A 144,179-nucleotide genomic window follows, 5' to 3' on the forward strand; every position below is an offset into this window, starting at 1 on the left:
ATTATAGGTGAACATTTAAAAAAAAATGGGGCGGATAGTTATTATTAAACAATTTAAAGGCAATGCTACCGAATTCTAATTGAGTGTATGTAAAATTCTGACCCACTGGGAATGTGATGAAAGTGTGATGAAATACGTGATGATAGGCTAATGTGATGAAATACAAGCTGAAATAAATCTCTCTCTACTATTATTCTGACATTTCACATTCTTAAAATAAAGTGGTGATCCTAACTGACCTAAGACAGGGAATTTTTACTAGGATTAAATGTCAGGAATTGTGAAAAACTGAGTTGAAATGTATTTGGCTAAGGTGTATGTAAACGTCTGACTTCAACTGTATACCCACTATTGATATTAACCTTAAATAATATATAATCTAGCAAAATGTTACCAACTATTTAACTGGCATATCGGCTGCTGACCGGTCGAGGAACCTCTTCTACCAGGAAGTCCTTCATAAGGATTAGTGACACCTCCAATAAATACATTGCCATCCAGACAGACTGACAGGAACCTCTGACTGGATGTAATACAGCCACCATCCACTGGGATTTTGTGCTGCACTGCCACCATCTCGCTACAACACACATGCCAACCCTCTAGCTGAGGTGTTTCAGGCGGCATATCTGTGTAGTTACTGCATCGAGAACAAACTGTTTGATCTGGGGCAACGATCGGCTCAAACATGAAGGGCTTCAGTAGGTTTATTGGCTCCCTAACTAACATTATTTCATTCTCTGTAATAAACTAATTCTCAGACTCGGAGCTACTCGGTAAATTCAGCCATTTTTGGGAGTTCCAAAATGTTCTCTCCTGCCAGTGACGCAACAATACCAATATGGCGAATTACAGTTAGTTAGCTGCCGTTCTAAATCCTAGTGTTTCCATTCCCCTTTAGTATTGACCCAATGTGTCGTGTTTTTGTAGTGGCTAACAATGACACAGTGTTTAGGAAGGATCCACCCCCATTCAAGTCAGATTGGCCCTTGTGGACTGGTTGTCCTTTCTACTAGGCCTTGGTCAGTATTACCAGTTGTTCCAACCATTATAAAATTCCTCATTGATGTAAAAACAGGGTCTATAACAAAGAGCCCAACCTCCGGCACTAATGTGTTGACGTGTACTCCAGGGCCGGTGCAGGATGAGAGTGGGCCAGGTGAAAATAAGTGGTTGAACTCAGAGCAGAGGGCTGCCGGCCTTCCTTGTCCTTGTCCTTCTCCACTCTACCATAACATTACAACATGGCCGAGGCCACCGTCGACATTTACCTACATTGCCCGCGGTGCCAGAGAGCAGCTTGGAAAGTCAGCGAGAAGTCACACACTGTCTTCCAGCATTTCACCCCAGTGGAGGACTGGACTGGGAGGGAGGGAGGGAGGGAGGGAGGGAGGGAGGGAAAGGGGAGAGAGAGAGGGAGAGCAGAGGACAGGATGAGGAGGGAAGGAGAGGACCGAAAAGTGAGATGGGAGGGTGGAGGAAATGGAGGGAGTGATGTTTTTTTCACCATTGTCCTGAGATATGACAGTCTGGTGCTTCATGAAGGGCAGTTGACACTGACTAATGTAGCTGCTATTGGCAGACAAAATTAAATCCGCTCCAAAACCATTTTCAGGTCAAAAGGAACTTTATTTATCTATGAGGTAGTTTACTGAGGACAACAAAATCTATTTTTCCATAACAACCTAGTACCAAACAGGGACATCGTGAGAAATGAATGGTGGGCTGATGACTATGTGATTGTTAGATAAAATCCTGACAATTCAGGAATGACTGAAAACTGCCACCGTCACACCACTTCAACATATTATCACAATTAGCCAGTTCAACCCAGTGAGTTTGTTGAAGTCCACTAGACCTCATATGAACCGCTCTCTACACTCCAAACCCTGTTTTGTCTGACACAATTGTTCTGCTGATGCTTTTCTTTATGGGAAACCTGTCTTGTTTTGCTGATTAGATGTCCTTTGTCTTGCTCAGCTGCAGTAGGCTAGTTGTCTAGAGAACTGGAATCCATACTTTAGTAGTTAGTGGCTTGATGCCCTGACTCATTATGGATTAAAACAATGATATGGTAATGAATAGTCTATGTTACATAGGCCTATACTTATTAATGTAATTTGATTAAACAATAATTCATTCATTCATATATTCAGTGATCCCCTTTCTCGATATGACCCTTCTCATTCAAAATCTTTTTTTTCACAAGAGGAGACCCCCCCAGAGGGTTCTTTATCCACAGTGATGCTGGTAAGATACATTATTACACATTATCTGCAACTTATAACACATTATACAATGGGTGGGTCTAATCCTGAATGCTGATTGGTTAAAGTCGCATTCTAGCCGTTGTCTATTCCACAAATTACCACTGGCTAAATCTATGATGTTAAAATGCCTATTTTCTCCGTTTCATTTGACTGCGCAATCCACTGTCTCATCAGCTGCAGCCAGGCAATTTAAAAAACTTGATCTCCACTATAAAAAGCATCTAGACATTATCTCACATTTCTTTTAGACTAACATTTATTTTTCAACAGCAGAGATTTGTATAAACATTACTGTCTGTCTCCAACATTTGACACATTGTTTCAATATTCAAATTCGATCGCCAGCTGTCGCATAGTAATGAACGTGTCGGGAGTCGGGATGAGACAGACAGGTACGCAGCTTTTTTCAGCCAGTCGAAATCATGAATCAGCATCATGTTTATGGATATATACAAAGAAATATCAATACAAAACAGGTCAAACTAAATGAAATGCAGCTAGTTTTCTGTATTTCCAGCTTCAATTTGAAGTCATTGTGTTAGCTGTGTTCTTAGCTAGCTCCTCTGAACAATAGTGTCCTGACGAGAGAGCACATTTTCTATGCCAGGTGAAATCCTGCCTCATTAGCTCATTGTTATGGATGTATCCAAATAAATGTCACTAGAAAACAGCTTAAACAAACTCAAATGCAGCTACTTTGCTGTAATCTGGCTGCACTGTTTAATGTGACAGTGAGTTAGCCGTAGTTGGCTAGCTAGCAACCACGTTGCCAGCCAGTATGTCAATGGAACATTTAGAGCGAACAACTGGGTTGTGTCAACAGATACAGAACAAAAAGACTGAACGACTGGGTCGCGTCCATAGATACAGAAAAAAAGACTGAGCCTTCGTCTCGGACCTAACAACACCCGTTCCAATATATCTTCCAACACCGGCTTCTCGGGTAATATCACTTAATTATCTGCCAGTTAAAACATTATCTACAGGTTATAACACATTATCTGACAGTTCTAACACTTACTTACATTCTGTTTGATGCTGACCCTGTGACTACTGACTACTTGTGCTATTGCCATGTTGTTTCATGCTTTCTTCAGATATTGTTAGCTATATTTTATGATCCATATGTTTCTTTCTTGTCTCTTTTTTTAGGTGAATTCCAGGGACAGGAAAGACCGTGCTCATGGATATGTTCCACTGTCATGTTTATAATGGACGTAAGAAAAGGGTCCATTTCAACGGATTCATGTTGGACATCCACAAAAGATTTTATTATCCTAGTATATTACCTCCTATCTCTTAAAATACAGCTATCATATACAGCTATCAGAGGCTTGACTTTGAGCAAGTCAAACACCTCCCATACATTCTGTATTCTATCATTACCTCACTCTCTGTTGGGTCCTAATGCAATACTAAAATTGTGTAGCATTATAAACAGGGTTGGGAAGTAACGGATTACATGTGGTATGGATCTGCTATTTTCTATACTTTTGAACCGGAACACCCAACAGAAGCTAGCCAGCTAACTAGCTAGTAGCTAGTAGTCAGTTAGCCACTGCTAGCGGTCATCAGCTAACCTTAGCCCAGTCAACTCTTGCAGTCTGCACAGCGAGATTCAACCCAGAGCATACCGGACTGCTTTTTCTCCAACAAATCTACACATCTCCGGATTCCTTCCTCAAGCTTTGAACCTTTTCACCTGGATAATCGCAGCAAGCAAGCTGCTATCCGAGTGGCTACTCCTGGCTAATGTCTCTGTCCCGAAGCAAGCACCAGTTAGCCAGGAACTAGCCTCGTGCTAGGCCCATCTCTCGGTTAGCTGAAGAGATCCACCAGGCACTCCTTGGGCTACAATACCTATTTTGCCAATTGGCCTGGAACCCTTTTGCTGCCGACACGAAGCCCCGCCGATCCATCACGACTGGTCTACCGACGTAATCCGCCCGAGGGGGTTTCAACAGGCTCCTCCATCGCGACGTCCCCTGTCGGCCCATCTGCTAGCCTGCTAGCCGTGGCTCGCTAGCTGTCTAGAGCATATCGGACTGTTCCGATATTCACATCTTACCATACCCTTGTCTGTATATTATGCCTTGAATCTATTCTTCCGCACACCAGAAACCTGCTCCTTTTACTCTCTGTTCCGAAAGCACTAGACGACCAGTTCTTACAGCCTTTAGCCGTACCCTTATCCTACTCCTCCTCTGTTCCTCTGGTGATATAGAGGTTAATCCAGGCCCTGCAGCGCCTAGGTCCACTCCTATTCCCCTATTCCTCCTATTCATTTGTTGTCTTCTGTAACCATAAAAGCCTTGGTTTCATGCATGTTAACATTAGAAGCCTCCTCCCTAAGTTTGTTTTACACACTCTGCCAACCCGGATGTCCTAGCCGTGTCTGAATCCTGGCTGAGGAAGGCCACCAAAAATCCTGAAATTTCCAACCCTAACTATAACATTTTCTGACAAGATAGTATTACCAAAGGGGGTGGAGTTGCAATCTACTCCAAAGATAGCCTGCAGAGTTCTGTCATAGTATCCAGGTCTGTGCCCAAACAATTCAAGCTTCCACTTCTAAAAATCCACCTTTCCAGAAACAAGTCTCTCACTGTTGCCGCTTGTTATAGACCACCTTCAGCCCCCAGCTGTGCCCTGGACACCATATGTGAATTGATTGCCCCCATCTATCTTCAGAGCTTGTACTGTTAAGTGACCTAAACTGGGACATGCTTAACACCTTGGCCATCCTACAATCTAAGCTAGATGCCCTCAATCTCACACAAATGATCAATGAGCCTACCAGGTACAACCCCAAATCCGTAAACACGGGCATCCTCATTTTAAGTTCCTCGGCGTACACATCACAGACAAACTGAAATGGTCCACCCACACAGACAGCGTGGTGAAGAAGGCGCAGCAGCGCCTTTTCAATCTCAGGAGGCTGAAGAAATTCGGCTTGTCAGCAAAAACACTCACAAACTTTTACAGATGCACAATCGAGAGCATCCTGTCGGGCTGTATCATCGCCTGGTACGGCAGCTGCTCCGCCCATAACCGGAAGGCTCTCCAGAGGGTAGTGAGGTCTGCACAACGCATAACCGGGTGCAAACTACCTGCCCTCTAGGACACCTACACCACCCGATGTCACAGGAAGGCCAAAAAGTTCATCAAGGACAACAACCACCCGAGCCACTGCCTGTTCACCCCGCTATCATCCAGAAGGCGAGGTCAGTACAGGTGCATCAAAGCGGGGACCGAGAGACTGAAAAACAGCTTCTATCTCAAGGCCATCAGACTGTCAAACAGCCATCACTAACATTGAGTGGCTGCTGCAAACATACTGACTCAACTCCACCCTCTTTAATAATGGTAAAATTGATGTAATCAATTTATCACTAGCCACTTTATATTATATAATGTTTACTTACCCTACATTACTCATCTCTTATGTATATACTGTACGCTATACCATCTACTGCATCTTGCCATCTGATGTAATTAAATGTATCACTAGCCACTTTAAACAATGGCACTTTATATAATGTTCTCATACCCTACACTGCTCATCTCATATGTATATACTGTACACTATACCATCTACTGCATCTTGCCATCTTGATGTAATGTATCACTAGCCACTTTAAACAATGGCACTTTATATAATGTTCTCATACCCTACACTGCTCTTCTCATATGTATATACTGTACTCTATACCATCTACTGCATCTTGCCATCTTGATGTAATGTATCACTAGCCACTTTAAACAATGGCACTTTATATAATGTTCTCATACCCTACACTGCTCTTCTCATATGTATATACTGTACTCTATACCATCTACTGCATCTTGCCTATGCCGTTCGGCCATCACTCATTTATATATTTTTATGTACATATTCGTATTCATTCCTTTACACTTGTGTGTATAAGGTAGTTGTTGTGAAATTGTTAGCTTATATTACTTGTTAGATATTACTGCATGGTCGGAACAAGAAGCACAAGCATTTCGCTACACTTGCATTAACACCTGCTAACCATGTGTATGTGACAAATACATTTGATTTGATTTGTGATATCATTCTGACCAACCTGCCCTCTAATACATCTCTGCTGTCTTTAACCAGGATCTCAGCGATCACTGCCTCATTGCCTGCGTCTGTAATGGGTGACGAGGGGTGGTCAAACGACCACCCCTCGTCACCGTCAAACGCTCCCTAATACACTTCAGCGATCAGGTCTTTCTAATCGACCTGGCCTGGGTATCCTGGAAGGACATTGACCTCATTCCGTCAGTAGAGGATGCCTGGTTATTCTTTAAAAGTGCTTTCCTCACCATTTTAATAAGCATGCCCCATTAAAAAACTTTAGAACCAGGAACAGATATAGCACTTGGTTCACTCCAGACCTGACTGCCCTTGACCAGCATAAAAACACCCTGTGGCATACTGCATTAGCATCGAATAGCCCCAGCAATATGCAACTTTTCAGGGAAGTTAGGAACCAATATACACAGGCAGTTAGGAAAGCAAAAGCTAGCTTTTCAAACAGAAATTTGCATCCTGTAGCACAAACTCCAAAAGTTCTGGGACACTGTAAAGTGCATGGATAATAATAGCACCTCCTCCCAGCTGCCCACTGCACTGAGGCTAGGAAACTCTGCCACCACCGATAAATCTACTATAATTGAAAATTTCAATAAGCATTTCTCTACGGCTGGCCATGCTTTCCACCTGGCTACCCCTACACCGGTCAACAGCCCTGCACCCCCCACAGCAACTTGCCCAAGCTTCCCCCATTTCTCCTTCACCCAAATCCAGATAGCTGATGTTCTGAAAGAGTTGAAAAATCTGGACCCCTACAAATCAGCTGGGCTAGACAATCTGGACCCTCTCTTTCTAAAATTATCCGCCGCAATTGTTGCAACCACTATTATTGGCCTGTTCAACCTCTCTTTCTTATCGTCTGAGATCCCCAAAGATTGGAAAGCTGCCGCGGTCATCCCCCTCTTCAAAGGGGGAGACACTCTAGACCCAAACTGTTACAGACCTATATCTATCCTATCCTGCCTTTCTAAGGTCTTCGAAAACCAAGTTAACAAACAGATCACCAACCATTTCGATTCCCACCGTACCTTCTCCATTATGCAATCTGGTTTCTGAGCTGGTCATGGATGCACCTCAGCCACGCTAAAGGTCCTAAAAGATATCAGAACCGCCCTCAATAAAAGATAATACTGTCCAGCCATATTCATTGAACTGGCAAAGGCTTTCAACTCTGTCTATCACCAAATTCTTATCGGCAGACTCAACAGGCTTGGTTTCTCAAATGACTGCCTCGCCTGGTTCACCAACTACTTCTCAGACAGAGTGTCAAATTGGAGGGCCTGTTGTCCGGACCTCTGGCAGTTTCTATGGGGGTGCCACAGGGTTCAATTCTCGGACTGACTCTTTTCTCTGTATACATGAATGATGTCGCTCTTGCTGCTGGTGATTCTCTGATCCACCTCTACGCAGACGACACCATTCTGTATACTTCTGGCCCTTCTTTGGACACTGTGTTAACTAACCTCCAGACGAGCTTCATTGCCATACAACTCTCCTTCCGTGGCCTCCAACTGCTCTTAAATGCAAGTAAAACTAAATGCATGCTCTTCAACCAATCGCTGCCCACACCTACCCGCCCGTCCTGCATCACTACTCTGGACGGTTCTGACTTAGGATATGTGGACAACTACAAATACCTAGGTGTCTGGTTAGACTGTAAACTCTCCTTCCAGACTCACATTAAGCATCTCCAATCCAAAATAGCCTCCAACACTCTACTCAGCAAATTGGATGCAGTCTATCACAGTGCCATCCGTTTTGTCACCAAAGCCCCATATACTGCCCACCACTGCAACCTGCATGCTCTCGTTGGGTGGCCCTCGCTTCATATTCGTTGCCAAACCCACTGGCTCCAGGTCATCTATAAGTCTTTGCTAGGTAAAGCCCTGCCCCCATCTCAGCTCACTGGTCACCATAGCTGCATGCACCATAGCACGTGCTCCAGCAGGTACATTTCACTGGTCACCCCCAAAGCTAATTCCTACTTTGGCCGCCTTTCCTTCCAGTTCTCTGCTGCCAATGACTGGAACGAATTGCAAAAATCACTGAAGCTGGAGATTCATATCTCCCTTACTAACTTTAAGCATCAGCTGTCAGAGCAGCTCACAGATCATTGCACCTGTACATAGCCCATCTGTAAATGACCCATCCAACTACCTCATCCCCATATTGTTATTTATTTTTTTGCTACTTGGCACCCAAGTATCTCTACTTGCACATTTATCTTCTGCACATCTATCACTCCAATGTAAATTGTTAAATTGTAATTACTTCGCCACTACGGCCTATTTGTTGCCTTACCTCCCTAATCTTACCTCATTTGCACACACTGTATATAGATTTTTCTATTGTGTTATTGACTGTACGTTTGTTTTTTCCATGTGTAACTCTGTGTTGTTGTTTGTGTCGCACTGCTTTGCTTTATATTGGCCAGCTCACAGTTGTAAATGAGAACTTGTTCTCAACTGGCCTACCTGGTTAAATAAATGTGAAATAAAATAATTAAAAAATAAAAATAGATGTAAGGGCAAAAATATTGTCATCAGATTGCAGATACTTTTGAAAAACTAGATGATTACTTCGACAATTACTTTTAAATTCAGAAAGGATGTTTGCAAAAAAAATCTTTGACACTTCTGTGTTTTCTCAATGACATTCAAATCAGCATTGAAAAAAGGCGCAAATTTCAGTTTGTTCCAACTGAGCAAGTCTGACCACAAGTCAAATTATATTTGTCACATGTGCCGAATACAACCTTACAGTGAAATGCTTACTTACAAGCCCTTAAGCAACAATGCAGTTTTAAGAAAATACCAAAACAGAAGTTAGAGATAACAATAACAAATAATTAAAGAGTAGCAGTACGGTAGCAGCAACATTATGTTCAATACAGGTCAGGAACAACGCGAAAAAACGTACAAAATAGCATGGATGTTTAAGAGCCGATAAGACGGCAGCCATCCCCTCTGGTGCCATCATGACAGAGACCACTATGATGACACATCAAATGTGCTTGATGGATCACGGGAAAAGAGCAGGAATAGGCTTTTGTAGGCTACAGTCCAAGCTATGTATTCCAATGGTGCGACTGCTGTCAGCATCAGAAGATTATCCAATTTGAATAAACGATTGGAGTTAAGGATTACAGCAGTGGTGTAGTCTACGGTGATACGGATATCACTTATTATTGATATCTACATAGCGCATTGATGTGAATCACGCTGCTGCTCTCTCATTTAGCTATTTACGCCTTGCGGATTGTGGTTGTTGTGAATGGCTGTTCACAGATCTAAATGTCTATTTGAACCAATAATGGTTGAATTCAAGAAGTTTAAGCTGCTTATCAATCATTATTTTTGAAACCAGTGGACAGCCAGAGAAAAATGCGCTCTTGCGACAGCTGCATAGTTTGGATCCATGCCTTTGGAATAAAAGTGGGGCTTTTATTCATGCTGATGAAAAAAAATCCATAGGCCTTGTTAGGTTCTTATTTTTCAGAGTAAATAACTCACGGACACTAGATAAGCTTTAACCAAGTTTAATTCTTCCCAAAGGTTCTGTACAGCTGTAATTCAGGCAACTCAACATTTCTCCCATCCAGATGTCCGTCTCCACTGTATCAACACGTTGCTCTCCTCTTGTCACCCAATACATTCCACAGCTATCCGTCTTTCTACAGAGACCCAGTCTCTTCCACTCCTTAATATACTATGCGTCTGATCTATCATGTCTTTAATATCTCAATGTTCAAAATGTCGAATCTAACAGCTTAATAGACACACACTCAAACATGCACACTTTTGATAGACTTAAAAGGGCAATCTGTAGTTTCTAAATCCATTTTTGGACTTATTATATATATACTGCTCCAAAAAATAAAGGGAACACTTAAACAACACATCCTAGATCTGAATGAAAGAAATAATCTTATTAAATACTTTTTTCCTTTACATAGTTGAATGTGCTGACAACAAAATCACACAAAAATAATCAATGGAAATCCAATTTATCAACCCATGGAGGTCTAGATTTGGAGTCACACTCAAAATTAAAGTGGAAAACCACACTACAGGCTGATCCAACTTTGATGTAATGTCCTTAAAACAAGTCAAAATGAGGCTCAGTAGTGTGTGTGGTCTCCACGTGCCTGTATGACCTCCCTACAACGCCTGGGCATGCTCCTGATGAGGTGGTGGATGGTCTCCTGAGGGATCTCCTCCCAGACCTGGACTAAAGCATCCGCCAACTCCTGGACAGTCTGTGGTGCAATGTGGCGTTGGTGGATGGAGCGAGACATGTCCCAGATGTGCTCAATTGGATTCAGGTCTGGGGAACGGGCGGGCCAGTCCATAGCATCAATGCCTTCCTCTTGCAGGAACTGCTGACACACTCCAGCCACATGAGGTCTAGCATTGTCTTGCATTAGGAGGAACCCAGGGCCAACCGCACCAGCATATGGTCTCACAAGGGGTCTGAGGATCTCATCTCGGTACCTAATGGCAGTCAGGCTACCTCTGGCGAGCACATGGAGGGCTGTGCGGCCCCCCAAAGAATTGCCACCCCACACCATGACTGACACACCGCCAAACCGGTCATGCTGGAGGATGTTGCAGTCAGCAGAACGTTCTCCACGGCGTCTCCAGACTCTGTCACGTCTGTCACGTGCTCAGTGTGAACCTGCTTTCATCTGTGAAGAGCACAGGGCGCCAGAGGCGAATTTGCCAATCTTGGTGTTCTCTGGCAAATGCCAAACGTCCTGCACGGTGTTGGGCTGTAAGCACAACCCCCCCCCCTGTGGACGTCGGGCCCTCATACCACCCTCATGGAGTCTGTTTCTGACCGTTTGAGCAGACACATGCACATTTGTGGCCTGCTGGAGGTCATTTTGCAGGGCTCTGGCAGTGCTTCTCCTGCTCCTCCTTGCACAAAGGCGGAGGTTGCGGTCCTGCTGCTGGGTTGTTGCCCCCCTATGGCCTCCTCCACGTCTCCTGATGTACTGGCCTGTCTCCTGGTAGCACCTCCATGCTCTGGACACTACGCTGACAGACACAGCAAACCTTCTTGCCACAGCTCGCATTGATGTGCCATCCTGGATGAGCTGCACTACCTGAGCCACTTGTGTGGGTTGTAGACTCCGTCTCATGCTACCACTAGAGTGAAAGCACCGCCAGCATTCAAAAGTGACCAAAACATCAGCCAGGAAGCATAGGAACTGAGAAGTGGTCTGTGGTCCCCACCTGCAGAACCACTCCTTTATTGGGGGTGTCTTGCTAATTGCCTATAATTTCCACATGTTGTCTATTCCATTTGCACAACAGCATGTGAAATTTATTGTCAATCAGTGTTGCTTCCTAAGTGGACAGTTTGATTTCACAGCAGTTTGATTGAATTGGAGTTACATTTTGTTGTTTAAGTGTTCCCTTTATTTTTTTGAGCAGTGTATATTAGTACCAGTCAAAAGTTTGAAGACCTACTAATTCAAGGGTTTTTCTTTTTTTTTGTACTATTTTCTACATTGTAAAATAATAGTGAAGACATCAAAACTATGAATAACACATATGGAATCATGTAGTAATCCGAAAAAGTGTTCTAGGGTAGGGGGCAGTATTTGCACGGCCGGATAAAAAACGTACCCGATTTAATCTGGTTATTACTACTGCCCAGAAACTAGAATATGCATTTAATTATTGGCTTTGGATAGAAAACACCCTAAAGTTTCTAAAACTGTTTGAATGGTGTCTGTGAGTATAACAGAACTCATATGGCAGGCAAAAACCTGAGAAGATTCCTTACAGGAAGTGCCCTCTCTGACCATTTCTTGGGCTTCTACACTCTCTTTATTGAAAACTGAGGATCTCTGCTGTAACGTGACACTGCCTACGGCTCCCATAGGCTCTCAGAAGGCGGCAAAACGCTGAATGATGCCTTTGGAGCCCCTGGCTGAAAAACAGTAGCGCATTTGGATAGTGGTCGATCAGAGAACAATGAGACTGAGGCGCGTGCACGAGGCGACACCATGTTTTTGTTCTTTCGTCTTTGAACGAAAACAACGACTCCCAGTCGGAATATTATCGCTTTTTTTACGAGAAAAATTGCATAAAAATGTATTTTAATCAGCGGTTGACATGCTTCGAAGTACGGTAATGGAATATTTCGATTTTTTTTTGTCACGAAACGCGTCGGGCGCGTCACCCTTCGTCACCCTTCGGATAGTGTCTTGAACGCACGAACAAAACAGAGGATATTTGAACATAACTATGGATTATTTTGAACCAAACCAACATTTGTTATTGAAGTAGACGTCCTGGGAGTGCATTCTGACAAAGAACAGCAAAGGTAATCACATTTTTCTAATAGTAAATCGGAGTTTGGTGAGGGCCAAACTTGGTGGGTGTCAAAATAGCTAGCCGTGATGGCCGGGCTATCTACTCAGAATATTGCAAAATGTGCTTTTGCCGAAAAGCTATTTTAAAATCGGACATAGCGATTGCATAAAAGAGTTCTGTATCTATAATTCTTAAAATAATTGTTATGTTTTTTGTGAACGTTTATCGTGAGTAATTTAGTAAATTCACCGGAAGTTTGCGGTGGGTATGCTAGTTCTGAACGTCACATGCTAATGTAAAAAGCTGTTTTTTGATATAAATATGAACTTGATTGAACAAAACATGCATGTATTGTATAACATAATGGCCTAGGAGTGTCATCTAATGAAGATCATCAAAGGTTAGTGCTGCATTTAGCTGTGGTTTTGTTTTTTGTGACATTATATGCTAGCTTGAAAAATGGGTGTCTGATTATTTCTGGCTGGGTACTCTGCTGACATAATCTAATGTTTTCCTTTCGCTGTAAAGCCTTTTTGAAATCGGACAGTGTGGTTAGATTAACGAGAGTCTTGTCTTTAAAATGGTGTAAAATAGTCATATGTTTGAGAAATTGAAGTAATAGCATTTATAAGGTATTTGAATAACGCGCCACGGGATTCCACTGGCTGTTGAGTAGGTGGGACGATTTCGTCCCACATACCCTAGAGAGGTTAAACAAATCAAAATATATTTTAAATGTGAGATTCTTCAAAGTAGCCACCCTTTGCCTTGCATACTCTTGGCATTCTCTCAACCAGCTTCATGAGGTAGTCACCTGGAATGCATTTCAATTAACAGGTGTGCCACGTTAAAAGTTATTTTGTGGAATTTCTTTCCTTCTTAATGCATTTGAGCAAATCAGTTGTGTTGTGAAGAGGTAGGGGTGGTATACAGAAGATAGCCCTATTTGGTAAAAGACCAAGCATATATTATGACAAGAACAGCTCAAATAAGCAAAGAGAAATGACAGTCCATCATTACTTTAAGACATGACGGTCAGTCAATCCGGAAAATTTCAAGAACTTTGAAAGTTTCTTCAAGTGCAGTAGGCAAAAACCATCAAGCTCTATGATTAAACTGGCTCTCATGAGGACTGCCACAGGAAAGGAAGACCCGAGTGACCTCTGCTGCAGAGGATAAGTTCATTAAAGTTAACTGCACCTCAGATTGCAGCCCAAATAAATGCTTCACAGAATTCAAGTAACAGACACATCTCATCAACAACTGTTCAGAGGAGACTGTGTGAATCAGGCCTTCATGGTCGAATTTCTGCAAAGAAACCACTAATAAAGGACACCAATAATAAGAAGAGACTTGCTTGGGACAAGAAACATGAGCAATGGACATTAGACCAGTGGAAATCTGTCCTTTAGTCTGATGAGTCCAAATTTGAGATTTATGCATCCAATTGCTGTGTCTTTGTGAGACGAAGAGTGGGTGAACGGATAATCTCTGCATGTGTGGTTCCCACCGTGAAGCATGGAGGAGGAGGTGTGATGGTGTGGGGGTGCTTTTCTGGTGACACTGTCTGTGATGTATTTAGATTTCAAGGCACACTTAACCAGCATGGCTACCACAACATTCTGCAGCAATACGCCATCTCATCTGGTTTGTGCTTAATGGAACTATCATTTGTTTTTCAACAGGACAATGACCCAACACACCTCCAGGCTGTGTAAGGGCTATTTGACCAAGAAGGAGAGTGATGGAGTGCTGCATCAGATGACCTGGCCTCCACAATCACCTGACCTCAACCCAATTGAGATGGTTTGGGATGAGTTGGACCGCAGAGTGAAGGAAAATCAGCCAACAAGTGCTTAGAATATTTGGGATCTCCTTCAAGACTGTTGGAAAAGCATTCCAGGTGAGGTTGAGAGAATACCAAGAGTTTGCAAAGCTGTCATCAAGGCAAAGGGTGGCTACTTTGAACAAAAATCTAAAATATATTTTGATTTGTTTAACACTTTTTTGGTTGCTACATGATTCCATATGTGTAATTTCATAGTGTTGATGTCTTCACTATTATTTACAATGTAGAAAATAATACAAATAAAGAAAAACCCTTGAATGAGTAGGTGTGTCCAAACTTTTGACTGGTACTATATATATATATATATTGATTCTTGATGAGAAAAGCTTATAAAATCCTCATGAGCTTAGTTCAACTGTTTCACTCCACGAGAACCCAAAGTATAAGCTTGTTTTACTCCAATGTTTGTAAACAAAGTAAATGCAAACAAACAAAACATGGTTGAAACTATAATTTGATATCATGGATGGTCAGTCCTTGCATCCATAGCTCTGTCTATTAATCTGAGAGTGGTTATATTTCTCCAGACCCATCCCTCAGCTTTTTACCAAAACAGAGGTGGGGCGAACATTTTGTTATTGTTTCATCTGTGGATTTGCCCTTTAAACTTTTTTTTTGTAAATAGCACTTTTTCAGTAGTGCTCACAGCATGCCATTCCATGAACGCAGCATTTATTTTTGAACTCAAATCAATGAGCCCAATCAGTCCTCCATGACAACAAAATCATAAACAACAGAGTAGGGCTGGCTAATAAGTCCTTAGTTTTGGGGTCATGCTCAGGTAAAACAATTTGGCTAATCTATTCTTCCATATTTCCAAGTCCTATTCTTGAAGATCAAGGGGTATAACATTTATTGGAATGACTGGAATTCTGCTAGACTTTGGTTATTAATGTAAAGATATAATTTAATCATATTATTATATTGTCACGGTTGTCGTTGGGTAGAGATGACCAAGGTGCAGCGGGTTGCGTGCTCATCATTATAATTTATTAAATAAATGTGAACACGGAAAACAAAGAACGACAAACCGACAGTTTTACAGGCTGAATACAAGCAGTGCAAAATCAACTACCCACAAATCCCCAGGTGAAAACATGCAACTAATATATGAATCCCAATCAGGAACAACGACGTACAGCAGTTCCTGACCGGGAGCCACACAGACCACACAGAAATAAACAAACTAGAAAACCATCCTAGAATACAAAACCCAGAACATACACCAAAACCCCGTAATACATAAATAAAACACCCCTCTACAATACTCATAACCCCCGAACCACATAAAACAAATACCCTCTGCCACATCCTGACCAACCTACAAATACAAATAACCCCTATACTGGTCAGGACGGGACATATATGTAGTAGAAAGCAATGGTGTCACGATCGTCAAAAGGAGTAGACCAAGGTGCAGCGTGGTAAGTGTTCATCCTTGTATTTATTTTAAATCAGAACACTAAACAAGCAACAATGATAACACCCATCACATCTTGCAGGCTTAACAAGCAGCACAAAAATAAGATCCCACAACTACAGGTGGGGGGGGAAAGGCTGCCTAAGTATGATTCCTAATCAGAGACAACAATAGACAGCTGCCTCTGATTAGGAACCATACTCGGCTCAACACAAAGAAATAGACACCATAGAATGCCCAACCCACACCCTGACCTAACCACATAGAGAAACAAACTGTCTCTCTCAGGTCAGGGTGTGACAGATGGGTTAGAAAAAGCCTACATAACCAACCCATAAAGTAACATTTTACATCCATATATGGCCAGCTATGTAAACTTTAACAATGGTTTATCCTGCAACAGATGTCTTTCAATTGGTAACATAATTTGTTGTCTTCTTCCAATGCCTTCCAAAGTCATCTAAAAGTAACTGAATGTATTCGAAAAGTTACATTACTGATTACAATTTTGGACCGGTTAACGTATTACATTTAGAAAGTAACCTACCTAACTCTGATTATGCTTATAAATTAAATTAATAAAATAAAATTAATTAATTAATAAATATTTAATAAATATTTATTAATTAATTAAATTAATTAATAAATATTCATTCATAAATTAAATTACTGTGCTTTAAGATGTTTGTGTCCGACACTTATGCAGCGTTGTTAAAGGGATCCGCCGAAGGAAACAAAGCACTCCTCAACAAAGGCTAGAGAAAATGTTCACCTATGACCCCATTTAGCCGGTTACCATGGAGATCAGCAATGAAACCTGCCTCTTGTGTTTTGAACAGTTTCAGGTGAGCTCGCATGTGTGTGTGAAGGAGGAGGACTTGAGGTGACTCAAGAAGGTGTTTTTGGACACAGAACAAGCTATACAGTAGGTAACAAACAGCACAACTATGAACTGCACAAACTAATAAAATAGATTGGCAAATTCATCTGTGGAGTTTTTGTGCCATTTATTGGGGATGACGTAGACAGAATTGTCAGATCCTTCAAAACATTAACATCTCATTTATACTAATTAACAGGAGGCTATCATACTCAGGCTAATGGCTCTGAAGCATGTTTTCATGTTATCCTGTTGCTTACAGAGCCATCTGAGGGCTTAGTAATGATTCTCCTCAGACTCACATAAACAGGTCTGTAGCCACCTAGCGGTTCGTGTGAGATCATACTCAGGCACAATCAGGCACTGAAACAGAGATGTTTAAAGGTCCAATACAGCTGTTTTTATCTCAATATCAAATCATTTCCGGGTAACAATTAAGTACCTTACTGTGATTGTTTTCAATTAAAAGGGTAAAAAATAACCTGAAATAGCTTCTTAGCAAACATTTTGCCAGGGCTGTCTGGGAGTGGTCTGAGCGAGGGGGCTTATTGGAGGAGCCTAATGGGAGGGATGTGTAACCTGAAAACTAGCTGTTATTGGCGAAAAGAGGACAAACTTTGTTATTGGTATATTAACATCAACAAGTGGTCCAAAAATCCCAGCCAGCCAAAAAAGTTGAAATTTTAGGCAGTATTTTCAAACAGCTCTTACACCTAAAGTGCATTATCATAATGTCACAGTGTGGGTGAAAAAAAACAGGGACACAGTGTGGGGGAAAAACACAGAAAAATCGTATATTTGACTGCATTGCTCCTTTAACATGGCTATTCATTATATCAAGGAAGCGGCAACCGCACTGTGGATCATATGCACCTCTTAAAAGCATTAAAATAACTGCTGTTGCCTTCCCAACAATTCTAACAGTAATGATTTATTCACTGGGACAAATAAGATCACAACTGCTCTTTAGCTCTTTGACATGCTAGCTAGGTGCCACCTACATTGAGAGACATATAGCCTTGCTTCTCAGTGAGTGACAATAAGACTATTACTTTCATTCATCCTTATGGGGGGGGGGGTGTCAAAGGTCACCATAGGCACTATCTCTCTAATCACTCTCAGGGTGCATCTGTGTGGATCAAGAGCATCTCCTTCCATTCTGCCTTTTCACATTTTAAACTGCCGCACATGCAGCTCCTCTCTCTCTCTTCTCTTGCATCCTGCTTTGCTTTCTTTGCTTGTCGACTGTTGCTACCGGCGAATATGGACAACGCACACGTGTGTCATTGTTTGTGATGCATAAACAAGAGGACGGGGAGAGGGAGGGAAGGAGTGGGGAACAAGGTGGGGTGGTTGAGGGTCCATACCAATCAGCATCCTCCTCCACTCAGCCATGCAAATAAGGCTATCTGGGTATCAGTCGCACTCTCCTGCTTCCTTAAGTGAGTGGCACTGGAAAGCAACTGGCGGCGGCAGCAGGTCAGATGGATCTTATCCTCTTAAATGCTAATGACATTTCTCCATTCTCTTCATTAGCACTGTGCCATTATCAGTAATTTGTAGCCTTCCCCACTTTTGCCCCCCTCCAAGTCTCCCTAATGAATACTGTCCATTGATAAGGAAACCTGAGATGGAGAGAGGGAAAAAGAGATGGAGCGAAAGAGACCGAGAAGAGAGACAGAAGAGTGAGAGAGTGGGAAGAAAGCGCTTCAGGCTTTCATTGTCTCAGACCCCCAGTCAGTGAAGCCTATTTGTGAAATGTACTTATAGGTTGTGTTGTTGTGTACATAAAGGGGTGCAAGATCAAAAGAGGCTTAATTTGGCACCCAAGTGCGACGTTGCAGTAAACTGACTCCTCGCTAGAGTAATTGGATGCTCATTTGAATATCGACAGCGGTTACGGCGGCGGTTGCACCATTTTTCTGTTGCACAAGTGCTGTATGTTAGCCCCCCCTTCTCTTCTTTTTCTCTTGGAAACCTTTCTCTCTCTCTCTCTCTCTCTCTCTCTCTCTCTCCCTCTCTTCATATTCAGCAATCAAAATCAGCCCTTGGAGTGTGCGGTGTGTTTAGGGCCCATGAATAAACAAATACAGGTTTGATAAAAGGTTATAATTAAATGATTCTTTTGAAATGAAAATAAAAAACAGCGGCTGGAGGAAATTAGGCCTATTCAGTGAGTATATAGGGCCCAGCACCTTTGCTTTATGTGGATGTAACACACACACAGACACACCTTAATTTGCTGTAAGGAGAGTGCCTCTGCTGCCTTGTAGCAAAATCAAGGCTTTAGCTGAGATGCTAATGTAATATTGGCAGAGGGCAGAGGGGTTAGCATGCGAAAGCGGAAAACCCTCCAGGCTAAGAAAGGCAGCTTATGCTGTGGGTATGGCAGTCATAAGTGTTTTTATGAAACCGGAAAAGTAAAAGAGAGGAAAGGAGGGGGAGGGACCATAAGATGAAAGGAATACCCTTCCTTTTATCCACAAGTTCATCAACCCTACTGTACTTCTCTACATGGACTTCTTCATTCCTAATTAAATACATTAGAGTGGATTTGACCAAGGAGATTGATTATAATGATCATAGAGATATTGGGGGGAATGGAAATACAGTACAGTTTTACTCTTTGGCAAGATAGTCATTCAATCAGTTGCTCGTATGTTTGTCAATGTCCTCTTGACATGATGCGTTGATTGATTCACTGTACTGCCACGTAGTTTTCGGTGTTGGAGCTGGAAAGGGCAGCTGTTCCATAGTGCTAATAGATAATAACTGTAGAGTACTTGCGTGGGCCAGCAGCAGCTCATGGACAATAACGCTGTCAGGACCCTCTTCACAAAGTGACATCCATCACACACAATCACACACACTTCACACACCTGTGTGCGGCCATCTGTGGAGTTGCTTTGTTTGCCATTGTGGCCCCTGCTCGAATTCATATTGCTTACATTTTTTTGTTATTCTTTTCTTTCTGTCTCATTCTCTCATTCTCTCGGTCTCTCGCTTTCATTGGCGTTATTTTCACTCAGTCTGTTTAATTGATTAGCTCAGCTTCACCACGTTGGCTTAGCTACTTACCCTCGACAGAAATCCGCTTTGTGACAGAAATCCATTTGCAGTCAGGTGTAGTGGTGTGTGCGAGTGCGACTCAAGGTTGCCCAAACAACTGATCTACGACCAACTGGCAGAGGGGACACAAGGAGGACAAAAGACAAGATAAAAAGACAACTTGAAATCGAACCTAAAAAAATGCAACATAAACACAAACTGGGAACTCCACGCTATAAACAGATCCACCTAGCGACTACTGTGGCTCCACTAACGGCCTGCTCAACCACAGCAGGATCCACAACAAGCAAGCCACCCAAAAAACCTGTGAAGAAGAGATCATCCTCAACCTCGAGGGATTGTTGATGGTGTGTGTGTGCGTGTGTGCGTGTGTGCGTGTGTGTGTGTGTGTGTGACCATGACCAGGGTGAGAGAATAGAAATGACTCATGGCGCTAGTCAGCTGTCATGTGTTGACCTATACGCACACACACAAACAGGAGCGGCTCTCCCTTACTTTATTCAATTTGAGAATACACGGAGCTGGTAAAATTATTTTGGGAAAATTTATTTGGATAAATTCTAAATAAATTCTATTTAATTACAACTAAAATTCCATGAAACACAATATAGTAATAATACATGATTATTATTATTATTCAACTTATAAAGCGCTTTCAAAGAATTTCAGCTCTTCAAAGCACACAAAAAAAGGACAAGTATTTTAGAAAAACAACATCATGAGATGGACAGTCATTACAAAGTTCATGGCTTGAGTGGTCATCTGAGGGAGGTGGTCAAGCGGGGAGAGAAAGTCCGTAGGCAGGCAGGAAGTGCGGTCTCATCAAGGTGTCTCGCTGTCCATGGACTCCGTAGTAGGTAACTAGCTAGCTACTCCTTCACTACTACCAAAATGAAGCACCCCCTTTAAATTATTTTTTTTATTTAACCTTTATTTAACTAGGCAAGTCAGTTAAGAACAAATGATTATTTACAATGACAGCCTACCCCGGCCAAACCCTAACCCGGACGACGCTGGGCCAATTGTGCGCCGCCCTATGGGACTCCCAATCACGGCCGGTTGTGATACAGCCTGGACTCAAACCAGGGTCTGTAATGACGCCTCTAGCGCTAAGATGTGCCTTAGACCACTGCACTACTCGGGAGCCCTTGGATGCTACGGCAGTCACATGGCGCCAGAAAGCACACCACAATTCAATAGTAATTAAAGAGCAGCCTTGTTACTTCCCTTCGATCTTCATCGCTGCACACCTCTGCCATCTTGCTTTCGACTTCTCTTCATCCATCCTCAACCTCCGGACACTGGCTGGCATTCGAATCAAGACAGCTAGCCAGCTAACATTAGCTAGCTAGCCAAACAAACAAATTACTTGCCAGCTTCAGTTTTAACACTGTGTTGGAGTCTAATTATATTAGCTATATTAATTGTTCATTCTTAAAACCAAAATATTGTAGGTAAAAAAAATGCCCCCAAAAAATATTTACAAAATGAACAGGAGCTCTCTGCTTAGGCTGCTGCTAGGGCGCCATAACAACTGTCTACAATGACAAACCAAATAAATATGTATAGCAGCCTAGAGGTAGGTAAATAGTGGTTTCTTCACTGTCTTCTTTTCGGCGGTGGCGAGAATGATAAACTATATAGGCTATGTGTGTGCACTGCGGAGGCCTGTCGAAGGCTTGACCACTTTGACCAATCAGAACGCTGAAAAACTATCTAAATTCACTGTGTGTCTAACTTGATGTTCAAAAACTCTACCGACCCCCTCTCTACTCTCTCTACTCTTGCACAGTGGAACCCAGAACGAAGTAAGACCATTTGGTTACGGCGACACCGTCCTGCCGAGGACACTCAAACCAGAGCGGCCTCCGCAAAGTCCAAGGAGCCTGACCCTGTCTGGAAGTTGTTGTACCCCTGCTTGGGATATTTAGCCAAAATTGGCTATTGGTTGAGATGCAGGGCCTGTTCTAGCTTGGTATGTCAGGGTGGGCAATACATTTTTTTGAATTGGGACAACTTGGAGGTAATAATGCATTTAGGTTATAGTTTATTGAGATTCATTAATACACCAGACCAAGGAAAATCCTGCAATTCCACGTAGTGATGATTTATGTTCACTACTTAGTAATCAATTGACTTGAAAGGATGTTTAATATATGCAAGTACATTATATGAATTGATAGTTCACCTCTCTGTTTTCTTTTATTCTGTAATAGCGTATATTGTAACCATGTGTTCAAGCTAATCAACTCAAAGTTGATTTATGATCCAAGATGGCGTAGCAGTAGGACGTGTGTGTTTGCCGTTGTCTTATCCCATGCAAATAGCCGGTCTTTTTCGTATATATCTTATTCTCACTTTCACGCTCTGGATCATTACACCAGATCATCGCAGCTAGCTAGCTGCAAATGAGTGGCTACTGTTAGCTAACTCCTCTGTCCCGAAGCAAGCACCAGCTAGCCTTGAGTTGGCTCGAGCTAGGCCCACATACAGTTGAAGTGGGAAGCTTACATAGACCTTAGCCAAATAGATTTAAACTTTGTTTTTCACAATTCCTGACATTTAATCCTACTATCTTAGGTCAGTTAGGATCACCACTTTATTTTAAGAACCTGAAATGTCAGAAAAATAGTAGAGAGAATGATATATTTCAGCTTTTATTTCTTTCATCACATACCCAGTGGGTCAGAAGTTTACATACACTCAATTAGTATTTGTTAGCATTGCCTTTACATTGTTTAACTTGGGTCAAACGTTTCGAGCAGCCTTCCACAAGCTTCCCACAATAAGTTGGGGGAATTTTGTCCCATTCCTCCTGACAGAGCTGGTGTAACTGAGTCAGGTTTGTAGGCCTCTTTGCTCGCACTCGCTTTTTCAGTTCTGCTCACAAATTTTCTAAAGGGTTGAGGTCAGGGCTTTGTGATGGCCATTCCAATCAATACCTTGACTTTGTTGTCCTTAAGCCATTTTGCCACGAATTTCGAAGTATGCTTGGGGTAATTGTCCATTTAGAAGACCCATTTGCGACCAACTTCCTGACTGATGTCGCTTCAATATATTCACATAATTTTACTTCCTCATGATGCCATCTATTTTGTGAAGTGCACCAGTCCCTCCTGCAGCAAAGCACCCCCACAACATGATGCTGCCACCCCTGTGTTTCACGGTTGGGATTGTGTTCTTCGGCTTGCAAGCCTCCCCCTTTTTCCTCCAAACATAACGATGGTCATTATGGCCAAACAGTTCTATTTTTCTTTCATCAGACCAGAAGACACTTCTCCAAAAAGTATGATCTTTGTCCCCATGTACAATTGCAAACCGTAGGCTATCTTTTTTATGGCAGTTTTGGAGCAGTGGCTTCTTCCTTGCTGAGCAGCCTTTCAGGTTATGTCAATTATAGGACTCGTTTTACTGTGGATATAGATACTTTTGTACCTGTTTCTTCCAGCATCTTCACATGGTCCTTCGCAGTTGTTCTGGGATTGATTTGCACTTTTCGCACCATCGTACGTTCATCTCTAGGAGACAGAACGCGTCTCCTTCCTGAGCGGTATGATGGCTGTGTGGTCCCATGTTGTTTATACTTGCGTACTATTGTTTGTACAGATGAACGTGGTACCTTCAGGTGTTAGGAAATTGCTCCCAAGGATGAACCCGACTTGTGGAGGTCTACAATTTTTTTTCCTGAGGTCTTGGCTGATTTCTTTTGATTTTCTCATGATGTCAAGCAAAGACGCACTGAGTTTGAAGGTAGGCCTTGAAATACATCCACAGTTACACCTCCAATTGACTAAAATGATGTCAATTAGCTTCTAAAGCCATGACATCATTTTGGGGAATTTTCCAAGCTGTTTAAGGCACAGTCAACTTAATGTATGTAAACTTCTGACCCACTGTAAACAATTGTTGTAAAAATTACTTGTGTCTTGCACAAAGTAGATGTCCTAACCGACTTGCCAAAACCTGTTTGTTAGCAAGAAATTTGTGAAGTGGTTGAAAATGAGTTTTAATGACTCCAACCTAAGTCTATGTAAACTACCAACATCAACTGTACCAGCTAATTCTAGGGCTACAATACCCCCTTTGCCAATTGGCATTGACCCTTTATTGTCAACGCCGAGCCCCGCCGATCCATCACGACTGGACTGCCGATGTGATCGCCCGATGTGGTCTCAACAGGCTATTCTGTTACAATGTCTCCAAAGAACCATCTACTAGCCCCAGCCCACTAGTTTTTCTGAACGCTGTGTCCCCTGCGCGTCTAGCGTAGTAGTGACTACTGCCCGGCACCCTAACTCACCTAATGCTGCTCTTTTGACCCGATGATCACTCGGCTACACAGCTGATGCCCCCTGGACTGTTTCAATAACACGGTACCTCATTTTGTTTACCTGTCGGCCCCAGCCTCGAACTCAGATCCTGGACTGACCCGCTCTGCCCATTCCTCGCCCTTTACCCATTGTTGTCTTAGCTCTCCTGATAAACACCTGTTATTGCTTTATGCCTCTCTCTAATGTCAATATGCCTTGTCTACCGCTGTCTTTGCTAGTTCTTATTGTTGCACTTCACTGTAGAACCCTCAGTCCTGCTCAAAATGCCTTAGACAGCTCTTTTGTCCCACCCCACACAAATGCGGAGGCCTCACCTGGTTTAACTGGTGCCTCCAGAGACGAAACCTCTCTCATCCTCACTCAACACCTAGGTGTATCTCCACTGTACTCACATCCTACCATACCATTGTCTGAACATTATGCCTTGAATCTATTCTACCATACCCAGAAATCTGCTCCTTTTATTCTCTGTCCCCAATGCACTAGACGACCAGTTCTTATAGCCTTTAGCCGTACCCTTATCCTACTCCTCCTCTGTTCCTCTAGTGATGTAGAGGTTAACCCAGGCCCTGTAGCCCCCAGTTCCACTGCTATTCCCCAGGCACTATCATTTGTTGACTTCTGTAACCATAAAAGCCTTGGTTTCATGCATGTTAACATCAGAAGCCTCCTCCCTAAGTTTGTTTAATTCACTGCTTTAGCACACTCCGCCAACCCTGATGTCCTAGCCATGTCTGAATCCTGGCTTAGAAAGGCCACCAAAAATAGACATTTCCATCCTCAACTACAACATATTCTGCCAAGATAGAACTGCCAAAGGGGGTGGAGTTGCAATCTACTGCAGAGATAGCCTGCAGAGTTCTGTCATGCTATCCAAGTCTGTGCCCAAAGAGTTCGAGCTTCTACTTTTAAAAATCCACCTTTCCAGAAATAAGTCTCTCACTGTTGCCGCTTGTTATAGACCCCCCTCAGCCCCCAGATGTGCCCTGGACACCATATGTGAATTAATTGCCCCCTATTTATCTTCAGAGTTTGTACTGTTAGGTGACCTAAACTGGGATATGCTTAACACCCTGGCCGTCCTACAATCTAAGCTAGATGCCCTCAATCTCACACAAATTATCAAGGAACCTACCAGGTACAACCCTAAATCCATAAACACGGGCAACCTCATAGATATCATCCTGACCAACCTGCCCTCTAAATACACCTCTGCTGTCTTCAACCAGGATCTCAGTGATCACTGCCTGCGTCCGTAATGGATCCGCGGTCAAACGACCACCCCTCATCACTGTCAAACGCTCCCTAAAACACTTCAGCGAGCAAGCCTTTCTAATCGACCTGGCACGGGTATCCTAGAAGGATATTGACCTCATTCTGTCAGAAGAGGATGCCTGGTTATTCTTTAAAGGTGCTTTCCTAACCATCTTAAATAAGCATGCCCCATTAAAAAAAATGGAACTAAGAACAGATATAGCCCTTGGTTCTCTCCAGACTTGACTGCCCTTGACCAGCACAAAAACATCCTGCGGCTTACTACTTTAGCATCGAATAGCCCCCGCAATATGCAACTTTTCTGTGAGATTAGGAACCAATACACAGGCAGTCCTGTAGCACAAACTCCAAAAAGTTCTGGGACACTGTAAAGTCCATGGAGAATAAGAGTTCCTCCTCCCAGCTGCCCACTGCACTGAGGATAGGAAACACTGTCACCACCGATAAATCAACAATGAACGAGAATTTCAATAAGCATTTTTCTACGGCTGGCCATGCTTTCCACCTGGCAACCCCTACCTCGGTCAAATCTCTGCACATCCAACTGCAACTTGCTGAAGACTCCCCAATGTCTCCTTCACCCAAATCCAGAATGGCTGATGTTCTGAAAGAGCTAGAAAATCTGGAACCCTACAGATCAGCTGGGCTAGACAATCTGGACCCTCTCTTTCTAAAATGATCTGCCTAGATTGTTGCAACCCCTATTACTAGCCTGTTCAATCTCTTTTTTGTATTGTCTGAGATCCCTAAAGATTGGAAAGCTGCTTCGGTCATCCCCCTCTTCAAAGGGGGAGACAATCTAGACTCAAACTCTTACAGACCTATATCTATCCTACCCTGCCTTTCTAAGGTCTTCAAAAGCCATGTTAACAAACAGATCACCGACCATTTCGAATCCCACCGTACCTTCTCCGCTATGCCATCTGGTTTCCGAGCTAGTCATGGGTGCACCTCAGCCATGCTCAAGGTCCTAAACGATATCATAACCTCCATTGATAAAAGATAGTACTGTGCAGCCGTCTTCATTGACCTGGCCAAGGCTTTCGACTCCGTCAATCACCGCATTCTTATTGGCAGACTCAACAGCCTTGGTTTCTCAAATGACTGCCTCGCCTGGTTCACCAACTACTTCTCAGACAGAGTTCAGTGTGTCAAATTGGAGGGCCTGTTGTCCGGACCTCTGGCAGTTTCTATGGGGGTGCCACAGGGTTCAATTCTCGGGCCAACTATTTTCTCTGTATACATCAATAATGTCGCGCTTGCTGCTGGTGATTCTCTGATCCACCTCTATGCAGATGACACCATTCTGTATACATCTGGCCCTTTGGACATTGTGTTAACAAACCTCCAGATGAGCTTCAATGCCATGCAACTCTCCTTCTGTGGCCTCCAACTGCTCTTAAATGCAAGTAAAACTAAATGCATGCTCTTCAACCGATCGCTGCCCACACCCACCTGCCCACCCATCCAGCGTCACTACTCTGGACGGTTCTGACTTAGAATATGTGGACAACTACAAATACCTAGCTGTCTGGTTAGACTGTATACTGTCCTTCACATTAATCTCCAATCCAAAATTACATCTAGAATTTGCTTCCTATGTCACAACAAAGCATCTTTCACTCATGCTGCCAAACATACCCTCGTAAAACTGACTATCCCACCGATCCTTGACTTCGGCGATGTCATTTACAAAATAGCCTCCAACACTCTACTCATCAAATTGGATGCAGTCTATCACAGTGCCATCCGTTTTGTCACCAAAGCCCCATATACTACCCACCACCACTGCGACCTGTATGCTCTCATTGGCTGGCCCTCACTTCATATTCGTCGACAAACCCACTGGCTCCAAGTCTTCTATAAGTCTTTGCTAGGTAAAGCCCTGCCTTATCTCAGCTCACTCGTCACCATAGTAGTACCCATTCCAGCAGATATATTTCACTGGTCACCCCCAAAGCCAATTCATCCTTTGGCCACCTTTCCTTCCAGTTCTCTGCTGCCAGTGACTGGAACGAATTGCAAAAATCACTGAAGCTGGAGACTCATATCTCCCTCACTAACTTTAAGCATCAGCTGTCAGAGCAGCTCACAGATCATTGCACCTGTACATAGCCCATCTGTAAATAGCCCATCCAACTACCTCATCCCCATATTATTTTTTTGCTCCTTTGCACCCCAGTATCTCTACTTGCACATTCTTCTGCACATCTATCACGCCAGTGTTTAATTGCTAAATTGTAATTACGTCGCCACTACGGGCTATTTATTGCCTTACCTCCCTAATCTTACCTCATTTGCACACACTGTATATAGATTTTTTTCTATTGACTGTACGTTTGTTTATTCATGTGTAACTCTGTATTGTTTGTGTTGCACTGCTTTGCTTTATCTTGGCTAGGTCGCAGTTGTAAATGAGAACTTGTTCTCAACTGGCCTACCTGGTTGTTAGGCAGAGCAGCACAGGGTAACCCAAGAGCAGACTCAGACCAGGAAACAGGGATGAATGAACCAAGATATTTATTGCAACACAGGGAGAGGTGGCGTGCAGATCCGGGGAAGCTCGGATGAGTTTTAGGAAACCAAATGTGGAGGCTAAGGTTGGAGTGAGCTGGGTTAGGACAGGGTAAACAGGTCCAGAGGGGAATCCAAGTGAGTGATGGTGAGCTGAATCCAGAACAGGGTAGCAGGGTGGTGAGATGTGGAACAGGAGACAGGAACCAGAGTCTGAGCGGCAAAACTGCAGTGAGAGGATAAACAGCGTCAGGCAGGGAAACAGGCACAACAGGATACAGGATCTTAAATAATAACAAATAGCTTGAAGCATGACTGACTGAACGGAGATTACGATCTGGCAGAGTAGAAGTGGCAGAACTGAGTATTTGTAGAGGTCTTGATTATGGAACGGGTTGCAGCTGGTGGGGTCTGCTCTGACTCCAGCACACCTGTCAGAGAGAGAGGGAGAGAGAGATTGTACTGGGGGAATGGCTGAAGGTCAAGAAGACACCGGATGTCCACTAAGGGGTGTGGCAGGAGCAAATGTGAGACTGGTTAAATAAAGGTGAAATATATATATTTTTTAAATGATACATCGTGTAGAGTGGAAAGAAAAAGTATGTGAACCCTTTGGAATTACCTGGATTTCTGCATAAATTGGTCATCAAATATAGTTGTTTCAATGATGTACTCAATATAGACAAGAAAAAAACTATAATTTGTTTGTTATTAGATTAACCTCTCTAGGGTAGGTGGGACGAAATCGTCCCACCTACGCAACAGCCAGTGTAATCCCGTGACGCAATATTCAAATACCTTAGAAATGCTATTACTTCAATTTCTCAAACATATGACTATTTTACACCATTTTAAAGACAAGACTCTCGTTAATCTAACCACACTGTCCGATTTCAAAAAGGCTTTACAACGAAAGCAAAACATTAGATTATGTCAGCAGAGTACCCAGCCAGAAATAATCAGACACCCATTTTTCAAGCTAGCATATAATGTCACATAAACCCAAACCACAGCTAAATGCAGCACTAACCTTTGATGATCTTCATCAGATGACAATCCTAGGACATTATGTTATACAATACATGCATGTTTTGTTCAATCAAGTTCATATTTATATCAAAAACCAGCTTTTTACATTAGCATGTGACTAGCATTCCCACCGAACACTTCCGGTGAATTTACTAAATTACTCACGATAAACGTTCAAAAAAACATAACAATTATTTTAAGAATTATAGATACAGAACTCCTTTATGCACTCGCTATGTCCAATTTTAAAATAGCTTTTCGGTGAAAGCACATTTTGCAATATTCTGAGTAGATAGCCCGGCATCACAGGGCTAGCTATTTAGACACCCACCAAGTTTAGCCCTCACCAAAGTCAGATTTACTATAAGAAAAATGTGATTACCTTTGCTGTTCTTCGTCAGAATGCACTCCCAGGACTTCTACTTCAATAACAAATGTTGGTTTGGTTCAAAATAATCCATAGTTATGTTCAAATATCCTCTGTTTTGTTCGTGCGTTCAAGACACTGTCCGAAGGGTAAAGAAGGGTGACGCGCCCGACGCGTTTCGTGACAAAAAAAATCTAAATATTCCATTACCGTACTTCGAAGCATGTCAACCGCTGTTTAAAATCAATTTTTATGCCATTTTTCTCGTAAAAAAACGATAATATTCCGACCGGGAAACAGTGTTTACGTTCAAAGAGATAGAAAATAAAAACATGGTGTCGCCTCGTGCACGTGCCTCAGTCTCATTGTCCTCTGATAGACCACTTACCAAAGGCGCTAATGTTTTTCAGCCAGGGGCTGCAAAGACATCATTCAGCTTTTTCCCGGGTTCTGAGAGCCTATGGGAGCCGTAGGAAGTGTCACGTTACAACAGAGATCATAAGGTTTCAATAGAGTCAAGAAGCCCAAGAAATTGTCAGACAGGCCACTTCCTGTAAGGAATCTTCTCAGGTTTTTTACCTGCCATATGAGTTCTGTTATACTCACAGACACCATTCAAACAGTTTTAGAAACGTTAGGGTGTTTTCTATCCAAAGCCAATAATTATATGCATATTCTAGTTTCTGGGCAGTAGTAATAACCAGATTAAATCGGGTACGTTTTTTATCCGGCCGTGCAAATACTGCCCCCTACCCCCAACAGGTTAAGCACACTATGTTTGTCTATTGTTGTGACGGCAATAGACAAACATAGTGTGCTTAAACTAATCACACACAAATTATTATTATTTTTTGTCTATATTGAGTACATCATTTAAACAATCACAGTGTAGTTTGGAAAAAGTATGTGAACCCCTAGGCTAATGACTTCTCCAAAAGATAATTGGAGTCAGGAGTCAGCTAACCTGGAGTCCAAGCAATGAGACAAGATTGGAGATGTTGGTTAGAGCCTTGCCCTATAAAAAACACAAATTTTGAGTCTGCTATTCACAAGAGCATTGCCTGATGTGAACCATGCCTCGAACAAAATAGACCTCAGAAGACCTACGATTAAGAATTGTTGACTTGCATATACAGTGGGGGAAAAAAGTATTTGATCCCCTGCTGATTTTCTACGTTTGCCCACTGACAAAGAAAGGATCAGTCTATAATTTTAATGGTAGGTTTATTTGAACAGTGAGAGACAGAATATCAACAAAAAATATCCAGAAAAACTCATGTCAGAAATGTTATAAATTGATTTGCATTTAAATGACGGAAATAAGTATTTGACCCCCGCTCAATCAGAAAGATTTCTGGCTCCCAGGTGTCTTTTACACAGGTAACGAGCTGAGATTAGGAGCACACTCTTAAAGGGAGTGCTCCTAACCGCAGCTTGTTACCTGTAAAAAAGACACCTGTCCACAGAAGCAATCAATCAATCAGATTCCAAACTCTCCACCATGGCCAAGACCAAAGAGCTCTCCAAGGATGTCAGGGACAAGATTGTAGACCTACACAAGGCTGGAATGGGCTACAAGACCATCGCCAAGCAGCTTGGTGAGAAGGTGACAACATTTGGTGCGATTATTCGCAAATGGAAGAAACACAAAAGAACTGTTAATCTCTCTCGGCCTGGGGCTCCATGCAAGATCTCGCCTCGTGGAGTTGCAATGATCATGAGAACGGTGAGGAATCAGCCCAGAACTACACGGGAGGATCTTGTCAATGATCTCAAGGCAGCTGGGACCATAGTCACCAAGAAAACAATTGGTAACACACTACGCCGTGAAGGACTGAAATCCTGCAGCGCCCGCAAGGTCCCCCTGCTCAAGAATACATATACATGCCCATCTGAAGTTTGCCAGTGAACATCTGAATGACTCAGAGGACAACTGGTGAAAGTGTTGTGGTCAGATGAGACCAAAATGGAGCTCTTTGACATCAACTCAACTCGCCGTGTTTGGAGGAGGAGGAATGCTGCCTATGACCCCAAGAACACCATCTCCACCGTCAAACATGGAGGTGGAAACATTATGCTTTGGGGGTGTTTTTCTGCTAAGGGGACAGGACAACTTCACCGCATCAAAGGGACGATGGACGGGGTCATGTACCGTCAAATCTTGGGTGAGAACCTCCTTCCCTCAGCCAGGGCATTGAAAATGGGCTGGGGATTGGTATTCCAGCATGACAATGACCCAAAACACACAGCCAAGGCAACAAAGGAGTGGCTCAAGAAGAAGCACATTAAGGTCCCGGACTGGCCTAGCCAGTCTCCAGACCTTAATCCCATAGAAAATCTGTGGAGGGAGCTGAAGGTTCGAGTTGCCAAACGTCAGCCTCGAAACCTTAATGACTTGGAGAAGATCTGCAAAGAGGAGTGGGACAAAATCCCTCCTGAGATGTGTGCAAACCTGGTGGCCAACTACAAGAAACGCCTGACCTCTGTGATTGCCAACAAGGGTTTTGCCACCAAGTACTAAGTCATGTTTTGCAGAGGGGTCAAATACTTATTTCCCTCATTAAAATGCAAATCATTTTATAACATTTTTGACATGCGTTTTTCTGGAATTTTTGTTGTTATTCTGTCTCTCACTGTTCAAATAAACCTACTATTACAATTATAGACTGATCATTTCTTTGTAAGTGGGCAAACGTACAAAATCAGCAGGGGATCAAATATTTTTTCCCCCCACTGTAGCTGGAAAAGGTTGCAAAAGTATCTCTAAAAGCCTTGATGTTCATCAGTCCACAGTAAGAAAAATTGTCTGTAAATGGAGAAAGTTCAGCACTGTTGCTACTCTCCCTAGGAGTGGCCGTCCTGCAAAGGTTACTGCAAGAGCACAGAGCCGAATGCTCAATGAGGTTAAGAAGAATCCTAGAGTATCAGCTAAAGACTTACAGAAATCCCTGGAACATGCTAACATCTCTGTTGACGAGTCTATGATACGTAAAACACTAAACAAGAATGGTGTTCATGGGAGGACACCATGGAAGAAGCCACTGCTGTCCAAAAAAAACATTGCTGCATGTCTGGAGTTTGCAAAAGTGCACCTGGGTGTTCTACAGCGCTACTGGCAAAATATTCTGTGGACAGATGGAGCTGCAGTTGAGTTGTTTGGAAGGAACACACAACACTATGTGTAGAGAAAAAAATGCACAGCACACCAACATCAAAACCTCATCCCAATTGTAAAGTATGCTAGAGGGAGCATCATGGTTTGGGGCTGCTTTGCTGCCTCAGGGCCTGGACAGCTTGCTATCATCGACAGAAAATTGAATTCCCAAGTTTATCAAGACATTTTGCAGGAGAATGTTAGGCTATCTGTCCGCCAATTGAAGCTCAACAAAAGTTGGGTGATGCAACAGGAGAACGACCCAAAACACAGAAGTAAATCAACAACAGAATGGCTTCAACAGAAGAAAATACGCTTTCTGGAGTGGCCCAGTCAGAGTCCTGACCTCAACCCAATTGAGATGCTGTGGCATGACCTCAAGAGAGCAGTTCACACTAGATAATCCCAAGAATATTGCTGAACAGAAACAGTTTTGTAAAGAGGAATGGTCCAAAGTTCTTTTGACCGTTGTGCAGGTCTGATCCGCAACTACAGAAAATGTTTGGTTGTGGTTATTGCTGCCAAAGGAGGGTCAACCAGTTATTAAATCCAAGGGTTCACATACTTTTTCTACCCTGCACTGTGAATGTTTACACGGTATGTTCAATAAAGACGTGAAAACATATAATTGTGAGTTATTAGTTTAAGCAGACTGTGCTTGTCTATTGTAGTGACCTAGACGAAGAACAGACCACATTTTATGACCAATTTATGCAGAAATATAGGTATTTCCAAAGGGTTCACATACTGTACTTTTTATTGCCACTGTATACTACACAATACAATGAAATTGCAATAAAGCCTTCCTCGCAAATGGTGCAATGATATTAAGCTATATGTATTTACATTAGCCTTTAGCCTACAAATAGCTGTACCACATAGTCGTTGACCTATTAGGCCTACTGCAAATTATTGTTGTTTGTTCCTGAGCTGGCCAAATGCGCAGAGCTATCCTTCAACACCACAAGTTGGTTCAACTTCTTTAACATCATTGCATGATCCTTGTGCTGTCCTTTCAGCACCACGAAGAGCGCTCCAATCTCTTAAAATAACATTACATTTACATTTACGTCATTTAGCAGACGCTCTTATCCAGAGCGACTTACAAATTGCTGCCTTCACCTTATGATATCCAGTGGAACAACCACTTTACAATAGTACATCTATATCTTTTTAATTTATTTTTATTTTTATATATATTTTTTTTTTAAAGAATTTTTTTAAAAACATCTCATTCAGATCTGTTGCCTATGCTTAATAGACCTACTTTTCACTTGTTATTATTACAAATAGAAGATTATCACTTCTCACAATGGTGCTCTTTTAGTAAAGTTAGATCAAAGCTGAATCAATGTCTTGCAAGATCACATAATGATACATTTTCATTTTACATAACCTAATATCATAGTATAGTAGGCCTATAACATTATTGTTACACTGAAAACACATTATTTCTAATTACATTTTAGGATGGTTAGCTGAATAGTTTTTGACTCATGCTTCAACTTGTCGGTACCAAATTTGAGAAAATGATGACATCATAAACAAAATGTGCGCTCCCTCACCTAAAAGAATAGTACTACATCTCTACATACAAAAGTGTAGTACACACACACACACAACCATATGCTCGTCTGCCATAAGAGAAGGCACATTGTAGTCTGGTTGCCTTTAAATTCTCTCTCTATCGCTCTCCTCAGGTGACTGACTTATCTGATGCAATGATTCTGAAGCAGCTGTTTGAGACCTAGTTCAGGACCAGGGTACATTTATATTTCTGTCATTTAGCAGACTCTCTTATCCAGAGCGACTTATAGGAGCAATTAGGATTAAGTGCGTTGCTCAAGGGCACATAGTGGTGGTGGTCACCTCCAATAGGCTCCCTGATGGTTAGGTCAAAGCCAATTCACTCCATTCACTCTGTACTGAGGCAGAGATAATACAGTGCAGATGCCATGTCATTGTCATTCATATTGCACCTTTTTGATTCACGCAATTCATATGATTCACACGATTGATACTTTATTCATGCACAACTGTGGTATCGTTGCACTGTGATCTAATTCGGGAAATGTATTGGTGTCTTGAATTGGTTTAGCACACGTACACACACACACAATCACAATCTTACACCATTTACAGCTTGTATAGCAATGTAGCTCTCTCCTTCCTCCTATTATGCTGTTGAACAAAGTCACACATGCTACAGTACCACCCTCTCCAATTCACATCCAGTCCAACCTGTTCACTTCACATCGTGTCAAGCTCACCTTCCTCTTCCATATAGCCCACTCTATGGTGTTTTTCAATTATACTCACAACTGTTTCTCTCACTTTCACTGTTTCTGGAGGATATCAGATATCTGTTATAGTGCCCTATCATGTGGATGCATATTTGATCCTTTGGATTCAGTTACAGTAATAAGCTGATATTGAAGAGATGTAAGTCCTGTCTGAATGGCAGCCAGAGGAGGTCAGTGAGACTGTCAATAGATCGGGTCGTGTTTAGCAGTGCACTGTAGCAAAACGCTTGGCAACAGAAAATGAAATGCTGTGTTCTTATGGAAAAAGTTACTCCCTGTTTCATTCCGTTCCAAAATGTTTTCTCTCTACTGAACACAACCCTAATGATGACACTGAGGGAGAGAGTGTCATCACTAGTTAACACAGCCACAAGGTCATAATTAGGGCAAAACTCTGCAATTTCTACAATTTATCCTTGTAAAAATTTTAAACCTAACCTTAACACTAACCTTAACCACACTGCTATCTTATGCCTAACCCTAACCTTCAATTAAGCACATTATCTTAGCCAATTTTGGCTTTGTGACTATGAAGTCTGACTTTGTGGCTGTGATATCTAGTGGAAATCTGGGGTGAACTAGGCCTCTTTCTGTTTGTTGAACTGCTCCCTCCCAGGATAAAATTATCTGATGCATGAGCCATGTAAACTCTTTAATCTCTCCCTCCCTTTTGCTCCATCCATCCTCTCTTTCTCTTAGTCTCATTATGCCTTTGTTGATTCTATCGCTGTCGTTTTGTCAGGGTAGTGATGTTACATTTACTACTAAGTGAGCAAGGTGCAGAAAGAGAAGGAGCGAGGGAGGAAGTAAGAGTGGAGGGAGACATAAAGACATGACGTTGGCTCTCTCCTCATCTCAGGACTAACGTCGTCAATGTCTCGTTGCTCGAGTGGGTTTGAGTTGATGGCAACCGAGATCGTTCTCTCTATCTCATATACAAAGCTAAGCATGTCTGACATTTACCAGTCATTAAGAACAAAGCGACGGACCACGCGAACTCGAAAGAGACGCTTGTTTGTTTTTTAATTAGACGGCTAATGGAACACTAAGCCCTCAGAGACAACCTGACATGAAAGGAAAGGATTCCTCCTTTATTGATCTCCACATGAGATGGCGCTAGCTAGGCTATCAAAAGCAACTAAAGTGGGTTATGTGGTTGATAGATGTCGCTAAGCTATCAAACACAGCTAAAGTGGGTTATGTGGTTGATAGATAGCGCTAGGCCATCAAACGCGGCTGAAGTGGTTTATATGATTGAAGGGGAACTTGCTTAGAAATGATGTGCTACGCTCCCCAGCACACTCTTGTTTTTGTTTGCTGTTGCGAAGCTAGAGCAGAGCAGTTGTCGCGCTGTCAGCCTGTCCTTTTGATGCTCTAGTGTTAATGGATGTTTAGGTAGAAAAGGACAGGCTGAATGCTTCATTTCAGGGTTGACACACTAGAGATTGTGGTGACCGTGGTGACTCTAGGTTAGAAGCTGCTTGCCTCTCAGGTCCATTGTAGGCCAGACCACTATACATTTCAATGTGATCTAATATTACATCTCACATACAACCTGGATTGAGAGATATGGGCTGTAGGATTTCCATCCACAATAATAAAAAAAAGTACTTCATTTTAATGTGTTGCTTGACTTTTTCCATTGGGAAACAATTACCACATTGATAGGAGCGTCACTTGAAGAGCCTCCTCACAACAACACACCTTGTTATGCGTAGTATAGATCTAACCTTTGTCCTCTCCACTAAGAAGGTATTTTAACAACGTGTAAAGTCTTACTTCATTGTTAGCTGCTACTTCTGTCAGCTTAAACCAAACATTAACAACAACAACACCTGCTTGTTTGCATCTGTGTGTGTGTGTGTGTGTGTGTGTGGTCTAACTTTACTATGTAACTTTACTATCAAAAGGATAGTAAAACAGTGGGGACATTTCGCTATCCCCAAAAGGAAAAATGCTATTTTAGGGTTAGGGTTAGGTTAAGGGTTAGGTTTAGGGTTAGGGAAAATCAGATTTTGAATGGGAATACATTTTAGGGTCCCCACTTGGATAGTAAAACCAGTGTGTGTGTGTGTGTGTGTGTGTGTGTGTGTGTATATTTCTGTGTTTTTTCTGTCTCTCAGGGATGCTACTTCAGATGTAATTTGTTCCAGCAGAGCTAATTGGAAAATCTATTCACGGGAGTCTGTGGACATTGTCCGAGCTGAAAAAGCGAGAGTTCTTTCTCCCTCCACTATTGTTTGAGAATGTAATACATTTTATGTTGCTGCTGCTAGCTGCTGCTGCCGGTAGAGAAATCAATTTTTCCTCTGCCCTTTTGTCCTGCATCCCCACCCATACTTTACTTCATCAATAGCCACTTTATGTGCCAATCTTTGGTGGAAGAGGGACATTATTAGGGGGCTAAACAGCAGCGCTAACACAGCGCTTCCCTCTCCTTTCAGATCTGTACAAAAACGGACTTCAGAGGGACACCTTCCTACCTTTCATCGATGCGTTGAAGGTAAAGACTAAGTCATCCCTTCTTCGCTCCTCTTTTTAATGTATTCATAAATGTACCCTCCACCTCACACCTCATACACACACACACCTCTGTCGCTGTGTCTTTTCGATTTTGCTCTTGTGTGTTTTTCTTAATGGGTTTTCTACCTGAGAAGCACACAGTGTTCACACACGGTGTCACAAAGCTGTCTTCGATCATACCTGGCGATGGTGAAAGACTCAAACGGACACAGAGAGAGCGAGGGGGAGTGGGGTGGGTAAGAGAGAGATACCGAGAGATAGAAAGAGGGCGAACGCTGGCTGTGTGAATGAAAAACGGGCAAGCGAGCGAGCGGAGGGAATGAACCAGCCTGCTTGCATTTCAAAGTGAGGAGAGAAAAGGGTGAGGGAGGGGGTGAGGCGGGTGAGGAGGGGAGTGGGGTGGGGGACAGTACCATGGATGGAAGCTAGCGATGCTCCAAAACTACTTTGCAATTTAATAGCATTATTGTAAGCAGGTAGAACCATTATCCTGGCAACACCAGAGATAATTGCGAGGTGTTTGTAGTGTCTATGATAATAAATAATTGCTAAATAATTTTGCATTTTGCAGGAGAGGAGAGGAGAGCGGGAAAACATTCTTCCACTTTTCATAGGCATTCACCTACACTCTTAGAAAAAAGGTGCTATCTAGAACCTAAAAGGGTTTTTCGGCTGTCCCCATAGCATAACCTTTTGAAGAACCCTTTCTGGTTCCAGGTAGAACCCTTTTGGTTACCCTTTTGAGTTCCATGTATAATCCTTTCCACAGAGCTCCTATGGGTGTTGCTGAAGAAGCCTTTTTGAACCCTTTTTGAACCCTTTTGGAACCCTTTTGGAACCCTTTTTCCTAAGGTTGTAAATAGTAGAGTTAAACATTAGGACATGGACCCCTCTTCTGAATCTGAGGTTTACTTGGGTGTTAGAACATACACAATTAATTTTTTAATTTTATTTTACCTTTATTTAACTAGGCAAGCCAGTTAAGAACAAATTCTTATTTTCAATGATGGCCTAGGAACAGTGGGTTAACTGCCTTGTTCAGGGGCAGAACGACAGATTTTTACCTTGTCAGCTCGGGGATTTGATCTTGCAACCTTTCGGTAAAAAAAACGTGTGCCCCACAGTTTAGGAACCACTGGGCTAGATGACTACCCTTTACCACTGGTCTATGTAGTTAACACAACCACTAACCACTAGAGATAAAGCATTCACAAACGTCTATTTACCCATTGGTTGTGGAATGCACAGGTTCTCAGGGGATTAATAAGGTTTGGTTTGGGGGTGTTTTAATGAAGAGTTTCAGGGTCACTGGAGCTCTACTGTGTGTCCCCCTCTATGTTGGTCTTTCACCAGGGCCTTAAAGTCACCCAACCCCAAAATGCTCCCCTCTCCACCCCTTTCCCTCATCCTAATCCAGCCTGTAAATACCCCTGGTCTTATTCTGCCCTCTCTCTGCCTCCTCTTTGCCCCTTCTCTTTCATACTCCCATGTTCCCCTTTGTGAGGCCATCTGGTTTTGGGGTTGGAGGGTGGGGGTGGGGGGTGGGGGGTGGGGGGGTGCTCCCCTCCACACAGTGGACATCCTGCCAAGTTAGCCAGGGATGGTGGGGTGTGATGGGGGTGGTTCCTTGCCTCCACTGGATGACCCTTAAATGATTCCATCCGTCTGACACTTTGGATGTAGAGTCAGTGTGTGTGTGTGTGTGTGTGTGTGTGTGTGTGTGTGTGTGTGTGTGTGTGTGTGTGTGTGTGGTGAAGGTGAAGAGGGGAGAACGGGTGAGAGTAGTGAATTAGTAAGGTTGTGAAAATAGGCCCCAGGGACCCTTGAACCACCCTGCCAAGCCACCCAAACCACCCTGCCTCTGCCTCCGGCTAGCTACCCTATCGAGGGCGCTGCTCCCCTCTTGCGTAGCCCCCCTCCAGGTCGCTAGCCTCCTACTGCTCTTAGCACTCAAAGGGCTACAGCTACGCTACACTCCCTCCAACGTTCTCTTCTTCCCTCTTCTTTCTTTCTCTGGCTCCCCGTCCTCTCTCTTCCTCTCCCTCTGTCCCTCTCCCCAGTCCCTTTTTCTTTATCCCTCCTCTTTCTCTTTCCCTCAACCCCTCTGTTATCCTCCTCCACTTTCTCTCCCTCTGTTGCCCCTCTCTGCAGGCTGAAGGTCAGGATTTATTTCCCTCCCTCTGTTGGTGCCAGAAAAATATGATAACCTTTATAAAACTTCTGTCGTCTGTCCTTTTGTGGTGGCTGATTGCTATGGTAGCCAGTACTGTTTTGTAAATAAAAAGGAAAAATGTATTAAATTAAAGTCCACAGTTGCAGCGTGCTCTGCTCCAAGGGGAAAATGAAGGACTGAAATGGTTGTGTTCATGTGAAGGCCTTTCGTCTGTTGAGGTACCTACGTAGAGAGTTTGAAGAGTCGCCAGCCCACGAGTTCCCAGTAAATGAAAATTGATGTTTGATGACTGCTATTGTCCCTCTGGCATTTAGTTACCTAACGATAATGCTCCCTGTGCCTCGGGTTTTATTTTCACAACAATGAGTACAAATCATGTGTTTTCTAATGCAATGCAATGGGATAGAAATAGCCTTGCTATTTGTTGCTTGTTGCTTGTTGCTTTCATGGACATTCTATCGGTGAAATGTAATGGTCTTTTCTTTTTTTTTTGCCTTTTCTTTTCTGACTGACATTCTGTCTTTGTTTTTTGTCCCTACAATATTAGTTGTACAGCCCTGGGGTTTTACACTCTTCACATCTCTCGTCATCACATCTCTCTTTTTTCCTCTTTTCCCCTCTTTTCCCATTTTCATCTAATTTAATTTCTCTCTCCTTCCATTTCCCACAGTTTTTTCATTCCAGCCTCCCAATCTCTCTATCTCCCTCCCTTGCTCCATCTTATAGGACTACTGCTGTGAGTGTCTGCTCCTCTCTGGAGGTTTAGTCTAGCCCCTAGTGGCCAGGTGCAGTTGGGACACCCCCTACCCATGCAGTTGCATGTCATGGGGGGTACGGAAGGGAGGCTCCAGCTGGGGGGTTGGGGGTCTGGAGGAGGGGAGCTGGGGGGTCCAGTGGTGTCCTGGGTCACCCTGCGTTCAAAAATGTTTTCCCAAGAGCACCAGCCGAGGCAGGGGGAGGTTGTGAGAACGACCCTGTGGAACAAACCCCCCAGGACCCAAGGCAGTCACACTTTAAGGGACTAGATCATTAGGTGTAATTAGGGTGCTCACATTGTTATTTCCCTCCATGTAGCCTCACTTGGACTGAATACACCCCCCCCCCCACACACACACACACACCCGCCCCAGTCCCCAGTTAGTGAAAATACTTTGATGTCAGAAGAGTCGTCCAGGACGGGCCAGCATAAAAGCACTGTTTTAAGCTTTCTCTTTTCTCTCTCTCTTTTTCCCAACCCATCTATCCCTCCCTTTTCTTCTCTCCCTCTACACAAGCTGCAAGACACAAATGGATGAATGGACAACAACCTTTACCCCCCCCCCATCTCTTTTTCAGCCTTCCCACCCCATGTTCTTTGAGACCTGGTCAATTCTCTGGGCCAAACAAAAAAGCATCAAATGTTTCCTGCGATTGGTAATGAGGTACTGGACTTCATCAAGCCGCAGTAGTCAGCTATCCTTGGCTTTTGTTGCCTCTCAATGGCACCGCGCTCTTTGAAAAACTCAAAAGCAACTTTTTGAGGAGCGAGCGACAGAAGGAAAAAAACTCTGTTTTTATGCTAAACAGCTGTCCAGAGAGAGTGGTGGACAGCTTGGACAATGACATGATTGGACCTACATGTGTTAAATGTGCTACATGTGTCTCTAAAGAGACTCTGATTCTCATGTCTGTCATGACTCTGTGAGAAAACAAGCAAGCAAGAGTCCTCTTTGACCGGTAGCGAGCTATCCTGACAGTGACTGGATTACTACCTGTTTATTGGAAAGGGATGTTCAGAATGTGGTGTAGGATTTTTTGAGTTAGAGGACAGTGTGGGATATGATGGTGTGTAATTTGGGATAAGGTTGTGTGGAGAAGTAGTGTGGAGAGGAACATCCTAGCATGTGGGGGGGGGGGGGGGGCGTGTAGAAAAGGGTAGAGTACGTGGGTGGATGAAATCTGCGAGGAAGGAGTGAGAACTTATCAAACCCCTCAAGACGGTAATCATGTAATGACCCACAAGGCCTCCTCATCTGATTATAAATAACTGACTGTGTTCCCTTCACGTCTCTCTTCCCCCCCTCTCTGTCTTTCTTGCTCTTATTTTCTTTCTCTTTTCCTTCAAGAGCTGCTCTGAATATTAGTTATACGTCTGTCTGTTTGTGTGCATGTTTTACTGTGTGTGTTGCTGTCTGCCTGCGTTCGTGTGTGTGTCTGTGTGGCGGGCCACCTTGGAGCTCAGGCGTCTATAGTACAGACAAATCAAAGACAAAACACATTGCCAAATCAATGTGTTTTGTTTTTCTGTATGTTGGAATACTGCCAGCCCATGGGCTTAGACTCTGGGGTCTACTAGAGAAGACAGCAGGGATCCTCTACTATATGTAAGAGAGTGTGTGATTGGGCCTGCGTGCGTACATGAGTGTGTTTACTACGTGTGTGCGTACGTATGTATGCTTGGATGTGTGTGCTTTCTTTTCCCTTCACTCTGTACATCCATTGCCCTGTGTTGGACAGTATGGAGGTCACACACACACACACTCACTCACTCTAAGCCCCGGTGCCCCTCTGTGATGGTGGTTGTGGGAGTTTGCTGTTTTCACGTGTCCCTAACCTCTCCCCCCTCGCAACTGGAAGGATCAGTGCTGAGTGGAGGCACCTCACTTTGAACACGAGAGGTTCTCATGAGCTGTCTATCCATGGAGTCACACACACACCTCCCGTTTACACAATCCCTGAGTACAAAGTACACAGAGTGATGGCAGCTAGGATACTTTTACATCAACCTAACAAAACACACACAACTGTTCTGCCAGTTTGCGTGCAATATGAGAGAGGCAACAGAAGATGGAGAGACAGAGAAAGGCAGAGTGAGTTAAGAGAAGGTAAGGACAGAGAGTAAGGACACTAGTCTACAGTGAAAGAGAAAGGGATGGATAAAGGAGTAGAGAAATCCAGAATGATTAAGTTTGAGCCCTATTCTTCTCATTGCCTGTATACACACACACACACACACACACACACACACACACACACACACACACACACACACACACACACACACACACACACACACACACACACACACACACACACACACACACATACATACAGAGAGTATGAATAACGTTGCTCATTGGTGATCAGGAGATTTGAAGTGCCTTCGTCTTTCAGTGTATGCAAAAAAAAAACACATCGCAACCCTCTTAACCTGAACAAGAGTTAAAACACACACATAGACTCATTCCGCCTTGCATTCAAAGGCTAAGGTTTGTGTTGAAAGCCTAACATCCCGTTCTTTGGAGATGGAGTGAAAAGCTCCTTCCCCCTCCTCGCGGCGTTTGATGTGGCCATTTCAGCTTTATTCATTTCATATTAGTCCTCTTCTGGCTGTGCCGGGTGGAGATTATAACAGAACATGGCCAAGATGTTCAAATGTTCATAAATGACCAGCATGGTCAAATAATAATAATCACAGTAGTTTTCGAGGGTGCAACAAGTCAGCACCTCAAGAGTAAATGTCAGTTGGCTTTTCATAGCCGATCATTGAGAATATCTCTACCGCTCCTGCTCTCTCTAGAGAGTTGAAAACAGCAGGTCTGGGACAGGTAACTACTGTGTGATCGAGTAAGTTACTTACATAACAATCTGCTCTATATGTTTATTACTCTTTCTCATCGCTCTCTCTCTCTTCCTTTTTTAATTAAATGTTTATTTTTATAGAACCTTTATTTAACTAGGCAAGTCAGTTAAGAACAAATTCTTGTTTACAATGGCGGCCTACACTGAACCCGGACGACGCTGGGCTTTATCTTTATCTTGGCCAGGTCGCAGTTGTAAATGACAACTTGTTCTCAACTGGCCTACCTGGTTAAATAAAGGTGAAATAAAAAAATAAACTCCATTCTCTCTCCTGCTTGTTGTTGTATCTCTCTCTTCTCTATTTATTGACTACTCTCTACTACCTTTTCTCTTTCTAACCATATCTCTTTATTTTTCCTTATTCTTTCACTCTTTTTGCCCTCGCTTCCCCCTTCTCTCTCTCTCCTCATCTCATCCACTCATTGTACGTTTTCTCTCTTTTTCTGCCTCATTCTGTGTCCTTCCGTTTGTGCCTACCTCTTTTTTTCTCTTCCTCATTCTTGTTCCCCCTTCTCTCGACCATGCTCCCGCCTCCTAACCACTCCAATTCTATTATAATTCCTCTGTGCTCTTTTCAATGTCAATGACTACAGGCTATTGTTGACAGTTGTTGTTGAGCAGAGAATAGCATTGGCCTATAAGTGTTTCTATATACTCTTATGCATGCGTGAGTGGGACCATTAACAACATTAATAGCTGCTCTTTCACCAAGTCATACCACAGTCTAGTGTATGAGTGTACACACATACAAAAATAATTAGAATTATGTGTGCACGTGTGTGACAGATACAACCCTCCCGTAGCATGACACACACTGGGTAGTACAATGAATTTGTGAAGGACCGTTACAGGGCCAAGCCTTCATCTCTTGTTCCCCGTTCTACTCCACTCAGAGAAAATGTACTGGGGGGTTGCACCCCGTTGTCAGGGTTAAAGCCCAATACTGGCAAAATACAACCTTCACAAAGGTTACATACATATTGTACTATACGTGTGTGAGTGGGTTGATAGTAAACTCATGCACGCATCTGTATGTGTTTATGCTTATTATCCCTGTCTCTGTATGTTCCAGCCAGTGGATGCCAGTCACTACCTCAAGATGGCATAGGCGTTTGAGAGTGTTTATCTGCCACATCCCCATGCTCACCCTCACCCTGAAGCACCGCCCGCAAGGTTTTAGAGTCATAAAGCAACTGAGAAAAACTAAATTGCTACTGTTTATACCACTTGAATGAAGAATAAAAATTCAATTTTTGTCAACTCTTTAAAACTATCAAGGCTCAGGCTAAGACCCAGGTGCAGACACAGGAGGCGGATAGTACGAGTCTCAGAGTTTATTATAGTACAAGGAGCAGCCAAAGAGTCGTAATCCAAATCAGAGTCAGGCAGGTACAGGACGGTAGGCAGGAACAGGGTCAGGACAGGCAGAAAGGTCAGAACTGGGAAGACTAGGAAAACAAAAACTAGAGCACAGAAAACAACGAAACACGCTGGTAATGGAGGACTTGCCGGGATAAGCCGAACTGGCAACAGACAAACAGAGAACGCAGGTAGAAATACACAGGGGATAATAGGGGGAGATGGGAGACACCTGGTGGGGGGTGGAAACAAGCACAAAGACAGGTGAAACAGATCAGGGTGTGACAAAAACATCAACTCCGTCAGATTTTTGTCTAACATCAACGCCGTCAGAGTGCTGAAAGATCTGATAGAATGGTTATGTTTTTATTGGGGATTTTCTAATTAATCATTTTCCATATTTTACAAATGTTTGTATTGAACTTTTATTTTTAGAGACAAAAAATGTCTGTTTTCAGTATCTGTTGCCACCTCCGTCACTGATGGAGTCAATAGTTTTTGGTCAATATTCGGAACAATATTTGAATCACTGTTCTGCAACATATGCTTAAATAATTGAAGAATTTGCTGTGCTAGACCTAATGGATAATGTTTGCTTAATAAATTGTCATGACTTCCACCGAAGTCGGCTCCTCTCCTTGTTCGGGCGGTGTTCGGCGATCGACGTCACCGACTTTCTAGCCATCGCCGCTCCATTTTTCATATTTCTATTTGTTTTGTCTTGTTTCCATACACACCTGGTTTTCATTATCTAATCACACTGCATGTATTTAGTCTACTGTTCCCCTCCATGTCTTTGCGTGTAATTGTTTATTGTTATGGGCGATGTTCACACGCTATACTTTTGTTCATGATCCGTGTTTTCTTTTGGGCACTTTGATGTCATTTTGTGCCTATTTTTTGACCGGAATAAAAGTGCGCCTGTTAAATCTACTCTGCTCTCCTGCACCTGACTTCGCCTCCCGTACACAGCCATAACATAAATGTTGTTTTATGTTCTAAATCAAGACAAACATGCCAAAATGCTAACGAAATTAGCCCTGGAGCACTTAATAGTGCTAGAAAACAAAACAAAATAGGTTTGAAGATTTGTATTACATATCATGTTAGAATTAAACAATCGAGGCCAATAAACACTTGTTGCACAATAATTGTATGGTGTCTGACGGTGTCCAGTTAGTTGCATTTTATAATAATAAAAATGATGTTGTTCCTTTACATGGTGTGATAGCTGATATTTTGATCTATCAAATTTAGTTAATATTAAGACAAATATTTGTCAAAAAAAATTGAGATTGTCCCATCTTTCAAGAATCTCTGAGCTCTAAAACAGCAACATTCGTACTGTGGTGTGCCGTATTGTTGTGAAAGTACAGTACGTGTAATAGCATTCCCCGTAATTTTATATATCCACACTCTCTCACAGTAGGTGTCACTGAATCACTGCAGTTCTTAGTGTTGTTACGATTCCATTGTCCCTCTGTCCCAGGTGAGGGTGGTTCTGTTGGCTGAGGCTCCTCTGGAGGGAGGAAGGACGACCGCAACCGCCTGCTACTCGACGTCCTGGTTCTGAGCAGGGTGGACCACGCTCCAACCACAACAAGATCACAACATGACCACAAACACAATCCCTGATATAAACATCTCTGTTGTTGTGTTGTTAACCCCTCTGTTTGTGGCTGTGTTTGTGTTAAACCCTCTTGGTGGTCATGTTTGTGTCAACCCGATTGTTTGTGGTAATGGTTGTAGTTGTGTTAACCCCACTGTTTGAGGTTGTGGTTGTGTTAATGACTCTGTTCTGCGGTCCTGTTTGTACAACCATTACCACAAACAATCGGGTTGACACAAACATGACCACCAACCTGTCTCTGTTCACAGCAGAGGAGGAGATCTTTACGTTCCAGAGGACCATCTCAGTCCAGACTGACCGAGATGCAGACGGAGATGTACTGGACCCAAAGGAACCGCATTAACACTACACACACAAAGTGAGGATCGCAGTAAAGTACTTCTAAAGACCTGAAAACACATAGAGGGGACAGGTAACCAACAACAACTTCTCTTTCAGGCTGAAGTACAATAAAACAAGCCCAAATACCTCACAAAACACAGACAATTGGTACAGGAGCGATCAATCAATTCTACCCCTTTAGACTGGAGTATAACGTGATGAGCCAAAACTCCTCACAACAGACCTTCAGTCAGGGAGATAAGAACTAAAGTGCTTTTCAAACAGCCAAAGGAGTATCACCTAGTACCCCGCCGATTACACAACTTGTCCCTCTAGTCAAAGTGGCCTTCACACACAAGCCCTAAGTCTATGGGTGTGTTCGAGCAGTAAGCTTAACGAAACCGACCGTAGACGAAAGTCGACGAGTGAAGTTGTATCTGCGACAGCTGAAAGTCGGACACTGTAGTGGTTTTTACATTTACATTTACATTTAAGTCATTTAGCAGACGCTCTTATCCAGAGCGACTTACAAATTGGTGCATTCACCTTATGATATCCAGTGGAACAACCACTTTACAATAGTGCATCTAAATCTTTTAAGGGGGGGTTAGAAGGATTACTTTATCCTATCCCAGGTATTCCTTAAAGAGGTGGGGTTTCAGGTGCCTCCGGAAGGTGGTGATTGACTCCACTGTCCTGGCGTCGTGAGGGAGCTTGTTCCACCATTGGGGTGCCAGAGCAGCGAACAGTTTGGACTGGGCTGAGCGGGAACCATGCTTCCTCAGAGGTACGGGGGCCAGCAGGCCAGAGGTGGATGAACGCAGTGCCCTTGTTTGGGTGTAGGGCCTGATCAGAGCCTGAAGGTATGGAGGTGCCGTTCCCCTCACAGCTCCGTAGGCAAGCACCATGGTCTTGTAGCGGATGCGAGCTTCAACTGGAAGCCAGTGGAGAGAGCGGAGGAGCGGGGTGACGTGAGAGAACTTGGGAAGGTTGAACACCAGACGGGCTGCGGCATTCTGGATGAGTTGTAGGGGTTTAATGGCACAGGCAGGGAGCCCAGCCAACAGCAAGTTGCAGTAATCCAGACGGGAGATGACAAGTGCCTGGATTAGGACCTGCGTCGCTTCCTTTGTGAGGCAGGGTCGTACTCTGCGAATGTTGTAGAGCATGAACCTACAGGATCGGGTCACGGCCTTGATGTTAGTGGAGAACGACAGGGTGTTGTCCAGGATCACGCCAAGGTTTTTAGCACTCTGGGAGGAGAACACAAGGGAGTTGTCAACCGTGATGGCGAGATCATGGAACGGGCAGTCCTTCCCCGGGAGGAAGAGCAGTTCCGTCTTGCCGAGGTTCAGCTTGAGGTGGTGATCCGTCATCCACACTGATATGTCTGCCAGACATGCAGAGATGCGATTCGCCGCCTGGTTATCAGAAGGGGGAAAGGAGAAGATGAATTGTGTGTCGTCTGCATAGCAATGATAGGAGAGACCATGTGAGGATATGACAAGTGACTTGGTGTATAGCGAGAATAGGAGAGGGCCTAGAACAGAGCCCTGGGGGACACCAGTGGTGAGAGCGCGTGGTGCGGAGACAGATTCTCGCCACGCCACCTGGTAGGAGCGACCTGTCAGGTAGGACGCAATCCAAGCGTGGGCCGCGCCGGAGATGCCCAACTCGGAGAGGGTGGAGAGGAGGATCTGATGGTTCACAGTATCAAAGGCAGCAGATAGGTCTAGAAGGATGAGAGCAGAGGAGAGAGAGTTAGCTTTAGCAGTGCGGAGAGCAACAGAGAAGAGCAGTCTCAGTTGAATGCCCAGTCTTGAAACCTGACTGATTAGGATCAATAAGGTCATTCTGAGAGAGATAGCAGGAGAGCTGGACAAGGACGGCACATTCAAGAGTTTTGGAGAGAAAAGAAAGAAGGGATACTGGTCTGTAGTTGTTGACATGGGAGGGATCGAGTGTAGGTTTTTTCAGAAGGGGTGCAACTCTCGCTCTCTTGAAGACGGAAGGGACATAGCCAGCGGTCAAGGATGAGTTGATGAGCGAGGTGAGGTAGGGGAGAAGGTCTCCGGAAATGGTCTGGAGAAGAGAGGAGGGGATAGGGTCAAGTGGGCAGGTTGTTGGGAGGCCGGCCCAACAACCAACTACTGCACCTTTGAACAAATTGCAATTGCTTTTGTACATATTGCAATTGATGATGTACAAGTGTCAGCTTTTTTCCACATTTTCAATTGCTCATGTCATGTTGATCAAAATATAGTAGATGGTTCTCTGTTGAATAGTCTTACCCCTCAAAACATCTAGGCATTAGTTCCTTGCATAAGCCATTACATGCAAAATTGTTGAACTATTTGTCATAAACTGTCAAGCATAGTTTTACACATTTCTATTAGACCTTTTGTACAAAAACGTGAATTGATGAATGGTGCAGGTGAAATTGACCCTCACTCATGAAGGAATGTAAAGTGTTAGTTCAACCAACAATCAACCAGTTGTCTAAATTGCTCAAAGGTGCATCTCATGAAGAATCAATTGGCAAGCATATATAGACACACCACAACACAGAGTTGCAAATTTCCAATAATGGATGGACCAGGAAACGAACAGGGTCAACAGCCAAGAGGAGGCAGAAGAGGACATAGGTGCATATTTGATGACATAAGGGCCACTATTGTAGACCATGTTGTCAATCATGGCCTTACAATGGCTGAGGCGGGTCGAAGGGTGCAGACGAATATTGGGAGATCAACCGTGTCCTCAATAGTTCAAACATTTCGAAGAGAGAACAGGTATGTCCACCAATGTACAGTGCACAGTTACTGTATATAAGCAGTATACTGTATACTTCCTACAATGCTTCATATTACAGTAGTCCACTTGTATTTCACAGCATACAGAAATATACTCTATACAGATACATACTGCACCTTACATGCACCCACCTGTATGTTTTGCAGTAAAATGTGTGTTCGCATAGACAAAAACTATCTAAAAGTGTGCGATGCATCACTGCATTTTTCCCCACATAGGACTGCAAGATTACCTCAAACCGTTGGCAGAGGACGCCTTTTCACACCTCAACAGGAGGAGGCTATTTGCACCATGGTCCGAGCAAACAATGCCATGAGACTCAGGGAAATACAAAGGACCATTATAGAAGACAACGATGTCTTTGAAAACATCCATACGGTTAGCATCTCAACCATCGACAGGGTGCTGCATAGAAACCAGATGAGTATGAAACAGCTGTACCGTGTACCATTCCAAAGGAATGAGGACAGAGTTAAGGAGCTACGGTACCAGTATGTACAGGTAAAACATATATCTATGTAACTACTTTACAGCAACATTTTTATAGTGATACATAGTACAGTAAGCATAAACTGCACACATTTCCATTGCTGTGGAAGGAACATGCAATATATGTACATTTTATGTCACTCTTCCTTACCAAAACAAATGCAACTGTGTGTTCTGGGATATAGCGTATAATGGAGTTGGAATCAAGTGAACCCTCTCACAACTTTGTATACGTGGATGAGGCTGGCTTCAACCTGACCAAATGCAGAAGGCGGGGTGGGAATATCATCGGTCACAGAGCTACTGTGGATTTGCCAGGCCAACGGGGAGGAAATATCACCATGTGTGCTGCTATTTCAGAGCATGGTGTCCTAACCCATATCCCCCTTATAGGGCCATACAACACCCAGCATCTACTCAACTTTTTAGAGACTCTCTACAGGGCACTCATCCCTGATGATGATGGGGTCTGTTTAGAGAGGATTTGCCAAAGTATGTGGTCATTTGTGATAATGTGAGTTTCCATCGATCAAACATCATAAGGCAATGGTTTGTGACCCACCCGAGGATGCTCATAGAATTCCTCCCACCTTATTCACCATTCCTTAACCCAATTGAGGAGTTATTTTCAGCATGGAGGTGGAAGGTGTACAATCGTCAGCCACACACACAGATGACCCTGCTGTGCCTTAGGGGTGGTTTCCTGTGTTTCTTTCTAATTTAGTTTTTTTTCCTTTGTGCCCCTTGGGTTGTCCAGTCTCTTTCAATCAATAACCCAAATACAGTAATATGTAAATAGTACTGTTGAAATTGATATATGCCATAGAAGTGCAGCCTTGTGCATTTTCAATACAGTAACTGTCATCCAAACTGTAGCCTAAGTTTACATCAGGTAATACTGTCAAAGTACACAGTTCCATTGACAACATGCCTAAACATTTTGACGACCTTGTTCGTGAACAATGACTCAATGACTTATCATTCTGATGACACTGACATGATCATTGGCATGAATATTTACTTTTGAGAGATGTACTAAGGATTTTTAGTGACTGACTAGCTTTAGAAACACATATATTGTATATTGCAGTTTGTACAAATTGTTCTGAGAAATGCACTTATTATTTTGCACATGTTAGGGATGATGTGAAAAATGCACCAAAGCGACTGAGAAAAACTGTAATACAACCACGCAAAAGAATACAGTTGTTTTGTAAGTTCTTTCCAATGTTTTAAGGGTTTATGAAAAGTGTATTTCCATCCTGACTTTTACATGAGTCCTTTGTATTGGTGTAGACTTGACGGACCAGATGGGACTCATTCCCTCCCAAACTAAAAGGAGAAACCAATATTTTCTCTGGTAGGCACAACCTACCTGGCACCCCTATAAATGATAACCTCACGTCAAAATCGTTACAACCCGCATATCACACACTCACAAACTGAAAACATGAAGTGTGTACAATTCATTGGTCACTTTCATTTGTATCCCTGTAGCTTTAGTATCACAGCAAAGTTTGTTCCTGTTTCATTCATGTGTTTGGCCACATTCGCATGGGTCAAACAAAAACACCCTAATGATTGGTTGACAAATAGTGCCTCCAACAATGCAGGTGATGGCTCCAACTGCAATGACTTGGAGACTTCATCAAAAACTGCATGACATTATTTTTGTAAAGTTCTAGCAGTCGACACGTAGTCTTAAGTCAGATAATTTTTATAACCATGATGCAACACTTTAAAAGGCGGTGACCAACGATGGTCACCAATTTGACAAAAGTGATCCCCTTGAACACGCCGAATGCGACGGTTGCCGGTAACCATAGCAATGAAATAAGTAAACATTATCAACGTGCTGAAAAATAATCGCTATAACACCATAAGCATGCATAAAAACATATTTACATGCAACAGAAATTATTTATCCAAAAAAGTATTAGAAAACAATGATTTTTATTGTTAAACGTGACTATCAGTTTACACTGTTAGCCAGCTAGCTAGAGGAATGGTATCAAATACAGAAAACACATGGTGTCCATGTTTTTGATGCCATTCCATTTGCTCCAAACTTATCATTATGAGTCATCCTCCCCTCAGCAGCCTCCTGTGGTGCTGATGTATCACCATGCAAGCTACGTTTTGTACTGTGATTGGTCAACAACGATGGCAACACTTGAAAAATAGAACAGAATCATATTTTCTCCTCCTCGGCTGAGTGGCTTCCACTGGCACAAGCATCACAGGGGTGGAGATGTTGTTACCTACCCTCACCACCCGGGGGCAGCCCGTCAGAAAGTCCAGGACCCAGTTGCACAGGGCGGGGTCGAGACCTGGGGTTTCGAGTTTAATGACGAGTTTGGAGGGTACTATGGTGTTAAATGCTAAGATGTAAGCGATGAACAGCGTTCTTACATAGGTATTCCTCTTGTCCAGATGGGTTAGGACAGTGTGCAGTGTGATTGTGATTGCATCGTCTGTGGACCTATTGGGACGGTAAGCAAATTGGAGTGGGTCTAGGGTGTCAGGTAGGGTGGAGGTGATATGATCCTTGACTAGTCTCTCAAAGCACTTCATGATGACGGAAGTGAGTGCTACAGGTGGTAGTCGTTTAGCTCAGTTACCTTAGCTTTCTTGGGAACAGGAACAATGGTGGCCATCTTGAAGCATGTGGGAACAGCAGACTGGGATAGGGATTGATTGAAAATGTCCGTAAACACACCAGCCAGCTGGTCTGCGCATGCTCTGAGGACGCGGCTAGGGATGCCATCTGGGCCGCGTTAACACGTTTAAATATTTTAATCACGTTGGCTGTGGTGAAGGAGAGCCTGCAGGTTTTGGTAGCGGGCCGTGTCAGTGGCACTGTATTGTCCTCAAAGCGAGCAAAGAAGTTGTTTAGTTTGTCTGGGATGGAGAAGCTGGGGGCCACGGTCAGCCTCACATCCGGGTGCCGGACTCAGTCTAATGGGCAGGTGGAAAGGACCAATCAGGAGCTGGGGAGTTTCCTAAAGAGTCACTGCCAGGAACGGCAGGGGGAGTGGGCCCGGTTCCTTCCCTGGGCGGAATACGGGAAGAAATCCTTCACTCATCCACCGGGCTGACTCCCTTCCAGGGCATCTTGGGATATCAGCTGGCCCTGGCTCCGTGGACTCCGAGCCAGACCAAGGCCCCTGCAGTTGGCGAGTAGTTCCGGCGCACAGAGGTGTGGAACGCTGCCCACGTGAGGCTTCTCTTGTTTTGTAATGCTCCATGTTTAAACTCACCATCTGCACCTGCTTCCTGACTCCCTGCGTCTTTGTTACAATTCCCCAACGTGGGGACAAATGTGGGCACTCCCACTCCCTGTTTTAAAAAAACCAACATTTATTGTGAAAAACATATATTTTTTTAAATATCTGGGGTTTTTGGTCTGCTGTATCTAGGCTCTGTAGTAGTCAAATTGTTTTTGACACCTTTATCTGAATCCCACAGTTCTTACCTCTCTAAGAGGAAGAAATATTGGGTGTCATAAATGGCACTATTAGAGTTTATACTAAGACGAAATGCAATATAGCAATCAATGTCTACTACTTCATAGGCTTTATCCAGTGTACACCAAGGGTTCCAACATTTCAAGTGGGCATTAGGGAAATGTTCAGTCAAGGGACACTCCATTATGAGACTTATAGTTTTGAAATCTAAATTTACTTTGAGGGTAGTATAAAATATTATGCGTAATTTAGAAAATGCCACCGGGGGGGTCAGTTTAACAGGTTTTAATAGCTGATTTATGCTTGATCAGAAAATGTGGTCCGGGTGTGACACCAATTGCGGTGCCTCCAGAGGCTTGCGGCTGCCAAATCAAGGTCCGTACTGCATTGTCGTGCGCCTCCCAAATGTTGTAATAATGTGGAGGGCTCCACATGATTGGTTAACGGTAGGTGTGGGCGGTATAAACAGAAACTCACTTCCTTGACAATTTCCTTCACAACAGCCCTGCTCCGCGAAGCACAAGAAGTATGATGCAGAGGCCACATCACAGTAAATGTAGTACGGCAAAGCAGACGCCAGAATGACCATAAATTGGCTTTTATTATTGACATCCCCCTCACGTACCTAAAAATGAACTGACAGGGAAACAAGAGAAACTCATTCAAGCCCAATATTAATCTTCCTAAAACAGAGGGAGGTATATTTAGCTAAGCTGAACAGGATAAGGGCCAACCCACATCGGTGAGAGCTGAAAGGACGGAAAAGTGTATTTCTTAGTGGATAACTACCACCACCATGTGGTTGGTATTGAATTGTGCCACTGGAAAATAAACAATGTACTTACTGTGTGTGCTGATACTTTATGTAACCAGACATCTGCCCTGTAAAAATGCAAAATGTGATTTATTTGCGCCTACTGTTTAATAAACTAAAGGTGAAAAGAAAGGGGTCTTGTGCCTTTTTAGGGATGAAACTGCAAAGGCAAAACATGGTATTACTTAACTCAGGGACATAGGAATGCCCTGCCAGGCCCACTCAATCAGATTGAGCCAAAACAAATAATTAAATGATACATTTTTTATTACTACCTCATCAAACATTATCTTAAATAATCCTCTTCCTCATCTTGACCTCATCTTCTAGCTCTGACTCTACTGATAGCTACTTTAATGAGAAGAAATGTATTTTCTATGCCTGTGATATGTGGTTGTCCCACCTAGCTATCTTACGATGAATGCACTAACTGTAAGTCGCTCTGGATAAGAGCATCTGCTAAATGACTAAAATAAAAAAATGACATGCACATTTCTGCAGGCCCACCCACCAACACATTTCTGGCTATGCCCCTGACTTTTACTTTTTTTCTTATGTTAGATGTGTTGGATGCCTCCGGGTTCATTCAAATGGCAGGCATGGCTTGAACGAGCTGAAGAGAGAAACCGACTGAAATGCTGGGCTGACGTTATACATTTCTGCCACAAGATGGCAGCAAATGATGGGTAAGTGATGACAAAGATTAGTTGTTAACGCTTCTAATGACGTCGTCCTGTTAGTGCACAATAGCCTGTCCAGCATGGGCCAACCTACCCTGTCTTAGTGAAGCAGTATCAGTGCCCAGTACACCTACAGAATCATATGCAATTTTGGCTTCCTGCCCTCAAGACTCCTGTAGTCTGAGCCACCTGGCATAAATAAGATTGTGTGCAATCAATGTCACAGTATTAATGCAGTATAGTAAATTGAGTTTTAAAGTGTGTGTACTGTGTAGTGTTTGGGTATGTTATGATCATATGATCATCGTATTTGTGCCAGCTCCCTGGTACATATCTAGAGGCCACTGGAATTGTGTAAATGTGTGTGTGTGTGTGCATGCCCCTTCTGCGTGCATGTGTTTGTGTCTTGGTGTGTTACTGTCAGTTTGTTAGCTGTCTATTCCACCATAACTCTCAATTAAGGGAAAATAAATCACGGTCTATTCCCGAGGGCTCTAATCCAATCAGAGCATTACAATGTTTGGGAAAACATCAGGCAGAAACATAAATGGTGGCCCTCTTTTGTGTATGCAACATTACACTAGCCACATTACACTAGCCACTGACTGATTGTAGTAGGGGACAAGATAAAGGGGTGGATGTCACACAGGGGTGGAGAAAGAGTCACTAATATAGCTGTTTTAAGTGCGTAGGCCCCTGCTGTACACCAACAGGGGTGGGCAACTTGTGGCCCGCGGCCCCTCTTTTGTTGGCCTGCGGACCAATTTTAAAAAATAGTTTTTTTTGAGAAGTCAGTAGGGGCCTCAATTTACTGTTGAGAGTTAGAATAATAGAATACACAAGGTGCAATTTCTAAATGTGGTTGTGCATCAACAGTCACTTACTTATCCCATATCAGCTAATTGGTAAGTTAGTCTAGCGGCCAGCTATCTAATCTTAGAGTAAGGATGGTCGATTTATCGACCGCGGTGGGGCCCATTGATCATCAGTTATCATATTAAAAACGGAAATAATTTGCCTCCACCCCATCGCAAAATGTGTAGAATTGCAGGAAATCATGAGGGGGACCACTAAAATGTTTTGCTCGCAAGGTGGGGGACCCACGAGCCACTGCGCCCCCCCCCCCCCCCCGTGATGAGTTCCGTTTTTTTGTGGCCCCCACCCACATCAAAGTTCCTGCTATAGACCGACAGTATGTGACCCCTATAACACACAGCGCAGAGCAGAGAGCACTTAAACAAACGGCCCCCTACTCTGTAGACCAACAATCTTGTTGGTGTGTTCGCTCTCTTAGGGGCATTGAATGGAGGTCTTTGTGATGTGGTGAGTAATGTCAGTTCAAAACGTTGAACAAACTCTGTTGAAAACAAATAGTTTGCCGTGAGCCTTCGCAGCGAGCCGCGAGCCTTGTTGAATGCATCTCAGGTGAAGGGGGATAGAAGTGACAGCAGACAATGGAACTACGCACTTAAAACAGCTACAGTATACATGTCCTTGGCCTGAGATGAATGACACAGCCTCACATTAATAGGCAACACATCTGACATTGCTGTGATGTGATCATTTTGAATACACCCCGGGTGGGCAACACTGTCACTGACCTATCTCTCCACCTGTGTTGACCTATCTCTCCACCTGTTTTCTTTCTCTTTCTCTCTCTCTTCTCTAAGAACAGCCTACAGAAGCATTCATTCATCCACCTCCTGTGTCCCTTTCCTCTCTCTGATGCCCAAAGACATTGTACCAAGTTGGGTCAGAGCCCTTCTCGCAAGCAAGGGGGGTGGCCGATGACATAAGAGCATAAGACTAACTCCTTGAAGTTTGCAGTTGTCTAAAAAACACTATTTTGCTTCAAATGTATTTTTCTTACCCTTAAGTGGGTGTACATTACTCTATTTATACTTGGGATATTGTTTTTCAACAGGAAAGGTTCAAATATAGCTGGAGTGTGTCTTTAACCCTCCACTGCAGTAGCTAACTGCAGGCACCAAACTGCTGTATCAGCCATTCCTCTTTATATACATAGCTGGGACAGGAGGAACAAAGAGGAGCATGTTTATATGTGAGCACACGTGCATTTGTGCATTCGTTCTTGTGTTAATTTTGTATACTGAACAAAAATATAAACGCAACATGCAACAATTTGAAAGATTTTATTGAGTTCATAGAAGGAAGTCAGTCAATTGAAATAGTCAGTATACATGCATTTGTATCTACTTCGTTTGTTATAATAATACATGAAATGGTGTTGATGTTTTCCATGTAAAATTCAAAGCCATAACACAACCAATGCCTTGCAGGATGTGTGTGTTTTGTCTGATTTAGTATATAGGATTGTTATCCATTTCTAATCAATGCCACTCGTTCCAAGAATTCATTGATGAATAATGCGCACAGGTGGAATGCGCGCATTCCTGTACATAAATCGAGAGCGCGTATCCCTGCAAGGCGGACGCGAACCTTACACAACATCTTCTCTGGAACAAAGATGTAGGCTGACTAATGCTGGTGTTTTGGTACAGTCTTGGAGGCGGGAGGTGGGAGGGGAGGGGCAACCACTCCGAAGTATCACATACAGGACAGATAACCATAGCATGTCTTCCCTTTTCTCTTGATTATAAAATGAATGACGTCATGTGTTTGAAGAGGTCGATCTGGTTTGAAGGGGGCGTGTTCTGCGCACGCTGTCCACATTGATTGACACCCATGCTCACGGATTAAAGGGACAAGCGATCTAAACTTTAAAGATACTGTCATTAAAATAACATGACTTAACTTGACTTAGACTACTATTTTATTATAATATTTGGTAGAATGCATGTCATTTAGGTTATTAATGAAGTATAGGCTAATACCCAACACAAGGAAAATAAACACCTACTTGCATTTGCCTAAATTGTTACACATGTGTAGGCCTATGTCAGTTGTTACATTGTAACAGTGCACCACAGCGGAAGGGGAAATAATGATACATATGTCAACCATACCTTAACAACTATTGTCATAATGTAGCCTTTGTCATTAGCCTATGAATTATATTTCCAAAAGGAGCAATATGATTATTTGGAATTCAATGTAAATGTCCTCTATCCACCGTTGAATTTCTTTGTGTTCTTATCATTTTACAATACTATTTTTATGATCTGTCTGTCTATTTCTGGATCCCTCTACATGCCAAGACATGTGTCCCTTCCACAAACTGCTTTCCTAGATATGCCTGTGCGCACATAGGCTACTGTATCTTGGAGGGTGTCTCTTTAAAAGGCGAAAGGGGTGGCCTTTACAGTGGTAACGTTAGTCTTATCTAGCCACCACTATTGCTGCTGTTGCTGTATAACTTTGAGCTTGTTGAGGGCTGTCACATGACGGAATGTGCTAAGTAGATAGATATGTGTGTATGTGTGCAGCAGAAGAGATCGGGCCTACTGTAACCGAGAGTATGATGTGGCGTTTCGTTTTCCATACCAACTGCGCTGCGTTCGTCAGTAAAGGCGACTTTTGAGAAACGGAGATATTATTCGAACTTTCCGTTCCTTTTCCTTTCTCTAGCCACACTGACAACAATACGCAGCGTTCCTGTATCCAGTCTAATTTTAAAAAGGACTTGAGAGTGAAAGGGAATTTGGCAAGATGGCAGCAATGACAGGAGAGATAGGACTATGCAGGAATGAATCGCTGCCATCACCATAGCACGCAGTGACTGTACGCTTTTATCCGTGGCAGACAGCTTCAGTGTGATGACGTTTTACCAGGTTCTCCGTGGCTATTGACAAGGAGGTTCAAATTGGTGTATTCAGTTGCCTTGCATCAATGCGGGATTTGATCTGGAACGCGCAAGGTAGGAGTGTGTTAATCCGCTCATTGATGAACGAACTCGTGCTACACAGTAGATTACTCGTGAACGAACTGTAGTCACTGTACTGCTGTTATTAACATTGCTCCAGGCGAGGAGAAATACGACGAATATGCAGGCGAGGAGAAATACGACGAATATGCAGCAACCCGTTTTGAACTGTTGCGATTGTCAAATGTAAAGTCGCTGTGGCTTGCATATGGAACCAGGGAGAATAGTCATCGTTTATTAGTTATGGCGCTAAGACATTTATAATAGTCCACGAGTACTACGTTTAAAATATATCCTGATCAGCATAGCGGTGCTTTTTTTGCTACTATAGGATTTTCTCAATTCACGCGGAGTTGATAGTGACCCTTGGGGACTGGCTGGTCTGGAATAGCAACAAAGGCGGGGGCGCGCATTCATGGAATGCGAATTTGACAACTCTCCACTACTTATCTACTGACCTTATCAGCGGGCAGCAGGGACGTGCGAGTGACTGAAGGAGAGATGGCCGAGGTTCCAGCCCCCAGCATTCACACTGAGTTGGACGTGGCCATAGACCCAGACTTCGAGCCACAAAAACGGCCACGATCGTGCACATGGCCGTTGCCCCGACCCGAGTCCAATTCAGGGAAACCAGAGAGCAACGACACTGACATTATACCCGAGGAAGAGGATGACGAAGAGGAACAACATGCCACTTCCATGGCCATCAACGTCAATGGCACCAGCTCCAGCCTGGGAGCAGACGACCAGAACAGCAACAGCCCTACGGCCGAAGGACTGCTGTCCAGACAGGAAAATGGAGGCTCCCCGCTCCCCTCCCAGTCCCCCACCGCCACTTCTGGCACACTCAGCACCAGCAGCCCGGGGGCGCAGACTGCACGGAAGTCCTCGTCGCGCAGAAACGCGTGGGGGAATCTCTCATATGCTGACCTGATAACCAAAGCCATAAGCAGCACGCCAGACAAGAGATTGACTCTGTCTCAGATTTATGAGTGGATGGTGAGATGTGTGCCATACTTCAAAGACAAAGGTGACAGTAACAGCTCAGCTGGGTGGAAGGTAAGCACAAACGTTTTCCTCATCTCCTCAATCATTCCCCCTTCCTCTCTTCCCCTGTCATCAAAACAATAACAAGAAACACATGTCTAGAGAGTTTGTGCTTTTGGATGTTCCCTGGCTTTGTTTATAAACATACACACACACCACACACACTCTGTCTCTCTCCCTCTCTCTATTTCCCGCATTTGGAATTGAGAAAAACAAAAAACAATACGGAACTTTGTATCAGCAAGCAGTCTGTAGTTTATTTAGAGAGACTTTAACCAAATGAGTTTAAGACGCACAGAGATTGATACAATTAGGCTACATCAATCAATCAATCAATCAATCAGTCAATCAATTAATTAATTAATCAACATTTGAGAGTAAAGAACAAAACATGATTGTGCACCTGACCATTGCCCCGACCCAAGTCCAATGCTGGGTAACCAGAGAGCAACGACGCTGACATTATACCCGAGGAAGAGGACGACGAAGAGGAACAACATGCCACTTGCATGGCCATCAACGTCAATGGCACCAGCTCCAGCCAGCCAGTCAGTTCAAAATGATAGTTATATATTTGTTTTGTACATCTTAGGCTAATGCCTGCGATCTTCTGGGTCAAGTAGGCTACTGTAGGTCTACTGCCAATGTTGTTAAACTTGCCGTTGGGGAATTACATAACGACTTGGAATGCTGCGAGCTCGGGTGAACAGCCTGGGATAAGACTACCTTCAATGGAGACGCTATGGTCGCAAAGTGCCGAGGGATGGGACACATGACGTCATGGATCGAAACTCACTGTGTCAGGGCCCGGTGGAACTTGTCTCGTTGGCCGAAAAAGGCCATATATTCTCACGAGGGGATGAGTTATCTGTGCTCAGGCGGCAAAGGCTACAGCTGGAGTAGGCCTATGTGCCGCTCATGGAATTTTGGGCATGGAGGGCCTGGCGGTTAGGTTGCTCATGTTTCAGTGGACATTAAAAAAAACTGGAAGAGTCAGGATGCATGGACATAGATGGCGTTACTACATGATCCCCCATGGCTATGCCTTTTATAGTTCTGTAATCTTGCGTTTCGATCACACAGATCAATCAGCCGGCCAGGCCAATACAGTTCAATATAAGACAACCAACGACACCAGCTTTAAGGTATCGACATGGAATGGCTACTGGCATTAGGAAAACATCCAATGAAACTAAAGTCCAGCTTTAGTGGCAGGTGTTCACAAGGCAACCATAGTGTTTTCACCCTCTTTCAGTTTGTGATTTCACTGTCAGTTTGGGCCCAGGACAGAGTGGTTAGTTTGTCATCTTAGGTTTCATACAGGTCAGATGGGAGAGCTAGCTTTGTTTAGTAGATTTGCTCAGCAGATCCTAATAATCCCTGTTGGTTTCTCTCCTCTCACTGAATGACGTCACTCAGCAGACTCTGGGTCATGTCTTATGATGAAGGATATCAATGATACATTTTTCCCATTCAAGGCTCTTGACACATGCATAGGCATATAGAGTACCAAAAAACATACTTGCATTATGTATGTCAGGGGTCTCCAACATTTTCTAGCATGAGAGCTACTTAAAAAAAAGTGTATGTAACAAGCTGCACATTTTTTTTCTAGCTTTCAAGTAGGCACATTCTTCTCTTTTCCTCTCCCTTGCAACTCTTCCCCGGATCCTTTGTGTACAAGAGAAAGTAGTGTTTTCTGTCAATATACCTGGTAAAAAATAATGGTTAATAAACAACTCTAAGGGGGCCCATTTAAAATCTGTGATTTTTTGGGGGATTTATATTTTCCCAAATTCTGTTTTCTCATTGTTTGTTTGTATTTTTTTCACTCTGAAAATTACAATTGTTCATAGAGAAAAAACAAAATTCTGTGTCAATGGTTAAATCAGATCAGAATATATTTTGTTTTAGGTGGTATCTATTTAGGAATGTGCTGGTCTGACAGAAAACAAACATATTTATTTGTCAGTGTAATTCCCCTTTAATTATGCATCTGGCCATTTAATTGTGCGTCTAGGGAGTGAGGAATGTGCTGGTCTAGCGATGGTTCTGTACTGCTGCTGCTCATGTCACGGCAAAGTTTGCTAATAGCAAATAATAGATACAAATTATATACTTACTCATTAATACAGTACTTCTGCCAGGTAAGCCTACTCTGCAGTTAACATTTAATTGAGAAGGTTTTGGGGAAAGAATTTCTGTCAACCCACACATATCACATCAACTGGCTACACACGGAGTGATAGACACACCACACATATGTGCACACCACACATACAGGTGGGCGATATTGCTGGAAATTAATTGGCAGATATTGTGTTAGGTTTGGATATTTAAGCCAATAGTGGCTAAGCAGGGGTGGTATAATGTCAGTTGTTTTGATTAGCTAGTAGCTGGGAGCTTGCGGTGTTGGATACTTGTGAGATTGTTTTGGACATTTTTTTTATTGAATATCCAAAACATAAAATATACTTGCAGTGAAGCCGCTCAACAACTACATCACACCAGTCATCCAACAGACTCCCATTCAGAGCGACACACAGAAGCATCCAGGGTCAATGCCCTGCTCAAGGGCACGTTGACAGATCTCACACCAGGCCAAAAAACATTAACCTGAACCCTCCAAGATCCCCTCCACAGTTCCCCAATAGCTGTCCCTCAACCATTCGAGACCCCTCCCACATCCCCCCCACCCCCAAGAAGAAAAATTAAAAATAAGATACAATTAATTCCATTCCCCACCCCCAAGAACCCCCCAATGCACCAACAACCAAGAAAATGAACTAAAGAGAAAAAAGAAAAAGACAGGAGAAACAGCAAACAACAATGCAAAAAAAATATATATAAAAAGAAAACAAAGGACATCAAGGACAACTAAAATTATAACCGCAATGCCAACTGTATATGTTTGTGTGCATGTCTGGCACTATTACATGTATGTGTGTGTTCTTGTATGCATTTATTTGAATGATAGTGTGTGTGTATATGTATGTGTACAAACACCTGCACGGCATCAGCCTCAGGCAAACCAGCATTAGCTGTAAAAACACTGCCTCAGTGTCATTCCAACGTACTTTTTATTATGTTTTATTTTGATTTATTTTTTACTTTTATCTTTGAACATCATTCTATCTCCCGCACAGCAACTCCACTCCCACTTGTCTCCAATTCCACATCCCAACCCTCAGCTTCCCTCAGCCCATCCCACCTATCTCTGCTGGCCACCGTCTTCGGATTTCTACGCAACATATATATTTCAACTATGCTGTGATGTTTAATGTACAATTTCTATCTAATCGAATAGAATCCACAGATTGCGAGTTGAAGATAAATACTGTTACTAAGAGTATTAGTATATTAGTAATTGACTGACCCAGTCTCTCCAGATCTCCTAGCAGTACTATTTCTAGGGTCAATTTTAGATCAATGCTATGCATTTTCAGCCATTCCTGAACCTGAGACCAGAAACAGGCTACCTGAGGGCAATACCAAAATAAATGGTCTATTGATTCTGTATCCTCACAACAAAATCTGCAGAGCTTCGATGATTTTATGCCCTAAATATTCAACATTTTGTTGGTGGCACGAATTCTATATAATAATTTTAGCTGAAAAGCACGAAGTCTTGAATCTTATGTTGTTTTATATATCAACTCATACACCCTGTACCATGGAATCGGTACATCAAAAATCCCTTCCCAACTATTTTGCAATCTGTATGGCACAGTTGTCAACATCCTTGTCCTCAAATGAAACTGGAATACTTTCCTATTTATGCTATTTTTATTTCTCCGCAAGTTTTGATCTTTTATATTGAGCAGACAGACCAGTTCCCTTCCTCCTCCCGCTGCCACCTGCCTCCTCCATTTTTGGGGTAATGCTTTAATCAATTGGTTGTGCTCTTGGATTGATCAGACCTTCCCGTACAAATCTGATAACTCCATGAAGGACATAACTCTACCATTCCAATTTACAATATAATTTATGAACAAAATACCCTTTTCAAACATCATTCCCATAAATAAAGGTATTTTATCAACCAGCACATTTGAGTTCAGCCATTATATTTGTTGTAATATTTGTTTTATCTTTTCAGGGGGATGAAATTGAAATTGTAGCCAGCTCTGCAATGCTTGTTTTAAAAGAGTGATACTTTGAAAAAAGTATAATTTTCAATTAATCAAATGAGACATGGTAATCTGGATGAGCTTTTCTTAGTAATCTACTTCAGAACCATTTAGGGTTCAAGTAAAACTTTTGAATAAGTGAAGCTTTTAAAGAGGGGTTTAGTGCTTTTATATTTAATAATCTCAACCCACCCAATTCATATTCATTATATAGATAGGCATGCTTTATTTTGTCTGGTTTAGCGTCCGAGATAAAGCAAAATATGTTTTGCTCATATGATTTGAAAAACGAATCATCAGGAGTAGGCAGCGCCATAAGTAAGTGAGTAAACTGAGATATGACTAAGGAGTTAATCAGGGAAATTTTTCCATAAATAGACAGGTATTTACCTCTCCAGGATCTTGTCTATTTTTACAAGTTTTCTATTGAAATTCATTGTGGAGAGCTTACTTGTGAGATTTGTTTATGACAGTTTGGCATGGAACACATGACAAATTGCATGTACTTTTGGAATTGTTTGGCGAGCTACTCATAGGTGAGCTGCGAGCTACTGGTAGCTCGTGGTTGACCTGTTGGAGACCCCTGATGTAGATAATCAATCACATTTAGTGCAGTCATGTAGATCATCCATCTGTCATTGACCACAGTTATTAGTGAGTTGGGAAATGTAAAAATTCAGCAGTGATGACCAATCAGTCATGTTTTGAGCCCCACCTGTTGCCTGTTTTGCATGCTATTTTAGCATCAATATGTGTCACAAATCAGTTTGCAAACAATAGAAAAATGTATAAACTCAGCAAAAAAAGAAATGTCCCCTTTTCAGGACCCTGTCTTTCAAAGATAATTAGTAAAAATCAAAATAACTTCACAGATCTTCATTGTATAGAGTTTAAACACTGTTTCTCATGCTTGTTCAATGAACCATAAACAATTAATGAACATGCACCTCTGGAACGGTCGTTAAGACACTAATAGCTTACAGACGGGTCACAGTTATGAAAACGTAGGACTCTAAAGAGGCCTTTCTACTGACTCTGGAAAAACACCAAAAGAAAGATGCCCGGGGTCCCTGGTCATCTGCGTGAATGTGCCTTAGGCATGCTGCAAGGAGGCATGAGGACTGCAGATGTGGCCAGGGCAATACATTTCAATATCCATACTGTGAGACGCCTAAGACAGCACTACAGGGAGACAGGACGGACAGCTGATCGTACTCGCAGTGGCAGACCACGTGTAACAACATCTGCACAGGATCGGTACATCCGAACATCACACCTGCGGGACAGGTACAAGATGGCAACAACAACTGCCCGAGTTACACCAAGAACGCACAATCCCTCCACCAGCGCTCAGACTGTCCCCAATATGCTGAGAGAGGCTGGACTGAGGCCTTGTAGGCCTGTTGTAAGGCAGATCCTCACCAGACATCACCGGCAACAACGTCGCCTATGGGCACAAACCCACCGTCGTTGGACAAGACAGGACTGGCAAAAAGTGCTCTTCACTGACGAGTCACGGTTTTGTCTAACCAGGGGTGATGGTCGAATTCATGTTTATCATCGAAAGAATGATGTTAGTAGCCCATTTGGTCCCTTTCCCCCGCATAATTCAGCCTACTGTTCTGACTTGGTGGTGCACATGTAGCCGATAGCCTGTTTTAGAGAAATGTCATCATTGAATATAGTAAGAGCTTTCATTGTCTGCTTATATGCTCCCTTTATTTATCCTTCGGTACTGACTTGGTGTACAGGGAGAATACTGTAAGAACGACCCATGTTCTGATTTCTGTCGCTGTACATTTCAAATGTGCTGAACAAATAGTTATATTGACTATGTCAGTCTTAGCTTGCTCATTAATGTCTTAATCAAAATTAAGGATTGCCTCTTATCCTCTTATCATTCCCTTATGTCATAGTTTGTACATCTCAATTGTCAGTAGAAACCACATTTGTACACATTAGATCTGGTAAAAGATAATACAAAGAAAAAAACAATCGTTTTTTTTTGTATTTTTTCTGTACCATCTTTGAAGTGCAAGAGAAAGGCCATAATGTATTATTCCATCCCAGGTGCAATTTAGATTTTGGCCACTAGATGGCAGTAGTCTATGTGCAAAGTTTTATACTGATCCAATCAACCATTGCATTTCTGTTCAAAATGTTGCATCAAGACTACCCAAACGTGCCTAATTTGTTTATTATTAAAAATTAATGTTCAAAACTCGGCACTCTCCTCAAACAATAGCATGTTATTCACCGTAATAGCTACTGTAAATTGGACAGTGCGGTTAGATTTACAAGAATTTAAGATTTTAGCTAATATCAGATATGTCTATGTCCTGGGAAATGTTTTTGTTACTTACAACCTCATGCTAATCGCATTAGCCCATGTTAGCTCAACCGTCCCGCAGGGGACCCACCAAAGAAGAAGTTTTAAGCAAGTCAGCCCTATCAGCTATAGAGGTAAATGAGGCTGAATGAACTGTTTTGCTCCCAGCCTAGGCTCCGCTGATAACCAGGTATAGTGGTGGTAAGCATTCACTCCATGGTGCTGAAAAGAAAGCTCTGCTGTTGGGACAGCTTTATGCACCGTTTGTCACCGTTATAGTGCAATTCATGTATTGTTTAGTTTTGTGTTATGTAGTCGCTTTGCTGGCATGTATCCCAAATATATTTTTGGGGAGTTTGCCCCACCAAAATTTTCTTGATAAAAACGCCACTGAAAGTCAGTCTTTCTTGCTAACAATTCCAGGGTAAACTATGGTTGCTCCACAGGGAATGTAACAGCTTGACTCCTGTCTGGAGGGAGAGGTCTAGTTTGGAGTTGCCAAATACCTCAACTCCTCCATGGAGTTGATCGCAGACTAGAGTTTTTTAAATGAACCTCTGACTCCTTCAAGTCGCTGTGCTGAAATCCATACTTTAAAAAAATGTTAATCAAATACAACCACTGACTGTTTCTTCATTGTTGTTGCTCTAAAATGTCAACTCAGCACGAATGTGCATGTTCCAATTGAATCTCAACAAGGAAACAGTTGGTGGTTGTATTTGATAAAGTATGGATTTCAGCAAACAAAGAAAGGCACGCAACAATAGAGGACAGTAAAGGTTTAAGAATGTACATTTTTGATGTATCATGCATAGCAAGTCAGAGTTTAATTTCAAAATCTCTAGTCTCTGTTCAACTCCATGGAGGAGTTGAGGTACGTCAAAGTTTGGAGCTGCTGTTGAAATGTGTGCTAAGTGTAGCTATGGTATGGCAGAACAAAGGGAGAGCGAGAGAGACCAAAATAGGGCCTGTAAACATGCCTGAAGCACAGGTAAGTGTGTGTGTGCGTGTGCCTTTTTCTCTCTCTCTCTCTCTGTGTGTGTGTGTGTGTGTGTGTGTGTGTGTGTGTGTGTGTGTGTGTGTGCACATATGACTGTGTGTGTGTGGTTAAGGTGTGTGTGTCTGTGTTCTTAGAGCTGCTCCAGTGAACTTTGGTCCCCTGTGATACTTAAGCCTGATGCAACAAGCAGCCAGGCAGCTCAGACCCCCTCAACAGCTCCAGAGCAGAGGTCCATTCTCAGGCTCAGTTATGTCACTTATGTGGAGCAGGGAGTTAAACAAACACACACATACATACAGTGCCTTGCAAAAGTATTCATCCCCCTTGGCGTTTTTCCTATTTTGTTGCATTACAACCTGTAATTTAAATAGATTTTTATTTGAATTTCATGTAATGGACATACACAAAATAGTCAAAATTGGTGAAGGGAAATAAATAAAGAAAAAAACCTTGTTTAAAAAAAAATTAAATAATGGACAAGTGGTGTGTGCATATGTATTCACCCCCTTTACTATGAAGCCCCTAAATAACATCTGGTGCAATCAATTACCTTCAGAAGTCACATAATTAGTTCAATAAAGTCCATCTGTGTGCAATCTAAGTGTCACATGATTTGTCACATGATCTCAGTGTATATATACACCTGTTCTGAAAAGCCCCAGAGTCTACAACACCTTTAAGTAAGGGGCACCACCAAGCAAGCGGCACCATGAAGACCAAGGAGCTCTCCAAACAGGTCAGGGACAAAGTTGTGGAGAAGTACAGATCAGGGTTGGGTTATAAATAAATATCCCAAAACTTTGAACATCCCACGGAGCACCATTAAATCCATTATTAAAAAATGGAAATAATATGGCACCACAACAAACCTGCCAAGAGAGGGCCGCCCACCGAAACTCGCGGACCAGGCAAGGAGGGCATTAATCAGAGAGGCAACAAAGAGACCAAAGATAACCCAGAAGGAGCTGCAAAGCTCCACAGCGGACATTGGAGTATCTGTCCATAGGACAGATACTCCAAACATGTTTGGTGTTCGCCAAAAGGCATGTGGGAGACTCCCCAAACATATGGAAGAAAGGAGTCTGGTCAGATGAGATGAAAATTTAGCTTTTTGGCCATCAAGGAAAAACACTATGTCTAGCACAAACCCAACACCTCTCATCACCCCGAGAATACCATCCCAGTGAAGCATGGTGGTGGCAGCATCATGTTGTGGGGATGTTTTTCATCGGCAGAGACTGGGAAACTGGTCAGAATTGAAGGAATGATGGATGATGCTAAATACAGGGAAATTCTTGAGAGAAACCTGTTTGTCTTCCAGAGATTTGAGACTGGGACGGAGGTTCACCTTCCAGCAGGATAATGACCATAAGTATACTGCTGAAACAACACCTGAGTGGTTTAAGGGGAGACCCAATCCAATTGAGAATCTGTGGTATGACTTAAAGACTGCTGTGCACCAGCAGAACCCATCAAACTTGAAGGAGCTGGAGCAGTTTTGCCTTGAAGAATGGGCAAAAATCCCAGTCGCTAGATGTGCCAAGCTTATAGAAACATACCCCAAGAGACTTGCAGCTGTAATTGCTGCAAAAGGTGTCTCTACCAAAGTATTGACTTTGGTGGGGGGGGGTGAATAGTTATGCACGCTCAAGTTTTCAGTTATTTTGTCTTATTTCTTGTTTGTTTCACAATACAAATATTTTGCATCTTCAAAGTGGTAGGCATGTTGTGTAAATCCAAATGATACAACCCCCCCAAAAATCCATTTTAATTCCAAGTTGTAAGGCAACAAAATTGGAAAAATGCCAAGGGGGTGAATACTTTCGCAAGCCACTGTACATACACTGTTGCTAAATAAAAACACGCATAAAAACTCACATATACACACAAATGTATTTGAAGGAAATCCCCCCAATGTTGCAGTTCTTACATATGCACTGTGTAGTACATTCCAGACACATGTTAATTATCTTAAACACACACTCACCTAGTTTCCACTTTCTAGGATTTGTTTGTATGTGTGTGCTAAGTGTAGCTATGGTATGGCAGAACAAAGGGAGAGCGAGAGAGACCAAAATAGGGCCTGTAAACATGCCTGAAGCACAGGTAAGTGTGTGTGTGCGTGTGCCTTTTTCTCTCTCTCTCTCTGTGTGTGTGTGTGTGTGTGTGTGTGTGTGTGTGTATGCTGTATTAAGCTGGAGGGAACATCATTCTTGAAGTACAATTAAAATATAACTCATCCATTCATTTGTCACAAAGTCATTTATTACTGTGTTATTGCAGTAGTTGCAGTAATGTCTGTCCTAGACTGCATCAAACCTCACCTCCAACCTCCATTTGGTCAGGAGGCATTCAGTATATGAAAACGTACCCTAATAAACTAGCAGAGATAGATGGTGATTATCATTTTAATGGACTTCCCTTCCCTCTCTATGGTGTATGTGTTTATTCTCCAGACCCAAAATTATTAGTGCTCCTATCAAGACGTGGGAGGATGCCACTTGGGGAGGGAGGGATTGAGGGAGGGAGAGAAATTGAAGCAGGGGATGAACAAAAGCCATTAGGCCTTTATCAGATGTTTTCTGTGAAGATGGGAGTATGCTTTGGAGAGGTTGTTATGGTGCTGACAGCACCTCTCTGCTGTCAGTGTTTGTGTACAAAAGACAAGCTTTCAGTCTGGAGTCAATAGAGACAGGCAATAACAAGGAATGTCTATTCTATAGAAAGGCATTGAAATGCAATGCCACTGTGGTGATTTAGCAATGTGACAGGTTGATAGCATATTGTCATGGCTTCTATAAGACCAGCAGCATAGAACCACCAATGATATGGGACGCTAGTATAGGTATAACGAGGTTGTAAGAAAAATGTAACCAACCACTAGTTTGAAACAATTTAAGATTTGCATGTGCGTGCGCCCTGGCTGAGGGAGCGCCATCCACGAAACTCTGTAAAGACTCCTTAAAGCAAAATTAAATAAAGCAGGAGGGAGAGGAGAGAGTAAATTTAACAACCTTTGTTTCAAATTGCTGTATTACAGCTGCCCTTTGGCAATGACCCCCAATATAAGGGACTCTGGGTGTTTTGGGGGTGAGGGGGTTAGGGGCATTCGTTTATAGGAACTAATTGCTCCAGGGCTTCTTTCTCCTTCTCCTCCGAGTAGTTTCACACTCTGAACAGTGTACCTGCATCTACATTACAGACCCACTTTCTATTTCACATTCTAATCAATGGTGCCATCTAATTGTCTGCCCCAGGGACAAGCTGCATGTTACATTACCATTTGACAGTTTACATCTATGTTAATGACTGTTGTTTCTGTAGCAGAGTAGGCCTATAATGTAATTGTGTTGTCATGATGGTGTATGGCTGAAGAGGGGCAGGGACAATGATCTAACTGATGATGAGTTCTTATTGACAGGTCAGGTAGTGAGAGGGCTTGACATTTACAGAGCTGACCGTTTGTGTACAGTGCATGTGAGTCGTCCCCCCCCCCCCCCCCCCCATTTGTTGCAATTTGAACTGACTGACAAGGGCACATTAAAAAGGATAATTTTTACTGTTCAGTGCAGTAATTTTTCCTTGCCTGGTTACCCAGACTCCTTTCTCCAGCCAAATACCACGCCCTCGTACGTTAGTTTATTCTCCACAATGTGTCTGGAGCTGAGTACCTGTCACGCCCTGACCATAGAGAGCCCTTGGTTCTCTATGGTGTAGTAGGTCAGGGCGTGACTAGGGGGTGTTCTAGTTCAAAATTTCTATGTGGGTGTTTTGTATGGTTCCCAATTAGAGGCAGCTGGTAATCGTTGCCTCTAATTGGGGATCATATTTAGGTAGCCATTTCTCCCACTTGTGTTTGTGGGATGTTGTTGGTGCTTGTGTTACCACGTAGTCACGTTATGTTGCTTGTTTATTGTTTTGGTTAAGAAGTTTCACTTTAAATAAATATGTGGAACTCAACAAACGCTGTGCCTTGGTACGTCTCTTACAACAGCCGTGACAGTACCTCCCCGACCCTTCAACGAATGCGAACACATTCGGGGCAGTCTGATTGGTCAAGAAACTGATGGGTTGGGCCAGAACACACGTGGGTAAAGCGGTGGTTTGAAATGTCATCATTGGTTAGAGACGATCCAATTGCTGATGACTTTGTTTTGTACAACGCCCCTCGAACCCCTCGTCACCACAAATGATTTCAATGATGGTAGTCTCAGACTAAAGTATGTAGCAAATGACAGAACAGATTAATAATTTAGTGTGAGTTGTCAGGCCAATGTTCCCGATCCTCTCTACTCTAACCCATGTCACACTCTTCTGATCTGCTCTGTTCAAAGCTGCTTCTCAATCATTCAATGCTCTCTGGATTAATTCAGATCACTGTATACATTTTTAAGAGCATGTTCTTGGCTAAAGGGAAAGCTTACCCCCTCTCACATCTCTCTCTCCCCTTTTCTCATTTGCTCACTCATTATCACTCACACACACACACACACACACACACACACACACACACACACACACCACCAGCCCCCTCATTTGGCTGGATGTAAAACAGTGAAGTGAGCAAAAACAAGTTGTCCCCCATAGCACTTCTCCTCACTACAAGCAGAGCCCTTGAAGTCTGCTGTAGCCTCTAATAAATGAAGATACATCTCCTACAGCTCTCTGTCTTTGCACTACTCTCCCATTGTTAATCTTCATGACTCGATTCCATCTTTTTGTTGTTGTTGCTATCGACCAAAGTTAAGATGCATTCCAAAATGGAATGCAACAACAAAAAGATGGAATCGAGTCACGGAGATTAACAATGGGAGAGTAGTGCAAAGACAGAGAGCTGTAGGAGATTTATCTTCATTTATTAGAGGCTACAGCAGACTTCAAGGGCTCTGCTTGTAGTGAGGAGAAGTGCTATGGTGGACAACTTGTTTTGCTCACTTCACTGTTTTACATCTAGCCAAATGAGGGGGCTAGCTGTGTGTGTGTGTGTGTCTTGTTGCATGCCCTCTATGCACGGCACATGGTCTTACAGTATGTCTAATCTATTATAATTCATTTAATCATAGTAACAAGCATGGTTTAACAAGCAGAGATGTATCCCTGTGCTGCCGTATTTAGGCCCAATTGTAAAAATGGTGCATCTCAAACAGTTGCAACAAGTGAGTCTCAATTCACCCTGTTTACATATGTCTTGGAGACTATACAGTCCACCCCTCCTAGATATAGCTGGTTTGTTTATATGAAACAGGAAATAAGCAGTGCTTAACAGGAAGTGTTACTGGGCAGGAGCAGAATAGAGACCATGGCCTACCATGAGGAGTAGCACAGGCTCCTTTAATGACCCTCAAATTACTACCTTCCCCTCTGAACCTGTCACTGTGTGTGTGTGTTTGTGTTTGCATGCACACTCTGTTGTGTTTTCACGCAAGCTCTGGATATGATCTCTCTCTCTCTCTCTCTCCCTCTTTTGCCTCCCTCCTTCCCTCCCAGTCCTCTAAGTAGCGTCTGTGCAATGTGAGTCTGTGGCGCCATGGTGATGGTCTGAATAATGTGTCATTTTAAATCCCTGGTCTGGAGTGATGTAACGCTCTGCAGTGTGATGTGCACAAGTCACGCAATGCTGAGGTCGACTCTGCTCCACTCCTCTACTTCCCTGGTACACTCCTGTGGTCCTCACCCCAGTGCTTCACTTAGACAGGCATATTCTCATATTTGATTAATTACACACAGGCTGGTGGGTGCTGGTGTTTAAAAGGGGTTTGGAGGAGGGGGAATATGGGGGGTAGAATGAATGGTTTGGCATGGGTATAGGGCAGTGTTAATTATTGAACTCTTTTTAGATTTAGTCTTAGTCATTTTGACTGATATCATTAAGTCTTCATTTGTATAAGGATTTAGTCTAGTTATTGTCAAAGTGACAAAAACTGTCGGCCATTTTAGTCAACTAAATACCCTTACATTTTAGTCACATCACCATTTTTTGTTTTTGATGTTGTCATTTTTACCCCCTTTTTCTCCCCAAATTTTGTGATAACGATCTCGTCTCGTCACTGCAACTCCCCAACAGGCTCACGAGAGGCTCCGAAACATGACCCGCCAAGCCGCGCTTCTTAACGCCCACTCGCTTAACCCGGAAGCCAGCTGCACCAATGTGTCGGATGAAAAAACGTTCTACTGACGACCGAAGTCAGCCTGCAGGCGCGATGAGCCAAGTAAAGCCCCCGGGCCAAACCCGGACGGCGCTGGGCCAATTGTGCGCCAGCCTATGGGACTCCTGGTCACAGACAGTTTTGACACAGTCTGGGATCAATTGAAATGAAACTTTATTTGTCACATGCGCCGAATACAACAGGTTGTAGACCTTACCATGAAATGCTTACATACAAGTCCTTAACCAACAATGCAGTTCAAGAAAGAGTTAAGAAAATATTGACCAAATAAACTAAAGTAAAAAATTATAAAAAGTAACAATAACAAGGCTATATACAGGGGGTACCGGTTAGTTGTGGTAATTTGTACATGTAGGTATGGGTAAAGTGACTATGCATAGATTATAAACAGCGAGTAGCAGCAGTGTAAAAACAAAGGGGGGGGGTCAATGTAAATAGTCCGGGTGGCCATTTGATTAATTGTTCAGCAGTCTTATGGCTTGGGGGTAGAAGCTGTTAAGGAGCCATTTGGTCCCAGACTTGGCGATCCGGTACCGCTTGCCATGCGGTAGCAGAGAGAACAGTCTATGACTTGGGTGTCTGGAGTCTTGACAATTTTTTGGGCTTTCCTCTGACACTGCCTAGTATATAGGTCCTGGATGGCAGGAAGGTTGGCCCCAGTGATGTACTGGGCTGTACGCACTACCCTCTGTAGCTCATTACGGTCGAACCCCAGGCTGTAGTGACGCCGCAACACTGTGATGCAGTCACTCGGGAGGCCCGTCACATCACATTTTTCAGTTGCCTCATTAAACTATAGTAAACAGAAATCACTGACTTCCATGTGCACATGTCCAACCAGCATAACATCCTATCGCATGTTTCTCTTCCTAACAGCCAAGTTGGCAGAAGAACACATTACTCTGCAGCAGATTAAAAAAACACAACCCTTGACATACTGTAGCTATACTGTAATCCAGTGGTGATTTAAGCATGTAAATCTTGGTGGGGCAAAAAAAAACAAGTGGAATGCATGCCAGCAAAGCCACTACACAACACAACACAACACTAAACAGTACATTAATTGCACTATAACGGTGAAAAACAATGACCACAAACTGTTAGGGCCTACATAAAGCTGTCTCAACAGCAGTCCAAATATCTTACCACTGCTACACCAGGCTATCAGCGGAGCCTCGTCTGGCAGCAAAACAGTTCATTCAGCCTCATTTACTGCCTTGTAAAAAACATAGCTGATATGCCTGACTTGCTTAAACAAATGTGGTTTCTAATGAATATTGAGATGTACAAACTACGGCATAAGGGGACGACAAGTGGATAAGAGGCAATCCGTAGTTTCGATTAAGACAATGAGCAAGCTAGGACAGACTTAACGTTAGTCAATATAACTATTATAACCAAATCATGCTTCATTCACAGCATGTCCAATGTTGAATGTTTATCATTTTACATTTGGAAAAGAGCCCCTTAGTCCCAGATTTGGGACCACACAGCCATTGTCACTGATTCCTTCCAAACCACTCGTTGAATTTGAGATTTCCAACTTGTTGTGTAATGATGGTAGCACCATCATGCAGTGGCAGGGACTGGGAGACTAGTCAGGATCAAGGGAAATTTGAAAGGAGCAAAGTACAGAGAGATCCTTGATGAATACCTGCTCCAGAGTGCTTAGGACCTCCGACTAGGGCGAAGGTTCAACTTCCAACAGGACAACGACCCTAAGCACACAGCCAAGACAACACAGGAGTGGCTGCAGGGCAAGTCTTTAATGTCCTTGAGTGGCCCAGCCAGAGGCCGATCGAACATCTCTGGAGAGACCTGAAAATAGCTGTGCAGCGACTCTCCCCATCCAACCTGACAGAGCTTGAGAGGATATGCAGAGAAGAATGGGAGAAACTCCCCAAATACAGGTGTGCCAAGCTTGTAGCGTCATACCCAAGAAGACTCGAGGCTGTAATCGCTGCCCAACACAGCCTACCTGCCCTCCAGGGCACCTACAGCACCCGATGTCACAGGAAGGCCAAAAAGATCATCAAGGACAACAACCACCCGAGCCACTGCCTGTTCACCCCGCTATCATCCAGAAGGCGAGGTCAGTACAGTTGCATCAAAGCTGGGACCCAAGAGACTGAAAAACAGCTTCTATTTCAAGGCCATCAGACTGTTAAACAGCCATCACTAACATAGAAAGGCTGCTGCCAACATACAGACTCAAATCTCTGGCCACTTTAAAAAATGGATTTAATAAACTAATCACTTTAAAAAATGCCACTTTAATAATGTTTACATATCCTGCATTACTCATCTCACATGTATATATTGTATGCTATACCATCTATTGCATCTTGCCTATGCCGCACGGCCATCGCTCATCCATATATTTATATGTACATATTCTTATTCATCCCTTTACATTTGTGTGTATAAGGTAGTCGTTGTGAATTTGTTAGATTACTTGTTAAATATTACTGAACTGTTGGAACTAGAAGCACAAGCATTTCTCTACACTCGCATTAACATCTGCTAACCATGTGTATGTGACCAATAACATTTTATTTGATTTTGAACAAAGTACTGAGTAAAGGGTCTGAATAATTATGTAAATATGATATTTAAGTTTTTAATTTTTTATAGATTTGCAAAAATGTCTAAACCTGTTTTTGCTTTGTCATTATTGGGTATTGTGTGTAGATTGATGAATTAGGCTGTAACGCAACAAAATGTGGAAAGAGTCAAGGGGTCTGAATACTTTCCGAATGCACTGTATATTGGGATGATGTGCTTTCAGATGTCTCTTGAGGTAGGTAATATTTTTCCCCGTCATCTTGTGGGAACAAACACTGTCAACTCCTGTGGAAACGTTGCATTCGGTCTTGTTTGAATCGACACTTCTAGGTAAAGTGGCTCCAAACGTCACGTAGGCCCTTTTTGTACCTGGAGTTTGTACCACCGGGAGAGTAGATTGGAGAATGGTTGCCGGGAAGAGAGGTGACTCGTGAGTTGTGAATGACCTGGGCATGGAATTTATTTTCCACCAATACCAACATTGCAATGAGAAAGCCTTACAATTCTGCTAATGTCATGTATGCTTTTGATTGGACCAAACGAATAACACAGAAAATCTCTCAAAACATATTGTCCAGTTCACTTACTAGTTAGATTTTAGTCACAGAGATCATTTTGTCTGGTCTCGTTTCCGTCAAAATGTTTCTTTTTTCCTGGGTCTATTTAATCAGTTATCATCTCATCAATTGCCAAAGAAAAATAGTTGTTTGATTAATATTTGTCACTTTTTTTGTTGGTGAACTTAACATTGGTGGGCTTAATATCTGGAGTTTAACCCAATAATGGAACTTAATATCTGGAGTTTAACCCAATAGTGGCACTTACTGCTTGGGCCCCAAATAGCCCCCTGGTACACACACACACACACACACACACACACACACACACACACACACACACACACACACACACACACACACACACAGGTACATACTCACACTCCGACGTTCCAGCAATCCCTAGTCCTTGAGTCAATTTAAGTTACCATTTTAGAATTTGTCTTGCCACTATAAGCCTGGGTTTTTAAACGTTTATTTGTTTTCTTCCGAGCCTGTCTCTCCGTATTACACCAGTCCACCTAGCTGCCATTACCCAGCCAAGGGAGAGAAAGGGAAGGGAGAGTGTGTGAGAGAGAGACAGAGTGCGAGGGTAAAATATACTTTAATGACAGGAGACATGGCTTTGCTGCCATCTAATCACAGAAAATAATTGCTTTGTCTCACTCCCTCACTCCCACCCTCCTCTCTCTGGCAGCAGCGTAGGGTTACAATGCTGTGTGTGATCTGATGAGGGTATCTGTTGTTCCCCAATGCTGCCGTGATTCATGTGGGTCAGGAGACAAGAGTGATGGAGGTGCGCCCCTTGCCGTTTCCATTCCCCCGAACGACCTTTGCTCATCCATCCTCAGCTCAGGATTTTCCAGATTGATTAGAATTCCAAAAATTTGATTATGCTAGAATAACTGTTTGTGTCCTCCATGTGGGAAGCCATGGCTGGCGCTAAATGGAGCCAACCCTCCCATTTATGGTGTATGTGTATGTGTGCGCTTGGGTGTGTGTGTGTGCATGCCAAAGTCTGCATCTACATGTAAATAGCTTTGTCTCTGACCATATAAATCCATGCCTTTGAATTAACAGCAGTGGACACACTACCAGATTTGCTAAGGACTGTTTAGGCAGAAGTTAGCTCTAACCACTGATACAGGGTCAGATATTATTGTTTTGTTCCACTCATTTTGCAGTTAGGATTGGGGCGGTAGGGTACTGTAATTTCCGGACTATTGAGCGCACCTGAATATAAGCCGCACCCACTGAATTTAAAAATAAATATTATTTTGAACATAAATAAGCCGCACATGTCTATAAGCCGCAGGTGACTACCGGTACATTGAAACAAATTAACTTTACACAGGCTTTAACGAAAAACGGCTTGTAACAAAAATAAATAGGCTTTAACGAAACACGGCTTGTAACAAAAATAAATAGGCTCATGAAACACGGCTTGTAACAAAAATAAATAGGCTTTAACGAAGCACGGCTTGTAACAAAAATAAATAGGCTTTAACGAAACACGGCTTGTAACAAAAAATAAAACATTTGCAGTAAACAGTAGCCTACCAAGAAAGTCATTGGTCACTATCTTCCTCCTCCTGTGCACTGAAACCACTGAAGTCATCTCCTTCGGTGTCGGAGTTGAATAGCCTCAGAATTGCTTCATCCGATATTGGATCGTTTTCATTGTCGCTCTCGTCACTGTTTGACCTTAACCCGTTCGGCAATTTCATTGGTCTATTGAAAGCTTCATGCCGCCAAAAAACTGAGCACGTCACAGAATGTGTTTTTTTTTTTTTTTTTTTTAAATGTGAAAGCGGGAAAAATCCATATATTAGCCGCGTCATTGCGGCTTATAGTCTGGAATTTACGGTAATATGATCCTAGATCTGTGTAATCAGGGCTCTGGCCACTTCTACCTCAAGGACAATACGCAAGGTTTGGGTCTGACCTTTAAAACCAAGTTAACCTGCTTGTCACCAAGACATAGTAATGTCCTCAAATTGGGAGATTGTTTTTAGTAGAGGTTCTGTTTATTTGTGAAATGTTTATGACACTCATGATCTCTAAAGGAGGTCTGGGTCGTGGTCCAGAGTTAGCTAATATCTGTTGTTAAAACAGTAGAATGATGATGTCATCGACTTTCTGGTTCTGCTTTTCAGACAGCTCCAGTTGTGTAGTACTCTGTCTTGAGTTGTTTTGGTTCTCCTCAGACCCAGTTTCTCTGGTTGTTTGGTTGGGAGTCAGGGGGTCAGAGTCAGGGTTAGCTACAGACTGATTGGGCCTGCTCTGTAGGCATTGTCTTACGGCTGGCCCACTAGGCTCTAACCACTAATCCCCTCTCTTCATGAAATAACCACAGTGTCCCAGGGTATTGTGCTGGGCTGGGGGGTGGAGATGGAGGTAGAGAGGGTGGTAGGTGACAGTGGTGGGCTCAATGGATGAAGGAGGGCCATTGTGAAACCGTGCTCAGCCATTGAACACTAAAACAGAGAGGAGGTTTGGTGTTTCCAATGTTGACATGCTTCAGTGCATTCCATGTATCGCTGTGTGGTTCAATGTAGCCACAAGCAAATTGAGATCCAGACAAAATCGGAAAGACTACCAATCAGCACTCCTTCCCACCTCACTTCTTCTGAATTAGCTCACAGTATTATCAACTGACAGAATCTTTATTTTACTCTTGCAAAATTGTGGATATGGATTCATGCTTCATGCTTCTCATAATTTTACCAAACCATGTAGGTCCGTCCAGGTGAAGAGGTCATATTCCTATGCCCCAGAGCTGAAGAGGAGCAGTGTTATCATTCTTAATCCTTATGAGCCCTCAGTGCACCTGTGTGTTTGCACAGGTATGGGTCAGCGAGATACAGTATGATGCCTGGAGAGAGAGGAGAGGAGACATGAGCCAGCAATATGATGAGCCCTGTGAGGTTGGTTGCCTGACTGGGTTTACTGACATTGCACAAACCCAGGAAAAGGTTTTGGTTTTTCATTTGACAGAACACTGACATTCCTGTCTTGCAGGAAATCACTCACAGAACGAGCAGTATGGCTGGTGGCATTGTCATGCTGGAGGGTCAGGTCAGGATGACCCTCCACATGAGGGAGGATGACCCTACCTAGGTCAGGATGACCCTACCACATGAGGGAGGAGGATGTCTTCCCTGTAACGCACAGCGTTGAGATTGCCTGCAATGACAACAAGCTCAGTCCGATGATGCTGTGACACACTGCCCCAGACCATGACGACCCTCCACCTCCAAATCGATCCCGCTCCAGAGTACAGGCCTCGGTGTAACACTCATTCTTTCGATGATAAACATGAATTCGACCATCACCCCTGGTTAGACAAAACCGTGACTCGTCAGTGAAGAGCACTTTTTGCCAGTCCTGTCTTGTCCAACGACGGTGGGTTTGTGCCCATAGGCGACATTGTTGCCGGTGATGTCTGGTGAGGACCTGCCTTACAACAGGCCTACAAGCCCTCAGTCCAGCCTCTCTCAGCTTATTGCAGACAGTCTGAGCACTGATGGAGGCATTGTGCGTTCCTGGTGTAACTTGTGCAGTTGTTGTTGCCATCCTGTAACTGTCCCGCAGGTGTGATGTTCGGTTGTACCAATCCTGTGCAGGTGTTGTTACATGTGGTCTGCCACTGCGAGGATGATCAGCTGTTCGTCCTGTCTCCCTGTAGCGCTGTTTTAGGCGTCTCACAGTATGGATATTGCAATTTATTGCCCTGGCCACATCTGCAGTCCTCATGCCTCCTTGCAGCATGCCTAAGGCACGTTCACGCAGATGAGCTGTGGAACGTTCTTAACGACCGTTTCACAGGTGGATGTTCATTAATTTATCAGGGCTCTAAAGTAATCAGGGCTCTGCCCAATTAGGTCACACTTTTTCTGTGCGAACAGGAGTTTTATTTTTGGAGCACTGTGCGACTATTAGAAAACTCACAGGTAATAGTTGTTGTAATTATGGCTTCGCTGTACCATTGTTCCCGAGCGCCGTAGAGAAACGAGTGCAGATTCGTTAGCGTCATGGTTGCACAAATACTAACTACAGTGAACATGGCTTGCCTCTAGCGCAACCAGGTCAAAGGATCTGACCCATATTACCGGCCCAACATTTTCATCTTCTTATAGCGGATCACCGGGACAGCATTTCACATTCATAAACCCAGTGGCGTGTATTCATGGATGCCAAGGGATGATTGGTTTCCCCCAAAATGAAAATAAAACATAAAATAATGTATCTTTCATCTCTCTGTGTTTCATAATTGTCCTTAAATTTGTAAGAGGTTGAATGTATCTCAACACAGAAAGCATCTGAGCGAGCGAAACAGCACCCCTCTGTCTCTGTATGTGTAGCCCATCTATCTGATGCTGTCTGGTCAAAAAGAGTATGATATTGTTGCTGCGAGTAGCATTGAATGCAAGGGAAGCCAGCGAGTAGTTGGCCCCCTTGATAAAAAAAAAAAATGCAATAATAGCCAATCAGCGTTGAGCTAAACTGTGTGAGCTCAACTGTAAATGGTCCTGGCGTACCAAAAAAAGGGGAAGCCAGTTTGGATTTGGCTTCACAACAATCACATCACATGTCATTGACAGAAAAAAACTTTCATTGTTGCATCTCGTTGTGTTGTTGTCCTCCGGTGGCTAGCTAGCTAAAATTGTCCCTTTCCTAAATTAGCCATGGACGGAGATAGGGATTTGGACTTGTGGTTTTACTTAATTCTCTGTACTGGCCAATGATTTAACGCGACTCTGATCCAACCATGAATTCATACATTGTGCATCTGGTCTGAGAGGATGTATGTTCAATATGTAATTAGATGTAGTAGGCAAATGTTGGCTGTTTGGCAACATGAAAGAGAGGAGGATGGCATTGGCATTTCTCTACAAGAAGGGTGAGTCAACATGTTTTTTAGACTTACACACACACACACACACACACACACACATAAATCAGTAACCATGGGCAGCCACATGATATTTAGCTTACGTTGATTGGACTAAATTGTTTTTGTAATCTTTTAGTTGTCACTAAGCATAGGTCATTTAGTGATGTTGACATGTTGAAGTTGAAATGGTGCTGGAATAGTGTAGGCAGCTGTTTTCTTCACGACTTGCAGTAACTCTCCGGTAGGCTTAATCAATAGTTGTTTAGTAGTCCTAAAATGTTGGAAACATTAACTTGATTGACCATGCTGTAGGTCATGTAACTGTTTGTTACATGCTTTGTGGACTCCACTGGACAGATGTTGCTCTGTGATGAAACAAAGGTGTGTTTGAATTTATTCTGCCATTGTGTCTTCTTATTGTCTCGGCCATAGGCCTATATATCACGGTGGCAAGGAATATGAACTAACAGCAAACAATGCAATTATCACAACACACAGGTTAAAATGTAGCTTTTTTCCCTAGCTTGGCTTCCCCAATGATTTTACCCATGCACCGCTACTGCATAAACCATGCTGTGGGCAGATCTAAAAAACGTGCACGTCGACGTCGTTAACCATTTGTTTAAACTTTGTTCAGTCATGTTACCTCATTGGCTAGCTAGCTAACAACCTGGTAACTTTACCAATATATTTAAACATTTGGAGGCACAGAAATAAAGGAAAAAGGGATAGCTTCTTCAGGAAATCAATGATCATAGAAATGAATGAATGACATGTCCTCTTGCATGTCCTCATCACAAACCTGATGTTTTTAAAGAGACAGTTTCTAGGGCACAACATGTGCTTCAAAAGTAGATAGAATTCCTATAGGCCCAATATAGGCTGTATCTCAATTAATTAAAACAATTATTTCTGGGTCTCCTAAATTTCATGTGGTGCTATTAACTTTTTGAAGTTGAGAGCACCAGTGCTACCAATGTATAAAACAATTTTGAGCCCTTCCAGGGAGAAAGGAGAGAGGGGTCTGTGTGTGTGTGTGTGTGTGTGTGTGTGTGGTTCATTGCTTATGGGGGCATGAAATCGCTCCAGAGCCCCAAGGCACATTGGACGTTGTTCTACCCAGACACGGAGCCTGTTGTTAGGCCAGCTTGTCTACTGTCCCGGTAATACCAAGGCTTCTCTAATGGACTCAGATGGGACCAGCTGTTTCTATTCTGTCTGTCTGTCTGTCTGTCTGTCTGTCTGTCTGTCTGTCTGTCTGTCTGTCTGTCGTGATGTTTTTTACCATGATACAGAAGCTGGCACTTGCAAAGTGGCACTTCTACGGTAGTAGTGCATTACAGTTGCAGAGGATTGCCCTTTCACAGTGGCATTGTGTATTGTTGTCAGTCCTGATGGAGAGCTCTTACTGCAACAGTTAGTGTAGTCTCTTTTTAAATATGGGTTAGTGTGCCTTTTGCTCTCCCCCTCCCTCCCTCCCTCCCTCCCTCCCCTTCCTTCTGTTTGTTTTTCTTACCCTTTTCTTATCCGACTTTTGTGCCTTTTTTTGTAGCCGCAGCAGAAAGATGCCTGTTTTTTTCTTTGTAAATAGAAAAGGGAACAGAACAAGATATCGTGCCAGAGGAGCCCCTGCCCTGCCTAGCCAGATGAAACCTCTCCTATTCAACTAGCAGCACACTGGCTTCATCAACAAACTGTTGGTCCTGTCCTTCACTCTCTATCATTGTGATGGTTCTCTTTATTTATCTGCAATCTCATTCAGCTTCAATTACAGGATGCCTCTGCTTAAAGGGAGGTTGGTTTTAGTGTTATTCAAGGTTTTAATAAATAAAAATGAAATATTTTGTTTGGGAAAGAGATGGAGAGCATGTAAGAGAGAAACATTTGTACAATGGTAGAAAGAGGGATGGCATGGCAAAGGAAAGAGGGAAATAGCCTAGACAAAGAGAGACAAACTGAATGAAGTGATGTTATTAGGTGATAGTGCCACCTCTTATGGGCCCCAGTGTGACTTTTGAGTACCGTCCATACCAGTCTGTCTTGCGGTGGTTTCACAACATTGAGGAGTGTGTGTGGGTACTGTGTAGAGAGTGTGCCATGCCATCCAGAGACAAGCCAGCATGCTGTTTGATGTGTGCTCTATGCTGACTGAGCTGTGTACAGTGTGTCTGTCTGCATCTCTCTCTCTCTCTCTCTCTCTCTCTCTCTCTCTCTCTCTCTCTCTCTCTCTCTCTCTCTCTCTCTCTCTCTCTCTCTCTCTCTCTCCTCTCTCTCTCTCTCTCTCTCTCTCTCTCCTCTCTCTCTCTCTCTCTCTCTCTGTGTGTGTGTGTGCACAGTGAGATGAGTCAGAAGTTTCTGTTGTCAGTCTCAGCTTACTTTGAACACCAAACACAGACAGCCTTGTCATGTAACAAGCTGGCTGCATACAGTCTGCACGCACACACCATAACCTGTTTACTGTACCCATGGGCTGTACACAGATATACACAAACACTCGTACGCACAGTCAGTAAGGTCTAGATGCCAGGAATAGATATGGAGAAACCAATGTATGGTATGTGTACGGATTGGAACCTACCAAACCACTTTGTCATCATAGTGTACATGAACCCATTTAAACTAGCTGTTTTTAATGAGAGCCCAAACTATTCTTGGCTCACTCTGTTAATAGTTGATATTTTTTTGTGTGTCTTAATGATCTTCAAGGCCCACATTAAAGCTCTAAGACCCAGGGAGGGCAGGGCACAGACTGTGCTAGGCCAGAAAAGGCTAGCCTTAGCTTAGTCTGTGGGCAGGGAAAGGAACAGGGACAGATATAGGGTGGTAAATCCACTCTTTAGCATTAGCTCAAATTAGCCCTCATCTGTCTGTCTGCAGCCAGTCGCACTACTGCCGTAGGAGAGAGAGGGAGAGAGGGAAAGAGAGAGGAATATCCATTTATATTTGTCTGTCTGGGCTACATTGAGCTTCCCAGGTCTTTTTTCCCCCCTCTCTGTCCACCTCTCTCTCTCCCTCCCTCCCCTCACTCCCTTTCTTTTTCCTGCCTCTTTCATCTGTAGAGTTCTCCTTCGTTCTCTCTCACTCTTTCTCCGTGTGTGATTACTGAAAACTGTACAGACTCCGGAGACAGTGAGAGCTCCGTGGAGGGCGGCCCACGCAATTGGCTGGCTGGCACACTCTCCCCGCCCATGATTGGCCGGAGGCCTCAGCGTAAGACTCAATCAGCTGGGTAGAAACGTATGTAGGTCAGTGTGTAGCTATGTAAGCTCTGCTTCTCTCTCGTTCCCTCTCTCTCTTCCCTTCCTCCATTCCTCTGCACGGCTCTGTGAACTGGCCTGTTGTGTTAATTGGCTGCGTTACAGCTTCTCCGTTTTTTAAACTGAGTTAAGAGAGACTGAGGCAAAAGGAGGAAAGGGGGAAAGAAGAAGGGGGTTAAAGAGAAGAGAGGCAGGAGGAGGAGAGTGAAGTAAGGGAAGGTGGGGGAGGGGAATGACACAATGTGCTGTGCCCTGCTGCACTGCTGGGTGCAATAGTACAGTGTGTTAGTCAGTCTCAGTCACACACACAGCAATCTGAACATCACTGGAGAAAACTATAGACTGTTTACCACTATAGGAACTGCAGTGGACGTTCTCTGTCTGTCAGAGTGGGAGAGAGGTAGAGGAGAAGGGCAGTCCTTGAAAGAGAAAAGCAGAGGGGCATAGAATGAGAGACCTTTGAGAATGGAGAGAGCAGAAGGAGAGAGGGAGAGCAGCTTGTTCTTTTTCCTTGAAAACTCTACATCCTACAGACTTTTGGCCTCCTATCCTATTCTAACCACCTCTCTCCGGCTTTGTATTTATGTTACCTGATGAAATTGCTGTACAATATGATCTTGTTGCCATCTGATGTACAGCCGTGGCCAAAAGTTTTGAGAATGACACAAATATACATTTTCACAAATCTGCTGCCTCAGTTTGTATGATGGCAATTTACATATACTCCAGAATGTTATGAAGAGTGATCAGATGAATGGCAATTAATTGCAAAGTTCCTCTTTGCCATGCAAATGAACTGAATCCCCCAAAAACATTTCCACTGCATTTCAGCCCTGCCACAAAAGGACCAGCTGACATCATGTCAGTGATTCTCTCGTTAACACAGGTGTGAGTGTTGACGAGGAACAAGGCTGGAGATCACTCTGTCATGCTGATTGAGTTCAAATAACAGACTGGAAGCTTCAAAAGGAGGGTGGTGCTTGGAATCATTGTTCTTCCTCTGTCAACCATGGTTACCTGCAAGGAAACACGTGCCGTCATCATTGCTTTGCACAGAAAGGGCTTGACTGGCAAGGATATTGCTGCCAGTAAGATTGCACCTAAATCAACCATTTATCGGATCATCAAGAACTTCAAGGAGAGTGGTTCAATTGTTGTGAAGAAGGCTTCGGGGCGGCCAAGAAAGTCCAGCAAGAGCCAGGACCATCTCCTAAAGTTGATTCAGCTGCAGGATCCGGGCACCACCAGTACAGAGGTTGCTCAGGAATGGCAGCAGGCAGGTGTGAGTGCATCTGCACACACAGTGAGGCAAAGACTTTTGGAGGATGGCCTGGTGTCAAGAAGGGCAGCAAAGAAGCCACTTCTCTCCAGGAAAAACATCAGGGACAGACTGATATTCTGCAAAAGGTACAGGGACCCAGCATTGGACTGCTGAGGACTGGTGACGAACAATGCCTTTTCCAGCATTATGGAGCACCTTGCCATTTGGCAAAAGTGATAACTAAGTGGCTCGGGGAACAACAGATCAATAGTTTGGGTCCATGGCCAGGAAACTCCCCAGACCTTAATCCCATTGAGAACTTGTGGTCAATCCTGAAGAGGCGGGTGGACAAACAAAAACCCAATAATTCTGACAAACTCCAAGCATTGATTATGCAAGAGTGGGCTGCCATCAGGCAGGATGTGACCCAGAAGTTAATTGACAGCATGCCAGTGTGGCTTTGCAGAGGTCTTGAAAAAGAAGGGTCAACACTGCAAATATTGACTCTGCATCAACTTCATGTAATTGTCAATAAAAGCCTTTGACACTTATGAAATGCTTGTAATTATACTTCAGTATTCCATAGTAACATCTGACAAAAATATCTAAAGACACTGAAGCAGCAAACTTTGTGGAAATTAATGTTTGTGTAATTCTCAAAACTTTTGGCCACAACTGTACATTCAGATGTCATAAATCAGCACTGCAGAGCTCTCACTGTCCTATGCCGTGCCTTGATTGTATTACTGTCGATGATATCTGGAAATGAGCATTTACACTCTGGCCCATCTACTGTTGCTAGCCCCAATTCCGACTGTGCTCTGATCGTTGCTTCACTGATTTCTGCTCTCGTAACCTAAAATGGATCAATTGAAAGTGTGGGTTCACAGCTTCAATCCAGATGTGTTGGTCATTACTGAGGCATGCTTAAGGAAGAGTGTTTTGAATACTGATGTCAACCTATCTGGTTATAACCTTATTCGGCAAGACAGATCTTCCAAAGTTGGGGGAGTGGCAATCTTTACCAATGATCACCTTCAGTGCTTGGTTGTCTCCGCCAAGTCTGTCCACAAACAATTTGATTTACTGGTTTTAAGCGTTACACTTTCAAATAGCTCTTTGTTGATTGTTGCTGGGTGGTATCGTCCTTCATCAGCACCAGCCTGTACCCTACCTGCCCTAAGCTCTCTCCTGGCCCCTTACACAAAGTCTGAATTTGTCCTGCTAGGTGACCTAAACTTGGACATGCTTAAACCACCTGACCAAATCCTAAAGCAATGGGACTCCCTAAATCTTTCTCAGATTATTACCAATCCCATAAGGAACGACTCCAAACACCCAGAAAAGGCTACTCTCCTCGATGTTATCCTCACAAATAATCCTGAAAGGTATCAGTCTGGTGTTTTCTGTAATGACCTTAGTGATCACTGTTTTACAGCCTGTGTTTGTAATGGCTGCTCAGTGAAACGACCTGTCCTGATTTGTCATAGACTCTTGCTAAAAAACTTTAATGAGCAAGCCTTCCTTGATGACCAGGCATCTGTAAATTGGTATAGAATCAGCTCTGTCGAAGACGCTTGGACATTCTTTTTTTATATTTTCAGTGGTATTGTTAACAAACACGCCCCCATAAAGAAAATTAGAATTAAAAACAGGTTTAGCCGCTGGTTTGACCGTGATCTTGCAGAGTTTCTCCACCTCAAGAATTGCATTTGGCAAAAGGCTCGGCACACGCATACTCAGGCTGACTGGCTCTCGTTCAGGCAATTTAGAAATAAGTGCACTCAGGCTATCCGGAAGGCCAAAGTTAGTTACTTTAAGGAGCAGTTCTCTCTCTGTGGGTCTAATCCCAAGAAGTTCTAGAAAACGGTTAAAGACCTGGAGAATAAACCCTCCTCCTCACAGCTGTCCATGTCCCTTAATGTTGATGATGTGGTTGTTACTGACAAGAAGCACCTGGCTGAGCTCTTTAATCACCACTTAAGTCAGGATTCCTATTTGACTCAGCCATGCCTCCTTGCCCTTCCAACATTTCCTCATCTCCCACCCCTTCTAATGCGACTATCTCCGATGCTTCTCCCTCTCTTTCCCCGCCCCGCGACAAAGTTTCTTCCTGCAGGCAGTCACTGAGTCTGAGGTGCTAAAGGAGCTCCATAAACTTGACCCCAAAAAAACATCTTGGTCAGATGGTTTAGACCCTTTCTTCTTTAAGGTTGCTGCCCCTATCATCGCCAAGCCTATCTCTGACCTTTTTAACCTGTCTCTCCTTTCTGGGGAGGTTGCCATTGCTTGGAGGGCAGTCACGGTTCGTCCTTTATTTAAAGGGGGAGCTCAAGCTGATCCAACTATTATAGGCCTATTTCTATTTTGCCCTCTTTATCAAAAGTGTTGGAAAATAATCAACTGACTGGCTTTTGTGATCTCTATAGTATTCTCTCGGGTATGCAATCTGGTTTCCGCTCAGGTTACGGATGTGTCACCTTAAAGGTCCTCAATGATGTCACCATTGCGCTTGATTCTAAGCAATGTTGTGTCTAAGAGTGCAGTGTATAAAGTCAGAAAATCTGCTGTCTCAGCCACTGCCTGTCACCAAGGGCGTACCCTAAGGCTTGATCCTAGGCCCCACGCTCTTCTCAATTTACATCAACATCATAGCTCAGGCAGTAGGAAGCTCTCTCATCCATTTATATGCAGATGATACAGTCTTATACTCAGCTGGCCCCTCCCCGAATTTTGTGTTAAATGCTCTACAACATAGCTTTCGAGTGTCCAACAAGCTTTCTCTACCCTTAACCTTGTTCTGAACACCTCCAAAACAAAGGTCATGTGGTTTGGTAAGAAGAATGCCCCCTCCCCACAGGTGTGATTACTACCTCTGAGGGTTTAGAGCTTGAGGTAGTCACCTCATACAAGTACTTGGGAGTATGGCTAGACAGTGCACTGTCCTTCTCTCAGCACATATAAAAGCTGCAGTCTAAAGTTAAATCTAGACTTGGTGTCCTCTATCGTGATCGCTTCTCTTTCACCTCAGCTGCCAATCTAACCCTGATTCAGATGACCATCTATCCATACTAGATTACAGAGACATAATTTATAGATCGGCAGGTAAAGGTGCTCTCGAGCGGCTAGATGTTCTTTACCATTCGGCCATCAGATTTGCCACCAATGCTCCTTATAGGACACATCACTGCACTCTATACTCCTCTGTAAACTGGTCATCTCTGTATACCTGTCGCAAGACCCACTGGTTGATGCTTATTTGTAAAACCCTCTTAGCCCTCACTCCCCCCATCTGAGATATCTACTGCAGCCTTCATCCTCCACATACAACACCTGTTCTGCCAGTCACATTCTGTTAAAGATCCCCAAAGTACACACATCCCTGGGTCGCTCGTCTTTTCAGTTCGCTGCAGCTAGCGACTGGAACGAACTGCAACAAACACTCAAACTGGACAGTTTTATCTCAATCTCTTCATTCAAATCTTAATCATGCACACACTTACTGACATATGTGGCTGCTTTGTGTGATGTATTGTTGTCTCTACCTTCTTGCCCTTTGTGCTGTTGTCTGTGCCCAATAATGTTTGTACCATGTTTTGTGCTGCTACCATGTTGTGTTGCTACCATGTTGTTGTTCTGTTGTGTTGCTACCATGCTGTGTTGTCATGTGTTGCTGCCTTTATGTAGTGTTGTGCTGTCTCTCTTGTCGTGATGTGTGTTTTGTCATATATTTATATTTTATTAATTTTTTATTTTTAATCCCAGCCTCCCCCGCAAGAGGCCTTTTGCCTTTTGGTAGGCAGTCATAGTAAATAAGAATGTGTTTTTAGCTGACTTGCCTAGTTAAATAAAGATTAAATTAAAAAAAAAAAATCCATTCTCCCACATTCCGTACACAGGGATCTCTTTTGCCTCCTCCAATCAGCAACATCCAGATGGCCTTCATGGCGTTCTTACTCCCAGTCCCCCTTATGGCACAGCCCCCTCCTCTTGTGAAGTGCCTGAGAAGGAGTTGGTAGACAGACTGTTCATGGCTACTGCCTGCTGTACTGCTAAGCTTTGGGAGCTGAATTATTTACACTAACCCAAATTCTCCTTGCTACCTCTACTCCTTCTACCCAAGACACACACACACACACACACACACACACACACACACACACACACACACACACACACACACACACACACACACACACACACACACACACACACACTTGCCCCCCTCAGCTCCGGTCCCTAGGCAGTACCCATGGTAGTCTAACCCAGACAGGAAAAAGACTCATCAAGTCTGCAAATGTATACTCTCCTCACTATTTTAAATTAAAAGACCCTCATTTAGCCTCGTACATTGCACTCACTTCATATGAAATGCCTCCCCTTTCCCAATGTAGTACAGTACATTCCTGCCTGTCTGAGTCATTCGCACACACACACACACACACAGACCCCTCCCCCAGTGTGGCTGGCGTTGTATTTTTCAGTAGGCTGGCAGGCACACACACACTTAGCGCCGGGTAACTTTATCCTGACTTTACACACTCAGTGTGTTAGTCAGCCAGAGAGTGACCCAGTTTACTGTAAAATACAACAGGGCCTGATGGCAACCTTTTACTCTGAGGCTCTATCTGTCTGACTGTAGGAAAACAAAGCAAAATAGAACAAAAGAGATAACCCAGTCTGGACAACCAAAAGTTTACTCAGGGGTTACCATTTTACTCAGGGGTTACCATTCCAGCAACAAAGTCTATGTTGAAAGGGGGATACCTAGTCAGTTGTACAACTGAATCCATTCAACTGAAATGCGTCTTCTGCATTTATCCCAACCCCTCTGAATCAGAGGTGCGGGGGATGCCTAAATCGACATCCATGTCATCAGCACCCTGCTCAGGGGCTGATTTTTACCTTGTCAGCTCAGGGATTCGATCCAGCAATCTTTCGGTTACTGGCCCAATGCTCCTACACATCAGAAGCTGTTGTCTGTAAAGCCTTCTCTCAGTCAAAAAGCTTGTCAGCGCTTTCTTTCTCTCTTTTTACACTCTTTCTTTTTAGTCTCTGGTTTACAAGGCCTTCGCACACACCTCTTTGAGACTCACTGAGCCTCAAAGCTTTTCAGAGTCACCTCTCTCTCTCTGTGTGTGTGTGGTGTGGTGTGGTGTGGTGTGGTGTGGTGTGGTGTGTGTGTGTGTGTGTGTGTGTGTGTTTGAGAGAGAGAGAGGTAAGGATCACACACAGGTCAATGTTTAATAAAAATATGTTTTCTATTTAACAGAAAATAAAACTTTCACACCCTTAATACCTGCCCTGTTTGCTATGGATGCGATGGATGCAGATTGGAGTAGAGGAAAGGAGGGGTAGTAGGGAAGCTGCCAGTGGCAGTGTGATCCATACAGTCTATTAATAGTGGGCCAATATAAAGACAAAGTGCTGTGTATGGGGAAAAGAGCTCTACTGGAGGGAGGGAGGGAGGGAGGGAGGGGGAAGCAATGTGTGTGGGCCTGTGTGTTCAGGAACGCAAGTGTAGCCATATGTGGTGTATGTATGTATGTGCCGGGGTTTCAAAATAACCGTGAACAGTAAGTAGTGTGTGTGTGTGTTGTGTGTGTCTGCATCTGCATGTGTGTTTTGTCTTGTATGATGCAGAGTGTCACTAAGCTGTGAGTGCCTGAGAGAGCAGGGACAAAGAGAGGGATGGAGGAGAGGGCCTCCCGTATCCCCGGTTAAGCCTCTCAATCCTGGGGAATAGAGAGACAGAATACCCTATCATTTAGCCCTTCTACCAAAGGGTTATTAAGTTCAGTGTGTGGGTGAAGAGGGACAAATACAGTTCATACAGTTCCCTTGGGATACACACTAACACACACGCACCCTTTCTCAAACAAACTCACACACATCAAGTTCAAGTTTGTTTATTTGTCATATACACATGATATACATGGAGTACACAGTGCAATGAAATAACAATAAAAGCTCAATGAATAAAAATAGGATATTTACACGTGCCGGGGGATTGTGCAATAGATAGTGCAAAAATAAATAGACATTGTGCAGTAACAATAAATATGGAGTCCAGTAGCATCTGTGTGGGCTGTAGAAGTGGAGTGATATAAAAAGAGAGAGTACAGAAGTGCGGGATGGATAGATGAAGGGAGAGACCTGCAGATATAAGCTGACTTAGCAGAGTGGAGCGACAACAGGAATACATGGCTTTCTCTGCTGTCATGTGGCAGTGATTAATAAGCTTAGCTAAGACTCTCACACACATACACACACACACAGACATATGCTCACACGCAAATGGATCCTTGTAGCCTACACACATACACACATATGCATACACACTGTGTATGCATATGTGTTTGCAACGCCAGGGTTGTGGGTTCGATTCCCACGGGGGGCCAAGTACGAAAAAAAAAAAAAATGTATGAAATGAAAAATGAAATGTATGCATTCACTACTGTAAGTCGCTCTGGATAAGAGCGTCTGCTAAATGACTAAAATGTAAATGTAAATGTAGTACTGAAGTAGGTCATGGAGTCATGGAACAATAGCTTTGGTTCTAAGACTGGGTCTCAGAGAGTGAAGCTTGTCTTTCATCTCCTACCGATTCAGTCACATAGCCACAGGAGAGAGGGAGGGAGGAGAAGAGAGGAGTTAGGACGGAGGAGAGTGAATGAATGGAACAGAGGGTGAAGGAAGTGAGTGATAGGGAGATAGGTGGGAGAGAGGAGAAAATAGGGGGGTTGGATGAAGATAGATGGAGATAAAGTGGGTGAGGAATTGGGAAAAGAATAGAGTAGCCACAGTCACCTCACCTCGCTGCACTCAGTCACAGTAGAACAGGAAATCATGTGACCCTCTCCAGAAGGGTGTAGCCTAGGAACTAAGGAAAAGGCCTACTGTTGCTGGGACAGCAACGGGATATATGTGTGTGTGTGCATGTACAGTGCCGTGGATGTACAATGCTGTATGTGTGCGTGGGTGTTGCTGATAAAGGCTTGCTGTTGCAAAGTTTTCCCTCTCCCCTGCAGCTGCTCAGCTGGTGTGTGTGGGGGAGGAATGAAACTGACAGGCCTGAAAGTGCTGAGCTCAGCACACATTGAGCCTTTGCAGACACACACACACACACACACACACACACACACACACACACACACACACACACACACACACACACACACACTGAAACGGAGCAGAAAGTTCTTGTGCAGGGGGTGAATGTAGGTCAGGGTCAGGCATGTTTGAGATAAACTGAACCAGTCAGCCATCAGTGACCCTTACTGACACTTAAAGGGTTTTTTTCCCTGGCTTTGGCAATATCTTTGTTCAACTCTTCCCCAGAGTCAGATGAACTCGTGGATACCATTTTTATGTCTGTATCCAGTATGAAGAAAGAGGTAGATTCGTGAGCCAATGCTAACTAGCATTAGTGTAATGACTGGAAGTCTATGAGTATCTGCTAGCAGTATCCCTTTAACATTACAGCTGTGACATTTCACATGTACAGAGAAAGCCTCAGACCAGTCAAACCTGAGTGCGCATCAAATAAACCATCTTTCAAAGAGATGTGATTAAACTCATTCACAGAGATAATTATTCTATGAGCCATTAGGTGTGGGCAAGAATGAAAACGACCAGATAACAAGGACAACACTTTTTTAGTTATGGTAACCTCTCATTCATATAATGTCTTTACCATGTTCCTGAAAAAGCTGTGCGTTTGTGTGTCGCTCTAGCTCGTGTACTCTGTACGTCCAGGCTGTTTTTAGACTGAACCAGGCCCAGTAACAGTAGAGCGGAGCCCCAGGAGGATAGCTAGCTAGGGGCCCCCAGACTAATCTCTACCAGATGAGCTGGTCCTCCAGCCTCCAGCACGGCTAAAGCATCAGAGGAACGCACCCCAAGCCCCTAAACACACACACACTACACCCCTCCCAGTCAAACACACACACTACATGTTATGTCAAAGACTGTATCCTCCTACACACTGGAGCTACACTTACCACCAGTCAAATACATACTGGTGTGCATAGAGATTTATTCATGTTTTAAATACAGAGACAACTAAACTGAGGAGTTCTGGCCTACTGCCTCCAGTACTAGCTAACTGGAGGTTATATAGGTCATTGAACTGAACCGAACCAAACATCAGCATACCTTACTTCAGCTGTTGCTACCCTTCCATCTGACCTGGACAAAGAAAGCACCTGATGTAGGTGAGAGGAGAGTGTGTTACGGAAACACACGATCAAAGAGTCCGTACACCTCAATGTCACACACACTTGTTTTTCTATCCTTGTGGGGGGGGAGGGAATGGCCCCACGAGAGAGAATTTTCCTTGCTCTTCTATTTTTTATGCAACTTTTGGGGATTTCAGGTCCCCACAAGGATAGAAGAACAAGACCACAAACACACACAGGGAGGGATAAATCAGGGAGGGTGACATAATGAAGATGAATGGAGAGGACGTGCTGAAACGCAGAGAGGGGGTCAGAGAATGGCACTGTTGCTGAACAATGTGTGTGTGTACGTGTGCGTGTGTGTGACTGAGGCTGTATATTTTAACTGTGTGTGTGGCTGTGTATGTTTTAGTATGTGTGTGTGGGTGGGGGAGATGGCATTAGCAAGGCCTAATATCCGGGAATGGTTGAAAAAAGGAGAGGACACAGAGGGGGGTGGAATGCTGTCGTTTTTCGGGAAGCGGTTAGTAAATCAGAAGCAGTGCGGGGGTACAGGGAAAGGAGGGTGGTCGGTATTTAGGGATGGGGCGCACACAGACGTGTGAAACAGCCAGGGCAGAGCAGTGTTTATAGTGGTAGTAAACCTCTAAACACATAAAAAACACACACCCTCCCTCCTTCCTTCCCTCCCACAGACTGACTCGCTTCTTTGACCTCCTACATTCCCTACTACATTTCCTCACATCTCCCTCTATATTCTTCCACCTTCATTTTCTCCCTCCAAATGGTAGAGGCCCTCTCTCCTGACTATACAAACTGTACAACTCTCTCCTACTCTTCTTTTCTCTCCCTTTCCCCCGGAGATGTGCTGTAGGACTTCCTCTCTCTCCCCTTCCTCTCCCTCCCTCCTTCCTTTCAGAAACCTCACCCCCTTTCTCTCCTAATATGAAGTGCTCTCCTTCTCTATCTACATCTCCCTCTCTCATATGGGACAGTAATCATGCTTCTCTGAATCTGCAGAGCACACACACACACACACACACACACACACACACACACACACACACACACACACACACAAACACTCTCCACAGATCTCATTAATCAACTATCCATGTGGAAAAGTCCCATTACACATACGTGTGTGTGTGTGTGTGGTTACAGTGCGAAGCTCCCGAGACGGCGTGCCTCTGATGGACTTCCCTATTGTTTTTGTTAGTGCATTTATTCACATAGTTTATCATTCTCTCTCTAGACCAGTATGCTCTCTGTCTCAGTCTGTACGTGTGTGTGTGTGTGTGTTCTTAGTTCACTCATAGGCCAGGGCCATCACATGATTACCCAGGCTGACTTGCACTCTGATCGAGCTCTCTATTTTTAGATGTGAAATGTTGAAATAGATGGTGTGGTGGTTAGTAAACAGGACAGGCTGTATACTCACACCACCAGCTCACATCATGGTGCTAGGTCTTGAGGTGGCACACCCCGCACACATCAGAAGTTAACAGGCTTTAAATACCGCTCTCGATATTGACTTATTTAAACACTGTGGGAGTTGTGGATGGCCACTGAGCAGATCTTGCTCAGAGAACTGTTGGATGAGCCTCATAATAGAGACATACTGTTCCAGAGACAGAATAAATATATCTTTGTTCAAGTCTTTCTACATCTGAAGCAAGCCATCTGTTTGTTTTGGTGCACGTGTCTGTTGGTTTGCCTCTCTGTCTGTCTTTCTTTCCCCTCTCTCGCTTTGCTCTCTCTCTCTCCCCTCTCTCTTTCTCTCTGTCTCTCTCTATATCTGTGAGGATGATCTGCAGGCTTTGTGTGTGTGTGTGTGTGCGTCCATCCTTGCGTGCATGCTTGCTTGTGTGTGTTCTTGGCAAGCGTGGTAGGGCCTTGGCTGTGGGACATTCTGTACGGGAACTCTGGTGGTAAAGCACAGCAAGGCCAACTGTAACGTCCCGTAGTGAACTATACTGAACCGTACACTAATGAACGGACAGGATACCGTGCGTTATGTTCTCTACTGCTGAGAGGAGCTGACTCTCTCAGCTTTGGGTATATTTGAGACTCTGTGCCATACAGAAGGAATCTAAAGTAAGGGAGCTTTTTGTTTCATACGGTCTGTGTGTATGTTTACTGTGCTGTGTATGTTGTGAACACATTCACACACTGTAGATATTTCTGTTTATGGATAAAAAATAAATACAAACATTTTTTTTAAATGCATTAATTGAAATGTATGCACTCACTACTGTAAGTCACTCTGGATAAGAGCGTCTGCTAAATGACTAAAATGTAATGTAAATGAAAATGTATGTGTGGGTGTGTGCAGTAACTCACCACAGCATAAGTCAAGCACGTTTTCAGCAACGAGGTGACTGGGATCATGAAACACACTGACCTACAGGAGGGCCACCAGGACAATGTGACAGACCATGCCTGATTTTTAGGGCTCTGATTGGTTAGATAAGGTGGGCTTGATCAGCCAACACCCCCTCTCAGGGCAGTCCTGATTGGAGGAAACGGAGGGTAAACACGGAGGTCTTTGAGCATGTGGCCTTATGCAAAACTGAGCTCAGGACGGGATGAATGGCGGGAAAGTGGGTGTGTGTCTGTGTGCGTGTGCATGTATGCCTGTGTGTGACCAACACATTAGCCAGGCCTCTTAGTGGCAGGAGAATGATCCATGATTCTTAAAGGATCATGTCCTGTGGACTGTGAAAAGAGAAAGGGGCCCAACCTGTTGGAGTGACAGAGACCTGTGGACAGTTTGAGAGTTTCCTGTTTCATGTGTACATTATTTCATGTGGGCTTATTTGTGGGTTGGACTATTGTTGTGTGAATGGAGTATATTAGTAAAATGTAAATGCAATGTGCAGAGACAGAGAACGAGCGAGAGGGAGAGAGAGAAAATGAGGAGAAAGCCATAATAGAGGAGTGTGACCACTTTCACAATCCTGACCTCTTGATGTCTGTCCAGTTTACACACACACACACAACCTAAACACACACAAATAAGTGGAGTGATGCCCAGCCCAGGCCGGGAAAGAGCACATTTGGTTGAATGGAATGGAATGTTCTCTTCACTCTCCAGAACTCAGGGCAGCTGGAATTGGGAGTAGTGCGTGTAGTGCGTGTAGTGCGTGTAGTGCGTGTAGTGCGTGTAGTGCGTGTAGTGTGTGTAGTGTGTAGTGTGTGTGTGTGTGTGTTTGAGAGAGAGAGAGAGCGGTAAGGATCGTGTGCATGGAGGGTTACAATATAAATAACTTTGTCGTAACTCTCCTGTCCTCTGTATCAGCGCCTGATCTGTAGTTTATTTATAATCCACCTTGTGTCAAAAACGTACAGTTAGCCCTCTCTCCCTCTTTCTGTCTCTCTCGCACCTTCTCTCTATGTTATTATTATTTACTTTTATTTTAACAGGGAGTCCCATTGAGACCAAGGTCTCATTTGCAAGCGAGCCCTGCATCTTACAATTACACAAATTACACATAGGAAATCAGAAAATTCATTAAAACACTCATAAAAACATGTATCTCTCCTCTTTCTCACAAACATTATTTTCCTTAATCCCTCTTTTGCACAACTCTTTTAGATACAAATGTCAAATATATGTCAACAATGCTTCCTCCAAAGGACTATTCTATGGATTACATTTTGTGAAAATCCCCCAAATCATGGGCTTTTTTTTGACTGGTCTTTGTGAGGAATCGTGTGTGTGTGTGTGTGTGTGTGTGTGTGTGTGTGTGTGTGTGTGTGTGTGTGTGTGTGTGTGTGTGTGTGTGTGTGTGTGTGTGTGTGTGTGTGTGTGTGTTTTACCTGTTGTTGGTGACACTTTTGTTGTTAGCCTGCAAACCTAAGAGGACCAGTCCTGTATATCTCTCTCATTATACAGTCGTGGCCAAAAGTTTTGAGAATGATACAGATATTAATTTCCACAAAATTTGCAGCTTCAGTGTCTTTAGATATTTTTGTCAGATGTTAATATGGAATACTGAAGTATAATTACAGCATTTCATAAGTGTCAAAGGCTTTTATTGACAGTTACATAAAGTTGATGCAAAGATTTGCAGTGTTGACCCTTCTTTTTCAAGACCTCTGCAATCTGCCCTGGCATGCTGTCAATTAACTTCTGGGCCACATCCTGACTGATGGCAGCCCACTCTTGCATAATCAATGCTTGGAGTTTGTCAGAATTTGTGGGTTTTTGTTTGTCCACCCGCCTCTTGAGGATTGACCACAAGTTCTCAAATGGGATTAAGGTCTGGGGAGTTTCCTGGCCATGGACCAAAATATCGATGTTTTGTTCCCCGAGCCACTTAGTTATCACTTTTGCCTTATGGCAAGGTGCTCCATCATGCTGGAAAATCATTGTTCGTCACCAAACTGTTCCTGGATGGTTGGGAGAAGTTGCTCTCGGAGGATGTGTTGGTACCATTCTTTATTCGTGGCTGTGTTCTTAGGCAAAATTGTGAGTGAGCCCACTCCCTTGGCTGAGAAGCAACCCCACACATGAATGGTCTCAGGATGCTTTACTGTTGGCATGACACAGGACTGATGGTAGCGCTCACCTTGTCTTCTCCGGACAAGCTTTTTTCTGGATGCCCCAGAAAATGACTTTACCCCAGTCCTCAGCAGTCCAATGCTGAGTCCCTGTACCTTTTGCAGAATATCAGTCTGTCCCTGATGTTTTTCCTGGAGAGAAGTGGCTTCTATGCTGCCCTTCTTGACACCAGGCCATCCTCCAAAAGTCTTCGCCTCACTGTGCGTGCAGATGCACTCACACCTGCCTGCTGCCATTCCTGAGCAAGCTCTGTACTGGTGGTGCCCCGATCCCGCAGCTGAATCAACTTTAGGAGACAGTCAGTTCATTTGCATGGCAAAGAGGGACTTTGCAATTAATTGCAATTCATCTGATCACTCTTCATAACATTCTGGCGTATTTACAAATTGCCATCATACAAACTGAGGCAGCAGACTTTGTGAAAATTAATATTTGTGTCATTCTCAAAACTTTTGGCCACGACTGTAGAGTGATTGTTACTGTTTTATTACTTAAGTACAGTATGTGTGTTTGTCCCAACAGTGGTCAATGTTGACATAAGACTCAGATTAGATATGGTTTACATGGGAGTCTCTCTCTCCTGTCTGTCTGTCTGTCTGTCTGTCTGTCTGTCTGTCTGTCTGTCTGTCTGTCTGTCTGTCTGTCTGTCTGTCTGTCTGTCTGTCTGTCTGTCAAGTGACGCAAGGGAGGTAAAGTACACCCAGAGGTATGAGACTCAGGTCACTGAACCCAAGCAATCAGTGCTGACAGAGCAGGTCTGGAGGCGGAGTAATGGTGTAAGAGGAGTTACCAACGACCTCAGTGCACTCTCACCTTTGACCCCGCCCAGCCTCCCAGCCTGATGTTCACCTCACGACCTGGACACTTCCTGTTATACAGGGTGTGAAGAGCTCTCAGTCTGTGTGTGTGTGTGTGTGTGTGTGTGTGTGTGTGTGTGTGTGTGTGTGTGTGTGTGTGTGTGTGTGTGTGTGTGTGTATGTGTTACATAACCTCAGAGGGTAGGGCAGGTCTTTTAGGAAAGAGATAGCACTACCCCCTGTGGCTGAAGGCATGGTTCAGGCTTGGCTTGAACCAGTAAAGCAGGGGAGGAGAAGGGAAGGTGGGGCGGGTTAGAATAGTGGATAGGCGGGGAGGTGTAGAGAGATTGGAGGCCGGCAGAGAGATTTAGGACAGGACAGAACGCTCATCCTTTTCTTCCAAGTCACAGATGAGGCCAGAATGACCCAGGCTATCCTGTCAGACCAGAGTGATATATGAGGCTTAGCTGGGTGATGAAACCAACTTAAACAACTCCTAGTGATAGATACTGTAGAGCTCAGTATTACTAGAATATTACTATCTCATACAAGCCTCTTAAAAATGGTGTGTGTGTATGTGTGTGTGTGTGTGTGTGTGTGTGTGTGTGTGTGTGTGTGTGTGTGTAGATTCCTAGCGTAGTTGCTGACAGTGATGAATTGTTCCCACATGTTGCTGATGGACAAAAAGTCCTCTGTGCTCCAGAGCTCTGGCTGCAGCTGGTGTCCACACACACACATACATACATACATATGTCTATTTCTTTATTTGTATTTATTTCACCTTTATTTAACCAGGTAGGCAAGTTGAGAACAAGTTCTCATTTACAATTGCGACCTGGCCAAGATAAAGCAAAGCAGTTCGACACATACAACAACACAGAGTTACACATGGAGTAAAACAAACATACAGTCAATAATACGGTAGAAAAATAAGTCTATATACAATGTTAGCCAATGAGGTGAGATAAGGGAGGTAAAGGCAAAAAAAGGCCATGGTGGCAAAGTAAATAAAATATAACAAGTAAAACACTGGAATGGTAGATTTGTAGTGTAGAAATAATGGGGTGCAAAAGGAGCAAAATAAATAAATAAATACAGCAGGAGAAGAGGTAGTTGTTTGGGCTATGTACAGGTGCAGTGATCTGTGAGCTGCTCTGACAGCTGGTGCTTAAAGCTAGTGAGGGAGATAAGTGTTTGCAGTTTCAGAGATTTTTGTAGTTCGTTCCAGTCATTGGCAGCAGAGAACTGGAAGGAGAGACGCCAAAGGAGGAATTGGCTTTGGGGGTGACCAGAGAGATATACCTGCTGGAGCATGTGCTACAAGTGGGTGCTGCTATGGTGACCAGTGATCTGAGGGGACTTTACCTAGCAAGGTCTTGTAGATGACCTGGAGCCAGTGGGTTTGGCGACAAGTATTACATTTACATTGACATTTTAGTCATTTATCAGACGCTTTTATCTAGAGCGACTTACAGTAGTGAATGCATACATTTCATGCATTTTTTTCCCCGTACTGGTCCCCCGTGGGAATCGAACCCACAACCCTGGCGTTGCAAACACCATGCTCTACCAACTGAGCCACACGGGACCACGGGAGTATGAAGCGAGGGCCAGCCAACGAGAGCGTACAGGTCGCAGTGGTGGGTAGTATATGGGGCGTTGGTGACAAAACGGATGGCACCAACAGTTTATTGAGTAGGGTATTGGAGGCTATTTTGTAAATGACATCGCCGAAGTCGAGGATCGGTAGGATGGTCAGTTTTACGAGGGTATGTTTGGCAGCATGAGTGAAGGATGCTTTGTTGTGAAATAGGAAGCCAATTCTAGATTTAACTTTGGATTGGAGATGTTTGTTGTGAGTCTGGAAGGAGAGCTTACAGTCTAACCAGACACCTAGGTATTTGTAGTTGTCCACATATTCTAAGTAAGAACCGTCCAGAGTAGTGATGCTGGACGGGCGGGCAGGTGCGGGCAGCGATCAGTTGAAGAGCATGCATTTAGTTTTACTTGTATTTAAGAGCAGTTGGAGGCCATGGAAGGAGAGTTGTATGGCATTGAAGCTCGTCTGGAGGGTTGTTAACACAGTGTCCAAAGAAGGGCCAGAAGTATACAGAATGGTGTCGTCTGCGAAGAGGTGGATCAGAGACTCACCAGCAGCAAGAGCGACATCATTGATGTATACAGAGAAGAGAGTCGGCCCAAGAATTGAACCCTGTGGCACCCCCATAGAGACTACCCGAGGCCCGGACAACAGGCCATCCGATTTGACACATTGAACTCTATCAGAGAAGTAGTTGGTAAACCAGGCGAGGCAATCATTTGAGAAACCAAGGCTATTGAGTCTGCCGATGAGGATGTGGTGATTGACAGAGTCGAAAGCCTTGGCCAGGTCAATGAATACGGCAGCACAGTATTGTTTCTTATCGATGGCGGTTACGATATTGTTTAGGACCTTGAGCGTGGCTGAGGTGCACCCATGACCAGCTCTGAAACCAGATTGCATAGCGGAGAAGGTGCGGTGGAATTTGAAATGGTCGGTAATTTGTTTGTTGACTTGGCTTTCGAAGACCTTAGAAAGGCAGGGTAGGATAGATATAGGTCTGTAGCAGTTTGGGACAAGATTGTCCCCTCCTTTGAAGAGGGGGATGACAGCAGCTGCTTTCCAATCTTTTGGAATCTCAGATGACACGAAAGAGAGGTTGAACAGGCTAGTAATAGGGGTTGCAACAATTTCAGCAGATAATTTTATAAAGAAATTGTCCAGATTGTCTAGCACGGCTGATTTGTAGGGGTCCAGATTTTGCAGCTCTTTCAGAACATCAGCTGAATGGATTTGGGAGAAGGAGAAATGGGGAAGGCTTGGGCGAGTAGCTGTGGGGGGTGCAGTGCTGTTGACCGCGGTAGGGGTAGCCAGGTGGAAAGCATGGCCAGCCGTAGAAAAATGCTTATTTAAATTCTCAATTATAGTGGATTTATCGGAGGTGACAGAGTTTCCTATCCTCAGTGCAGTGGGCAGCTGGGAGGAGGTGTTCTTATTCTCCATGGACTTTACAGTGTCCCAGAACGTTTTTGAGTTTGTGTTGCAGGAAGCAAATTTCTGCTTGAAAAAGCTAGCCTTGGCTTTTCTAACTGCCTCTGTATATTGGTTTCTAACTTCCCTGAAAAGTTGCATATCACGGGGGCTGTTCGATGCTAATCAAGAACGCCACAGGATGTTTTTGTGTTGGTTAACCTCTATGGGACCGGCGGGACGAATTCGTCCCACCTACGTAACAGCCAGTTGAATCCTGTGGCGCGATTTTCAAAATGTTTGAAATGCTATTACTTCAATTTCTCAAACATATGACTATTTTACAGCTATTTAAAGACAAGACTCTCGTTAATCTAACCACACTGCCCGATTTCAAAAAGGCTTTACAACGAAAGCAAAACATTAGATTATGTCAGCAGAGTACCCAGCCAGAAATAATCAGACACCCATTTTTCAAGCTAGCATATAATGTCACAAAAACCCAGAAGACAGCTAAATGCAGCACTAACCTTTGATGATCTTCATCAGATGACACACCTACATTATGTTATACAATACATGCATGTTTTGTTCAATCAAGTTCATATTTATATCAAAAACCAGCTTTTTACATTAGCATGTGACGTTCAGAACTAGCATACCCCCCGCAAACTTCCGGGGAATTTACTAACAATTTACTAAATTACTCACGATAAACGTTCACAAAAAGCATATCAATTATTTTAAGAATTATAGATACAGAACTGCTCTATGCACTCGATATGCCCGATTTTAAAATAGCTTTTTGGTGAAAGCACATTTTGCAATATTCTAAGTACATAGCCCGGCATCACAGGGCTAGCTATTTAGACACCCAGCAAGTTTAGCCTTCACCAAAATCAGATTTACTATAACAAAAATGTTATTACCTTTCCTGTTCTTCGTCAGAATGCACTCCCAGGACTTCTACTTCAATAACAAATGTAGGTTTGGTCCCAAATAATCCATAGTTATGTTCCATCAGCGACGTTTTGTTCGTGCGTTCTAGACACTATCAGAATGGTAAATCATGGTCGTGCGCATGGCGCATTACGTGACAAAAAAATTCGAAATATTCCATTACCGTACTTCGAAGCATGTCAACCGCTGTTTAAAATCAATTTTTATGCCATTATTCTCGTAAAAAAGCGATAATATTCCGACCGGGAATCTGCAATTAGCTAAACAGCCGAAGGAAAATACTGCACAGGGTCGAACCAGGCACGCGCCTAATTCCATTGTCCTCTGATTGGCCACTTGGAAAAGGCGATAATGTGTTTCAGCCTGAGGCTGCCTCGTCATCGTTCATGTTTTTCCCGGGCTCTGAGAGCCTATTGGAGCCGTAGGAATTGTCACGTTACAGCTAAGATCCTGACTCTTCAATAAACAGAAGCAAGAACAACAACACCTTGTCAGACAGGGTACTTCCTGCATGAAACCTTCTCAGGTTTTTCCCTGCCATAGGAGTTCTGTTATACTCACAGACACCATTCAAACAGTTTTAGAAACTTTAGGGTGTTTTCTATCCATATATAATAAGTATATGCATATTCTAGTTACTGGGTAGGATTAGTAACCAGATTAAATCAGGTACGTTTTTTATCCGGCCGTGTAAATACTTCCCCCTAGCCCCAACAAGTTAAGGGCAGTCACGTCTGGAGAGAACCAAGGGCTATATCTGTTCCTGGTTCTAAATTTCTTGAATGGGGCATGCTTATTTAAGATGGTGAGTAAGGCATTTAAAAAAAATAACCAGGCATCCTTTACTGACGGGATGAGGTCAATATCCTTCCAGGATACCTGGGCCAGATCGATGAGAAAGGCTTGCTCCCTGAAATGTTTCAGGGAGCGTTTGACTGTGATGAGTGGAGGTTGTTTGACCGCTGGCCCATTACGGATGTAGGCAATGAGGCAGTGATCGCTGAGATCTTGGTTGAAAACAGCAGAGGTGTATTTAGAGGGCAAGTTGGTTAGGATGATATCTATGAGGGTGCCCGTGTTTACGGCTTTGGGGTGGTACCTGGTAGGTTCATTGATAATTTGTGTGAGATTCAGGGCATCAAGCTTAAATTGTAGGATGGCTGGGGTGTTAAGCATGTCCCAGTTTAGGTCACCTAGCAGCACGAGCTCTGAAGATAGATGGGGGGCAATCAGTTTACATATGGTGTCTAGAGCACAGCTGGGGGCAGAGGGTGGTCTACAGCAGGCGACAACGGTGAGAGACTTGTTTTTAGAGAGATGGATTTTTAAAAGTAGAAGTTCAAATTGTTTGGGTACAGACCTGGATAGTAAGGACAGAACTCTGCAGGCTATCTCTGCAGTAGATTGCAACACCGCCCCCTTTGGCCGTTCTATCTTGTCTGAAAATGTTGTAGTTAGGGATGAAGATTTCAGAGTTTTTGGTGGACTTCCTAAGCCAGGATTCAGACACGGCTAGGACATCCGGGTTGGCAGAGTGTGCTAAAGCATTGAATAAAACAAACTTAGGGAGAAGGCTTCTAATATTAACATGCATGAAACCAAGGCTATTACGGTTACAGAAGTCATCAAAAGAGAGCGCCTGTGGAATAGGAGTGGAGCTAGGCACTGCAGGGCCTGGATTCACCTCTACATCGCCAGAGGAACAGAGGAGGAGTAGGATAAGGGTACGGCTAAAAGCTATGAGAATTGGTCGTCTATGACGTCCAGAATAGAGAGTAAAAGGAGCAGGTTTCTGGGGGCGATAAAATAGCTTCAAGGTATAATGTACAGACAAAGGTATGGTTGGATGTGAATACAGTGGAGGTAAACCTAGGCATTGAGTGATGATGAGAGAGATATTGTCTCTAGAAACATCATCATTGAAACCAAAAGATGTCATAGCATGTGTGGGTGGTGGAACTGAAAGGTTGGATAAGGTATAATGAGCAGGGCTAGAGGCTCTACAGTGAAATAAGCCAATAAACACTAACCAGAAGAGCAATGGACAAGGCATATTGACATTAAGGAGAGACATGTTTAGCCGAGTGATCATAAATGTCCAAGTGAGATTCAGATAGCTAGCCGGGCCATAGGTAGCAAGCTGGCAGAAGATGGAGGGGGGTCTGTTTTTAGCCACCTCGTGCGTTTCTGTCTGTAGATTAGTGGGGTTCCATGTGGTAGGGGGGGACCAGTCCAATTGGCAAAATAGTTATAGTTATAGTGGCCCAAGAAAATTGTCCGATAGACCTATTCAGATAGCAGCCGATAAGACAGCTAACGATTAGCAGGCCGCAGATGGGCGTTCAGGGTACGTCGCGACGGAGGGGCCAGTTGGATAACTCCCTCGGGCAGATAACGTCGGTAGTCCAGTCGTGAAGGCCCAATGGGGCTCCGCATCGGCAGTAAAACGGGTCCGGATAGGTGATTGTAGCCCAGGAGTGGCTGATGGAACTCTTCAGCTGGCTAGCTCCAGAATAATTGATGTTAGCTCCGGGACGGACGTTAGCCAATAGTCACTCGGGTAGCAGCTAGCTAGCTGCAAGATCCAGGTGTCGATGTCCAGAGCCTGCGGTAGAAATCCGGGTATATGGAGAGAAAATAGGTCCGGTATGCTCTGGTCAGAGTTGCGCTGTACAAAACTGGCGATCGCTTTTCGAGCTAAGGGATAGCTGATGATCGCCAACCGTGGCCAGCTGAACTCCAACGTTAGCCAGTGAACTGGCCAACCTCTGGCTAACCTCTGGCTAGCTTCTGTTGAGGATTTCAAATTTCAGATTTGATTGATGAGGCTGGTTGCAGGAGAGTGTTTTTAGGTGGAGTTTTTAGAAAATAAATATATAAAAAGATATGCGAAGAAAATATGTAAATATATACACTGCTCAAAAAAATAAAGGGAACACTTAAACAACACAATGTAACTCCAAGTCAATCACACTTCTGTGAAATCAAACTGTCCACTTAGGAAGCGGCACTAATTGACAATAAATTGCACATGCTGTTGTGCAAATGGAATAGACAACAGGTGGAAATTATAGGCAATTAGCAAGACACCCCCAATAAAGGAGTGGTTCTGCAGGTGGGGACCACAGACCACTTCTCAGTTCCTATGCTTCCTGGCTGATGTTTTGGTCACTTTTGAATGCTGGCGGTGCTTTCACTCTAGTGGTAGCATGAGACGGAGTCTACAACCCACACAAGTGACTCAGGTAGTGCAGCTCATCCAGGATGGCACATCAATGTGAGCTGTGGCAAGAAGGTTTGCTGTGTCTGTCAGTGTAGTGTCCAGAGCATGGAGACGCTACCAGGAGACAGGCCAGTACATCAGGAGACGTGGAGGAGGCCGTAGAAGGGCAACAACCCAGCAGCAGGACCGCTACCTCAGCCTTTGTGCAAGGAGGAGCAGGAGAAGCACTGCCAGAGCCCTGCAAAATGACCTCCAGCAGGCCACAAATGTGCATGTGTCTGCTCAAACGGTCAGAAACAGACTCCATGAGGGTGGTATGAGGGCCCGACGTCCACAGGTGGGGGTTGTGCTTACAGCCCAACACCGTGCAGGACGTTTGGCATTTGCCAGAGAACACCAAGATGACTGCAACATCCTCCAGCATGACCGGTTTGGCGGTGTGTCAGTCATGGTGTGGGGTGGCATTTATTTGGGGGGCCGCACAGCCCTCCATGTGCTCGCCAGAGGTAGCCTGACTGCCATTAGGTACCGAGATGAGATCCTCAGACCCCTTGTGAGACCATATGCTGGTGCGGTTGGCCCTGGGTTCCTCCTAATGCAAGACAATGCTAGACCTCATGTGGCTGGAGTGTGTCAGCAGTTCCTGCAAGAGGAAGGCATTGATGCTATGGACTGGCCCGCCCGTTCCCCAGACCTGAATCCAATTGAGCACATCTGGGACATCATGTTTCGCTCCATCCACCAACGCCACGTTGCACCACAGACTGTCCAGGAGTTGGCGGATGCTTTTGTCCAGGTCTGGGAGGAGATCCCTCAGGAGACCATCCGCCACCTCATCAGGAGCATGCCCAGGCGTTGTAGGGAGGTCATACAGGCACGTGGAGGCAACACACACTACTGAGCCTCATTTTGACTTGTTTTAAGGACATTACATCAAAGTTGGATCAGCCTGTAGTGTGGTTTTCCACTTTCATTTTGAGTGTGACTCCAAATCCACACCTCCATGGGTTGATAAATTGGATTTCCATTGATTATTTTTGTGTGATTTTGTTGTCAGCACATTCAACTATGTAAAGAAAAAAGTATTTAATAAGATTATTTCTTTCATTCAGATCTAGGCTGTGTTGTTTAAGTGTTCCCTTTATTTTTTTGAGCAGTATATATACATGGGACACGACAAGACATATGTGTACATATATATGTACGTACATACATAAGAATCTGTCAGTTAAAACATTAGCTATGGAGCAGGCGTGATAGGAGATGAATAACAGTGTAGCTATCCCTGGGATGAGATGACAACTGAGGAGATGTTGTAGAGGGCTGTGTGTGTGTTCAAGGCCATGAGCGTTTGTTAGCATTGTGTATACATGTGCAGTCATACATTGTATTTATGCATCGTGTCAGTAGTAGGGATAACGGGTGTATTTGTGTAGTTAGTTTAGGTGTGTGTGTTTTTACGTGTGTGTATCAGAGAGAGAGACAGAGTTAGAGAGAGAGAGATATGAATCAGAGCTACTGTCTCATTTTTCTTAATGGGCTTTGTGAATAACCCAGAGGAGCAAGTGTAGTAAGTATACTGTACTCTCACTGCAGTGTCGCAAGCACACAGACACACACACAAACCACACACTTACATACACACATTACACCCTCTCTTAACAATTACTTTTTAGTGGTACAGAAAAGAGAGGGGGGGAATAGAGGAAATATTAAAGAGTTCCAGTGTTGCGAGGAAAGAAGGGAGAGAAGGAGTGAGAATGTATTAAGTGTCAGGAGCTGGCAGATATATGTTTACAGGGGGAGAGAACCTCAGAGATTCCATTCACTCTGTTCCCTCTCTTTTCCTCCCTCACTTGTTCCCTCTCCCTCTCGCTCCCTCCATAGATGTTATCCCCCTCTCTGCTCACACCCCCACCCTCTTAATAATTTCATGTATCTAGTTATTTCAATAATTTTTTAAGCGTTCTTCCTTCATTCATTTAGCTCGTAGCAGCTGTAAACACTTAGTGTGGGAGTGTGTATGTTCTGGGGCTGTTTGTTTTTAGCTGCTGTAATAAAGCTGCCTTACGTCATGCCTCTAGAGATGCTGCCTGGCTGGCTGGCTGGCTGTAAACACTGGTTTCCTTGGTATCTGTCCTCATCTTACTTCATAGGACAGACCTACACGCACATACACATATACACACCGTGGCTGAAGTCTTGCCTACTACTTTGTAAAACAACATACTGTGTACTAATAGTACATACTATTGAGAACTTACCGTTTAGTAAAAATGTATGCAGTAAGCAACAAATGTCAACATGCCACTCATCCATACTGAGAAGGCATCATCTAATGCGCAATCGTGCTTGTTCCCTGCTATTCGTTCGTTTGTCAAAAACACGTGGGTGTGAAAAGACAATTCTCTTCCTCAATAGTGTGCAATGCATTCTACTAGATGAAAAGCCGAAATTAATATGACATCCTGGCATTTAAAGCATACTCAGTACCGCTATTGCCCTCACACACAACTCTCAAAGGCAACATTACACACAACGTTACACATTTTTCCAAACAGAATAACAATCCAATCCACGTTGTCAGTGTACTGTAAGAGAGGAAGGGAAAAGAGGAGATTGGTTGGGAAAAACAATATTTGGATTCCCAGAAAAAAACTAACGACTTTGGTTCTCTCTGATTTCAAACCCAATAATCTGTTCTGTTTTGGGGCAGAGAAAGAACATGCAAAGATACATTTCTTTCATATTATATGTTTTGGATGGTGTTCAGGTTGTTTATATCTATATATGTGACTCACCACCTGGATTCGGTATTATGTAGTAAAATTTGAAATGTTTTTTACATTGGATAAAAGTAGAGACTCACGGCTACAAAATGGTATATTTTGCACTGCATTTTTGAGGAACAATGGGAAAGTAATTCTGCTTTGAAATTGATAAACTTGTAAACTCACTTTTGAGAAAATGGCCTTTGAATGTTTGGTATCTAGTGAAGAGCTCTTCTTTGTCTACAACCATTCAGCATCGTTCACAGCCTCTTAAGCTTTAGCCCCTCCCATCTCGTTTCGCTCTCGGAGCACACACTTGACGCTCTGACCGATGATTTGTTTACCTCTGGATAACATGAAAACAGCCTAACAAGCTCTGCTGGCAACAATTTCATTATGCTTTTTTGCCGACGTTTACTGACACCGGCCATATTCAACGGGTGTTGTACACTTTAGCTTAAGACATGTAGCTAGCTAACATTAGGCTCTAACTAGCAAAGCAAACGGTTCTGGGATACGAATAATAATGTCATAAGCGTAACGTTAGCTAGGGAGCCAGCTAGCTAGCTAACAGTTCAATTTAGCTTGAAATGAAACCACTTTCTGTCAAAATTAGAAATGTGTAATATCTGAAAATGTAGCTAGCCATCTTACCCATATACATCATCATGCATGATGGACGCGTCTCCCTGTCACGGAAGCCATGTCACGGTTGCCCTTAGTTTGAAGAAGTAAACCGGAGACAGGTGTTTTCTCCATCTCTTTAGCTATCATACTCTAATTCCTCATGGAGCTCCACTACACTATACATGTTTTTAAAAGCCGTGTTCGACAGCATTACCAACACAGACTGACGAGCTCACATAGACAGAAGCCTTCTATATGGCAGACCAATCTGAACTCCTCTCTCGGCATGTCCAGCCCACTCATTATCTCAGCCAATCATGGCTAGCGGGAAGGTTGCTGGCTTTTTCTGTGGCTAAACTAACTACGCTCGTAATTTAACAATTGTATTCATATATACAGATGGAAAGTTTGTTATTAAGGCACATGAAAGTTCACATGTTCCAGAAGGCATTTCTGCCAAAAAACGCATTTTGATTTAAAATTAAAATGTAAACGTTCAAATGGCTCTCCTGTGAAGTCGTGACTTGCGACATACGCCTAGTTTCCTGAAACGGGTCACATATCAAAACCCCACTGTCTCTCAGGGCCCGTAGAGAACTATATGTTTGGAAAGAAACTGGAAAGAGGCATGGATGAATATCCATTGCAGTACCTCAATGTGTTCAGTTCTTTTGGGTTGCCCCCTTATTTATAATCAGTAAAATTACCTTGATTTTTGTGTGTTGAAACATGTTTGGTATAAAACTTACTGTTTGTGGAGTAACCATGCACAGCCATCACTCTGTGTAAGCCACACATAACGCACATCATTAAGTAGTTATGTTCATTCATCCTGTGAGTAGAGGATGTATCCAATAGACCAGTAGAGTCTGGAGCTTTGTTCTTGCACAGTCTTCCCTTGTCCGGTGATGATATGTGAGGTTATAGAGTGTGTGTTCATTACGCCATCATAAATGGGCCATGGTACTGTATATGAAAGCATGTCAGCTGAAGCATCCACATGGCCACGGATAGATGGGTGTTATCTTCTGTGTGTGTGTGTGTGTGTGTGTGTGTGTGTGTGTGGCGCGATGGACATGTGGACGCTGTGAGTGGTAGGGTATTATAGTGCCTTTAATTTTACTGGTACCATTATGAAATCATAATCTTGTGAGCAAAACATTTTAGCAGCCCCCCTCATGACAGCATAGAACATTTACATTTTTAAAGTTAATTTCATGTAATTCTACTCATTTTGCCATGGGGTGGAGAGAAAATGTTACAGTTTTACAGCTAATTTCCTGCAATTCTACATATTTTGCCATAGGGTGGAGGAAAATGTTTGACGTTTTTAATATGATAGCTGATGATCCATGGGCCCCACCCCGGCCAGTAATTCGAACCATGCTTACTACAAGTTTAGATAGCTTGCCGCTAGACTAACTTACCAATCTAAAAAATGTTTGCTGATATGATCTAATTAAGTGACTGCTGATACACAACCAACATTTGAATTGCACCTTGTGTATTCTATTATTCTAACTCTCAACAGTAAGTTGAGACCCCGACTGAGTTCCCAGAACTCAAACTGTTTGAGTATTTGATGATGAATAAGCACAACCTGCTGTGTGTCTCCCAACTCTGTTCTGAACATGAAGGAGCTTGTCTCAGATCAATACACACCAGCAATGACTCACAATCCCCCTGCCAAGTACACACACACACTGCAAAACCTGCCTGTTACGCAATGTCGTGGCGGGGGTCTTTTTGTGTGTGTGTGTGTGTGCGTATTTGTGATTAATAATAGAGCACACTAAGTCACACACACATACACACCCTACAATACATACACACACTACAATGGGAACAATAGGAACATCAACGCTAATTGTTGCTGCATGTTATTCATGTGTTGCTATCTGTGGTGTTCCATTCAGCAGGGAATGAACAGTCAAAGCTTTATTCTTCTAGCAGCGCTAGTCTCAAAGAACATTGAGTACAAACTCAATGGGTGGTTTATAAATCAATGTTCCTGGACTTAATGAACATGATTCATACAATCATTGATTGGAAAATGAAAAATAATATGAATACTCAATACTGATTACATGCATTGTTTGCTTAATTACTTTTCAATGATTTTGAGCACTGTAGTGGACTCTCTAACACTCTCTCTCTCTCTTTCTTTTCTATCTCTCTGACAGAACTCCATCCGGCACAACCTCTCCCTCCACAGTCGTTTCATCCGTGTCCAGAACGAGGGAACGGGAAAGAGTTCCTGGTGGATGATAAACCCGGAGGGAGGAAAAGGTGGGAAGGCCCCCCGGCGCCGTGCTGTCTCCATGGACAACAGCAACAAGTACACCAAGTCTGCCCGCGGCCGCGCAGCCAAAAAGAAGGCGGCCCTCCAGGCAGTGGCGGCTGGCGAGGGGGGCGGAGACAGCCCCTCAGGGCTTTCCAAGTGGCCGGGCAGCCCCACATCACGGAGCAGTGAGGACCTGGATGCCTGGACAGACTTCCGCTCACGCACCAACTCCAACGCCAGCACGCTGAGCGGGCGCCTCTCGCCCATCCTGGCCAACCCAGAGCTGGACGAGGTGCCGGACGATGAACCGCCACTGTCGCCCATGCTATACTCCAGCCCTGGTAGGGCGCTGTCGCCCGGGAACGCCCCCACGCCCAATGGGAAGGCAGTGCCCGCAGAGCTGCCTCGCCTGGCAGACCTGGCAGGAACAATGAACCTGAACGACGGGCTGGCGGATGACCTGATGGATGAGCTGCTGGATAATATTACTCTGGCCCCCAACCCAACCGGACCGACCACCCAGAGAGGATCCACCGGGTTCAGCTTTGGCTCCAAGCCTGCCGGGCTGGGCTCCACCTCCTCAGCCACCTCTCCCTCCGCCGCATCCCCCTCTAATGGTGCAAGCAGCGGCGGCTACAATAATTCCATCTTCGGGCCCCTCGCAGCGGGTTCCTCCCTGCGGCCCGCCCCCATGCAGACCATCCAGGAGAATAAGCAGACGTCCTTCTCCTGCATCTCCCGCTTCGGCAGCCAGACCTTGCAGGACTTGCTCAACTCAGAGGGCCACAGCCACAGCGACGTCATGATGACCCAGTCCGATCCGCTGATGTCACAGGCCAGCGCCGCTGCCGTCATCTCCCAGAACTCCCGGCGAGGCCTCATGCTCTGCAGCGACCCCATGATGACCTTTGGGACCACGGTTGCTGGACAGGGAGGGCAGGGAGGTCTCTTACACCCCCACAACCACAACCAGGGCTCCCTGAGGACCCTGAACGGGAGTCTGAGCCTGAACAACGAGGCCAACGTAAAGCAGCAGCTCCTGCACTCTCCACTGAGACTTGGTTCCAACGGATCCTCTATGATGCAGATTGATTCGTCTCTCTTCCTGAATGGGAGCGCTGGTGGCAGTGGTGGGATCTGCTCACTAGGCCCCGACCGCTTTCCCACTGACCTAGACTTGGACATGTTTAACGGGAGCCTGGAGTGTGACATGGAGTCCATCATCAGAAACGAGCTGATGGATGCAGATGGCCTGGACTTTAACTTTGAGTCTCTGGCCAACCTGAACGGAGCCAACCTTGGCAGCTTCACCAGCACCAAGCAGGGACCTCAGAACTGGGTCCCTGGCTGAGAGGGAGGACACGCTCTGGAGGTGGCGGAGCAGGTCAGAGTCCATGTCACTGTCTGTGTACATCTGGGACTGCCATTAGTGCCAGAGAGAGAGAATATTACATTTACATTTTTACATTTTAGTCATTTAGCAGGCTCTTATCCAGAGCGACTTACAGTAGTGAATGCATACATTTCATAAAAACAATTTTTTCCCCATGGCGTTGCAAACACCATGCTCTACCAACTGAGCCACATGGGACCGGGACTGGGAATATGTGATTTTCTGTCTGTTTCTAGCTGTCGAGCAGAGAATAGTGAAAGCATGTTTATTGATTTGTCATGTTCCTTGAAAGTAATTTTGGACTGTGTCACTTGGATTACTGTTAGTCAGCTATGACCCAGCAAAAACCACCCCATTGGCCCAGGGTATTTGGTGGGCAAGGTGGGAACAGGCTAGACCACACAATGCCCACACCAGCCCAAAACGGACTAGCCTACACCAGCCCAACACAGGCTAGCCCACACCAGCCCAACACGCGTAATTGGTCAGACACTCAATTAAGTTCTGGGTCCATACGTGTTAAGAGATAGAATAAGTATCGGAACTGGAACGAAAAGCTCCACTCTCTCTCTTTACACCACCCTTTATCTACGGTACCATTTATGTTTACATAGTCTGTCCACAAGAAATTTACATGGGGACAATATTTGGGCCCACATTTTTGCTGGGTAATAGTCTGATATTGAATTATGATTAGAAATTCATCCCATTCACTCAGATCTGATGTCATTTCCCGTATCTCCCTCTCTCCAGGTCCCAACTGTAAAGCATGAGAAGATCAGACACAAAATGTCCTTTTTGCCAAACCTGCCATCAGCACAACGTGGAATAAAAACCCTCTGTTTACACAAGACCTCCTCTAGAGAAACCTACCTTTGCTCCCACTCTGACCAACCATGAATGATTTCAAAGACACAGACTCACAAGACGCTACTGTCAGTTACTCAAAGCCTCCTGCAAAACAAACAAATAAAATAAAAACTATGTGAAATCTTCACAACAAGCTCATCTCAGAATTATGCAATCTTCCTTTGAGAAAATACCAGTCCGGACAAAATTAATTGTAAAGATTTCAGAGAGAGAGAGAGACTGTGTTTTGTTTATTTGAAGGCGTTTTGGGATGGGAAACCAGGAAATGTGGCAAGCAAGGTTGTAATGTACAGTGAACTAATTCCTGTTTGAAAAATGAAAAAAGATAAACAAAAACAAAAGTAATGTTGTGTGAAATCTAATACAGTGGTTTCTGGGGTGAGTTACCTTGAACATCTTCCCTCTGTTTTCACTCAGTGATTTTAAATGTTTAATGTTTTGTTTTAAATTCCTGTTTTTATCATCATCACTGTATCTGCACCACACCTGTTTGTGTAAAAAAAGTATTGATTCAACTGAAGGAAGGAGACAATATCTGCATTTAAAATAGTGACAACACACACACGTTACGCACGCACACCTCCCAAAATGACAAGACTCCATAGCCCCTTAGGAGCGATGATGACATAAACATAACGCCATGCACTTCAGGTTTTGTTGTTTTCATTTTACATGAGTTTGATTGATTAGTCCCAGTTTTAAAATGACTTATAATAAAAATAATAATGATGTACAATTATCCTTAGCCAAATACTATACAGAGAGATTGGTATCGTTTGTGTGTATCTACAGTTGAAGTCGGAAGTTTACATAGACCTTAGGCAAATACATTTAAACTCAGTTTTTCACAATTCCTGACATTTAATCCTAGTAAAAATTCCCTGTTTTAGATCAGTTAGGAACACCACTGTATTTTAAGAATGTGAAATGTCAGAATAATAGTAGAGCGAATGATTTACAGTGAGGGAAAAAAGTATTTGATCCCCTGCTGATTTTGTACGTTTGCCCACTGACAAAGAAATGATCAGTCTATAATTTTAATGGTAGGTTTATTTGAACAGTGAGAGACAGAATAACAACAACAAAAAAATCCAGAAAAAAGCATGTCAAAAATGTTATAAATTGATTTGCATTTTAATGAGGGAAATAGCTTTTATTTCTTTCATCCCTTTCCCAGTGGGTCAGAAACGTACATTCACTCAATTAGTATTTGGTAGCATTGCCTTTAAATTGTTTAACTTGGGTCAAATGTTTCGGGTAGCCTTCCACAAGCTTCTCACAATAAGTTGGGTGAATTTTGGCCCATTCCTCCTGACAGATCTGGTGTAACTGAGTCAGGTTTGTAGGCCTTCTTGCTATCACACGTTTTTTCAGTTCTGCCCACAGACTGTTCCTAGGACGTCATTGAAAATAAGAATTTGTTATTAACTGACTTACCTAGTTAAATAATGGTTAAAAAAATAAATAATAATGTTCTATAGGATTGAGGTCAGGGCTTTGTGATGGCCACTCCAATACCTTGACTTTGTTGTCCTTAAGCCATTTTGCCACAACTTTGGAAGTATGCTTGGGGTCACTGTCCATTTGGAAGACCCATTTGCGACCATGCTTTAACTTCCTGACTGATGTCTTGAGATGTAGCTTCAATACATCCACATAATTTTACTTCCTCATGATGCCATCCATTTTGTGAAGTGCGCCAGTCCCTCCTGCAGCAAAGCACCCCCACAACATAATGCTGCCACCCCCGTGCTTCACGGTTGGGATGTTGTTCTTCGGCTTGCAAGCCTCCCCCTTTTTCCTCCAAACATAACGATGGTCATTATGGCCAAACAGTTCTATTTTTGTTTCATCAGACCAGAGGACATTTCTCCAAAAAGTACAATCTTCGTCCCCATGTGCAGTTGCAAACCGTAGTCTGGCTTTTTTTATGGTGGTTTTGGAGCAGTGGCTTCTTCCTTTCTGAGCGGCCTTTCAGGTTATGTCAATATAGGACTCGTTTTACTGTGGATATAGATACTTTTGTACCTGTTTCCTCCGGCATCTTCACAAGGTCCTTTGCTGTTGTTCTGGGATTAATTTGCACTTTTCACACCAATGTACGTTCATCTCTAGGAGACAGAACGCATCTCCTTCCTGAGCGGTATGACAGCTGCGTGGTCCCATGGTGTTTATACTTGCGTACTATTGTTTGCACAGATGAATGTGGTACCTTCAGGCATTTGGAAATTGCTCTCAAGGATGAACCAGACTTGTGGAGGTCTACAATTTTCTTTCTGAGGTCTTGGCTGATTTCTTTTGATTTCCCCAAGCAAAGAGGAACTGAGTTTGAAGGTAGGCCTTGAAATACATCCACAGGTACACCTCCAATTGACTCAAATTATGTCAATTAGCCTATCAGAAACTTCTAAAGCCATGATATTTTTTTCTGGAATTTTCCAAGCTGTTTAAAGGCACAGTCAACTTAGTGTATGTACACTTCTGACCCACTGGAATTGTGATACAGTGAATTATAAGTGGAATAATTTGTCTGTAAACAATTGTTGGAAAAATTACTTGTGTCATGCACAAAGTAGATGTCCTAACCGACTTGCCAAAACTATAGTTTGTTAACAAGAAATTTATGGAGTGGTTGAAAAACAAGTTTTAATGACTCTAACCTAAGTGTATGTAAACTTCCGACTTTGACTGTAACTGTAAAAAAAGGGGGGGGGGGCGAAAGTAATCTGTCATGGATCTATGTAAAGTCAAGTTAACGGAAGAGCCGAGGAGAAGGGGGGAGTTTAGCCGTTATTTCTTAGCTAATTGGAAGGTTGCATCCAGGACGTGTAGTACAGCATATGTAGCCAAAATTAATACCTATGTTCTTGCGTTGTGTACATTTACACACCATAAAAGGTGCTTTGATGTAAACAGTGTTTGAGTCCAGGCCCTAGCGATCCGTGCGTTTTACCTACGCAGCCTGCTGAGCCGTAGCCGTAGAAGTAGCAACAGCCGGGTGGCGCTGAGAGGCCAGGAGGTTCTACAGTCAGGCTCCACCCCCTCTGGCAGCCATTTTGTTTTTCTTGAGCAAAACAATAAGCTATCTGTGTATATTGCCAAATTACTTGAAACATGTACATGTAGGTGATGCTGGCAGCCAAATTCACAACACACACACACATGCACACACACATAGCGAAAAATAAGAGCAGGGATATGTGTTTTAGCTCCGCTTGTTGTTTAGTTGTGGGCTTGAGGGGCATGTTATTATCTGCATATACCATCACTCAGGGGGAAGAGGGAGATAGCCCATACCTAACATTAACCCAGGTCACATCTCCATGGTAGGACACACAACAACATGTCCTTTGTTGGCAAAAAAGTAATGCTTGTGTCGTGAACCTGTAACCTGTGAATTATGACCTTTCAAGAAGAAGAGGAAAATCTTCACTTGGTCCTGTCGTTTCATTTTTTGTCATCATAGTTTTTTCTTCTCATGTGGAATTCATGATGCGCGCACACCCACACCCCTCACAGACACACCTGGTGCTCCTACAGGTCTCCTGTATCTCCTGAGTGTGTGTTCGTGTGTGTGTGACTGTGGACTTTTATCTCAATTATTGATTTTATCTCACAAGGATATGTTATCCTTCGTTATCCTTCAAGGCGCATACAGCACCCCCTCTGTATGCATGTATTGTATTTATGCATTATGAATTGTGTGAAATGCATATATATATACTCAGTCTATGTCCTTATATACTCATGTAGTACTTGACCCTTGTTTTTTTGTGATGCCTCGGAAGGTAGAGTTGAAGAAAGAACTTTACATTACTTGCCGGGTGGGAGGGAAGACACTACGCTAGTATTAGCAATGCTTTTGTTGAACCAGATAGAGAACCAGGAAACCATTATTGTAGCAGCATCTGGGCCGCTGGTACCCCTTCTGTGTCTGGGGTAGTTACTCAGAGGGTTGCCCTGGCCTGTCTGTCCTGTAAAATAGTGTGCAAACAAACGTGTGTATGTATGTCCGTCACCCGGAGGCTGGGGCAGAGGAGTGTTTGTGCATGGCTGGGTAGGTAATCTACTGTAGCAGTGCTACCTGAAATTTAGTGCATGACCCCCAAACCCTAAAGTTCTACACCAGTGGTGCACTCAGCTCTCTCGGAATGTCGAGAATCTCTATGAGTCCCAGTAGATCCCCTAAACTTGAAATCTTCTGACCCCATTGTTTTCTGGAACCTGTGACTTCCAACAAACCTAGAACTTCTATGACTCTTCATTGCACCTTACCCCTTATAGAAATGCCCCTGTATTATAGTGTACAGACAGACAGAGAAGGGGAGAAAGAACCCAGTCAGCCCACAACAGATGTTCCACAAATTCATTCTTTGCTACTGTGTTTAGCCCCATAATGATGGCACATGCCATCCACACACAGTATTACCAGGCTGTATCACATCCGGCTGTGATTGGGAGTCACATGGAGCGACGCACAATTGGCACCGTGTCGTCCTCATTTGGCCGGGGTAGGCCGTCATTGTAAATAAGAATTTGTTCTTAACTGACTTGCCTAGTTAAATAAAGGTTAAATATAATAATAATAATAATTACCCCCATGTCCAGAATAAAAAGACAGAAGTGCCACTAGTTACTCTTTTAGTCATGACAGCTCTTCTTGATCCTAGAACCTTCTGCACATCGTTAGCCCCACCCCTGCCATGCTGTCACCTATGACCTCTGCTCTTTGAACCCTGTAGTACACTCGCTTCTTCTCGACGATGTTGATGTTAGTGGGTATTTTTCCTGTGTATTCCATTTTGAATTGTAATCTAGTTTGTATAACAAATGGTGCGCATGTAAATAAACCTGGGTGAAGCTACACACTCTACTGGTTCCAGAAGTGCTCATTTTCTTTATGACATGTTTTGGGTTTACTGAAAATGCACAGAGGATTATAAAATGTATTCAAATGTACAACTATACGTGAATGTGCCATTTATTGGTTATTAGAAATTAGAAAAGCAGAACGAATAGGTAATATATTGGTTATTAATAGTTACTATTAATACAACCTTAAGTACACTTGGACATCTGAGACTTGGGATGGGTACTTTTCCATAATTATTGCATCACAGGGAGAAGAGGATGTAGAGAACATATTTGGTGTAGTAATGTTGCTCGTAAACACTTCATCAGTCACAGCCCAAATCTCCCCCACGCAGCCCCCCGACCACCCCTCACACAATGCCTGCCACCTCCCCAAGGTAAGGTTGCGGTCAGATATAAACTTTTATCTCTATGGTGTCAAGTTTCCAGCTGGCTAACTAAGAAAGGTCAGTATTTCAGCTATGAGGCCAGAGGTGAGTTAGTTTAGTTAAATAGAAATGCCCTGAAGCAATGTTCCCTGTAATTGTTTTCATCACTGAGCAAATTTCAGGTCTGCTGAGTGCAAACTTCTGGCACACGTTCACTGTGAACACTGAGGCTGTACCCGCTTTAATAAGTTAGTTTTAACAGGCTACTGTGGCAATTTTATTGTAATGTAGGCCTAACAGAGTGGCCTACCATCAAAAACAATGGAGAAAATGCATCCAATAACATTTTAACATGGAAATAGCTGTTCTATTTTTCAGCCTGCAATAGCAGCCAATGTGTCATGTTCAATGTAGGCCTACATTCCAAAAGCATGCAGGGCTTGACATTAACCTGTTTATCCACCTGTCCTTCAGACAACGAGGTGACTGAAAATGTTGTGTTATTTGATGCAAAATAAATATTTTACAAAATAAAATGCATTATTATTCCCATACCATTATTACAGAGAATCAGACAAAGCATACTACCCTCTGCATGCAAGCCTGTCTCAAAATACAACACTGCCCTTTGAAGACAAAAAAAAGCTCTTTACCTGATTTGCTGTCTAGAATGTCTAGAAATGCACACGTTTTGTTCTCTTGTAGGAATCAATCACTCCCCTATTGCTGACTACAAAGTATCTATAACTGGGCTAATAACTCACTAACTAGCAAAGGATATGAACAAATGGTCAAACGTGCACACGTCGGTACATGTAGCTCTCGCTTTGATCTCAAAACAAGCGACCGCTGATGCTGTAAAAACAGTTCAGTTCAAAGTGAATGGCATATCCATACAATGGTCTATGTGCATATAGGTCTACTGGAGCTCTGATTGGTTATGGTGCACTGGTCTTTGTAGAGTAGGTGCTTGAGTCGTGCCTGTCAATGCAATAGAATCCTACTCCGATGCGTTCTGCCTACAACAAAATCTCTTATATAATTAGTTTTGAATACTAAGTCTTGCATAGTTCTTTTTGTTTCAGTATGTTGTATTGAAAGTGGCTAATATTGCATTGATTCGATCACAATTCCCACAGTAAAGGGAAACGTTGATAGTGTTAACTAATGGGGAAAACGCTACAAAGTTGAGTGAAGTTCAATCTCATGCTTCTCTGCACGTGCTGATATTTCTTCTGCGTGGCAGTCCCCGGGTGCACGTTTTGTTTTTTGTCCAAGCACTACACAGCTGATTAAAATAACCAACTCATCATCAAGCTTAGATTATTTGAAACAGCTGTGTAGTGCTTGGGCAAAAAACAAAATGTGACCTAGACAACTGATTCAGCCAATTAGACCAGTCTGCTGCATACTCACTGGAAGTCATGGGGTTTGACTTAACTTATCTACCTCTCTCTAGGTTTCACTGTTTGTCTTTTTTTCTGTTTCTCTCTCACTTTCTTTTCTCTCTTTTCTCTCCTATTGGTCAGGAACTATGACCTTTTTCACACAGATTCTCTAGAAGTTTCGAGAGAATACCCTCAGCTATCCCTTTTTTTAATAATGTGAACTTGCGAACTTGTTATGTCTCTACCGCTACCTCTGGAAGTAGCGCTTGACATGCTCCCAACAGTTGCCCCCCTCCGAGCAGGGCAGCGAGAACAGAATTGTCTCATTCGGCCCAACACTCCGACAGTGTGGTAATAGCAGATCAAAGATTTTGTACAGACATTTTCCTAATATTAGAGACTTGTTTTATTGAATTTTTACTTGAAGTTGCAGTAACAGCCTGTTACATTCTGAAATTGCTGGCTGCACTGAGCCAAGTAAAACTATGGAAGCCCATCCCCACCACCAAAAAAAATGTACAATGTTGATAGTAGATCATACAAAACGAATATGTTTTTAACATTACAACTGGGAATTTGGAAACAAAATGAGCTCAGATTGGGAAAAATCATAATGTCTGTAATCTTCAGGTCAAAGATATTGGAGCTCTAGGATGAAGCCCAAGTTTCTTGACTTTTAATTCCTAGTTGGAGCATGTTTTTTTTCAGATGATTTGAATCAGCCACTACACAGCTGAAAAGTCCAGTGGCTACATGACTCGGGCTGGTCCCCAGAGTAGCTAGCCCTCTACAAGGTCACCAGACATCATCTTCATCAACCATTTCCCCAACCGCCTTCCTCTGATCAAGCCATGAACTGTCCCTCTCCATCTTTTTTTACATTTATTTAATTAGGCAAGTCAGTTAAGAACAAATTCTTATTTACAATGACGGCCTACCTCGGCCAAACCCTCCCCTAACCCGGACGACGCTGGGCCAATTGTGCGCCACCCTATGGGACTCCCGATCACGGCCGGTTGTGATACAGCCCGGTATCAAACCAGGGTCTGTAGTGACGCCTCTAGCACAGAGATGCAGTGCCTTAGACCGCTGTGCCACTCGGGAGCCACGCATCTTTGGAGAGTGCATGCACTCAAAAGACTTGGCCTCTATTGGTTGACCTAACCAACTAGGCTACTGATGATGTATTGCTTGTTTGTTTTTTGCTTTTGATGCACTTTGAGATTGTTATGAAAAGCGCTATAGAAATGTAATCAATTATTATTATAAAAATATGGTTTATTTATATTAGTAGAGCAAAAAGCTCTGACGAAGGCCAAGAAGCCGACACGTAAGCTTCAATAAAAAAGTGATACTAGCAAGAGCAGTGTGCAGGTTTATTTTTTCTTTCAACTTATCTCATTGTTACCATGCACCTGCAACAACATAGCTCAGATTTGCGAGTACATTTTTGAATGTTGAAATGTTGAAAGTAAAACACACCAACAGTAAATGTTTATTACAAACAATAAACACTTTTCAATGAGAAAACAGAAATCCACTTTGGGATAAAAAAAAGGACTTAATCAAAAACAGTATAAAAATAACTGAATAGCTACATACAAAATACATAGTCCTACTTCTTAATCAGGGCCTCTAAAATGGACATAAGGCGTGCCTCCCTGGCAATCACCCCTTCTCCCGTCTCCACATCTGGACCCTTCTGGGAGGGAGGAGATGACAGGTGGGGTAATGGAGTGGCTGTGGGATCCCCTCCCTCTGTGCTGACTCCGGTGGGGGGAGCTTTCAACTCCTGAAAAATATGGAAAAGGATAGCTTTCAGCATCAAACATACTAGCTACATGTAAAGGCCTGTAAAAGGTATTATGCCAATTGCAGTATATTTCTCTGGAATACTTGCACCTTTCTAACATGTATATCTTCACACTTGAATGTGCCAATGAAGCATAGGAAATAGATGGGAAAGTATTGTTGCTCTCAGAGAAAAGGGGAACTTTATTAGCCAAGTACAGCACAGCAATAAATGTCAAGATAACATACAGTAGCGTACCGTGTATTTTTGCTTACGGTTCTCCCACTTATTTATCAACCATGCGGGTGATAGCTGCCCTTCCAGCTCACACGCCTTCAAGTAGATCCTGAAAAAACATAAGAAATTCAACATTACATGAGCATTCACCAAAACATGAGCAAAGTAGAGTTGTGTGAACTTTCTCTAGAGAGCTAGACTGCCACATCCTTTATTTCACCTTTGAGTGCCAAGGTGAAACAGTAACGAGTGCAGCTTACCATTACTTTCACCAACAGGTTATGTGCACACTGTAGCTATCTAGCCTAGACCCAGTCAGGCTGTAACCGTTGAGATAGAAACTAATATTGCATAGCATGAACATTACAACACAGATAAACCAACTTGACAAATCAGGAGTACTAGAAGAAAAGAGAAGTATTGGGACCAGCACCACTGTGGAAAATAGGAATGTAACAGTAGGCTACCATTACTTACGTTAGCTATAGCTAGTGGCAGTGCATAGTGCAGTGTCAAGAGAGCTCACTAACTACTGTATGGCCACATGACGTATTCAAAACCTTTGTTTGTGGCATTTCTCCTGCCGTGTTCACCACTGAATTAAATGCCTGGTATTGTCATCAGACCCTGTAACAGTTTGAACACAAGCCCTTATCAGAACTCAGGATAAGACCCAGATGCAGACAGAAAGAGGAGACAGAGGGCTGTGAGACAGGTTTAATCCTTGATACATTAAAAGTGGGATGCATACGGAGGGTGCGGGTAAAATAGAAGACGAACAGCAGAGGAGATAAGAATCTTAGAGATGGGGAAAGGGCAGATAAAACGGGGGAAGAATTTGCAGGACTCCACCAGGAGGGGCAGATCCTGAGTGGACAGCCATACTCTCTGCCCGAGATGATAGCGGGGAGCCGGGGTCCGGTGGTGGTCTGCCTGCCGTCTATACCTGGAGGTGGTCTTGAGAAGAGCAGACTGGGCTCTCTTCCAGGTACGGCGACAGCGGCGGATAAACATCTGGGCCAAGGGTATGTTCACCTCTTCCTCTTGCTCAGGGAAGAGCAGGAGCTGATAACCCATCGAAAATACTCGAAAGGCGAGAGACCAGTGGCTGAGCAGGAGAGGGTGTTGCGGGAGTATTCCACCCACACAAGTTGCTGGCTCCAGGTGGTGGGGTTGGCAAAGACGAGGAAGCGAAGAGTCGTCTCCAGGTCCTGATTGGCTCACTCCGACTGGCCCTTACACTGGGGGTGAAACCCAGAGAACAGGCTGGCTGATGACCCAATAAATGTGAAGAACGTCTTCCAAAACCAGGACGAGAACCGAGGACCACGGTCAGAGACCATGACCACCGGAAGTCGAAGGATCCAAGACATGCTGCACCATGAGCTAGGCTGTCTCCTTGGCTGAGGGTAGCTTGGGGAGGGGAATGAAAAGGGAAGCTTTGGAAAACCTGTCCACCATTGTAAGGATAGTGGTGTTGTCATCAGACGGAGGGAGACCAGTGACGAAGTCCTCACTGTCCCTGGTATGTGACCAGGGACAGTGAGGGCCAGGAAGTGGTTGAAGGAGGCCAGCCGGAGCTTGCCAAGGAGTCTTATTCTGAGCGCTGACCGTGCAGGCAGCGATGAACGTGGAGATGTCAGGGACCATGTTGGGCCAACAAAAGCATTGTCGAAAAAAGGCCAGGGTCCGATGGGAGCCAGGGTCATAGGCAAGAGTGGAGGAATGAGCTCATTCCAGGAACGGGGAGCGGGCAGTGTCTGGGACAAACATGTGGTTAGCCGGGCCCCCCCGAACGCTGCGCATCACGGACCTGGCTCTCTATTCCCCAGATGAGTGCAGCGGGACTATAGCGGTGTTTAAGCACATCTGGCTTAACATTCTTGGACCCCGGGTGGTAGGAGACGGTAAAGTTGAACCGAGTGAAAGCAGGGCCCATCGAGCTTGCCTGGAGTTGAGACGCTTAGCGGTGCAGAGATATTCCAGGTTCTTGCGATCCGTCCACACAATGAATGGATGTTCCGCCCCCTCTAACCAGTGCCTCCATTCTTCCAACGCCATCTTTACTGCTAGTAGTTCTTGATTTATCATATCGTAATTCTTCACTGTGGTGTTAAGATGAAGAAGGTGCAGGGATGCAACTTAAGGTCCTGGGCAGAACACTGGGACAGGACAGCCACGACTCCGACTTCCAAAGCGTCGACCTCCACCACGAACTGACGGGACGGGTCCGAATGGATTAATATGGGAGCTGTGGGGAAGCGGTGTTTAAGGGCCAGGAACGCCCAATCAGCAGCTGGGGACCACATGAATGGGATGTTGGGAGAGGTGAGTGCTGAAAGGGGGAAGCCAGGGTGCTGTAACACCGGATAAAATGGCGATAGAAATGGGAAAATCTCAGGAAGCGTTGCAGCTACACTCTGGATGTGGGTTGGGGCCAATCCACCACCGCTCTCACCTTTCCGGGATCCATCTGCACATTACCAGCAGCGATTATGTTTCCAAGGGACTAGATGGAATTCGTATTTTTCTGCTTTCACAAAAAGCTGGTTGTCCAGGAGATGCTGAACGACTTGTCGGATGTGGAGAAGGTGTTCTTGAGCTGAGCAGGAAAAAAAGAGGATGTCGTCAAGGTAGACGAACACGAACCGGTTCAACATGTCGCGGAGAACGTCAGGAGCGTTGGTCAGACCAAATGGCATCACCAGGTATTCATTGTGTCCGCTAGCCGTGTTGAAGGCTGTCTTCCATGAGTGAGTGGGGATGCCCAGCTCTGACACCAGGGTAGTGTCCATGAAACTCTCATTGGCCCCAGAGTCAATGAGTACACGGAGAGATTTTGACTGGTCATTCCACCGCAGGATGGCATGGAGAGGGATACGAGTAAGGGGAGAAGGAAAATTATCCATATGGCCCACCAGAGTACTCGTACCTACTGATGAACCTGGTCTTTTTATAATTTTTTTATTTAACCAGGTAGGTCAGTTGAGAACAAGTTCTCATTTACAACTGCGACCTGGCCAAGATAAAGCAAAGCAGTGCAACACAAACAACACAGAGTTACACATGGGATAAACAAACGTACAGTCAATAACACAATAGAAATGTCTATATACAGTGTGTGCAAATCTAGTGAGATTAGGGAGGTGAAGGCAATAAATAGGCCATAGTTGCGAAATAATTACAATTTAGCAATTAAACACTGGAGTGATTGATGTGCAGAAGATGAATTGGCAAGTAGAGATACTGGGGTGCCAAGGAGAAAAAAATATATAACAATATGGGGATGAGGTAGTTGGGTGGACTATTTACAGATGGTCCGAGGGAAAGGACGAGGGCTGCAGCTTGAAGATGAGGGAACACTAGGAGAGAAATGCTCGACAGGTTCCTGACTCTCCAGCGAAGCGTTCCGGAGGAGGTAAGCGGGGTTCTCGGGAAACCGGGGAGGCCTGGAGAGACACGCTGCTGACAGCGGGGTTACTGATCGCTGGGAGGTTACTGTCATGGCTGGCTGCCTAACAGACAATCTGCGGAATTGCTCCAGCAATGTATTCAAGGCATGGTCATGGTGTTCTGCCAAGAAAATAAATACAGAACCATACAGAGACAAAGCCCTAGTAGCCATCGGGTGGTGATGTCACCTGACCTGAGACCCAAAGTACTGTTATTCTAGCCTATCCAAAATCATGTTTTTTGTAGGATAATGGACGCTGCTTTTAAGGGTATGAAGTGCTATTGTGGACAGGATTTGCATCCTAGGTCCGTCATACAGGGATTGTTACATCCACACCAATGACCAATGGGTGGCAGGTAGCCTAGCGGTTTAGAGTGTTGGCCCAGTAACTGAAAGGCCGCTGGTTCGACTCTTTGAGCCATTTTGCCCTCGAGAAAGGTAGAGTAGTTGTTGTTAACCCCCAAAAACAACTGCTCCCCGGACGTCGAAACCTGCACATCCAGTAGCTAGATCTGTAGGAGCAAGATCTATGCATTGATACTTTTAACAGTATTTTTGTAGTCCTACAACCAATTCTAACAGTAAACCAGTAGCATACATAACAGATTTGAGATATACCCTTTGTCACGACTTCCACCGAAGGTGGCTCTTCTCCCTGTTCGGGCGGTGCTCGGTGGTCGTCGTCGCCGGCCTACTAGCTGCCACCGATCCCATTTTCCTTTTCCTTTGTGTCTGTCTGTTTTTTCACACCTGTGTTCAGTTTGATTTCGGTGGGTTTATATACACCCCGCTGCATGCTAGGTTTTGTGCGGGATTATTTGTGTGTATTGCATGTTAGGGGTGCGTGCCTGCACCACGGAGTTTCGATTTATTTTTGGTAGATTTTACCGTGTGCTTTCGAGACTTTGTTTTTGGAGTCAAGGTTTCTCCTCCGTGTGTAGTTTATTCCCTGTTGGTGGCAACTACATTTGTGCGTATTTTTCCCACTTTGTCTGTATTGTGAGTTCGGGACCACCTTATTAAACGTTGTGTGCCACTGGAACTTCTTTGCTCTCCTGCTCCTGATTCCTACTACTCCTGATTCCTCCTATTCCTACTAGGAAGCATTGTTACACCCTTTAGTCTCTCCAGGACTTGGGACTTTCTTTTAGACCTTCGTCCGCAGACAGGGTTCAGCAGCTTTCACAGGTCTCTGTGTCTAAGGTTAGGAAATATAGAAATTAGACCAGGACTTGCTTCATTATTCTCAAGTGATATAACATTTCATATTTCATTGCAGTTGTGTTTTTGTGTTGTCATAGTTCTTGCTTTGGGACTGAAAATATGTTCATTAGCTATCTAGCTTTGCTACAGTGCCTTCAAAAAGTATTCATACCCCTTGACTTACTCCACATTTTGTTGTGCTATTGTGCTATTGTCTTACAAGCTAATTTAATGTGTGTACGAACAAGAAAATAAACCCTATAATTGTCTGCACATGCATGTGAATTGTTGCATTATTAAAGAGTGTAATATGGTTTGGTTGCACTTGCATTATACAAGAGTGTAATATGTTTTAGATGAAAAGTTGCTTGCATTGTTGAATAGTTTGCATGCTTACTGACTGGTGGCTACTGTGATGTTTATGGTAAATTTGGAGCTGAAGAGCAAGAATATCATGTTGCCAGCCACAACGACAGGTAAGGCAAGAATGTAATGTAAATTGAAAAGTAGAAATCTCTTTGCCAGTCCGCTCCTCAGACTACGTCTTTCTGAATAAGCCCTTGGTCTCTCTTGCGTGTTTCTTTATCCCACTCTCTATTTCTCTGTCTTTCCTCTCTCTCATTATCTCAAACCACTGCAAACATTAGGTGTCTCTCAATATCATACTATCGTGCTCTACACTCTCTCTCTCGGAGTGCATTCTAGGACAACGTTTTCTTGAATATGTTCTTGTGAGGATGAGAGTGTGGAGAATGCATAAAATAATAAATTTGAGAAGCACTCCCACTCCCCCTATTGCATTACCTCACACTTCACCTCCCCATTCACTGAACCCTCTTCTAGCTAGGACAATGGCAACAAAGCAAAAGTTTTACTTCATAATTATCAGCTAGATATGCAAACCGTAATAATTTGGCTAGCTAGCTAGTTAAACAGGCAAAAATAACCTAAAAACTGATGTTATGCAAGGTAGGTGTACATGTTTTGTGGGTAGCTATCAACTCTTCGTGGCTAACCCTATTGACTTACTATGGACTTACCCATTCACTAAACCGTCTTCCAGCCAGGAGGACAACAATGGCAATATAGACAAAACAAGATATACACAAAGCAACCATTTTACTTCATAACTATCAGCTAGCTATATGTAAATTGTAATAATGTAGCTAACCAGATAGTTGAACGGGCAAAAAGTACATAAAATGAATATTATGCAAGATAGATGTCAATTCTTCGTGGGTAGCTAGCTAACAATTATTTGTTGCAATCTGGCTAGCTAACAGTACTAGTAGCTAGCCAGTTAGCCCTATTGACTTACTATGGGCTCGTGATCTACGGTACGTAGGCAAGTAAACATGCTCAAATGAACACAGCATGTATTTATTAACGTATCAAGATACAATTATTGTAGTCAGTCAACATATGAGATGTGAATAGGAAACATTTGTATTTTGTCTCGTGTTCAGTCTCATTGGATTACACTTCAAGATCAAGCCCATCTAAGAGGGGATGTTTTTTTCTGTTGAGAAATGTTTTAATTTCATTTTCAGCTTCAGCACAAACAACTGATTTCAAGAAATGTGCATAGACTCTCTCTCTTTCACAATTTTTGTTATCAAACTATATGTAACCGATGTGAAATGGCTAGTTAGTTAGCGGTAGTGCGCGCTAATAGCATTTCAATCAGTGACGTCACTCGCTCTGAGACTTGAAGTAGGGTTTCCCCTTGCGTTGCAAGGGCCGTGGCTTTTGTGGCGCGATGGGTAACGATGCTTCGTGGGGTGTCAGTTGTTGATGTGTGCAAGGGTCCCTGGTTCGAGCCCGGATTGTGGCGAAGAGAGGGACGGAACCTACACTGTTACATTGATGCTGTTGACCCGGATCATTGGTTGCTGCGGAAAAAGGAGGAGGTCAAAGGGGGGGTGAGTGTAACCGATGTGAAATGGCTAGTTAGTTAGCGGTAGTGCGCGCTAATAGCATTTCAATCAGTGACGTCACTCGCTCTGAGACTTGAAGTAGGGTTTCCCCTTGCGTTGCAAGGGCCGCGGCTTTTGTGGCGCGATGGGTAACGATGCTTCGTGGGGTGTCAGTTGTTGATGTGTGCAAGGGTCCCTGGTTCGAGCCCGGGTTGGGGCGAAGAGAGGGACGGAACCTACACTGTTACATATACATAAATGTCCATTAATTATATCCACATTATAATTTACATTTCCTGTTGCTGCAGGATTATTTTCCTGCTGCCGCAAACTGGCTCAAATTAATATCCTACTTCTGTATGTTCCGCTCTGCTTTACACACACACACACACACACACCTCTGCTCCACACTAATTGACGTTGGGTTCGTGGGGATGGATCCGTGACAGAGAGAGACCAGATAACTGAGTGGCTGTGAAATGATACCTCTGTGTGTGTTTGTGTGTGACTACTGCAGTGAGGTGATGTCATGGCTGTAATAGCCCACCGGCACAGAGTGGTTGTGTTTTCCTGCAGCTCTCCTATTAAATTTCCATTGATCAACATCATTAAGGCAAATTACAGTGCAGACCCACGACTGTGGTAGCGTACCAGCATTGCACACCACATACATACAGTGCATTCGGAAAGTATTCAGACCCCTTGACTTTTCCACATTTTGTTACGTTACAGCCTTATTCTAAAATGGATTAAATCGTTTTTTCCCCCTCAATCTTCACACAATACCCCATAATGAAAAAGCAAAAATAGGTTTTTGCCCCCCAAAAACTTAAATATCACATTTACATAAGTATTCAGAACCTTTACTCAGTACTTTGTTGAAGCACCTTTGGCAGCGATTACAACCTCGAGTCTTCTTGGTTATGACACTACAAGCTTGGCACACCTGTATTTCGGGAGTTTCTTCCATTCTTCACTGCAGATCCTCTCAAGCTCTGTCAGGTTGGATGGGGAGCGTTGCTGCACAGCTATTTTCAGGTCTCTCCAGAGATGTTAGATCAGGTTCAAGTCCAAGATCTGGCTGGTCCACTCAAGGACATTCATGTCTCTTTTACTGAGGAGGAGCTTCCGTCTGGCCATTCTACAATAAAGGCCTGATTGGTAGAGTGCTGCAGAGATGGTTGTCCTTTTGTAAGGTTCTCCCATCGCCACAGAGAAACTCTGGAGCTCTGTCAGTGTGACCATCGGGTTCTTGGTCACCTCCCTGACAAAGACCCTTCTCCTCCAATTGCTCAGTTTGGCCAGGCGGCCAGCTCTGGGAAGATTCTTGGTGGTTCCAAACTTCTTCCATTTAAGATCAATGGAGGCCATTGTGTTCTTGGGGACCTTCAATGCTGCATACATTTTTTGGTACCCTTCCCCAGATCTGTGCCTCGACACAATCCTGTCTCAGAGTTCTACGGACAATTCCTTCGACCTCATGGCTTAGTTTTTGCTCTGACATGCACTGTCAACTGTGGGAACTTATATAGACAGCTGTGTGCCTTTCCAAATCATGTCCAATCAATTGAATTTACCACAGGTGGACTCCAATCAAGTTGTAAAAACATCTCAAGGCTGATCAATGGAAACAGGATGCACCTGAGCTCAATTTCAAGTCTCATAGCAATGGGTCTGAATACTTATGTAAATAAAGTATTTCTGTTATTTCTTTTAAATAAATTAGCAGGAAGAAAATAATAGTCCTTATGGGGTATTGTGTGTAAATTGATGATGAAAAATGTGTATTTAATAAATTTTAGAATAAGGCTGTAACGTAACAAAATGTGGAAAAAGTGAAGGGGTTTGATTACTTTCCGAATGCTCTGTACATCTATATGTGATGTAATGTACAGTACCAGTCAAAAGTTTGGACATGCCTACTCATTCAAGGGTTTTTCTTTATTTTGACAATTTTCTACATTGTAGAATAATAGTGAAGACATCAGAACTATGAAATAACACACATGGAATCATGTAGTAAACAAAAAAAAAGTGTTAAACAAATTCAAATATATTTTATATTCTTCAAAGTAGACACCCTTAGCCTTGATGACAACTTTGCACACTCTTGGCATTCTCTCTACCAGCTTCATGAGGAATGCTTTTCCAACAGTCTTGAAGGACTTCCCACATATGCTGAGCACTTGTTGGTTGCTTTTCCTTCACTCTGCGGTCCAACTCATCCTAAACCATCTCAATTGGGTTGAGGTCAGGTGATTGTGGAGGCCAGGTCATCTGATGCAGTACTCCATCACCCTCCTTCTTGGTCAAATAGCCCTTAGACAGCCTGGGGGTGTATTTTGGGACCTGTTGAAAAACAAATGATGGTCCCACTAAGCACAAACCAGATGGGATGGCGTATCGCTGCAGAATGCTGTAGTAGCCATGCTGGTTAAGTGTGCCTTGAATTCTAAATAAATCACTGACAGTGTCACCAGAAAAGCAACCCCACACCATCACACCTCCTCTTCCATGCTTCACGCTGGGAACCATACATGCGAAGATCATCCGTTCACCCACTCTGCGTCTCACAAAGACACGGTGGTTGGTACCAAAAATCTCAAATTTGGACTCATCAGATCAAAGGACAGATTTCCACCAGTCTAATGTCCATTGCTCATGATTCTTGGCCCAAGCAAGTCTCTTCTTCTTATTGGTGTCCTTTAGTAGTGGTTTCTTTGCAGCAATTTGACCATGAGGGCCTGATTCACGCAGCCTCCTCTGAACACTTGATGTTGAGATGTGTCTGTTACTTGAACTCCTTGAAGCATTTATTTGGACTGCAATCTGAGGTGCAGTTAATTCTAATGAACTCATCCTCTGAAGCGGAGGTAACTTTGGGTCTTCCTTTCCTGTGGCGGTCCTCATGAGAGCCAGTGTCATCATAGCGCTTGTTGGTTTTTGCGACTGCACAAAGTTCTTGAAATGTTCCTGATTGACTGATCTTCATGTCTTAAAGTACTGATGGACTGTCATTTCTCTTTTCTTATTTGAGCTGTTCTTGCCATAATATGGACTTGGTCTTTTACAAAATAGGGCTATCTTCTTGTAAGTAAGCATTTCACGGTAAGGTCTACACTTGTATTTGGCACATGTGACAAATAAAGTTTGATTTGATTCGATTTCTGTATACCACCCCTACCTTGTCACAACACAACTGATTGACTCAAATTCCACAAATAAAATTTTAACAAGGCACACCTGTTAATTGAAATGCATTCCAGGTGACTACCTCATGAAGCTGGTTGAGAGAATGTCAAGAGTGTGCAAAGCTGTCAAGGCAAAGTGTGTTTAACACTTTTTTGGTTACTACCTGATTCCATATGTGTTATTTCATAGTTTTTGATGTCTTCACTATTATTCTACAATGTAGAAAATAGTAAAAATAAAGAAAAACCCTTGAGGTGTGTCCAAACTTTTGACTGGTACTGTATTTGTGTTTGCAATTTCTTTCCCCCTACCTACGTCCATTCAACACACTATCACAGATTATCGTTGTGACTAAACACCTGACTCACAGATGTTAAGAGTGTGAAGAGGAGACAGAACTAGAGAGGGTTGGAGAGAGAAAGAGGGGTGGCGCACTACCCCAGGCAGAGATTGACCTGAACACAACGGTTTATCACATCAAAACAACAACAGCCCCACAAACACACAGCCCAAATGCACCAGAGAGGGACCACTGCTGCATTGGCAGGTTGTGTGTCATCATGGCCCCTCTCCCCTATTTTGGCTTTTCTCTTTTTGTTTCCTTTTTGACTTTGTTGTTGTTTTTGTTCATGATGGTGATGCTGTGCATTGCACCACTTTCTCTCTCTCTTCCTCCCGTCTCATAGTCTGTCAAATGAAAGACAATAGAGACTTAAGGTGAAAAAAAATCTCTTTCTTTCTCTCGCTCAGTAGAGGGATCTTTAGGAAATAAACTAGGGAGGCAAAAAGGAAATATGTGAATGAAACACCAGCAGGGTGGTGTGGAGCTAGGGATGGAGGAGGAGGAGGAAAACAACAGTGGAGAAGCAGGAGGAGGGGCTGATGAATGTCCTCCCACACTATGGTCAGTCTTTAGTGATGTATTAGAAATGATTTCATACAGTCAATGAAATTAATGATATTTGGACCATTGGAATGAATGAACCTGATAACCTTAACAGTGCTGCATAAAACAAGTTAGTCAAAAGAGTATGAAGGACTTTTATCTCTGTCTCTATTTCCCTCTCTACCTCTCCTCTTGGTCATTCATTCACCTCTCTATTATCCTCTCTCCCTCTGTCATTCTCATAACTTTTCAGCGTTTTCTCCCCTTTCCCTCTATCTGTCATTTTCATAACTCTTCTCCATCTCTTTCTCATATCTCTCTGTCATTCTCACTCTTCTCCCTAACTAGCCTGGTCACATAGACAGAGAGACTGATACTGCTTGAGAGGGAGAGGAGGTGGAATAATCTGACTGGAAATTTAAGTGTCATTCCATCCATCCATCCCCCTCTCTCCATCACTCTCTCTCCTCCTTTATCACACCAGCAGAGCTACCAATATCCCTCTTTCTCTCCCATTCTAATGTGCGCACAGTAGGCTACACACACACACACACACACACACACACACACACACACACACACACACACACACACACACATATTCCTCCTAAGCCCTTCCATCTCCCCATCCCCCACTGCACTCTGCACAGCCTACATACATCTAACTCCCTGCAGCATGGATGTGTATATGTAGTACAGACACTTGAACTGCAGTTATGTGTATATGTGCGTGTGAGTCTGACCTGTGAGTTGCGTGTGTTTGTGTGTGTCAGATCTGTGGTGTGTGAGCATGTATGTGTGTGACCAGCACTCACGTGTGTATTATTACTCTAAAGCAGTAACTAACCCTGCTCTGACCCTGTGTAACACGCTTGTGGAGGACAAGGGAGTAATTTAATACAGCTCCACCCCCCAATTTGTCAGCCTCCATCCACCAAGCAGAGATAGACATTTACACTATCTGAGGTGAGTTACTGTGCCCCAGAGAGAGGGGGGGGGGGGGGGTAGAGAGGAAGGGAAGGAGGGAGGGAGAGCGAGTGAGCGAGCGAGGGGGGATAAGGAAGGTAAAGGGAAGGGAGATAGAGAGATACAAAGAGCATAGGTGAAACAGAAAGAGTGACAAAGAAAGGAGAGAGAGGGGGATGGTAGGAAGGTAAAATAATTAAGAGAGGTGGTAATAATAACGATACACTGCCCTGCTGCACGCAAGGGAATGTCATGGTCATACTGTAGCACTCTGCACATCCATATATCTCTCCATCGCTGGCCCCAATGGAGGGTCAGGACAGGCACAAAGGCACTAAAACATTGCTCTGGGGCCTTTGTGTGTGCCCGTAAGTGAATTATGACCTGCATTCACCATTAAAGCTACCAGGAAATGCACATGCATAGCTTTATTAGCTCCTTTCTTTCTCGCTCTCTCCTCTTTTCTCTCTCTTCTCTAAGTAAATGCTGTTGGCTGGCGTGGTGAGATGGAGTCAAGATAATCTTGTGTAAGAATCTCCCTGTAGGGGTTCAAGGCTGGTGGCATCTGAGTTGCGAGATGCCTGCCAGCCTGCTTACTGTGTGTGTCCACGGCTCCTCCTGATACAATCTGCTTTGTTCCCCCGCTCTGGTCAGTAATGCACTAGATCCCTTGTCTATAACAGAATTATGGAAGCGCACACATACATCAGTGTAGAAAAAACGCCTCCGGGCTTCAGGAGTCTTTATGGTGTATGTGTGTGTTTGAGAGGATAGTGAAGCTTATCACCATTAATCACTGGGAGATCTTAGTTGGATTAGAGAGAGGATCCATTGTTTAGGGTAGAAAGCAGAGGGCAAGATATGGCAGGCTGGTCACAGGAGAGTCCCTGTTCTCTCAGTGTCAGTGTTCACATGTATGAGCGATGGATGGCGGGACTATGGATCAGTGCACACAGAGGAGAAGGGGTAAGGGTGGCACGACACTGGAGGAGAGGACACTCCTACTATTACCACAAATAAATCCAAGGGTGAAATGCAGGGGTGCAACTTTGGTTTTAGAAGCGGGGTTCTGGGGGTCCTCCCATTTTTGGGGCATATAAAGCTCCTTTCCTGCATTTCTATACAATCTAATATGACCCATGGCCCTTCAAGCAGTCGCTTATTTAGAACAACAAAAAGTAAGCAAAAATGCCCAGTCATAAAGCAAGGTAAGACATTATTAAATATGTCTAAGCGATTGATAAGACTGAACTCGATCAATGATAATTCAATAATCAATATTGTGTTGCACCTTTAACAAATAGCCTAACAAATGAACAACTCTTACAAATAAAATACAAAGACTTAACTTTTGATTGGCTTTATTAAGACATTCTCTATATAAAATTTCAGCCAGACCGTCCAGCCATTAATTAAAAATATAAAACAGAAATACCTTCTTTACATAAGTATTCAGATTGGCCCAGCGTCGTCTGGGTTTGGGGAGGGTTTGGCCGGCAGGGATGTTCTTGAACCATCGCGCTCTTGCGACTCCTGTGGCGGTCCAGGCGCAATGCACACTGACACGTTGCCAGGTGTACGGTGTTTCCTCCAACACATTGGTGCGGCTGGCTTCCGGGTTGGGCGGGCATTGTGTCAAGAAGCAGTGCGGCTCGGCTGGGTTGTGTTTCGGAGGACGCACAGCTCTCAACCTTCGCCTCTCCCGAGTCCGTACAGGAGTTGCAGTGATGAGACAAGACTAACTCCCAATTAGATACCACAAAATTGGGGAGAAAAAGGGGTACAATAAATAAAATAAAAAGTTCCTCTTTTGAGATGGGAGAAACTTTCAGAAGAAAAACCATCTCTACAGCCCTCCACCAATCAGGCCTTTATGGTAGAGTGGCCAGACGGAAGCCACTCCTCAGTAAAAAGCACATGACAACCCGCTTGGAGTTTGCCAAAAGGCACCTAAAGGACTCTCAGACCATGAGAAACAAGATTCTCTGGTCTGATGAAACCAAGATTGAACTCTTTGGCCTGAATACCAAGCGTCATGTCTGGGGGAAATCTGGCACCATCCCTACGGTGAAGCATGGTGGTAGCAACATCATGCTGTGGGGATGTTTTTCAGCGGCAGGGAGACTAGGCAGGGACTGGGAGACTAGTTGAGGGATGGATGACTGATTCTTTCCTGCATTTAATTATCGACAAGACTGTTTGTATGTACTTCTCTAAGAAATCCATCGATTCTTCCCAACAAGCTTTTCTTGTTAATGGGGAGAACCTAAAACGTTGTGTCTAATTTCATGTATCTTGGTGTTTTGGACTCCAACTTGACATTTAAGAAACATGTGAAGAAGGTGGTTAACACGGTCAAGTTAGGATTATCCAATTTGAGGTTTCTAAGACCTTACCCTCCTCTGGAGGCCGCCAAACTATATATGCATGCTATGATCTTCTCATATCTGGGATATTGCCTGACATGCTGGTCACAAGCAGGAACTACTATTCTGAAACCAATTGAATCACTCCACAAACAAACACTTAAGATTTTTGATAACAAACCAAACCGTTACCACCATTGTCACATCATTCACAAACATAATTTATTCGGTCTGGATAGCTTTAAGCAGTATGTAGATGAAAGCCTTGTCTTTAAGGTCCTGCATGGTCTTGCCCCTCCACCCCTATGCCAGCATATCATGCTCAAGGAAAGCACCTCCAGGATAACAAGGGCAGTAAATAGAGGGGATTGCGTTGTCCCTTTTCACCACAGTAAATTTTGTCAATCGGCCTCCTCTGTTAGAGCTACAATATACTGGAATGCAATACCCATGGGTTTGAGTGTATCGTCTGCTTCCAACTCACTCTCAAACACGTAGATCCCCTGAACGCAGCTCATTTTCCAGCTCACACTTTCAAACACATAGATACCCTGAACCCAGCTCACTTTCCAGATCCCAATGACCTGAATTCTGATCACCTGTTCACACACCTGTATGTCATTATCACACACTATTTAGTTCAGTTCTTTGCACCCCATCATTGTGAGGTATTGTTTGTTTTGTGACACACTTCTAGTCGGAGCGCTGGGTTTTCCCTGTAATTTACTCCTCCCATGTATGATAGTTTTTGCTTATCAGATTTCCTGTTATCAACCTATTGCCTGATCTCCCGGACGATGTTACCAGACTTTTCCCTGCCTGTACTGTTGCCTTTTTGGACCCCTTGTGTAATTGCCCTTACTTGCCCTGGGACTATGGGTGCAAATTAGCTTTTGGCTAACCCTGGCACATTTACATGGATGTGGCATTATTGTAATATTGATGTTGATTAATGTTCATTGTCCCCTATAAATAAAACAATGGTCTGAGAGTCCTTTAGGTGCCTTTTGGCAAACTCCAAGTGGGCTATCGTGCCTTTTACTGAGTGGCGGCTTCCGTCACGTCACTCTACCATAAAGGCCTGATTGGTGGAGTGCTGCAGAGATGGTTGTAGATACTTCTCAAGGATGATCAATGGAAACAGGATGCACCTGAGCTCAATAAGGTATTTTTGTAAAAAAATGTATTCTAAAAACCTGTTTTTGCTTTGTCATTATGGGATATTGTGTGTAGATAAGGGAAAAAACATTTAACATTTAATGCTACATACATATTTAATGCTACATACACACAACATCTGTTAGATAATGCTACCTGACAGATAGCTAGAGGCTAGCTAGAGCTGAACTGGCTGTGGTAGCTACTAGTTAGCTAACTAGCTGCTAGTAGTTCACTTCAGTCGAGAGAGGATGAAACATTAGCTAATGTAACATGTCAGTTAGTACTAGATTAGCACTGGGAATACATACTTTTTTTCAGTCAAATAGCAATTACTTTGCCAGCTAGATCAGTCAACTAAAGAGTAGCCAGTTTCTGCTCAGCTTGCTTTTACAACTCTGAGAACAAGCACAACACAGACAGCAGCTGCCTCTGTTCATCTATCCTGTGCTTGTCCTATTTGCCAGCCTTTCAGAGGCTTTGCCTTCACACAGCCAGCCTGTCAGCATGATCTGTGTGGTCCTAAATCCACCTGGCTGAAACCAGAAAACAGCCTACCCGACCGCTCTGAGGCGTCTGCATGGTCCTAAAGCACACTGGCGCTACGTTTTGTATCACAGTGGAATGATAAAACTGGGGAGGGCAAATATACAATTTCAGAAAGTGGGGGGGGGGTCATGTTCTTCCCTAAAACAGGAAGCCTGGGGAAGTGCCATGGCAGAAATCAGCGAAAGAGGGATAGGAACACGTCAAACGAATCAAATGCCTTGCTTGGGCAGACCTCCAACTGTGTTCACCAGATTAGTGTGGTAGGAGCAACAGCGTGAGAAAAATAAATGTAAACAGTGTTGCCAATTTTTTGTGACTGTGTCGCTATATTTATTGACTTCAGACCCCTCCAGCGACTTTTATTGGTAAAAGATTCTAGCAACAAATTCAGCTACTTTTCAAGCTGCCTTTGGGGAGTTTTGACACTGAGGGTTTCTGTGGTTTTGATAGCATTTAGCAACTTTTCCTACTCAATTCTGCCGCAAACGAGTGGGAAAATCTGTCTGTGCAACAGAAGTCACAGCAATGGTGCACTCACAGGCAGAGAAGCACAATGGGAGAGGGTTTGCGGTGGGAGAGGGGGCGAAAGCGCTATGTTAGGGACCACAGCTGTGCCGTTGCCGCAAAACGACATCTAGCAACAAATTTTTTATTTATTTATTTTATTTCACCTTTATTTAACCAGGTAGGCAAGTTGAGAACAAGTTCTCATTTACAATTGCGACCTGGCCAAGATAAAGCAAAGCAGTTCGACAACATACAAAAACACAGAGTTACACATGGAGTAAAACAACATACAATCAATGATGCAGTAGAAAAAAATAAGACTATATACAATGTGAGCAAATGATGTGAGATAGGGAGGTAAAGGCAAAAAAATGCCATGGTGGCAAAGTAAATAATGTATGGCAAGAAAAACACTGGAATGGTAGATTTGTAGTTTGAAGAAAGTTAAAAGTTAAAATATAAATAATATGGTGCAAAGGAGCAAAATAAATAAAATAAATAAATACAGTAGGGGAAGAGGTAGTAGTTTGGGCTAAATTAAAGATGGGCTATGTACAGGTGCAGAGATCTGTGAGCTGCTCTGACAGCTGGTGCTTAAAGCTAGTAAGGGAGATAAGTGTTTCCAGTTTTAGAGATTTTTGTAGTTCGTTCCAGTCATTGGCAGCTGAGAACTGGAAGGAGAGACGACCAAAGGAGGAGTTGGCTTTAGGGGTGACCAGAGAGATATACCTGCTGGAGCGCGTGCTACAGGTGGGTGCTGCTATGGTGACCAGTGAGCGGAGATAAGGGGGGACTTTACCTAGCAGGGTCTTGTAGATGACCTGGAGCCAATGTGTTTGGCGACGATTATGAAGTGAAGGCCAGCCAACGAGAGCATACAGGTCGCAGTGGTGGGTTGTATATGGGGCTTTGGTGACAAAACGGATGGCACTGTGATAGACTGCATCCAGCTTGTTGAGTAGGGTATTGGAGGCTATTTTGTAAATGACATCGCCGAAGTCGAGGATTGGTAGGATGGTCAGTTTTACGAGGGTATGTTTGGCAGCATGAGTGAAGGATGCTTTGTTGCGAAATAGGAAGCCAATTCTAGATTTCACTTTGGATTGGAGATGATTGATGTGAGTCTGGAAGGAGAGTTTACAGTCTAACCAGACACCTAGGTATTTGTAGTTGTCCACAAATTCTAAGTTAGAACCGTCCAGAGAAGTTATGCTGGATGGGCGGGCAGGTGCAGGCAGCAATCGGTTGAAGAGCATGCATTTAGTTTTACTTGTGTTTAGGAGCAGTTGGTGACCACGGAAGGAGAGTTGAATGGCATTGAAGCTCATCTGGAGGGTTGTTAACACAGTGTCCAAAGAAGGGCCAGAAGTATACAGAATGGTGTCGTCTGCGTAGAGGTGGATCAGAGATTCACCAGCAGCAAGAGCGACATCATTTATGTATACAGAGAAAAGAGTTGGCAAAGTGCCAATAGCAGATCTCACTGAAAAACAGTGGGGGGAAAAGTACACAATTGTCGATACTTGAGTAAAAGTAAACATACTTTAATAGAAAATGACTCAAGGAAAAGTGAAAGTCACCCAGTAAAATATACTTAATTATCAAAAGTAAATGTAATTGCTAAAATATACTTACGTGTAAAAAGTAAAATGATAAATCTTTTCAAATTCTTTATATAAAGCAAACCAGGCAGCAACATTTTCTTGTTATTTAAATTTACGTACAGCCAGGGGCAACACTCAGACATCATTTACAAACAAAGCATGTGTTTCGTGAGTCTGCCAGATCACAGGCAGTAGGGATGACCAGGGATATTCTCTTGATAAGTGTGTGAATTACAACATTTTTCTGTCCTGCTAACCATTGAAAATGTAACGAGTACTTTTAGGTGTCAGAGAAAATGTATGGAGTAAAAAGTACATAATTTTCTTTAGGAATGTAGTGAAATAAAAGTAGTCAAAAATATGAATAGTAAAGTACACAACCCCAAAAACTACTTAAGTTGTACTTTCAAGTATTTTTACTTAAGTACTTTACACCACTGCTGAAAAATAGTTGGAAACACTGGCCAACTACAAGGAGCTGGTGACAAAACATTTTAGAAAGTTTTCATTATGCTGGTTTTCACAGCATTTCTGTTATTTCAAGGTGAGCTAAAGCTGCAGCAGGAGGGGAGAAATGGCCTACAATGCTGGCCATATCAATATCTTTTTATTTTAACGTTTCTGAAGTGATATTTGGCTGTAAAGGTTAGCAGGAGGAGCAAAAAGTAGCTAGCCTCAATGACGTTTGATTTGAGAAAAGTTAGCTAACATTGTAAGCTACCTAGGTATAACTAGTTACTAGCTAGTAACATTTATCACGATTATAAGCCAACAAAATGTTGATAAAAACATAATATTATTGACCTAAAAGGTTAGCTGTGTTAGCCCAGTCTTTAGCTTATGTAGGGTCAGGGATACATAGACAGTACATGGTTGCTCTATGGGACCAAACTGCAATCATTTTGCAAGCAACATTGCTAAAATAAATTAAATTAACCTTATAAAATGTTACCTGTAATGCAGCCCTTAAAAGACATCTAGTATATGGTTTGCCTCATATTGTCTTCTGGTGTCATTTTAAATTGAGAACCTATAGCTCAACATGTAAACAATGTGTGAGTTTAGCTATTCTCTGCTTCGGATGACAGATGCCCATAAGGCCAGTAATGCCATCACACTGTAGGCCTTTGGCTGCATTGGCGATGCACGCTATCACACCAGCCTTCGCTTTGGCTCCCCCTCCTGTCCAGCTCAGGCGTTCGGTGTCGCCGGCCTTCCAGCTGCTGCCGAATCTTCACTCGTCAACCCCAGACTTGTCTCGTCATCATTACACACACCTGGTTCCAATCCCCACTCTATCACTGTATACATACTCCCTCTGCCATTGCAAATGTTACTTGTTTTCCTGAGAGGAATCTCTCCTACTATTTCCTGAGTACTTTATATTTTGCACTTTGGGTTCGTCCTGTGACTTTTTGTTTATGAAGATATATTTTCAGCACAACAGTGTTTGGGTTTCGTCCCGCTCAAAAAGGCTTTACGGTGAAAGCACACCATGCGATTATGTTAGGTCAGCGGCTAGCCACAAAAAACCATAGAGCCATTTTCCAAAGAAGGAGAGGTGTCACAAAAGTCAGAAATAGCGTTAAAATTAATCACTAACCTTTGATGATCTTCATCTGGTGGCACTCCCAGGAATCCATGTTAGACAATAAATGTTTGTTTTGTTCGATAAAGTTAATCTTTATGTCCAAAAACCTCATTTGAATTTGGCGTGTTATGTTCAGAAATGCATTGTCTCAAACAAACATCTGGTGAAAATGCAGAGAGCCACATCAAATTACAGAAATACTCATCATAAACATTGATATAAGATACAAGTGTTACACATACAATTAAAGATACACTTCTTGTTAATCCAGCCGCTGTGTCCGATTTCAAAAAGGCTTTACGGTGAAAGCACACCATGCGATTATGTTAGGTCAGCACCTAGCCACAAAAACCATACAGCCATTTTCCAAACAAGGAGAGGTGTCACAAAAGAGGTGTCATAATAGCATTAAAATGAATCACTTACCTTTGATGATCTTCATCTGATGGCACTCCCAGGTCTCCATGTTAGACAATAAATGTTTGTTTTGTTCAATAAAGTTAATCTTTATGTCCAAATACCTCCTTTTTGTTCGCGCGTTTAGTCCAGTAATCGAAATGCACAAAGTCTAGACAAAAAGTTCCATTTGAGTTCGTAGAAACATGTCAAACGATGTTTCTAATCAATCCTTAGGGTGTTTTTATCATAAATATTCAATAATGTTTCAACCGGACAATACTGTTTTCATTAGAAAGGAACGGGAACGGAGCTCACGGCCACACGCGTGACTAAACTAAAGGCTTTCACCTGAGCCATCTGCTTAGAGTGCTCTTATTCGCTCCCCTTTCACAATAGAAGCCTGAAACAACTTCTAAAGACTGTTGACATCTAGTGGAAGCCTTGGGAAGTGCAATCTGCCCCCACAGACACTGGATATTTGATAGGCATTCACTTAAACTACAAACCTCAGAATTCCCACTTCCTGGTTGTTTTTTTCTCAGGTTTTTGCCTGCCATATGAGTTCTGTTATACTCACAGATATTATTTTAACAGTTTTGGAAACGTTAGAGTGTTTTCTATCCATATCTACTAATTATATGCATATTCTAGCTTTTGGCCTGAGTAACAGGCAGTTTACTCTGGGCATGCTTTTCATCCAAACTTCCCAATGCTGCCCCCTATCCCCAAAGAGTTTTAATCAACATTGGCACTAGTTCATTTTGAATAATAGTTTAAGAATTAAAACAAGTTTAAACACTTCACTTCAAATAATCAACACTTCAAAATGTACAAATAAGCTAACTCGTAAAGATTAAGCATCTTAGTCTAAACAACAATGGATAATTGAGTAGTATCAAGTAGACCATTATCACTAAATCATCATTTCAGGTTAACAAAAAAATAAATATCCATGCCAGCGGTGGCCAACCTTGCTCCCCTGATCTACTGGGTGAGCAGACTTCTATTCCAGCCGAGCAATAGTATACTAGATTATCAAATCATTAGAATCAACAAGTATTGCTGGGCTGAAATAGAACTGCACACCCAGCAGACCTCCAGCAGGGTTGGCCTTCTCCAATTGTAATAGGTTTATACATCAGGACAAGCTAAGACCCAGATGCAGACCGTGTCGAAGTAACAATGTTTATTACAGCAACAGAGGCAAAGGTACAG

The 144,179-nt window shown here is 43.5% G+C and overlaps 1 protein-coding gene and 1 long non-coding RNA gene across 2 annotated transcripts; both read left to right on the top strand.

Annotated features, from left to right (window-relative positions):
• The first annotated feature begins 49,579 nt into the window (after positions 1-49,579).
• LOC115175211 (uncharacterized) lies at positions 49,580-50,607 on the top strand. The gene is made up of 2 exons (XR_003871933.1): positions 49,580-49,831; positions 50,005-50,607. It is a non-coding gene; the product is annotated as an uncharacterized LOC115175211 (long non-coding RNA).
• A 7,459-nt stretch (positions 50,608-58,066) lies between these two features.
• LOC115174430 (forkhead box protein O3) lies at positions 58,067-115,252 on the top strand. The gene is made up of 3 exons (XM_029732941.1): positions 58,067-59,683; positions 112,153-113,637; positions 114,400-115,252. The coding sequence occupies exons 1-2, from the start codon at positions 59,126-59,128 to the stop codon at positions 113,602-113,604; spliced, it is 2,010 nt and encodes a 669-aa protein (XP_029588801.1). The 5' UTR covers positions 58,067-59,125; the 3' UTR covers positions 113,605-113,637; positions 114,400-115,252.
• The last annotated feature ends 28,927 nt before the right edge of the window (positions 115,253-144,179 follow it).

The sequence above is a fragment of the Salmo trutta genome, chromosome 35 (genome assembly GCF_901001165.1).
Source record: "Salmo trutta chromosome 35, fSalTru1.1, whole genome shotgun sequence".
Classification (NCBI taxonomy): domain Eukaryota; kingdom Metazoa; phylum Chordata; class Actinopteri; order Salmoniformes; family Salmonidae; genus Salmo; species Salmo trutta.

Bases quoted from the DNA above. Each gene is read 5' to 3' on its own strand.
- LOC115174430 (XM_029732941.1), top strand. From the start codon at position 59,126: ATGGCCGAGGTTCCAGCCCCCAGCATTCACACTGAGTTGGACGTGGCC. The intron at 59,684-112,152 runs GTAAGCACAAAC...TCTCTCTGACAG, and splicing joins ACAGCTCAGCTGGGTGGAAG to AACTCCATCCGGCACAACCT.